Source organism: Neoarius graeffei, chromosome 18 (assembly GCF_027579695.1).
Source record: "Neoarius graeffei isolate fNeoGra1 chromosome 18, fNeoGra1.pri, whole genome shotgun sequence".
Lineage (NCBI taxonomy): Eukaryota > Metazoa > Chordata > Actinopteri > Siluriformes > Ariidae > Neoarius > Neoarius graeffei.
Window position 1 is genome coordinate 14,451,794 of NC_083586.1, and position 144,179 is coordinate 14,595,972.

Sequence of the window (144,179 nt, forward strand, 5' to 3'; positions counted from 1 at the left end):
AGGCATACGCTCTTCCTTTCTCATTTGATTTTTGTCATCATGATTGTGGACAAATTCTCTGAATGGGTAGAAGCTTTTCCCTGTTCTCGAGAGAACACAAAGGTAGTTACTCGTATTCTGGCAAAAGAAATAATACCTAGTTATAATATAATAATAATAATAATAATACATTTTATTTATAAGCGCCTTGCAAGGTACCCAAGGACACTGAACAGTAAAACAAACAAACAATAAAAGCAGAACAATAAAATAACAACAATAAAATAATAAGAAATCAATAATAATAATTACCTCAAAAGTCACACATATTGTAAGTATCTCTCACTAAACTGGTGTTTTCACATTCCGTACCACCCTCAATCCTCCGGTATCGTAGAATGTACTAATCGAACATTGAAAGACAAACTAACTAAGGCCATGCAGGCCACAGATTCGAAAAACTGGGTAGACTTATTGCCAGCCACTCTGGCTGAAATTCGTCTGACACTAAAAAATTATTTTGGAAGACTTTTCCCTCTCCCCTGGAAGAAGGGAACTCCGGCTCTGGGTACCTCTGATTTGAAAACACATATAGACGAGTATTCTGCAGCCCTTATAAATAAGTTGCATAAAATTTGTGTCAATATTATCTCCACCATCAGCACCCACACACCCCTTTCACGTGGGAGACAAGGTGCTGGTGCGACTTTTTAAACAATTTGGACAATTGGGAGAACCTATATATAGTGGGCCTGCAGACATAGTCGCCATTACTTTTATTGCTGTTTTAACTAATCTTTTTCCACAGTGGATCCATGCCACGCAATTGAAGAAGGCTCCATAACAAAGCTGTGTTACAATGACAAGTTTGCTATTAACTTTTTTCTATGTCCCTATCCAGTCTCTGTTTTCTCTTTCTCTCTCTCTCTGAGCTCTACACAGATTTGACGTGACCTGTGTGCAGCCCTGGCCGACTGAGAATCCTCAGATTACCTGCAAGACATTGTGAACAAAGACGCCCCGTTTGGGACCAATCATCCTCACTACAACCATGACAGTCCTCATCACGAGTTTCGTGACTACTATCCCTGTGTAACCTGACCCTCCTCCAGTGGAGAAGACACACACTTCTTTGCTAAGACTAAACATAGTAGAATTGTCATAAAAACATTTCACGCTTTGACGTGCATAAATGCTGAAATTGCTGAATCGCTGATATGAATATTATTTTGCTTATGATTGAAGGTTTCATTCACACACACATATTGTAAGGTTTCATTCCTTTGTAAGGATAAATAATTGTAAATATTTATTCTTGACCAAGAAGACAGTAATTCTTAATACTTATTCTTAATATTGTAGTTAGAATGCCAGCTAGAAGGCATTGAATTCTGTGTAACTTGTAAGTTACTGTGTGACCTTCTGTCTAAGCTAGACACATTGCTCGAGACGTGTTTTGGAACATTCTATCAGAACATGAGGTAAATGTTGATATCTGTTAGAACATCTGAAATGTATACAGGATATATTTTCACTTACACACATACATATTAATGGAATTAAGGAATTGGAATTAAGATGTGATTTGCTGACTGTAGCGAGAATCGCGTGTGGGTGGAGCACAGAGGACGGCAGGACAGAGTAAAATTCAATGACTTTTTTTATTTGCTCTTTTCAGACGCATACACCACTCTCTCAGCCACGCACACACACACACACAAGTCGTCTGGCTGGGGAGAGAGCTCCCTTCCGCTCTCCCTCTCCCTCCTTAAGTAGAGGGTGGTTTACTGGGGAAAACACACACAAACACAGGTTAATTACCCTCAGGTGAAGCGATTCTGCCACTTACCTTCCCCGACTCCGCCCTCCTGTCACAGACCGGCGCTTGACCACGCCCCCGCTGCCACATACCCCCACCGCCCGACTCAGGCCGGGCGCCCGTCCGGCCCGCAGCCGACTCCCCCCCCCCCCCTTGACGGGAGAGGAAGTCCGCCACGACCATCTGCGCCCCCAGCCTGTGGACTACCTTGAAGTTGAAGTGTTGGAGTGCCAGATACCAACGGGTGATCCGCGCGTTGGCATCCTTCATGCGGTGGAGCCACTGGAGGGGCGCGTGGTCCGAACAGAGGGTGAAAGAGTGCCCCAGCAGGTAGTAACGGAGGGCGAGGACCGCCCACTTGATCGCCAGGCACTCCTTTTCTATGGTGCTGTAGCGCCCCTCATGCACTGACAGCTTCCGACTAATGTACAGGATGGGGCGATCCTCCCCCTCCACCTGCTGGGACAAAACGGCCCCCAGCCCTCTGTCCGACGCATCCGTCTGCAACATAAAAGGGAGAGAGAAGTCAGGGGAGTGTAAAAGTGGCCCCACACACAGTGCAGCCTTTACCTCAGAGAAAGCCCGCTGGCACTGCTCCGTCCACTGGACCGGATCTGGCGCCCCCTTTTTAGTGAGGTCAGTCAGCGGGCTGGTGACATCCGAATAATTAGGTATAAACCTACGATAGTAGCCAGCCAGCCCCAGGAACTGTCTCACCCCCTTTTTGGTCTTGGGCCTCGGGCAGGCCGCAATCGCTGCTGTCTTATTAATTTGGGGACGCACCTGCCCGTTACCCAAGTGGAAGCCCAGATACCGTACTTCCACCCGCCCAATCGCACACTTTTTCGGGTTGGCAGTGAGCCCCGCCCGCCTCAGCGACCTAAGGACGGCCCTCAGGTGTTGCAGGTGCCGCTGCCAGTCATTACTATAAATAATGATGTCGTCAAGGTAAGCGGCCGCGTAGGTGGCGTGGGGCCGGAGGACCCGGTCCATCAGCCGCTGAAACGTAGCGGGCACCCCAAACAGCCCAAACGGAAGTGTGACAAACTGGTGTAAACCGAACGGTGTGGAAAAGGCCGTTTTTTCCCGGGATAATGGAGTCAAGGGGATCTGCCAATATCCCTTCGTCAAATCCAGTGTCGAGTAAAAGCGAGCCGTGCCTAGTCGATCGAGCAGCTCATCAATACGAGGCATTGGGTACGCATCGAATTTAGACACCGCGTTGACTTTTCTATAGTCCACACAGAACCGGACCGAGCCGTCGGCCTTAGGAACCAAGACCACCGGGCTGCTCCAGTCACTGTGGGACTCCTCGACGATGCCCATTTTGAGCATGGCCTGAAGTTCTTCCCGAACCACCTTTTTTTTGTGTTCGGGTAATCTATAAGGACGGCTACGCACTACCACCCCCGGGGGCGTCTCTATGTGGTGTTCTATGAGGTTAGTGCGACCGGGCAGGGGCGAGAACACATCCGAAAACTCGGCCTGCAACTGGGCGACCTCCGTGAGTTGGGTCGGGGAGAGGTGGTCTCCACAGGGGACCGGAGAGGTACGAGATGCCAATGTCCCTTTTTGGACCTCCGGCCCCAGCTCCGCCTTCTCCGGAACTACCGACACCAACGCCATGGGGACCTCCTCATTCCAGAGTTTTAGCAGATTGAGGTGGTAGATCTGTAGTGCCCCCTCCCTGTCCGTTCGCCTAACCTCATAGTCGATGTCCCCGACTCGCCGTGTGACCTCAAAGGGTCCTTGCCACTTGGCGATTAATTTGGAGCTCGACGTGGGCAACAGGACGAGTACCTTATCTCCCGGAGTGAACTCTCTAAGGTGCGTGCCCTTGTTGTACAGGTGGGTTTGCCGTTCCTGGGCCTGCTGCAAATTCTCCTGAGTTAGGTGGGTGAGCGTGTGGAGTTTTGCGCGCAGATCCATAACGTACTGAATCTCGTTTTTGCTCTGTGAAGGTCCCTCCTCCCAATTCTCCCGCAGTACATCTAAGATGCCGCGCGGCTTACGCCCATATAATAATTCAAACGGGGAGAACCCCGTGGAGGCTTGGGGGACCTCTCGCACTGCAAACAGCAAGGGTTCGAGCCACTTATCCCAGTTACGTGCGTCCTCACTTACGAATTTTTTGATAATATTCTTGAGGGTGCGATTGAACCGTTCAACTAAACCGTCCGTCTGTGGGTGATAAACGCTGGTGCGGATCGGCTTAATACCCAGTAGCCCATACAGTTCGCTCAGTGTTCGTGACATAAACGAGGTGCCTTGGTCAGTCAGAATCTCTTTCGGGATTCCAACCCGGGAGATGACGTGGAAGAGGGCCTCTGCAATACTGCGTGCTGAGATATTGCGAAGAGGCACCGCTTCCGGGTATCGCATTGCATAGTCCACCAGAACCAATATAAAGCGGTACCCTCGTGTTGACCGATCTAATGGCCCGACGAGATCCATCCCAATTCTTTCGAACGGGGTCTCGATTAATGGTAGGGGGTGCAAGGGCGCTTTTGGAATGGCCGCTGGATTTACTAACTGGCATTCGCGGCACGCCGTACACCACTTACGGACGTCGCCGCCAATCCCCAGCCAATAGAATCGGGCCATTATCCGGGCTAGTGTCTTATCCTGCCCGAGGTGTCCAGCCATGGGATTAAAGTGAGCCGCCTGGAATACCAATTCCCGGCGGCTCTTTGGAATTAACAACTGGGTGACTCGCTCTTTCGTCTGAGTGTCCTGCGTCACTCGGTATAACCTATCCTTCAAAATGGAAAAATAGGGGAAGGACAGGGTGGCGTTCGGCTGGAGCGTTTGACCATCGATTACTCTCACTTGGTCAAACGCGTGTCGCAGAGTCTCGTCTCACGATTGTTCCAGTGGGAAATCCGCGAGGGATTCCCCAATAGAAAGAGGAGGGGCCGGGGGCTCCTCACTCTGTCGCGGAGATGACGTAGACGGCTCTGCGACCGCAGCTCCAGCCAAAGCGACACCGGGACCCTCCCCTATCAACCGGCAGGACCCACTCTTTACTAGGCGTGCCATCAAACCCCGAAATCCCGGCCAATCAGTCCCCAAGATCAAAGAGTGGGTAAGGCGAGGATTAACCGCCGCCTTCACTATTGATTTTTCCCCTCTGAAATGTATGTGGACCGACACCAACGGGCAGCTGTGAATATCCCCGTGCACACACAACACCTTCACCCCTTGTGCTCCCCCCAATGCCTCATCTTGCACCAGGCTTTGGCGGCTCGAGGTCTGATTGCAGCCTGAATCCACCAACGCCTGATATGTAGCCCCTTGTACACTTACCGGTATGCGATACGCTCCGGCCCGATCGAGGGCAGCCTCTGGCGCGTCGGGGATCCGCACCACCGCCCCCACCTCCATCGCTGCACACTGTTGCTGCAGGTGGCCCGGTTCCCCGCAGCGCCAGCAAACCGGCCCGGGCCTTCCCTCTGCAGCTGTGTTCTGAGGCTCACTCACATGAGGGGGGGGGGAGAGACAGACACAGAAGGGAGAAACGGGAGGGCACCACGGGTGCGGCGGGCCGGCTGGGGTGGAGCCGGCTCCCGCCTCCATGGTGGGGGAATGGGGCGAGGACGGGACACGGGAGGAGGGGGGGGAGAAAGAGAGAGAGAAGAGGAGAGAGAAGACGATGTCGTTGGTTGTCCTGCCGCCGGAACAGCCGCCAGATGATCCTCCGCCAGTCCTACGGCCTGATCCAGTGACGCCGGGCGGTGGCACTGGACCCACTCCGCGGTTCCGGCTGGCAAGCGGGCGATGAACTGTTCCAGCGCCACCTGGTCGATGATTCCCTCAGCGTCGCGATCTTCGGCCCTCAGCCACCGCCAGCAGGCGTCCCGGAGCTGCTGGCCAAACGCGAACGGGCTGCTGACTTCCTCCATCCGCAGCGCGTGGAAGCGCTGGCGCTGCTGCTCCGGCGTGCGCCCCTGCTCCGGCGTAGGCCAGCCGGCGATCGGCGGGGAGCTGTAGTGCGGCTAGCTGCGCCTCTCCCGTCAGGAGGGGGAGGAGGCGCGCCGCGCGCTGCTCCATCGGCCACCCCGAGGCTTCGGCGACCTGCTCGAACAACGTGATGAAAGCCTCGGGGTCGTCCTGCGGGCCCATCTTGGTTAAGATGAGGGGAGACGGGCCCGCGGCCGGGGCGCTGGTGGACCCCGCCGACGCGAGGAGACGCCGGAATGCCTCTCGATCTTCCTTCTGAGCCAGCACCAGGGCTTCGAAGCGGCGCTCCTGCTCCTTCCGGAGCGTGACGAGTGCCTGGTGCTGGCTCTGCTGAGCCGTGGCGAGGGCGTGGACCAAGTCCGCGAACGGGGAGGATTCCATGGGGCTGCAGGACTGATGCTCCACCTTATCCCAGGTTTCGGCACCACTGTAGCGAGAATCGCGTGTGGGTGGAGCACAGAGGACAGCAGGACAGAGTAAAATTCAATGACTTTTTTATTTGCTCTTTTCAGACGCATACACCACTCTCTCAGCCACGCACACACACACACACACACACAAGTCGTCTGGCTGGGGAGAGAGCTCCCTTCCGCTCTCCCTCTCCCTCCTTAAGTAGAGGGTGGTTTACTGGGGAAAACACACACAAACACAGGTTATTTACCCTCAGGTGAAGTGATTCTGCCACTTACCTTCCCCGACTCCACCCTCCTGTCACAGACCGGCGCTTGACCACGCCCCCGCTGCCACACTGACTTAGCACAAGATATCCACACACACACATAACGCACACACACACATATCTTACACCCACCCCTCTCTGAGGTCATACACAAACACACACACATTTTACACACACACACATTCGATAGACAATACATAAACACAGCTGCCGTTTAGAGAGATTATAATTTGTTATAAAAGGTTGTCTGTAAAATTTCAGATTTGGTGAGAAAACTGTGAATAAACAGCAGTGAAACCAATCTCTGGTTCTCTGTTTTTTTGCAGTGTTTTTTCGCCCCAGAATTCTGCAGGTGGCACGAGGGCATTGGTCTCGAGAAGTTGACCGTTCCAGCTCATTTGTCCAGATACACAAAAAATGCACAAAAAAAACAATAAAATGTATCACATGACACCTGTTGGGTTCACCCAGAAAGAGACCCCGATTCCTTCATGAGCCCCCTCAGATCTGAGGACGAGAATGATCAGGTCGAGAGAAACAGACAAGGGAACACCAGAGAGTTCACATGCCAGTTTATTCGCACAGTCACTTCGTCAAAATGAAAACATTTTTGAAAACGTCTTATAGTGTCTCTGTGTTTATGTTTTGTCTTCGTGTGTGTGATGGGTGTGCGTCTATGTGGAAGTGTGTAATGATCTTGAATCAATCATAATATAATAACATATTTTTGCTGACAGTAAGGTACAGATAGATATCAGAGTCTTGGCTAATAAGTATGGAATGTTAAACATAGATAATGTCTAGTCTACGGAGAAGGTCAAAGACACTAGTTTGCACAGAAAGGATCTTAAAAATTAACATGAATAATTCTTAACACATGAATGTGTGTTCAGTCAGTAAATTACATCTTGATTCCATCAACATAAGTAAAATAACAAATAACAATATGTCTTTAATAATGCTAAAACAAGGAATGTTATAAGAAAATAAACATAAAAAATAAGAACAACTTAACCACAAGAACAATGAGAATATGTCTGAAAGAGAGAGAACAATTAAACAACTAACAGGTTAATTAACTAAATTAGGTTAATGCTTTTAAACTAAAAACCCTTAGAATCATAAGATCTTAATTATAATTATAATGTCATTATGAAACTAATCTAGAACTATAAAACTAACATTAATCACGGAATGCATTCATTAATTACGGGATCACTACCATAGTATATTTCAATATATTTCAGTATATTTCATAGCTTTTATGAAGCTATGACCCAAGTTTCAACTGAAACATGAACTTTAATTCTACCATTTCAGAGTGTGTGTGAGTTGATTTAACACTAAAACAGACCTTGGTGGGTCCTTCAGACACTTCTCTGTTCAAAATACACTCTCATATCAAAGAATAAACAAAATGTTCCCAAACAATGTCCAGCCGAGACATAAGGTCAACTAATATAATTTTGACACAGAATAATTCGCTGAATTCTTAACTAAACTTACATATGTCTACATATATCTTGATTTAACCTACATATAATAAAATTTAACCTAACACCTGTATACCCATCACCAATAATGAACATTTTAACATCACTGTATGCAGGGCGAGGTGTTCCAAACTTCCTGCATGGGTGTAAATGATCTGAATGTGGGATGTTTCCCAGATGAAAAAAATTAAAATGTACAGAACAAACACACTGAAGAATAAAAATCCAAAGAGATTTCACCTTACTTGCCCATAAACCCTCTATTCGTAAGAAAAGCAAGCATATTATAGATAACGTTCTCTATAATATGAAAAGATCATGCAGTATGGAGAGAGTGGAACTGACTGAGCATATTAAAAAGAAATTGGTGAAACATCTGGATAAAGAGGATACATTTATATCAATAATGTATATAAGAGTATAAAATGAGACAGTACTGTAGATCTGATGTTGATATAGATGGTGGACCACAGCTTGTCTTCAGTCTTCATGTTCACTCAAAACATTTCTTCATCAATCATACAAAGAAAAGACAAAGATTTTAATTATAATATAGAAAAAGCTTATGAGATCACATTCCTAAAAAACATTGTGACTGACCATCATAGGTAGAGCAGATGAAGTTGAGTTTGTAGTTCTGAGGCAGGTCGATCCACTGCTGCTGTCCTCCAGACTGAACTGCTCCACTTCTCTTCTCATGGCTGCAGTCTTCATTCCATGTCCCGGTCCCCGGGGCCCAGTCCTGATAGCAGACCATGGTTCCAAAAACCCAGAACCAGATCCGCTGGGCGCAGTCGTGACACAGGCCGAGCCACACCTGTTCAGTGGAGGCATCTTGAACCACCTCCTTCACCCAGAGCTGCATCTCCTCAGTGCGCACTGAGACCAGGTCATAATGATGATTCCTGCAGTAATTCAGAGCTTCCCGCCAGGTCAGATTCTGTTTGATCAAGATCAGTCTGTCTGGAAAAAGCAAACATTCAAGAAAAGATAAAGTGAATTTTTACAGCGCAAGATAAAGTTTCACTGTTTTTTTTTCCTCTCTGTTTTTAGCAGAGGAACATTAAACCAACAAATATATCTGGATATAAGAGCTTAAACGAAGGTTAATGGTATTTTTTTCATATCTCTGTTTTTATACAAACATTTTCATTGTTTTGTTTCTTGTAAGTTTTATCCACAGATTAATTTGCTATTGTATTTATAAAACATAGAGTATTGAATACAGTTTATAACAATCCAATACAGCATTAGCCATCATTAAAAAAACCCAAATAAAACGAAACAAAAAAGCTCTTTGTTGAAACACCATCGTGTAACTCACTCTCATGACAGATGAATGGGAGTTTTTCTGTGCAGTTCACATTACTCCAATAGTGTGGCTCAGACACAGACACTGCAGCACAGTTCAAACCTCCACTGGGTTTGTTAGAGCTCCAGTATCTGAATGAGGAATTACTCTGATCTGACCACTTCCAGGAGTCATAAAACAGACCAAACCAAGCAGGCTCATTTCCTGAACTTTGAATCTTTCTCCTGATCTCCTCATTCTCAGTTTGGTTCCTCACACTGACCAGGTCGGTGTGATTCTCTCGGCAGTAGATCTGAGCATCACTCCAGGTCTTTTTCTCATTAATCAATATGTATCTATCAGTGTTTGTGTTCCTTTCTGAAAGACATGTAATTGACATCATGAATAATTTGTTCATGACTCAATCAGATTTCTGTCTTTTCTGCCATCAGATGAAAAATATCAAGGACAGGAAATAATACACACAGATCATCCAGGTGATTTTTATTACTGTAAAGCCATAGATTGGAAACAAACAAAAGTATTCACATCTATTTGCAAGTTCTTACCTTCATAACACACAAAAGGGAATAACCAGTTACAGGGGGCATCATTCCACGTGCCACTAGATCTGTACATGACAACACAGAATTCAATTCCCCCATTGTTGTTTGGTTCTCCACTACTCCAGTTTCTGTAAGTGCCTCCGTCTCTGTAGAAAGTTTGGTCTGCCAGAGACCACTGCCATTTCCCAGTGCCCTTTTTCTGTAGACCGATCCAAGCTTGCTTTGCAGTTTCCTTCTTCAGTGTGTGATCCAGCTTCATCATCTCTTCAATGTTGTTGATGGAGGCCAAATCAGTGCATTTCTCTCTGCAGTAAGTCTGAGCTTCACTCCAGGTTTTATTCTCATTCACAAAGTGATAGCGGTGAGGAGCATCTGCCCTGATACCACACACTACTGTGAGACACAAGAGAGAGAGACATATTATGTGGCGCTGTGCTTTTGAGGAAATTAAATATTTACGTCTGAACAATGTAATATATAATGCAAAATAAATGAGTAAATAAATAAAAATGGTATTTGCTTTTTGATAAAATTTTACGGTATCTCTTTACTCATGATGAAAATATTTGCAAATAAAACATTTTTATTTCTTTCAAAATGTGTGAAATTGTCAGTTTCAATTTGCAACATGATTTTCACTTTCTCAAATTTTATTTATTTATTTTTTCTCCTAGAAGAAGGGACCAACCTTCACTTTCTCTCTCGGCTCATGCCTTCGACATTGGTAAATTTGCTCGGTAAAAATTCCACCACGAAACACTGTAAACTTGGCTATTGACATTTTTTTCCCCTTTGCTATTGAAACAAACTAGTTTTTAAAACCATGATAATTTATTTGCACCTGCTCATTTTTATATTTTGAGGAACCAGATACAACATGTGTCATTAAAAACTATTTACTGTAATACAACATGAACTAACCAGTGAGCAACCTTTAAACGTCTTGAAGAACGACTGTTGTTCAACTCCATGCCACCATGCTAATTTAACCCATAAAACTGAATAAACACGTATGTGATTCTTTATGTTGTTGTGTAATTGAATAATTAAATGACCCTTTCCACCTGGTGCATTGTGCTGCCATATTAAAGAACACAACATAGCACTTGACCTGCTTATATTTCATGCAGCTTGGAATAAATCCTAAATGAGTTCATGAGAAATATTGCAGTGTGTGTCATGTAAAGGTGGACGGCAGACGGATGTAATCGTTGGAAATGTGTTCATTATAAAAACAACAAGCAGGCATGTAAGTCGAAAATGTAAAGCAGAATAAAAAACCAGAAGACAGGCAAAGGTCATGCGAGGCACAAACAGACTAGACGAGGCAGAGACAAAAGGCAGAATCCAAAATACAAATGCGAGCCGGAAACCAGAACAACAATGGAAAAGAAAGGCTTGGTAAGGTCAGACAAAAGAGTACATTACTTCACAAAGTCTGTGAGAGTTTAGTGTCATTAGGCCTATTTATAAAAAAAAAAAAAGAGTTTCCTGCATTGCAAATGATGGAAAACATTTACCACTGCTCAGAAATGACCGCGGCTACGTGGCAGCCATATTTGATGTACCACGTGACTACAGCGATAACATGCAGGACTTCAACATGATTCTCGCAGAAAACCAACTTGGTAAAATGGCAGCAAACGTAACAAAAACACATGCAATATTTAACCTCTACTACTTCACCTGCATGAAAAGTTGTCAGTCAAAGCCAATATAAAAATCCCTCAAAAAAAAAAAATCAGAATTGTCCCACACTCATCTCTCCATACAAAACCCCTCTCAAAAATCACACATCAGCAGACATCCCAATCTGTAAAACGTCATTTCAGGGAGGGAGCCCCAAGCCCTCCATACAAAAGGATGAACAGGACACGTCACAATAGAAAATTATTTAAATTAGATACTGAAATAAACATGAATAGAACAAAATGCTTTTTTTCAAGAGACTATTTGTATGAACAATAATACATCAAAAAGCTTTTCTGAAACTAGTATTACAAACACAATTACTAGCTTTTCTATTTCTTTTGCAAACATTCCTTGTATTATGATGTGGCTTGCTTTACAGATTTGAGCAATCTGCCAGAAACCTGAACCCTGTGACAGTCTGTCTCAATGAACTCGTTCATGTTGCAAGACATCAGATTTACAAGGTGTTTGGTGAGACAGCGGACTCCTAAATTCATGTGATGCACCATGCTGAATGCCCTTTCTACATCACAGTTAGAAATGGGCAGCACCAAGTTAGACAGGCCTACTGTATGTGTAGAAAATGTGACAAAATATGTAGACTACCTCTATTATTTATGTAAACTACTTATTATTATTATTAATATATTTTTTTAATATTCTATTGAAACTATAAGCAAATCTTCAAGGAGTTTGTGTTTATCATGTAGCCTGGGCACCTTGCCAGCTAGTATAATCAATCTACACATTCACCCCTTTACCATATCCCACAATCCACTGTGCAGTTGGGAACGTCTGGGGGCCAGGCCCAGGCTGCTGATAACGGTACAAAAACCAATATTGAGCTATATAATCAGTTTCAATGTTCAAATATTATGATGTTAAAATATGTTCAAATATCAGATGCTCAAATATTATTACAGGTTTACATGGTCTCACAGATTTTTTTCAAGATTAATACTGCTCAAAATGATTGTCCATTTGCAATTTGTCATCAGTGTAAATGTACACTGTTAATGTTGTTGGCCAGAGTTATATTCCTGAGTAGTTGGAACATGTATTTCGTGTAAACAATGCATAGAGGGAAAGTGAAAGGGCTGTATGGGCGATAATATAAGGATGATCACTTAAAAGCTTCTATGCTGACAAAAAAATACCATGGAACCAGTAACCAGACATGTAAAAGCAATCTAATAACATCACAGTTCAGCTTACATCCAATATTTGAACATCCAAACTGATGACAAATTTACATTGATGACAAATTGTAAATATGCACTCATTTTGAGCAGTATTAATCTTGAAAGACCACATAAATCTGTAATAATGCTCCTGGATACACTGAACCGATGGACTGTCGGTCCGGGAGAGAGAGACGTAAAGTCCCGTCCACACAGAACACCGATTGGTCTCGTGAACAAGACAGAACAATCAGAATGCAATCGGGAGAGTTGGGATGTCTACATCAGCATCACTGATCTCTACATAAAATATTTGGAGAGCTCATTGTCCAATCCACGCTGTAGAGACGAGTGAAGCCATCTGGCCACCATATTACTACACCCATCGTGTGTATTTGGTTTGTGTTAAACCGTCATATCAGATCAAATTTGCCCCAAGAAAAGTATCTCCTGACTTTTTTCCTTCCATTAGACTTAGACAACCTTTGTCATTCAGTATACAACAAGTGTACACAGAACGAAATTTTGTTGCAATTTGGCTCAGCACAGAATTAAATATGAAGTGTATTAAATTTAATTATGCAGCAACAAAAATATTATAAAGTGCAATAGTATAAAGTGACCTGTGGAATTAGGAAATGTTCAAGTTATAAATAGAAGTTTAGAGTTTGGATTTGAGCAGTCTGGTGACCTGGGGGAAAAAGCTGTTACAGAACCTGGTGGTCCTGCACCGAATGCTGCAAAACCTCTTTCCAGAGGCCAGAGGGGAGAACAGTCCATCGTGAGGGTGTGAGGGGTCACTGACGATGTTTCTGGCTCGAGACATGCAGCGCTTTGGTGCAATGTCCTGAATGTGTGTGTGTGTGTGTGTGTGTGGGGGGGGGGGGGGGGGGGGGGGAGAAGTCCCAATGATTTTCTCTGCTGTCCTCACCATTCTCCTCACATTCTTCCAGTCAGAGGCACTGCAGCCTCCACACCACACAGAGATGCAGCTGGTTAGAACGCTCTCTATGGTGCTTCTGTAGAATGTAGTGAGGATGGGCAGGAGAAGGTGGGCTCTCCTCATCCTATGCAGGAAGTGCAGACGCTGCTGTGCCTTCTTGACCAGTGATGCGGTGTTCACAGACCAGGTGAAGTTGTCTGTGATGTGTACCCCCAGGAACTTGGTGCTATTGACCACCTCGACAGCCATGTTGTTGATGAGAAGTGGAACATGGCTGGGCTGGTTTTTCCTGAAGTTAACAATGATCTCTTTAGTTTTGTCCACATTCAGGATCAGATTGTTTTCCCTGCACCAGCCCACTAGCTGCTCCACCTCCTCTCTATAGGCCAGGTCATTGTCATCCCTGATGAGGCCCACCACTGTTGTGTCATGCACAAACTTCACAATGTGGTTGCTGGCAGCCCTGGGGACACAGTCGTGTGTCAGAGTGAACAGCAGCGGGCTCAGGACACAGCCCTGAGGGGAGCCTGTGCTAAGGGTGATGACACTGGAGGTGTTCTATCCGACCCGCACTGACTGTGATCTTTCAGTGAGGAAGTCTAGCAGCCAGTTGCACGGAGGGGTGCTGAAGCCCAGGGGACCCAGTTTGTTCACCAGATGCTGTGGAATGATAGTATTAAATGCTGAACTGAAGTCCAGGAACAGCATCCGCACATGAGTGTTCTTCTCCTCCAGGTGTGTAAGGCTCAGGTGAAGAGCGGAGGAGATGGCATCTTCAGTGGAGCGGTCTGGCTGGTAGGCAAACTGGAAGGGGTTGAATGTGGGAGGGAGCCTGGAGGTGATGCACTCCTTTACCAGCCTCTCAAAGCACTTCATCATAATAGGAGTGAGTGCAACGGGCCGGTAGTCATTGAGTGATGTGATTTGAGGTTTTTTTGGCACTGGGATGATGGTGGCAGTCTTGAAACATGATGGGACTTTGGCTTGATCCAGTGAGGTGTTGAAAATGTCTATTAGAATATGAGCCAGTTGGTCTGCACATTCCTTGAGCACCTGACCAGGAATATTATCGGGGCCTGGGGCCTTCTGTGTGTTGACTCTCCTCAGAGTCTTCCGCACCTTAGCTGTATCAAGACAGAGTGCCTTTTCATCCTGATGGGGAACAGCTTTCACTGCAGGAGTGTTATTTAGTGCCTCAAACCTCCCAAAGAAGTTATGGAGTTCATTGAGGAAGTCCGTGTCATCATCACACTCGGGAGGGGCTATCCTGTAGTTTGTGATAGCCCATATGCCTTTCCACATATCCCTGGTGTTGGTGGTGTCGTGGAAAAAGTCCTGGATTTTTTGACTGTGAGCACGCTTCGCTAATCTGATGGCACGGTTCTTATTTTCTCAACTTTACCCCACATTCCTTATATATTTTTAAAGTGCTCCCATTCATTACCTTGCCCAGGATGGAGTTCATCAAGGGGCGAGGTATTGTTTGTGTTTTTTTTTTTTGTAAACCATGTTATGGGAAAATGGCTGGATAAATCTTCATGAAACTTTCAGGATAGATGGGCATTGGTCTCAAATAGAACCTCCAACATTTTGGGGGTCATCTGGTTAAGGTCAAGGTTTTTGTAGCTACCGCTTCATATAGAGGTGGCAGCCACTATGTCATCATGCTGTAAGAATGTAAGAGTGTAACAATCCCGCAGTATGGTGTGAGAGCAGTATGGTGTGTTCTGATTGGCTGAGAGCAGCAGAGAATCAGAACCATGTTTATTGGCCAAGTATGTTCACACACAAGGTCAAAGTCACCAAAAAGGTCAAAATTGTTTTTTCGCGATATCTTCTTTCATATTCATCATAAGTGCTATGAGGTGCATTTTGCCTGGCAACACTTGTTATTGTTTTTCCCTTTTCCAGTTCAGTCTCTGATAATTTTTAATGGCTCTTTTACTACTATAATTATTTTTATGGAGATTATTTGAGTTTCTCTCTTATACAGTGTATATCTTTCTCTTTCGTATATTTCTTCTTCCTTTCTACTTAGGACAGTTGTTGAAACAGGATTATTTTCTCATGTTATTTGCTATTTTCACTTCATTAATCAGTCATGTCTGAACAGTATTTATTGGTCACATAATTTACATCACACATGAATCAATCCGGATAGAGTTCAATAACTTACAGATTATTCCTCAGTGCTCACACTAATCTCTCACATCTCATTTTCTTTAACACACATTGGCTTTTTGATACAACTGAATCGATATATTGATTTTATTTTTGTTTGATATAGTTATAAATAGATATTACCTGATGGTATTTTGGTTTTCTTGAAGTTTATGTTAAAACTTTTTAATGTTTGGGAAATATTAATTTGTATGGAAGTATTTTCCAATAAATGGAGGATTAGAATAATTTATTATTTTCTTATAATTATGCAGTAAATTGTAATTTAGGACTTGGTTAATTTTATTATTCTTAGATGGTTGATTAAACATAATTTGTAACTATAGCTATGGATGGTTTATTCAGCTTTAGATATTAATTTGTAATACTGTATCTACATGTAACTCTCTGTTCCGGCCATTATTCATATGATTAGTTTCATTTTGTTTTTCATTCTGTGCAATGTAAGGTTATTTATTTATTTTTAAATTGCTGATCTGGAACAGCATATGAGGGTTCACATGCCTCCGGGCAACAGGAAATGATGTTACTTTTGTGGATGCTGACACACGTCTCCATCTCTGTGGAAACCAGTATTGTTCTGGCATGCTGTAATGTACACTTTGTTTTCTTCCTGTAATGCATGTATTGTCTACATGTTTTCTATTTGGTCAAATTAATAATACTAATAATAAAATATGCAGTAATGTTCCTGAATATATCCATGATGGTAAAATGTATTGAATACAGTAAATTATGATTAAAACACAAACACCCCCACAAAAATCAACCATTCACACACTGACACACACATGCACGCGTGTACAAATAATCTGTCCAATTTGTGTTTTTTCCTCAACAATTAGATGAATAACATCTCCAGTTTTGTGTAGTTTCCTAGGCAGAGATATAACCATACCGATCCAATGTGCATGGTAATATGGTGGCCAGATCGCTTCACTCTGACTGGCCAATGATCTCTCCAGATAATTTATTTAGAGATCAGTGAGATGTCTGCATCAGCACTCGTGTCTGCCTGCAGTTACAAACCCAGTTACTGTTTGTCACAATAAAACAATAATTTGCATCTTTAAAGTGGTAGGCATGTTGTAGAAATCAAACGGTGCCAACCCTCCAAAAATCGATTTTAATTTCATCTTGTGATGCGACAAAATAGGACAAACATCAAGGGGGAGGAATACTTTTGCAAGACACTGTATACTGCAACTAAAAAAGGCACTCAAGTCAGTGCAGACATCTGACCTGAAGATCTGCTGGAAAGGTTTGTACATTGATTCAATTAAACTGTCATGTAAGTGGCGGTAGATGGATGTAATCGTTGGAAGAGTGTGTTTATTATAAAAACAATAAGCAGGCATACAAGTCCAAAACATGAGGCAGACTCAAACTTGGAAGACAAGCAAGGGTCATGTGATATACAGAGAGGTGAGCAGAGGGAGAGACAAAAGCCAGAATCCAACTGTTAGTCAAAACCCAGAGGAATAACACAAACAAAGGCTCGGTAAGGTCAGACGCGAGTGAACAGAGCGGTTACTTCACAAAGTCTCGTTGTGTTCAGCATCCTTATAAGCGTGCGCTGATTGCACTCTAATCCGGGACAGGTGCATGGAATTAGTCCTTGAGACACGTGCGTGGGCAGGGGAGATATTTCGAGGTGCATCAAGGGTGGAACGTGCACACGTGACAGTCTGATGTTTGTAGATTTATCTGAATTATTTATGAGGCCAGGGGAATATTAATTATATTATGGATGTAATGGAATATGAACAGGTACATTATTTGAAATGAACAGATTATATATTCGAAACAGATACAGACACCAACAGGAGGTGCACACACATACACACACACACACTCTTCTGGAAGTCAAGTAAAAATTATAGAGCAAGATGGGTTTGAAAACACTGCTGTATCAGTGGATTCTGAATTTTACACCCGATTTAAAGCGGATCAGTAGTTTTACAAAAATAGCAACAGATCACAAAGAGAAAAAAGATATTGTCCAAACTAGTTACATGTTAAAATGAAACAGTAAATTCATGCATTGCCATATAAAATAGAACACACACACACACACACACACTGACCTGAGAAGAGCAGGGTCACTGATATAAGATGGACCATATCTGTAGGAGAAAAACAAATACTGAAAAATATTTCCAATATTATTTTTTATGAATTAACAATATGACTCTCTCTCTCTCTCTCTCTCTCTCTCAAAAAAAAATACAACTTCACAATTTTACCAAGAAACTGGAAAGAGTAAACTCCTCTGCCTAAAGCACCATTAATAACACGTATGAATATTAACCTATTGTCCAGGTTACAGCCAGAGCTACTGCCTGAGCCGTGCTGTTATACAGAAAAACATACACCTTTTGACCAGAATCATAAAACACGGGACGAGATGTTAAACAGTCCATTGTGCCAGTAGATGGTATGCATGAGAGAGAGAGATAGAAAGAGAGAGAGAGAAAAAGAGAAAGAGAGCGCAACATGAGAAGCTGCCAGTCAAGATTTGAATTTGGGACACATCATCAGTAGTATGCCCTTGATTCATGGGGTGTTTCGGCCTTTAGATACTATACACCCTCCTCAAAGGTGGCCAGCTACAGGTTGATCAAACCTGAGCTTGTGTCCCAAGCCCAAATCCCACCCTGTAGTCTGTTACGATGCTATATAGGGTCTGTGAGCCCAGCAAGGATCTTTCCGCTTCATCTATATCCATTGGCTGCTTCTTTCAGCCGCTTCGGAGACAGCTCTTATTGTCTGACAAAGAGCTTGCCCTTGCACGCCAAGGTCTCTGAGCAGCCTGATAGTGGATGAAGCAACGAAACCCCGGCATCCCACTTCTACAGGATAGATCTTTGTCGACCATCCTCGTTGTTGAGCATCCATTGCCAGCTCGGTATATCGCAGTTTCTTGCGCTCATACGCTTCTTCCACTGCATTCTCCCAAGGAACGGTGAGTTCTATGATATACACTGACTTCATCAATGGAGACCAAAGTACCATGTCTGGCCTTAAAGTAGTGGATGCAATCTCAGGAGGGAAAATTAGTTGGTGCCCAATGTCAACTAACAATTTCCAATCCCGAGCCTTAGCTAGTTCTCTAAGCTTGAGTGTGGAGGGAGGATGGTTAGGCTTTTTTTGACCTTCTCGGACAAATGAAGCTGTTATGGTGGAGTTGGTTGCTGTCTGGGGTAAGGAGTTGACCGTAGCTCTCTTGGTCTCTACTGCTGCTGCCAGACACTTCAAGACCTGATTATGCCTCCAGGTGTAACGCCCTTGTGTGAGGCTGGTCTTACAGCCAGTCAGGATGTGCTTGAGAGTCGCATCGGCTGGACAAAGGGAGCAGGTTGGGTCCTCACCATACCACTGATGGAGATTTTTTGGCGATGGCAATACATCATAAGTGGCCCTGATGAGGAAACTCAGGTTATTTGCTTCCATCTTCCACAGCTCCCTCCAGCTGAGCTCTCTTCTCTCAAGCCCCTCCCATTTCATCCATTGCCCCTGTTTAACAAGTGAGACAGCCTTTGTGGTTCGATCAACCTCCTCCTGGCGGCGTATCTCCTCGACCACCATTTTCCTCCTCTCTGCCTTGGAAGCCTTGTGCCATGTTGGATTACCTTCTGACAGACCAAATCCCCCTCTTCCAGACTGGACATGACCCACAATGTCCTTATACCATATTCAAGAATTCAACTGTGCGGTGCTATAAATATGTCCATATACACATACATACAGAATAAGTAGACATCCCTACCTGATGTATGTCCTGTACTCCACACAGGGTGTGTGTTGCGAGTTTGTGGTAATGCATTCACCTGTTCACCTTTGCACCTTATGCACCTGAACATAACAAACCTCTTATTATACAGTATCACTGTCCTCTTTTAACCCCTGCCATCCCTTTACTGTCAGCGTCAGAGCTGCTGGTTCTGATAAACAGGTAAATTTCAGGGTTTGATTTTGAACGAGTTTCCAGGCACCAGTCACTGACAACATAAACAAAATACAACTTCACCCCCTTTTACTTTTTCACATGTTGCACTGTCACAACCTTGGATTTGAAGTGATTTGTGATTTTAGCATCTGATTTACTCAATGAATGTGACAAATGAAGACCACCGATGAACAGCAAATTTCAGTTCTTGCTGCAAACCTGACGACTTTCCAACCCCTGCTGATGACAAGGATCCCCACAACCACAACATGACACTTGGCCTTTTGCTTGCTTCTCTGACTGATATCATCCTTATCCATCTTTTGGTATACAGCCTCCTCTCTCTATTCTTTCTTTGCATATTGCCCTAGAAACAGATGTTATCTCAGTATCTGCTGTTTATCAGTGTTTTGGTTTGGCAGTGATGTCATTATTCTTTCCAGGAAATAAAAGGTGACCGACTAAAAGGGGTGTTTTAAATATATGTTAACCTTGAACTTATTTGAATAAAGGACGTGTGTGTGTGTGTGTGTGTGTGTGTGTGTGTGTGAGAGAGAGAGAGAGAGAGAGAGAGAGAGAGAGAGCTGTTTGTGTTTACAGACTAGAGACTGCATTTTTTCATGAATTTGCATAAACTAGAAACAGTTGAAGAGAAACAGTTATTGATGGCCTAGTTCAAGTTTTTGAGTATTTCCAGTGAAGCTTACATTCATCAGGAAAGCAATAGGAGACTATTCAAGGTAAATGCAGTTTTTCCCACTTAAAGGTTACAGGTACAGCATTTAAACATGATCAATATCAATAGTACAAGCCCTGATTGTAATAATGCACACAAGTACAGCCGCCTGATTAGTTATCATGAACTTAAAAGTCCAAAAGCACATCAAGTTTCATTGCACATGGGCAACTAATATAGTGTACAGGATGTGACGGCAAGCTGTTGATAGCCAGGGACTGGAAGTTAAGTGTAGCTGAAGTAAACATGCTTGTTAGCCTGGATTTAGTCAGATGAAAAAGAGTTATCTTCAAGTCAGTATGGACAGTAGAGAAACCAGATATCTGTATGAACCTCAGGAAAAGGACAATCTGCATCTGGGAAATGATTTGAGCAGCAAATCATCAGATGATTCTAATGATGAAATCAGTGGAGCTTTGCAAGTGCAAAGTCGGGAAGGTAGTTCAAAGGATTCAGCAGCTATCTGGTGTGCCATACTAGCTATAAAGCACATTTATTTATTTATACATGCAGTGTGCCACTATAGTGTATATGGTCTAAATATAAGCTAGCAACAGCTCAAATCAGAGTGTAAATTTATAGCAGAGCGGAGTGAAGCACAGAGCACCGGACAACGAAATTTGTATCTTTATTTGCATCAGATAGATGGGTTTTTATCCAACACTTATTTTTAATTTGCTTCTTAAAGAATGTGTGATTATTTAATAAAACACTTTAGACTCATCCGGAGCTCCGCTTTTAGGCAGTGCCTTGTATTGGTTTGCATGGCCTGAATCCTTTTTCCATGTAAGGTGTTGGAATGTTGTTGACACAACATCAAGTTTGAGTCTAATGTGACCTGCGTAGCCCAAGAGCTCAGCCTGTAGATTCCTTTCAAAGCAATCAAACTCAAAATGGTCCTCGCAAAGAACAGAATTTCTCCCAAAGGAGTGTGTTTCTAAAGTATGACCTGTTCCCAAGTTGTGTAGCCACTGTTTAGCAAGTCGTTTACATTGCTCGGTTGTCTGCAATGGAACACAGAAAAAATGCTGTCCCTTACCTCATCTCATTATCTCTAGCTGCTTTATCCTGTTCTACAGGGTCGCAGGCAAGCTGGAGTCTATCCCAGCTGACTACGGGTGAAAAGCGGGGTACACCCTGGACAAGTCACCAGGTCATCACAGTACTGACACAGACACAGTAAACCATTCACACTCCCATTCACGCCTACGGTCAATTTAGAGTCACCAGTTAACCTAACTTGCATGTCTTTGGACTGTGGGGGAAACCGGAGCACCCGGAGGAAACCCACGCAGACAGAACATGCAAACTCCACACAGAAAGGCCCTTGCCGGCCACGGGGCTCGAACTCAGGACCTTCTTGCTGTGAGGCGACAGTGCTAACCACTACATCACTGTGCCGCCTGCTGTCCCTTATTATGAGGTTAATTATTTTTGCAATCACAGGCTTTGATCTCTGCTATTTTTCAATAATGTTTTGTACATCCAGCTACATCACAGTGTCAGGAGCAGCAAGCCAATCAAGATACAGGGAACCTGCCAATGATTCCACATCATGCTAACCTTTGGCACCAGCCACAAAATGGCAATATGGCTACACCCTTCAGTGAGCAAGAATACAAAAGAATTTTAAAGCACTAGGGTGGTTCTCCACTATAGTTGCAAATTGGGATATGGACCTTGAGCAAACTGATAAGTTCATAAGGCAGAATTCTGGTAGCCAATTTTGGAGTTATATCAAAGTATCTTCTTATTGCTCGATATGGCAAAATTCAAGGTCAAAGGTCAAGGTCATTTCAAGGTCAAGGTTGCCCTTGTCTCTGTCAGTACACAAACAGGTCTCTGAAATGCCTAATAAATCCATAATCTCTGACCAAAATCAAAATGTAATTGACCTCAATTACAAATCTGGGCCTTATTATAAATAATTCTATTTGAAAATGTATATTTATCACAATAGCACAATAAATATATGTATTAAAAGGGTGCAGCGTTTGTGTACTGACAGCATGTTTGTGTACTGACATGTTCAAAAATAAGACAACGAAGTTGATTATTTGAGCAGAACAGTAAAGATCAATCATTCAACCAGGTAGTAAGTAGGGGAAGCTGGAAGTAAAATTAACAGTTTGTAAAAGGTGAGTATGGGGGAGGGGCAAATTCAAATTTTTAAGTCAGTACACAGACACTCTCAGAAATTGACTAGGCCTAATCAGAAAACCTTTAAAGATATCCTGGTAGGATACATGTACTAGGTATAGGCCTATATACTAGTAGGTTGACAAAAGGGATCGAGAGACATCAAACTGTCATCCTATCAAATTGGTCAATACACTAACACAATAGTCAGTACACAAACAGACCCCGGTGTTAGTGTATGGACTGTTAGTGTATGGACAAATAGTTCATCATCTGGTCACCAGGGTGCAGATGTGTATATGATGCCTGTGCATTGTAGTCTAGTTGAAAGGTCTTCTAACTCACATTCATGGCACAAACATGTTTTCATGACAAAGCTGGGCCTACATCATTCTAGAAGTGTTAGTGTATTGACTGCTATTATAAATTCTGTTAAAAAATTGCCATACAAACCTGAACAATGCTGGAAAACTACCACAATATGAAATTCAATGTTTCCCTCCCTTGAACTTGTGGGATTCCCACAATGCACTGCAGTCATCTCATTAGAATAGTTCTGTCCATTTTCCCCAGGTGTCTCTAGTTAGTACTGTTAGTGTACTGACTTAATTACTTGGGACACCAAAAATCAATTTCTTGGTGGGAAAATTTCTGACTAGTATTTGAAATGTTTTCAAAATGTGCTTTTCTTCATGCTGCATGGACAATATTGATCATATTTAAATGGGTGACACAAAATAATAACACCAATAAATATTTTTCAGCAAGGGTTTATTTTCCTTCTGGGATGTATGAGAGACGCATTTTGGACCCCCTTGGGTACTTCCAATGAAAAATTCTACCAACACTATTATATTTGAGTGGATAAAATTTAATATCAATTAATTTTTATAATCAATAGGAAGGCATATGAACACAGACACCCTGATTTTATTTAAAGGCCTGGTCTCAGAATACTTGTTAAGTGAGGTGACACCAATTTGCAACTATAGTGGAGAACCACCCACTAACACTTTCTTTAGGGGTGGTGGGACACTGAAGGTTGGGGACAGGTGGGTTAATTGCTTGGGGGCAATGTTTATTTCAGCTTTTCAAGTCAGGTCATTTTATTTGTATAGTGCTTTTAACAACAAACATTGTTGCAAAGCAGCTTCACAAAAAAAAAAGACTTGAAACATATGAGCTAATTTTATCCCTAATAAATTTATTTATTTACTACTTCTCAGCTCACTTCACACACGATTCCGCAGAGAGCTCTCTCCCTCTGTGCTTACTCCCTCATTATTAGCCCTCCATGGTCACTGCAAGACACACACACACACACACACACACCATTAATTAGGCACAAATGTGATCATTTTGCCACTCACCTTCCCTGGCCTCACCCTCCATTCACAAATTAACACTCAATCATGCCCCCACTGCCACATACCCCCACTGCCCAACTCAGGCCAGGGAGCCATCTAGCCTGCAGCTGACTCCCCCCAGTAGTAGAGGTAATCCTCCACCACCATCTGCGCCCCCGGCCTGTGAACCACCTCAAACTTAAAGGGTTGCAGAGACAGGTACCAACAGATGAGCCACACACTGGCATCCTTTGTGTGACGGAGCCACCAGAGTGGGACATGGTCCAAACAGAGGGTGAAAGAGCACCCCAGCAGGTAGTACCAGAGAGTGAGGACCACCCACTTGATGGCCAGACACTCTCTCAAATGGTACTGTGGTTAGTCTTGTCAATTTGGGGACACACCTGCCCATGACCCAAGTGGAAGCCCAGATACCATACTTCCACACACCCAATTGCACACTTCTTTGGGTTAGCCATGAGCCTCGCACACCAACAACCCCAGAACCATTCAAAGGTGCTTTACGTGCCACGGCCAATTGTTGCTATATATAATAATGTCATCAAGATACAGTGTCTTGCAAAAGTATTCATTCCCCTTCATGTTTGTTCTGTTTTGTCACATTACAAGATGGAATTAAAATGGATTTTGGGGGGTTAGCACCATCTGATTTACACAATATGCCTACCACTTTAAAGGTGAAAATTGTTTTATTGGGACACAAACAATAAGATGAAAAAAAAAAAGAAATCTGGAGTGTGCATAGGTATTCACCCCCCAAGTCAATACTTGGTAGAGCCACCTTTTGCTGCATGTCTCTATTAGCTTAGCACATCTAGCCACTGGGATTTTTGCCCATTCCTCAAGGCAAAACTGCTCTAAATCCTTCAAGTTAGATGGGTTGCATTGGTGTATGGCAATCTTCAAGTTATGCCACAGATTTTCAATTGGATTGAGGTCTGGGCTTTGATCAGGCCATTCCAAGACATTTAAATGTTTCCCTTTAAACGGCTGCTGGAACGTGAACCTTCGTCCCAGTCTCAAACCTCTGGCTGACTCAAACAGGTTTTCCTCCAGAATTGCCCTGGATTTAGTGCCATTCATCTTTCCTTCAGTCTTGACCAACTTTCCTGTCCCTGCAGTTGAAAATATCCTCACAGCATGATGCTGCCACCACGATGGTTCACTGTAGGAATGATATTCTCAGGGTGTTGGGTTTGCGCCACACATGGCGTTTCCCATGATCGCCAAAAAGATCAATTTTGGTCTCATTTGACCAGAGAATCTTCTTCCATGTGTTTGGGGAGTCTGCCACATGCTGGTAGGCAAACTCCAAATGTATTTTCTTAAGCAATGACGTTTTTCCTAGTCATGCTTCCATAAAGTCCCACTCTGTGGAGTGTATGGCTTAAAATGGTCCTATGGACAGATACTCCCATCTCCACTGTGGATCCTTGAAGCTCCTTCGGTGTTATCTTTAGTGTCTTTGTTACATCTCCGATTCATGCCCTCCTTGCCTGGTGCCCTTTTCTTGTCAAGTTTGTCATGGTGCCATATGCTTTTCATTTTGCTATAATGGATTTAATGGTGCTCCCTGGGATATTCAAAGTTTGGGATATTTTTTATAACCCAACCCTGATCCATACTTCTTCACAACTTTGACCTGTTTGGAGTGCTCCTTGGTTTTCATGTTGCTTGCTTAGTAGTGTTGCAGAGTCAGGGTCCTTCCAGAACAGATTGATTTATACAGATATCATGTGATACATTGATTGCACACAGGTGGATCTTAAATCAACTAATTATGTGACTTATGATGTGAACTAGTTGTACCAGCTCTTATTTAGGGGTTTCATACGAAAGGGGGTGAATACCTTTGCACACTCCAGATTTCTCTTTTTTCATCTTAATTGTTTGTGTTGCAATAATCAACAAGTTTTATGTTTAAAGTGGTAGGCATGTTATGTAAATCAAATGGTGCTCACCCTACAAAAATTAATTTTAATTCCAGCTTGTAATGCCCCAAACCAGAACAAACACCAAGGGGGATGAATACTTTTGCAACACCCTTTAGACACGCATACAAATAACATATCCAGTTTGTGGGTTTTTTTCAACAATTAGATGAATAACATGTCCAGTTTTGTGTAGCTTCCTAGGCAAAGGTATGACCATATCAATCTGATATGCGTGGTAATATGACGGCTAGACCCTTTCACTCTGACTGGCTAATGAGCTACCCATATATTTTATGGAGATATCAGTGCATCTGAGACACCACAAGGCTTGCACCCATACAATAATTAAAATGGGGAAAACTCCGTGGAGCCTCGTGGAACCTCTCATACTGTGAATAACGGGGGCTAGAGCCACTTATCCCAGTTACGTGTGTCTTCACACACAAACTGACGAATTAAGTTTTTAAGGGTTTAGTTAAATTGTTTGACCAAGCAGTCTGTCTGTGGGTGGTAAATACTTGCATGGATTGATTTAACCCCCAGTAACTCGTAAAGTTTGGGAAGGTTGCGTGACATAAATGTCATGCTCAGCTCAATCAGGATTTCTTTTGGAATCCCAACGTGAGACAATTTTAAATTGTGCCTCTGTGACGTTACGTGCAGAAATGTTACGCACATGGCCATAGCCAGCTATGAGGCCACCGGAGGTCCGGACCTCGGTCATTTTTAAGAGCTGAAAATACATTTGTACGCTAAATATTCAACTGGATAAAAAAATAAAGAATAACATTAAAACGTCTCTGTAAAAAGTGCATTGTTAATTATGTTAAACATTGATTCTGTTTTCTGTGTCTGTTTCGTGCATGCAGCTCTGAGACCAAGAACACAAAAACAAATGAGTGCGTGACTTGGGGGAGTGAACGCAGTGCAGTAGACACGTTTTTTTCATGGTAACCATCAGCGCACTTTCATGAAGCTGTTAAATTTACATTTTCGAAGCAGCGCAGTTGTAGTCTACCTTGTTTCTGATTTTAAAAATAAATCATTCGATAAGCCAAAGCAATAGAGTGGAAAGTTTCAACTTATGTTTGCCTTGGATAACTTTGTCTAAAACATGGTGGTGTATACTGATTTTTTTTCCCAGATTTATTTTTTTTTTTTGTGTAGGTGTAATGGATGCCAGATTGTTAATGTATCTTAGTTACATAGGCTACATGGTTAGGGTATCTTTTGTCCTCATTGCTTGGGCCAGATCAAACCATTAAACAAGCTTAAATTATTCTTACTCTTGCCACATACATGATTTTTTTTTTCAAAACTGATGATATTCAGTTCAAACACCATTAAAAGTAATTTCAGGAATAGATCTCGTGTGACATGCAATTCACCCCTCTCATTTAAATATGTTGAAAATTTTTCAGCGCGCACTTTGCGCGCGCATCACGGACCTCAATGATTTTAAAATTAGAATTATCTGCCTAAGTGATGACTGGGTAAATTGCTCGCCTACTTGAGGAGGGAAAGTACGGGTGCGTGTTTCGACGGATTCACATTCAGCGATTTGTAGGAATTTAATCTTGCTCCCTTTGTTCTGTGTGAACAACTGGCCCATCGGGGAAACGGGATAGAGAGGTTCGATCGCGAAAATGCAAAGACACACCGGTGTGCACGCAAAATATTGATGAATTAACAGAATACTGTCCTCTTCCAAATTCTGAAACAGAGAAACAGATTTTGTACATGTGAGTTGTCTTTGAGGCTGTTGTGCTAAATGATACCTACTTTAGTTTAAGGCAAATGTCAGATAAATTGTTTACTAATAAGAACATACCTAAAGGATTATTGTGTCACATTTTTGGACATAGTCCAACTTGTGCTTCTTGTGATCCTAATAATAAAAAAAAAAAACTCAGCCATTGTTGTCATAACCTATTGATATAGAGAGCATGCACGTGACGTCACGAGGTCACGTGATATTTGTTTATCTGCCATTTTGGACGGCAAGGTCGTGCATAGAATTTAGACGAACCCGTTCTAATTATCAAGTGTGTGGGAGTAGATCTTTCGAGAATGGTTATATCTTGTTCAGCATTTGGTTGTACCAATAGACAGGGCCAAAAGGAGGGCCTGTCATTTTATAGATTCCCTGCAGACGAGGAGAGACGCGCAAAATGGGTGTCCACTGTGCGAAGAGAAAACTGGTACCCCAGTTCTACCAGCCGAATTTGTAGTGAACACTTCATATCAGGTAGGTGTAATCTTCTAATTCAATACTCCTAGTACGTCTGTAAAATTGATTTTCGGATTGAATGATAACTGCATACTTAGAAACTAGACAGTCTCTAATGTTTAAAATGGCTATGCCTAGCCCTACTACCCTGGCCTAGTCTATGACAATGTTTTATCTTTTTGGCTCATATATGCCTTTGAAAGGCCAATCCATAGTAGGGATGGCGAAAACTAAAAAAAATCTTGACCGACCACCGAGCCTCATTAGCCGGTTAAAGTCGGTTAACCTATGAGTTTAAACAGGGATGCAAAAGGTGGATGCGCCTTTTTCATGGCTGAATCGTGCAGATCCGATTTTTTTCTTTAGGGGGGGCGTTGGAGTGTCTGAATAATTTCATCAGAGAGTAAATTCTGTATTAAAATTACTAAATAAGCGATAAAACGTCCTGCATAGTCTCTTTATGATAAACGTCTTAATGCCACTTACCCGTGAGGTTATCAAGTAGACATTCTTCTTCGGGGCCTTCAAGAGGTATAGTTGAGACATCCATCCTGCAACAAAATATTTATAAGCTTCCAGGCTCTTGTAAGCTTTGAGGGCTTTGCCAGTGTAACACGATTCACGATTAACGAGAAAATTGTAAATGTCGTGGTAGGCCAGATCGGGCAAATCGCCGGCACCGCAGCTCCGAATTTCCCTGAACAAGGATTACAGCAAGTTGTACGGATCTGCAATCCCCAACCTGGAACACTTTTCCGCGCAACGCTGCCTCACGTCACCTTCAAGATGCTGAACAAACTTAGACAAGTAATCACGCGATGTAGATGGGGTATTTTCCAAATTTTCTTGGGGATTACTCCCTGGATCCATTACACTCGCGCAAGGTAAACAATCCTGAAGCCGTCCAATATGGCGGAGTAGGCGGAGTAAACACGGACGGGTCACGTGACTGCACATCCTCTATAACAGTGTGTAATGAGGAACAGAAACAGTAAGTTAGGGAAAGAAAAGAAAACGCAAGTAAGTGTGAGGCTACATGTGCTATAATAAGAATTGGATGTTCCTATGACAGCCCAAACATCCAGTTTATGAAACCCTCGTATGGCGAGGATTGTTTGGCACAGTTTGACATACGGGTAAAGGACTTAGGATTCCCTGAGAAGGGCAGTTTTAGTCCCAGGCAGATAGGACAGTTAGAAGAAAAGTTGAAACAGAAGGAAAAAGAAGAGTCTGCAGATAACGTTAAGTTCTTAGGGGACTGGAGGGCGTTTTCTGCATGGAAAGAAGAAACACTTAAGAGAGAGTACAAAAGAGAGAAACAACAGGCAGGGCTCTCACCCTCTTCTCAGTGTTTGAAATTTCAGATGGCCCTGACCTGGAGTCTGCCCCACCACCCCGACACACACTGCCTCCTCAGCAAGGCGGAGCATCATTCCCACAAGCGCTTCACCCACAGAAAGGGGGAGAAGTTGAGACAAAGAAAAAAAAAAAAACTGAGCCTCTGGAATCTCTCCCAGCCTACCAGCCGCCTCCAGCATCAACGTTTCTCCTCGCTTCTCCATCACACATGAGATCCGGTCTTGCATATGGCGATGGAAAAGACACCCTCCTGGACCTGACCACATGCTCACCAGTGGGTCCACAAGGCCATAACCAAAAGTCTGAAGTCCTTCATCTTCCAATGGTGGAAGTGGCTGGAGCTGACAGTGTGCTTCTAGTCCACAGACCCTGGACGACAGCCGATATCAAGGAAAGCAGGACTTCCCTTCCCAACGTGAGAGAGGTAGGAGGAAAGAGATTTGGTAATGAAGTGTTGATATTTTGCAGAGAATTCTGGCCAACCACCCATGAACTTCGCCACCTAATCATGACCAAGATGGGTATAGATTGGAACAAGGTTTCCAAAGAGTGGCCGGAAGCTGATCAGCGAATGACTACAACAGAGTGGAGCACGGCTGGCAATGGTGAGTATAGACATACCATCACTGCTCTCTGTGCTCGTCTGGACAGTGCTTTTCCCTTGAACATAGACATGACTAAGATCAGTATGTGTAAGCAAGAAGATGGAGAAGGTGTGTCAGCATTTCTTGCCCATCTCACCACCGCGCATGAGAAAGAAAGAAACAGGGAAAAAAAAACCCACACAGTGGCCTGACCAGGCCCATGAACCTGGCTGCAGTGGAGGGCACTCCTGAGCCTCACCAAGATCGAACAGTACGCTATGCATGCAGAAAGTCTGATGAAAGAAAAGGAGAAGACAAACACAGAGACCAAGACCTACACACCGCCACTCTCACTCTTCTCCAGACTGCTCAGCCTGGACCTAGAGGAAGAGGTCGAGGTAGGGGCCGAGACAGGACGACCTGGGGTGACTCGTCCTGTATAAAAGGCACAACCTGCTACAACTGCAATCAGAAGGGACACATTGCTCAAGATTATCTCCACAGTAGCAGGCAGAAGCCCCGTGAGGATTACAGCAAAGCAGACTGACGGGCGGACTCCGGGAACGGGCCCCACACAGAGAACAGGGGAGGTAACACACACCTGATAATACACACACAGACAGGAACATTCACATAACGTTAAACACATTAGTAGCAGCACCTGCATGCAACAGCAAGACTACACAGAAACGCCCGATACACCAGTCCAGATAGATACACCTGAAGTTGCATTAAGTTTGTTAAAATACACAACTACTCCCTTCTCTAAACTCCCTTGTATGCCCCTCACTGTATGTGGGCATGTGTTAACCTTTTTAGTAGACTCTGGAGCAGGACACTCAGTGATACTACATGGGGTACTTCCAGTAGGCCCACCGCTCAGCTCAAATTCTATTCAGATGATGGGCATCTCAGAACGACCTGTAACTGAAACTCTGTCAACCTCCGATCTAAAAGCGAGGGAGGAATAGTTACGTCCCACTCATTCCTCATCTCACATACATGTCCAGTAAATTTGTTAGCACGTGATTTAATGTGCAAATTAGGAGTAAATCTCACGTCCACTCCAGATGGACTAACTATTGAAGTAACTGAAATGTGCGGTGTGCAGTATGGGTTTGGAAGCCCCCTGTATGTGTATGTCTGGCGGCTCTGCTCAGATCAACTCGCACAAACTCCAAAACACCTTGTACAGCTCGCACATTTGAACACCTCATCAGTTGACACAGATTATATGAAAGAGGAAGATTTGCATTGTACAGCACATGTTCACCAAGGGCAAGATGTAGAGTTTGAAAAGACTTGGTTTGCAGACCCCCACACACGTGAAAGATTGACCCTCAAAACTACATATTGGTCTAAACATTATTGCGCTGTGCAGGTCCATTTTATTCGTTGTCCGAACAATTGCATCAATGTTCATCGCAGTGTTCTCAAACATGTTATACGCGGCCTCGTGTCAGAGGACTCTGAGGTCGACTGCTGCCAGCATGATTTCTTTGACATCATTAATTCTATACCCCATGTCTCATTAGCAAGGCCACGATCTGCCCATTGGAAAGACGTGGGGAAGTGGGTCAAGAAGTGTGCAGTTGATGGCAATGAATGGTCCCAAACAGAGGACCCTAGTGTGTTGTTTTGCTAAAGGCTTAGGGTCTACAAACAAAGTCATGCTGTGTGTGTGGGCGCATGTTAAGTGCAGCATAATATTAGCCACTGATGACTGGGATCCTGGGGACCCCGGCCATAGTGGCCTGTTTGTCTCTGTTTCCACAGGCATAACTCCAGCAGAGGTGCACCCCAAATTGGCGGGAGTTCCAAATTCCGTTTGGGCGAAGGGTAAACATGATGTGGGCCTAATAAAGAATGCTGAACCAGTGGTGATCACCCCCAAATCAAATTTCAGGCCTAAACAGACCCAGTACCCACTCAAACCAGAAGCAATCGCAGGTATAAGACTGGTCTTTGATTCATTGCTGAAGGCAGATGTAATTGTCCCTTGCCAGGACTCTCCAGTGCACACTCCTATTTTTTCCAGTTAAGAAGGCAAGAAAACCGTCCCAGTCCGATGATTGGAGGTTTGTCCAAGATCTGCAAGCAGTCAATGACGCGGCTGTCCCGTGCGCACCTGACGTCCCTAAAGAGCGCTCTGCAGACCACACCCACTCTGGGACTGCCTGACCCCAATAAGCCATTTTGTTCAAAGTGTAGATGAAAAGAAGGTTTTTTTATGACCTCTGTTCTTTTGCAGAAACACGGGGATAGATTGAGACCTGTAGCCTAGTTCTCCAGCAGGCTGGATCCAGTGGCGACTGGACTTCCTGTTTGCCTGCGTGCAGTTGCTGCAGCTGGAAAGGCGGTAACTGCCTCCAGAAATATTGTGGGGTATTCTAACCTCACCCTTTTGGTCCCACATGCTGTCTCCCTGCTTCTGTTGGAGAAAAAGACGTCACATTTGTCAGCACAGAGATGGTTGAAGTATAACACTGTCATACTTGATATGCCTAACATCATTGTGAAACGTTGTACTGTTGTGAATCCTGCCTCTCTTCTCCCTACAGAGGATGATGGAAAGCCACATGACTGTGTTGCTTTCACTAATGATTTTTGTTCCCCCAGGGCAGACTTAAAGAGTGACCCTTTGGAAAATCCAGACATGGTCCTCTATGTGGATGGTTCAGCCTCCAGAGACCCAGAGATGGGAAAGAACAAAGTAGGTTTTGCCGTAGTCTCAGATCATGAGGTCCTCAAGGCGTCGTGTCTGCCCTCAAACCTGTCGGCGCAGGCCGCAGAGCTCTGGGCCCTCATTGAGGCATGCAAATTGGCTGCAGGGCAATCTGTCAATATTTTTACGGACAGTAGGTATGCATTTGGCGTTGTGCACGATTTTGACACCATTTGGAAACACAGAAATTCTCACTAGCACAGGATCTCCCATTGCACATCATAAACTGGTCTCTGAGTTGTTGGATGCTATTCTACTCCCTAGAGCCATTGCTGTGTGCAAGTGTGCTGCCCATACTAACAATACTGAATCTTGTGTCTCAAGGAAATGCCAAGGCGGACGCGGCAGCTAAGTGTGCAGCCTCAGCTTCCAGTTCACCCTCTAACCTTGCTTTTCCTCAGGTTTCTACCCTGTTTACAGCTAGCGGACCTTCAGAGCATTGCCACCCAGGACAAGAGACAAGTCTGGAAACAGGCAGGCTGTATCTTTGCAAACTTGGTCTGGGTTTGTCCCTCGGGCCGTCCCTGTCTACCAAAATACATGTTCCCTTTCTATGCAAAATTGGCACATGGGCTCGCCCATGTGTCAAAAGGGGGGGATGGTAGCAGAAGTAACAAAGAGGTGGTTCACAGAGGGGTTTTCAAATTATGCTGCGAAATTTTGCAAGCAATGCTTGATATGTGCACAAAATAATGCAGGTCAAGGTATCAGACTAACTCAAGCAGCACACCCAATACCAGACAAACCATTTGATCATCTCCAAATGGACTTCATTGAACTGACACCTAGTGAAGGGAAAAGGTATAGCCTGGTAATAGTTGACATGTTTTCAAAATGGGTTGAAGTATTCCCCACAGCTAAACAAGACTCAGAGGCGGTAGTCAAAGCACTCCTGAGAGATAATTCCTAGGTGGGGTATACCTAGCAAAATCTCAAGTGACAATGGAACACCCTTTGTTAATGCAGCCCTAAAGAAAATAGGAGCATTCCTAGGGATAGACCTGAAACAACATTGTGCCCATCATCCTGCCAGTGCGGGAGCAGTAGAGAGGGAGAATGGGTCCCTTAAAAATAAACTAAGCAAAGCTTGTGCAGAAACAGGGCTAGGATGGACAAAGGTCCTCCCTGTAGTACTCACACAAATGAGGATGCAAACTAGGCCTAAACATGGGTTAAGCCCATTCAAAATTCTGTTTGGACAAGTACCCAACATGGGGATAGGGCCAGCCCAAGGAACACTGCCAAACAGCAGACTGTGTGATGATGCAATGTTGAATTACTGTGCAACGTTGTCCTCTGCTTTGAAATCTATCCACAAACAGGTAAAAGAAGCACTTCCCAAGCCCGCTGAGGGACCTCTGCACGAGGGGATTGGATAGTGGTGAAGGACTTCCGATGAACCAAGTGGAACAAGCCACGGTGGAATGGCCCATTCCAGGTCCTGCTCACGACCCCAATGACAGTGAAGGTCACAGGCAGAGTGACGTGGATACACGCGAGCCACTGCAGGAGGGTTCCTGAACCGGCTGAGCAGGAGGAAAAAGAAGGCCTAAGTGACCCAGACGCTGACTAAAGCTCGTGAGGAAGAAAGGCATCACTGCATGGAACAGTGCGAATATCACATCAATCATGCATGCACCCTCAATAGGGAAGAGTATTTCAGTGTCTAGCCAATAGATAAGTCTTAGGGTTTTGAGTTTCCTACAAGTCCCGGTGAGGTGGGATGAGGGCTGATAGGGTGTGCCCGCCCTCTGAGCACCAATACATATCAAGAATGGCAAGGGTTAACTCGGTAACATCATTGAGGCACTGAACAAGATGCACAAGGTTGAACAATTACGAGCAGATGAACATGGAGGAGTTGAAGACAGCTGATCGTGTTAGTTCAGTGGATGGAAGACTCTGATTCTATCCACCATACTGGTCCTGGGCTTAGTGATCGTGATGCTATGTTTGCTCCCTGTTTTCTGTCAATGTTGTATGTCTGTGTTTCAGAGGCAGCTGACAAATATCACTTACCAGATGGTGAAAATAGACCCAGACGACTTGCCTGACTGGCCTCCAAAACCCACACGAAGACCACAACCCACCGTTCAATGACATCAGCACAGTTGACATGAAACTAGTCCTGAGTTAAAACACTTTCATTATGATTGTTTCCTGTTCTGTTATTCCTGATCTATGTATATGGCTTGCTAGCATTTACTTAAAGGCGTCTATGTCTTATAAAAAAAAAAAAAAAAAAAAAAAAAACAGCCTTAGCATTATCCCTGTACACTCAATGACATGTTAAGTTGAATCTCTCTGGGAACTCTTATCACTGAAACTGTGTACAGTTCTTTTCTTTAAGCAATTATTATCCTATAGGATAAAAAGGGCGGAAATGTGAGGGAAATTTAATGGATGAACATTATTATTCTCTGTGTTTCTGTATGTTGAGCTCAAGTGACTTAGTGAACTGAGAAAGATGTTTTTCCACATGCTGTAATCACCTTTCTGTGGCCTTGGCTGGTGACAAGCAGGGTACCTGAGTTCTCCATAACTACGCATCCGCCTGCACATACCAGAGCACGCCAGGTGCATGCTTTAACAAAGCTTCATAGAAAATCTTGAGCCAATCACATGAAAATGCAAGCGGTAAGCAAATGCCTTTAGAGTATAATAGATAACAGCCACTAAAACACAACTCAGAGTGAGCGTACTCTCTGCATCATCAGAAGTGGTGTCTTCTATTCTTCTCTTTCCTTTCCTATTTTATATAACTGTCAGAGGTGGAAAGTAACGAATTACATTACTCGCGTTACTGTACTTGAGTAGATTTTTTGTGTACTTATGCTTTTTCAAGTAATTTTTAAAGAGTGTACTTTTACTTAAGTATGTTTTCTTTTAAGTAGTGTACTTCGGTACATTTTACATCACAACCGTTACTGAGTAAAAAATAAAAAAGGCTAAAACAGAGAAGGGGAAATGCATGGGCGTCGCCACCATTGAATGTGAAGGGGACATGTCCCCCTCACATTTCATAATTCTTCGTTTGGACCCCCCACATTTAACATAAAATATGAGTTCACCCAGCGCCGTTTCTATTGCTTCGTGAAAGAATCCATTCCACTTGATCGATAAGAGAAAACACAGAGCACTGAAAATCCACTCCGGGTTTTCCGGGCACTCCCTACAACAGCTCACCGCGCGCGAGTGAAGGGAATCTCAGCGCGAGCACAGAAATGTTGGTGCAGCTGCTGGAAAGTGGAGGAGGTGACGTCATCCCCATTGCAACCTCACAATGTCTAGCTTTTGCTAAAACCTTATTCTTTTGTTATATGCCCTCAAAATTAACCCTAGGACACGTTAAATTAATGTCCAACTAAACAGTGAAATAAGCTTAGCCTAATGGGGTATTCTTGGTTGATGATGAATTGTTTGCAGTATTTGCTCCCAGACACAATGGACATAAGGACATTCTTTACAAAGAAGCGGAAAGTCAGTCAGAATTTCCCCACAGGACCGGGCTTTTTTGTCCAAATGGAAATGTTAGTGCAGTTAGCTGGCTGGTCAATGTTAGGAGATGTATCAGCTAGCTTAACGTTAGCTATCATTTAATTCAAACCCAGTAGGCCTGCCTTATGCCAAGAATGCGGTCAAGTCTGCTCTGATGATATTTATTGATTCCTTGTTTTGTCTGGTCTTTGGCAGTTTTCTGGAAAGTAAGATGGGAAATCAGTGTATGGGGAAGGAATAGTAGAGAGGAAAGTGATGGAGAGAGATGGATGTTATTCCAGGTGGATTGTGAAGGAAAGGGGGATAAAAGTTATGAAGTGGTAGAAATTGTGGTGGCACCAATATAAGAAGGAGTTATATCTATAAATCTATTTGTTATACTAATCTGTAAATGCTACTGTAGTACCACCATTGCATGTAGGTTGACAAAACTGCACTTGCTCATTGTGTGAAGTTCTCTTTTATGTGTCATTGCTTGACCCAGTGTAATTTTGTGTTATGAAGACTGCATGATGCCATGCCATTTTTGTTATGAGTATCGCTAAATCGGAAAAAAGTAAAATGCACCCACTAAAGTCACTGTTGGTGGTGAACAAAATTGCACCTGTTCATTGTGTGAAGTTATTTTTTATGTGTCACCGTTGCTTGACACAGTGTGATTTTGTGTTATGAAGTTTGCATGATGCCATGTCATGCCTGGTCATTGTGTGAGATTATGAATATTCTTATTTTTAAACATACAGTTGAGTGTCACTATTGCTTGGCCCAGTGGCATGTTGTGTTACATCTAAAACTAAATAGAAAACACAAAATAAAAAGTAAAATGCACCCATAAAGTCATTGTTGGTGATAAATTGTGTCACATTCATCTCATTATCTTAGGCGTAGCGGTGGGTTTAAAAACAGGCTGATGAATATATGGACTAGTTGAATGAGGACTTATTGTTGAAAATTAATTAAAATTTTTCTGGCGGAGGACCCCCCGCCAGTGTGTCCCCCCCACATTAAAAATGCTTCTGACGCCCCTGGGGAAATGCGTTCTGGAAATGAATCACGGGAAGGACAGTTGTCGCGCGCGCGAGTCTCACACAGACGATGGCAGACATGCACCAGCGCTTGGGGGGGGGGCTTTGGGGGGCTCAAACCCCTGGGCCACAGCCAATCAGGGGCCTTGTAATGTTAATAAAATAATAAACTGTCGGAATCGTGGGCCTATATTAATGTACGGATAGAAATAAGGTTAGAAATAAATGAGCGCACAGTAGCCTGCTGTAAGAGACATGGTGGATGTGGTTCGCGAAACGAACACCTACAACTGTACCAGAATAAAATGTAACAAAATGTAACGTCATGCACGAAAGCGCGCCAAAGACTGCAGACTACAGAGACACAAATTTAGAGACTTTGAAAGATGAAGCGTTCACATGTTAGCGGGGCGCATAAAAGGAAAAAAAGAGAGAGATGCAGGTAATGATAGAATTGTTGCCTAAAGTCACAGACTTTTTTAAGGTAAGGATCACCAATCTGTTCAGAATATCAGCTACTTATCAGTTATCAGCCTACCAGCAGCTAGGCTATGTGCAGCTAGGCTAGATATGCTATGATCTGTCCAACAGTAAAATAAATCAGTTGTGATTTGAATACATGTCGTGTGATTTGAGTTATAATCCTGTTAGTATAATAGCATATTTCGATGGGGATAATAAAATGTCTAAAACGGCATCTACTGAAGAAATTGATGAAAAGATTGTAGGCTATAATTGTCACAGTTCGGGCAGCAGACAGTGTAAGCATACTGAGGGGAATAGCAATACAAAGCTAGCGCATATCCACATTTCTCGCTAGCTGTGTTGGGTGTGTTGTTAACCCGTGTGGATTTAAGTGAAATACTTGAGAAGTTCTGTGGTCAAGACAACGTTTTAAGGTAAGGACGCTTAATTATTAATGTTTGCCCGCCGTGGCTTGTTGTTGACGAAAGGCCCACATGATTTTGCCTTATGCAGCTACTGCTAGCGTCATGCTTTGAACTAGGCTAAGCTCATTTGCGCTAAAGGATGGGTTTATTGAAGGACTTTGATGTAGCTAGTTTCTTTTTAAAAAATCGTATGCTCAAAACAGTATGCCCGTGTTCATCATGTTTAACTTTTTTCTTGATGGAGTGCGTGAAATATTGTTGCAAGTGGTATTTCGATGCGGTCATGTCAAAAAGGCAGTTGAATGCACGGTCTTATTCAAGGAGAAGGAAGACTTGCATGATGCTTGAACATAGATTGGTAAAATAGACCCTAGTAGGACTTGGTTTTGTGTATTTCGGTCTGTAGAGTTATGAGTTTGGCCGCTGTCCATGGTGTTTACGTTTCATGTGGCCGCCGAGCCAAGTACCTTCATCATCATCATCATGTTCCCCTGTCAGAAGTTAAACTCTCTAGGGGTGCTTCTGCTGTAGCAGTTGCAGCAGTTGCTCAAAGTTTGATTTGTCCATCATCATACGTCTTATCTGTTGGGTGTCTATGCCCAGCAGATTTTCCCATTTCGTCCATTTGTAACCATTTTTGTCAAACAGGAGCTGCTTTTGCATTTCGTTATTGCCCATCCGGCAAATGTGAGCAATATATTTTAGTTGTTGTACGTAGTAGGATAGTTTTATATCCTGGGTTCCTGTCAGTTTCCGAAGGTCAGCATTGGACATCTTGTAGCTCCAGTCTATATCTTCATTTGTAGTGTTCTTTTGGTCAGGGGCATTCTTTCGTTTATATCCACCTTTAATAATTTTCCTTAGGAAGCCGTGCCACACTACCTCAATTTTGTGAATTTCACTGGATGATAGTTGCCATGCCTGTGTGCTGTACAGGAGACGAGATCGAACGCATGCCACTAGGAACTTTATACGGGTTTTTAGTAGTATTCGGTGGTCGGTTAGAACGTGTTTCAGTTCATTCCATTTCATGAATGCAGCACTTATCCTAGCATGCAGGAAGTGTGAGGATTCATCACAGTTGCTGACATTATAACCAAGATATTTAAAGGTGCGGACGTTTTTAATATTAGTGCCGCCAGGGGAAATGATACTTGGTTTACATTTGATATCCTCGTTGACGTTAAAAGCCATTGTTTCTGTTTTGACATATGATATTTGTAAACCAAAGCGGGTGTAGGTCTTATCATACAACTGAAGAATATTCTGAAGCTCCTCGATGGATCCAGCGAGTATGGCCTGATCATCTGCGTATAGAATCTCTGTTATGCAACCCTCTCCTGATGCTCGTGCTTTCGTACGCATTTCTCTTGTGGATACCTCATTTGGAATGCAATATCTTAACTTGAAGCCTGTATCTGGGTACAGTTTTGATATCTCATGCTGTGCAATCCTGACAACAAAGTCCATATACATATTTAAAAACTGATGGCGATTCTAGGGCACCTTGTCTTGCAGTGAATGTTTGTTTTCATGCCGCCGAGCTATTTTTATGTATTTTATTTTTTAAAAGGACTTATCTGTAGGTGTGTGTGTGTTTTATGTTTACAACACATAGGTCTACATTACCGCACGCACGCTTGTGTGGTTATCTCTGGCCATGCCCCTGCGTGAAAGTTACGCAGTATCACTGTCCTGTCCGTGGTAATAATCAGAACTGGCTCTGTAATGATAATGCACGCGTTCTTCTCTCCCTCTGTGGTCGGATGTGTTGAGCGATGTGAGCATGGGCCTTGCGCAGCTACGCTGAGCCAAACGTAACCTATCGTAGGCTTCTAGGCTAATTACGCGCTTACACTGTAAATGCTTGACACGTATTGCAAATAAAATAAGAGTGTTTTCCTGGCCAACGGTAAGGGTAGGGTTGACAGGTAGCCTATGAGGGGCCTAGCCCCTGGGCCACGGGTGTTGATAAAGCGCCCCTGCGGACATGGAGGAGACCGAGGAACCTGTGGTGGACGACCCTGCAGAAAACGCAATTTCTTCCAGTAATGAAGTGCACCCCTGGCCCTACATACGTGATCACTTCAGCTTCGTAGAGAAAAGGGGTGACAGTTTCATTATGCAATGCAGATTGTGTGCCCAAGAAGACAACCATTGCGGCATACAAAAATTCGACGTCTAATCTGCGCAAGCATGTTGAGGTAAGTATTGTCATTGGCATCATAATCACGGGCGCAGATAGAGGGTGGGATTCGTCCCACCCAGATTTAAATTCACCTCGTTCGGTCCCCCCCACTTATAGGGAGGAAAAAACGTCTATGCTGTCTTTCTTTGCATAAGGCAAACCTCACGGAAAAATCAAAAGACTAATTACCATTCAGTTTATTGAGGTGCACAGCAGTGTATACATAGTTGCAACAACTCACATAAAACAAAACAAAGACTGATATTCGGTTGGTTGAGCTGCGCAGACTGCACAGGTTTCGAGCTCGAGCTTGGTTGCTATGGTTACCCACAACAAGTTTGACAGGCATATCGGGGTTGGGGTTGGTTTGCTGGCAGCTTTGTCCCCCCCAGTTTTTTTGTCCCCCCCAGTTCAAAAAACGTATCTGCGCCCCTGATCATAATGTTTCCTTTCCATAGTAAAACCGACAATAGGCTGGTTATATTCCAAAAATAGTGGATGGCATTGCTAATGTTGAAGTAACAACCTGTTGGTACTGTAACATAACGGTAATTAGTCTGTTATTCGGTTGGCTAATCATGCAAGCAAGTTAGCTTGCCAACCTGACGTGATCAGTCCTCCTACCATTCTACATCCAACAGGCCAGAAAGGAATACTAAGCAAAACAAATAATGTTTGAATTGAATTGTTCAGTAACACACAGTGCACACAGGCAAGCTACGAGATTTCGGTGCAACATTTCACTTTCATATTTCGTGTACAATGCTTTGTGTGTGGTCAGGGCGATGTAAACGACATGACTGTGTGTATTGACCTTTTTTGTTTGTCTCAGTTTTAATGCAGCATTATTCTAAGCATTCAATTTGATACACTTCCTTTAAATAAAACATCTGGATTGAGATGTACATATATCCTTGTTTCCTCTTCTTTTTCATTTTTGCACAACACAATGGAGGCAGAAAACACCCATTGTTAAAAGTAACGTTTTACTTTTACTCAAAGTACATTTTAAATGATCTACTTTTTACTTTTACTTGAGTAGATTTTTTGTCTGGTAACTTTACTTGAACTTAAGTAAAATTTCATCAGAGTAACCGTAATTGTACTTGAGTATAATATTTTAGTACTCTTTCCACCTCTGATAACTGTTATATGATCTATCATAAATAACTGAAAAGATGACTGCTAAGCATTTTGAAGTGTTTATTAGAAGTTTCCATTACATGGTGAAAACGTATAGATCAGGGTTGGGTTATAAATAAATAAATATCCCAAACTTTGACTATCCCAGGGAGCACCATTAAATCTATTATAGTAAAATGAAAACAATATGGCACCACTACAAATCTGACAAAAGAAGGCCATCCACCAAAACTCACAGACCAGGCAAGGAGGGCATTAATCAGAGATGCAACAAAGACATCAAAGATAACACTGAAGGAGCTGCAAGAATCCACAGCAGAGATGGGATTATCTGTCTATAGGACCACTTTAAGTCATACACTCCACAGAGTGGGGCTTTCTGGAAGGGTAGGCAGAAAAAAAGCCATTGCTGAAAGAACAAAATAAGAAAACAGATTTAGACGTTTGCCCAACAGTATGTGGCAGACTCCCCAAACACATGGAAGAAGATTCCCTGGTCAAATGAGACTAAAATTGATCTTTTTGGCCATCATGAGAAATGCCATGTGTGGCACAAACCCAACCCCCTGAGAACACCACTCCTACAGTGAAGCATGGTGGTGGTGGCAGCATCATGCTGTGGGGATGTTTTTCATCTGCAGGGACAGGAAAGCTAGTCAGGACTGAAAGAAATATGGATGGCACTAAATACAGAGTAATTCTGGAGGAAAACCTGTTTGAGTCAGCCAGAGGTTTGAGACTGGGACGAAGGTTCACGTTCCAGCAGGACAATGACCCTAAACATAGTGCTAAAGCTCCACTAGAGTGGTTTAAAGGGAAACACTTACAATAAATGTCTTGGAATGGCCTAGTCAAAACCCAGACCTCAATCCAATTGAGAATCTGTGGCATAAGATTGCTGTACACCAATGCAACCTATCTAACGTGAAGGAGTTGGAGCAGTTTTGCCTTGAGGAATGGGCAAAAATCCCAGTGGTTAAATGTGCTAAGCTAATAGAGACCTACCCCAAAAGACTTGCAGCTGTAACTGCAGCAAAAGTTAGGTCTACAAAGTATTGCCGGGGGGGTGAATACATATGCACGCTCCTGATTTCTGTTTTTTCATCTTAATTATCATCACAACTAAAAAAAAAAACTGCACCTTTAAAGTGGTAGGTATGTTGTGTAAATCAAATGGCACCAACCCCCCCCAAAATCCATTTTAATTCCAGCTTGCAATGCGACAAAACAGGACAAACACCAAGGGGGATCAATACTTTTGCAAGACACTGTACAGTGCCCTCCACTATTATTGGCACTCCTTGTGAAGGTTAAAAAAGATTAGAAAAATAATCCCCCTTTTGTTGAAGTTGCTTCATCTCACACTGAAAAAATGAGAAAAATCCAATCTTTAATTTAAATACATTTATTCAGAGAAAAACAAATCCCTAATCCCTATCAAGAAATAATTATTTTCAACAAAAACAAATGTGCCACTATTATTGGCACCCATGGAACTGATAGTTCACTATGATCACTAAAACAAGTTATAACTTTTAAGCCTTTTTCTTTCATGTACATTAATGATTAACATGTCAAAAATATCAAATATAATTCCCCTAGTTAATGAGTAATTTTCAGGAGTGCATTTAGAAAATGCGGTGATTTTCCTGGCTAAACAGTTCATTACTTTGAAAAAATCAGACAGTTGAAGGTAAACTCAGCAAAATCCCAAACAGTACCGTTAAACAATAAAAGGTCTGTTAGAGGCGGCACGGTGGTGTAATGGTTAGCGCTGTCGCCTCACAGCAAGAAGGTCCGGGTTCAAGCCCCGTGGCCGGCGAGGGCCTTTCTGTGCGGAGTTTGCACGTTGTCTGCGTGGGTTTCCTCCGGGTGCTCCGGTTTCCCCCACAGTCCAAAGACATACAGGTTAGGTTAACTGGTGACTCTAAATTGACCATAGGTGTGAATGTGAGTGTGAATGGTTGTCTGTGTCTATGTGTCAGTCCTGTGATGACCTGGCGACTTGTCCAGGGTGTACCCCGCCTTTCGCCCATAGTCAGCTGGGATAGGCTACAGCTTGCCTGTGACCCTGTAGAAGGATAAAGCGGCTAGAGATAGAGAGATGAGATGAGGTCTGTTAGAGTTTCTAAAGCTTTCAGGTTTCAATTTTGGGGACGTTGAGCCTCGTTTATCAATCTTTTAGTAGAGTTGTGCATTTGCATAAGCTAAAGTGAACTAAAAATTTCCAATTCATATTTATGCGAGTTGAAGCTAATTGTTTACATTAGTTTGTATTGTCTGTAAATTTAAACACACCAATGAATACCAAATTCCTCATGTAAATCAGGGGCATGGCTAGGATTTTTCAAGGGGGGGAGGGGTGTCACACACTGACTGGCAGCCTGAGTACATTATGTAACAAAAATACATAAATGTCATTGCTAGTTTTAGGTAGCTTAGAAACCGGCTCTTCCATTATTGCTGTTTCTTCCATGTTTTCTTGATGTGTTCTAGAAACGGCACTAAAACTTGGCTTCGAAACCACAAAATGCAACTTTGATGGAAAAAATATATATAATAAATTGCTTACCTCTCATCACGTCGAAAGAAGGAGGAAAGTTTGCTTGTTTTGACATGGCGAATTATTGGCACAAGGAAATACTTGTAATTCGCAACTAAAAAGACTGCAGCTACACTGGCAGCTTGAACATGCTTTCTAATGAGATTGTGTTGCGCTTGTGCAGAACGGTGTCAGTCCTGCGCGCCTTAGCACGTGCACCTGAAGGCACGCCTTGGGCGCGCGCGCCTAACGAGCTCCAGCACGCGCGCCATTAACAAAGAACACTTGTCTTTAAAATCAATGAACCATGTTTTGGCTATTTAAGGACTGCACCCATGCAAGGACGATGCGAAGTATTATGTAAATTTCCCCATTCAGAAAACCGGAGATTTTCAAGAGTTTTGTCAAATATCCGGATTTCCGGGTAAATCTTGAAGACTTTCATCCCTGCTATTTCCATTGTACAACCCTAATTCCAAGAAAGTTGGGACGCTGTGCAAACGGTCAGTAAAAACAGAATGCAATGATTTGCAAATCATGGAAACCCTATATTTGATTGAAAATGGTACAAAAATACCACATATCAAAATGCTGAAACTGAGAAATGTTATTGTTTTTTGAAAAGAACATGCTCATTTTGAATTTGATGTCGGCAGCATGTTTGTTATAAATAAGTCTGTTGTGATGTGGTGGTCTAATCTCGTCTTCCTCCATTTTGCTGTATTTTACACGCAGTGTAGGAGTTCTATCGAAATGTCACAAAATGGCGGTGGTGGAATCAAAATGGCAGCCGGCTCACAGTTCTGCTTTAAAGAATACGGTGAGAGGTTTTGCTCTTTCCTAATCATGTTTGCTTTACCAGTGTTTTATCAAGTTTTTTTTTAACATTTTCATTATTTTATATAACTTTAGCTATAAATTTAGCCTGTTCAAGTTATTTAGCCTAGAAGCTGTAAAATCCCTTCCTAATTAGCAGCAGTTCATTGAGAAACACAACGCGCTCCATACCAACACCCAGTGGCACTTCGTGAAACATCAACTGACCGTTTGGCTTTTTTTTTTTTAATTTATTTTTAACATCGCCAAAGAGGTAAGTTAGTTGGCGAACTATTAAGAATATGAATAATTACTCTGTCAAGACAGAAGACATAATATTTAACTGTACTCACAGCAAGTAGGAAATACCCATGCATCCCAAAAAATTAAAATATTGTGAAAAAGTTCAATATTTTCCTCAGTTATTTAAGAAAGTCAAAATATGATATGTTCTAGATTCATTACATGTTAACTAAAATGTTTCAAGCATTTTCCTACTTTACTTTTGATAATTATGGTCTAAAGTATAAAAAAAAACCCCTCAAAATATGAGAATATTTAATTTTGAGTAAAACAGTATAAATACCATGTACCTCTTGGTCTAGTTCAGTACACACAACCATAAGCATGCGGAACACTGCTGACTTGACAGTTGGTCAAAAGCCAATCATCGACACCCTCCACAAGGAGGGTAAGCCACAGAAGGTCATTGCTGAAAAGCCTGGCTGGAAAAGGTGCACAAGTAAGAGGGATGACCGTATCCTTGATAGGATTGTCAAGAAAAGTCAATTCAAGAAGTTGGGAGAGCTTCACAAGGAGTGGACTGAGGCTGGTGTCAGTGCATCAAGAGCCACCACACACAGACATCTTCAGGAAAGGGGCTACAACTGTCGCATTCCTAAGATCAACCCACTCCTGAACCAGAGACAATGTCAGAAGCGTCTTATTTGGGTTAAGGAAAGAAAGAACTGGACTGTTGCTCAATGGTCCAAAGTCCTCTTTTCAGATGAAAGTAAATTTTGCATTTCATTTGGAAATCAAGGTCCTAGAGTCTGGAGGAAGAGTGGAGAGACACAGAATCCAAGGTGTTTGAAGTGCAGTATGAAGTTTACGCAGTCCATGATGATTTGGGGTGCCATGTCATCTGCTGGTGTTGGTCCACTGTGTTTTATCAAGATCAATGTAGCCATCTACCAGGAGATTTTAGAGCACTTCATGCTTCCATCTGTGGACAAGCTTTATGGAGATGCCGATTTCCTTTTCCAGTAGGACTTAGCACCTGCCCACATTGCCAAAACTACTACCAAATGGTTTGCTAACCATGATATTATTGTGCTTGATTGGCCAGCCAACTTGCCTGACCTGATCATTGATTCTGTATGGAGTACTGTCAAGAGGAGGATGAGAAACACCTGACCCAAAAATACAGATGAGCTGAAGGCCGCTATCAAAGCAACCTGGGCTTCAATAACACCTTAGCAGTCCCACAGGCTGATCGCCTCCATGCCACACCCAATTAATGCAATAATTCATGATAAAGAAGCCCCAACCAGGTACTAAGTGTAGAAATGAACATACTTTTCAGAAGTTGGACATTTCTGTATTGTAAACCATTTTTGATTGATCTTAGGAAATAATAATAATAATAATAATAATAATAATAATAATAATAATAATAACAACTTTATTTGTCCACAAAAGTGGAAATTTGTCTTTGGCTCCACAGGTGAGTTTTTAAAAATACAATAAATAAACAACAAGAAACACAATACATACACAATAAATAAACAGCAAAATACAACATATAATCACATTCATCTTGATACATACAACACATTACCAGCAGCAGCAATAGTCTAAATGTTAGATAGACCCAAATATCTAGAGTAAGTGCACAGATATTTCACATGGACTATTGGGAATTAAGCAGTGATATTGCACTTGGTATGAATGACTTTTTATATATATTCTTGGTTACTATAGCAGCTGTGTACCTCCTTCCTGATGGCAGTTTCCTGAATTCTCTAAACAGAGGATGCACTGAATCAGACGCAATATGCTGGGCCTTACGTCTTACATATGTGGCATATATATCTGCTAATGGTTTCTGCCCTTTGCCAACAATGTTACTGCCCATGTTCACGATCCTGGATAGTTTGTTTCTGTTCTTAGCCCCCAGGTTTCCAAACCAAGTATACACATCAAATGTCAACACGCTCTCAACCAAACTCCTGTACACAGTCTCCAAAACATTCTTGCTGACCCCATAGGAATTCAGCTTTCTAAGTAGATATAGGCGCTGCATTGCCTTTTTAAAAATGTACTCAGTATTTTTAGTAAAACTCAAGGTGGAATCAAAATATGTTCCTAAATATTTGAAGTCCTCGACCTCCTCTACATGTTGGCCGTTGATTACAACAGGTACGAGTTCATGGCAGGCATTTTTCTGTTTCATTATCACCATCTCTTTAGTTTTTCCCTCATTAATAAAAAGAGCACTATCATTGCACCAAGTAGTAAGCTCCTCAATGCAGTTAAAATATGCAGATTGGTTGGCTGTATTCCCTGCCTGCATTAAACCCACCACAACCATATCATCAGCATACTTATACAAGTGACAAGTAGAGTTCATAATTTGCATTTCATTAGTATACAAGGAAAACAAAACAGGTGAAAGTACACAGCCTTGAGGCGCCCCCGTATTTAAGATTACAGTTTCAGAAGTGATGCCACTAAACACCACTCTTTGTGGTCGATCTGTAAGGAATTCCTTTATCCATTGCACAAGAATACTATTTGCATTAATATTGCACAATCTTTCAACTAAAATATGTTTCTGCATACAGTTAAAAGCTGAGCTGAAGTCAATAAACAATAATCTTGCAAAGTTTTTAGGTTGCTGTACATGTTTGCTGACTGTATTCATTAGTGTTAAAGTTGCATCGCCAGTGCCCCGCCCCCTCTTATATGCAAATTGAAGTGGGTCAAAATGTTCATTAAGCGAAGATAAAAGATGGTTAACTATGACCCTCTCCATACACTTGCACAGAGTACTGGTCAGTGCAACAGGTCTAAAATCATTAAGCTCTGTGGCTTTTGGTTTCTTGGGAACGGGAACTATATTTGATATTTTCCATGACTTTGGGACATACTGATTGTTCAATAAAAGCTGAAACAGTTTTGTAAGCACTGAGGTAAGCTCAAACCTGCATGTCTTGAGCACTCTAGTCCGGAGCCCGTCGGGGCCAGGTGCTTTACCCAATTTAGTTCTAGCTAAACTGCTTGCTACCTCTGTCTCTGTCAGTATTATTGAAGAGTGTGTAGTTGTGTTGTTAAATATATCAAAACTCAAATCAGTACTATCAGAATTTGTATGTAGAGGAGTTTCAAATCTAGAATAAAATTGGTTTAAGTCATTTGCAAATGACTCCCCTTTATTCTCAAATGCAACATGTTTCTTCCCCTCCCTTCCCATCATGGCATTCAGTCCATCCCAGGCTTTCCTAGCATTCCCTGAACAGAATTGGCTCTCTACCTTTTCCTTGTATTTCAATTTATTCTTCTTTATTATTGACCTCAATTCCCTACGTTTCAATTTGACAAGATCCTGATCCCCCTTAATAAAAACTGCCCTCCTCTCTCTTATACACTTGTTCATCTCTGCAGAGGCCTCAAATTTGTTATTAGGATATAATGTAATAGTTTTCTTAGTAGTGACATTAGCTTCACAAAATTTCATATATTCAGTCACAGTCTCTGTTAATTCATCCATATCATCACAACAGTCAAAAAACAATTGCCAGTCTGTGTCTCCAAAACAGTCACGTAGCATCTCCTGACTCTTAGTATCCCATACTTGAATATCCTTAACAACCGGTCGCTCTCTTTTACTTTTCGCTCTGTATTTGGGAAGCAAGTGAACAACGTTATGATCCGATTTTCCCAATGGCGCACGACAGAGTGCTCTATATGCGTCGGGTATATTACCAAAACATCGGTCGAGAGTTCTCGTGCCTCTAGTTGGACAGTCAATGTATTGATAGAGCGTAGGGAGATGGTTTGCTAAGTCACAATGATTAAAATCTCCGAGTATGAACACTGGCTGGTCTGGCGAGCGCAGGAGTGCAGCATTATAGCTATCTGCTATCGTACCTGCAGCCTCCTGGTGTTTCGGTCCAGGTACATACGTCAAGATGATTGTGATCTGTCCAAATTCCCTTGGAAGATAAAAAGGGCGAAATGATACCGTCAAAATTTCATAATCCGGGGTGCAGACTTGTTCGTAAATGTGCATCTGCGTGGCCCATTTATTGTCCAAAAACATGCATACTCCCCCACCGATTGATTTCCTCGACAGGTGTTCGTCTCTATCTGCCCGTATTGTTGTGTAACCGGCAATGGAGACCACTGATTCAGGCTTTAACCATGTCTCTGTTAGGCAGATTAAATTGCATAGTTTGAAGTCTGTTTCCAGATGTACTCGTGCAGCTAATTCCTCAACTTTATTGTTGAGGGAGCGCACATTGGAAAGTGTGATTGTAGGTAGAGGAAATCTGGAGCCGCGTCTCCTCAGTCTCGCCCTTACTCCTCCTCTCGAACCTCTCTTCTTTATCTTTGTATTTCTTCCTGATGCGGGCCATCGCACTTTGTGTTGTTTTAATACTTCTTTACAGTCCGTAGGAATTAGGTGTTCAAAATTCCCGGCGTGGGCCTGCAGCGTCAGCAGCTGATCTCTGGTGTAAGAGAAAACAGCATGGACATCCTGTCCTCTGCTTGAGACGCTCACCGACAACAGCAGCAACACGATGTAAATCACCATCCAGAACTTTAGAAATTCCATATTGAAGCTGCTCGTTCTAATGTTGTTTAGACAGACAGGCTTATCATAGACGTTTAGACGAAATTAATAGACAAACGAACAAAAACAAACAGACAAACCACCAACGTGAAGCACTGGGTCAGCGGCCGTACCGCGCCCCGGAAGTCAAATGTTCTAATAATTTGCGATACTGGATTTCTGATTTTCGTCAGCTATAAGCTGTAATCATCAAAGTGAAAAAAATGCTTGAAATGTTTTACTTTGTGTAATAAATATAAAATATATGAAAGTTTACCTTTATGAATTAAATTCTGAAAAAATGAACTTTTTCATGATGTTCTAGTTTTTCGAGATGCGCTAGTATAACATGACTTCAGCATGACATGACATAGTTCTGCATAAAGCAAAACTGGATCTTTGTAAAGGGATTGTATTAGAAAATGACTGCCACTAGAGGACAGTAAAATTGTGCATATGCAGGATGCCAACTCCTTTCCCTGTATCACATCATGCACTCCTAAACTGTCCTAAATTGAGTCCTAAATTGTTTCAGACTGCACATATAAATCACTAGATTTGAATCACTTAGGTTGTTATACCTATGTATGGCGTGTGGACACAAATTGTTGTCTATTAGAAATAGAGAACCATTCGTTCTTACACGAGATAGATATACAGTGCACTATACAGGGTGAAAAAACTATTAATTTGTACTCTATGCATACCCAGTGCACTTCATTAAGCAAAACACTATATGGAATACATACAGAAGTGCACTATAGAGGGGACGGTACACTCTCATGCACTACTAAGGTACACAGTATAATAGAGGCTCTTATTATATGTACTGAACTTAGATATATATTTATATCAAGAAAAAAAAATCAATGAAATGTTTCTTTTATATTTCCATTAGTAATAGAAGTAGTGCAAAAATATTGAGATCATATCCAAACTAATTAATTAATTAGGAACTAACAACAAAATTTGATGTATTTGTTGCTGTTATTATTCATTGTCTTCATTTCTATGAAGATAAAAATAGGAATATATAAATAAATAAATATTGGGGAAATAAATAAATAAAGATTGGGGAGATATATATATTTGTTTTGTAGTTGTTGCTGGCTCCTCCTCCTTTCCTATGTGTGTGTGTGTGTGTGTGAGAGAGAGAGAGAGAGAGAGAGTAAAAGGCAGGACGTGTGTCTCCAGCAGATGTTCATGTCTCACTCCATTACCGGTACACACAGAGAACACAAGAGCAAAATGGTGAGTACAAACTTTACATCAAAACATTTATTCAATATTCCTGAATATAAATAATAATGACTCAGTGTTAATCTGATGAAAATGTAAATTTAGCACTCCTGCACCAATTTGAACTAACAACCTGACTTATTCAATCGACTATAGACTAAGCTACAGCGCTCTACACAATTATTGGCACCCCTGGTTAAGATGTGTTAAAAGCCTTAAAATAAATTCAGTTTTTATTGCAAAAGCATAATCTCACACTGAAAATTGTAGAAAAATGTAACCTTTGACTCAAGTGAATTAAAAAATAAATAAATAAATCCCTGACTAAGAAATAATTATTTTTCATAAAATCACCTGTTCCACAATTATTGACACCCATAACAATTCCTAGAAAATAAATGTAATTGAAGCATTTCTATCATTTCTACTGTAGTTTATAAAGTTGATCAGAGTATCTAGGAACCTTTAATTAGTAATTCATCACATCCTGTTTCTCTGGGGTACAAATATGAGGTGACACAGAGGCCTATTTCTCTTATCCACTCTTCAACATGAGAAAGACAAGAGAACACACCATTCAAGTAAGGCAGATGTGTGTCAACCTTCTTAAGTCAGGCAATGGCTACAAGAAAATAGCCACTACAAGAAAATAAACCTGCCCATATCTACAGTCAGAGGAATCATCAAGAAGTTTAAAACAACTGGAACAGTGGCAAACAAGCCTGGACGAGGATGCAAGTTTATCTTGCCACCACGCACAGTGAGGAGGATGGTAAGAGAAGTAAAAAGTTCTCCAAAGCTCACTGTTAGAGAATTGCATCAAAGAGTAGCATCTTGGGGTCACAAAGTCTCCATAACAATCATCAGGCGCTATCTACATGCCAACAAGCTGTTTGGGAGGCATGCACGGAAAAAGCCTTTTCTCACTTACAAGCATAAATGTAAACGTCTGGAGTTTGCTAAGCAGTACTAGGACTTCAACTGGGACCATGTGCTTTGGTCAGATGAGACCAAGATAGAGTGTTTGTTGCCAAAAAGCTCTAAGTGGGTCTGGCATAACACAAAAGATGAGTATGCGGAAGAGCACGTCATACCCACTGTGAAGTATGGGGGAGGATCAGTGATGCTGTGGGCCTGTTTCTTTCCAAAGGCCCCAGGAACCTTGTTAGGGTGCATGGCATCATGAACTCTTTGAAATACCAGGACATTTTAAATCAAAATCTGACCCTAAACATGTGGCCAAATCTACACAAAAATGGTTCACCAGACACAAAATTAAGCTCCTCCCATGGCCATCTCAGTCCCCAGACCTCAACCCAATTGAAAACCTGTGGGGTGAGCTGAAGAGGAGAGTGCATAGGAGAGGACCCAGGACTCTGGACGATTTAGAGAGATTGTGCAAAGAGGAATATTGAAGATCCCTCTCTCTGTATTCTCCCATCTTGTGAAATGTTATAGGCGAAGATTAAGTGCTGTCTTGTTGGCAAAAGGGGGTTGTACAAAGTATTAACATCAGGGGTGCCAATAATTGTGGCACACATGATTTCATGGAAAATAATTATTTCTGATTGTGGGATTTTTTTTCCCACTGAATAAATGCATTTGAATTAAAAGTTGGATTTTTCTCTTTTTTGCATTGTTGTCCTATATTATTTAAAAAAAAAAAGAATTTATTAGAAGCCTAAGAACACATCTTCACTCGGGGTGCCAATAATTGTGGAGGGCACTGTCCATGTGGAAACGATAAATTTATTTATTTATCCATCTATCTTTATTTCAAATGATAATTTCGCCACAATTACTTACTACGCAAAATGTTTTTGCATTTGTTGCTGTCAGTCCTGCGCACCGTGGCACATATACCAAAAGGCGCGCAGGCCTAGACATTAAGCATTTACCACTGGTGGCCCATTGGGCCAGTGGAATTGAAAAGTTACTGGCCCAAATGGAAAATGTGGTGGCCCGAATGTGCGCGGTACCCGAACCACGGCTGCCACAGGCAGCCGCTGCAAGCACCACAGGTGCTTGCACAAAGAGGGTGGTCCGGGGACCCTCCCCTGGAAATTTTTGATTTTTCAATTCATATTCGTGCATTCTGGTGCATTTTAAGGTGAAATTAATGAAAATAAGATTATTCATATTTTGCTAACATTATTATATCTTTATTGTTTGTTCACATTGATATTTTACTGTTTGCATTTCTTGTTCTATCAATTTCTTAGTTACATTTAAAAATTTCCTTTGTTCTCTGTTCGTTTAACACATGCCATTGATTACTGTTTTACATTAACAAGTGTTTGTATAAGTTTTAGAATAAGCTAAGGCTACATCCACACGACAACGGCAACGAGATATTATTTAAAAAAATATCGCGTCCACATGGGCAACGATCAGTAAAATATCAGGTCCATATGGCAACGCAACGCTTGCTGAAAACGATGCAATACACATGCCACACCTCTAGGGGCGCTGTAAGACAGTCCCTTCGGAGACACCAGAACAATAGAAGAAGTAAGGATGCATGCGCATAAACTATTATGCGTGAGACTTCATATTAGCCACAAAGTCAGAAAAATCTGTTCGTAAAATTACATTATAATGACTAAATACAATGAAAAGTATTTTTCCAGTCTCACCTGTGAAAGGTAATCCCATGTGATCTCGTTTGGATGGTAAACCTGTTGGTACAGTTAAACGCAGCACATGAATGAGGCATCTTTATTCTCCGCTTTGACCCATCCAATATTGCGGCGAGGATGACGTATGATTCTACGCGGAAGGCGGCGTCTTTAATGGTCCGGAATAAATTGAATGCTACACGTTGATGGATTAATTTGTTCTTCTACGCCAGGGGTGTCAAACCTGATCCATAAAGGGCCGTGTGGCTGCAGGTTTTCATTCCAGCCATGCAGCAGCACACCTGACTTGGCTCATTCAATCAACTGAACTGTCTTCACACAGTCAAATACTTGCAGCCACACCCACCCTTGATTAAAGGGTGGGTGTGTCAGTTGATTGAATAAGCCAAATCAGGGTGCTGCTGCATGGCTGGAATGAAAACCTGCAGCCACACGGCCCTTTATGGATCAGGTTTGACACCCCTGTTCTACGCCCTTTTTGAGGAATGTATTGTAGGACTTAAACCAACATCTGAAGAGGTGAGATCGCTCCTTTGTTTCCCTATTTTTGCTGGCGGGATTGACTCTGCCCTAAGGGCTATTCTCTCTCTCTCTCTCTCTCTCTCTCTCTCACTTTGCACCATGACACAATAAATATTCACAGTGAAAATATTTTGTAAGCGCGTTTCATGAACCAAGTTATAGGATTTGTTGACAACGCGCATCAAGTTCGTTACACTTCTACCCGGCGTGAAGCACTCACAGTCATGTGGTTGTGACATCATCGTAAACAAATCCGTTCTACTCATCCAGACGACTTTGCAACGGCAACGTTGCCAGATCTTTCCACTCTGGAACCCGTTCTCAAAAGACTGCATTTTGGGGCACCCAAAACGCCGGTGCAGTGTGGACGCCAGGCCGAAACGATAAACAATTGTATCGGATTCACCTGAATCCGTTGCCGTGTGGACAGGGCCTAAGTTTTGCCTCACCATGCAACTAACTCGTTTATAGAATAAGCTTTGCCTGTAACCCACCCTGTGTGATGTAGACATATTTTCCTTTTTTGTCATGGTTTCAACTTTGGCTCATATATTCTCAACATTGTAGATATTGAATTCTCACCACTGTAGATATTCTAATAGAAATAGAGGTACAATTAACTTTTTATATACACCTTTATATAATAGCCACAAGACACACATAGGCCAGTCCCAAGTCTGGATGAAAGGTGAGGGTGGCATACTAACCCTTATCATGCTGGATTTAAATGGGCATTTTTATTGCCCATGAAGAAGTTTTATTTCATAATTAATAAAATATCATGAGAATCACTGACAAACCATACATTTCCTGAAAGGGTGGACTTCGGGGAATAATCTAGTGAGATTTTTGCAAAGCCTTACCTGCTCGGGGGTGATTTATAACCCTAATTACCTGTTAATTAGCTAATTAACAGGTATGCTCAGGTGAGCCAAAAAGGGGTGAAATGTTGTATTTTTTTAATAAGACAAGATATAAACACCAAATTTTCAGGATATGCCCTTGGGGGAACTAGTAGCAAATTTTTGCAAATTCAGCTCATTTGCATAAACCGTTGCCATGGCAACAGCAGATACCCTAGCAACTGGGGTATACTGGGTTTAGCATGGTCTGATTGTACCAGAGAGGGTCAGAATAGTTATTATTTTTGTTGTAATGAACTAATGTAGACCTAGTTTGGCTATTTTGATAGATTATCATCATCTTTGGATATTTGAATAATATAATATATGTGACCCCTCACCGAATCCAGGGACGCATGTCGGCCGAAACGAATCCGAGATAATCGCAAAAGAAGCATTTTTTTTCTAAATTTGTGATTTTCATTTTTTTCCATCATGTGCAAGTTGAGATCTTGAAGAATGCAATCAGTATTTCAGATAATAGATTGTTTTGTTGGAAAAGCATACATTTTTTGTTGGAAACTGTCTCGTTTTTGTCAGGACTATAGCCTGCTGGGGGGTGTGGGTAAATTACCATATGGGCCATTCACATGATGATTTAAGTCTTTTGTTTTTTTTTTTCCGTGAAGCAGCTGTATGATACAAGCTGAGCTCGTGGCTACTTAAGCTGCATACAGGCATGTAATTTCACTATGGAATGAGCAAGCTAAACAGAGCGCAGAGGAGCTGAAACACCGCGAAGCAAACAGACGCACGGTATTTACATCGGAGATAACCATTTCTAGCAAAAAAACCCGCAACCTTGTTTTCCAGATTGAATGGAATACTTGAATGATCGGATGATACACGGACCTTTCTAGGACTACATTCCATCGGAGGCATTGATGTGTGCAAGGCAACGTTTCTCTTTCTGATAATAATAATAATAATAATAATAATAAGTTCAATTTATATAGCACCTTTCACAAACCCAAGGATGCTTTACAAAAGAATTACCACCAAAAAAAACCAAACAAAAAAAAACTAGAAAGAATAGTGTGAGGTAAAGAGAAAAGTTTTCAAGTTGGCTTTGAAGGAAGAGAGAGTGGTACAGTCACGAAGTGATTGTGGTAACGAGTTCCAAAGTTTAGGAGCAGCAGCACTAAATGATCTGCCACCCATAGATGTCAGTTTAAAACGTGGAACAGTCAGAAGTCCACAGACAGAAGATCTGAGGGAGCGGGAGGGACAGTACAAATGAATTAGCTCACAGAGATAGGAAGGAGCGAAACCATGAAGAGCTTTATAGGTTAAAAGCAGGATTTTGTATTTGATCCGAGAGATAACTGGCAACCAGTGCAGTTGCTGTAAAACAGGAGTGATGTGAGCAGTGTGCTTGGTGAGTGTGAGGACTCTTGCTGCTGAGTTTTGGATGTACTGCAGGTGATTGAGCAATGTGGCAGGGAGACCATAAAAGAGAGAATTGCAATAATCAAGACGAGAAAAAATAAGGTCTGATGGGGTAAGTTTATTAATCTAAGGCTGTGTGGTTATTTTTGCATGTAACGGAGAGTGTTGTGGTTTGGTTAAGCCTTGGTCACAACCAGACGTACGAGTTTTTGGCCGTGCGATTTTTGGCGTTTCCCAAATCACTGCGTTTTTTTTTGTTCATGGAGAAAGACGTGCGTTGGCCGTAAGTTTGTCTTGCAACCTGAAAAAAACGTAAGCGCCCATAGAGTTTGTTTGACATGACAAAGAACCTCTGCGGCCAGTCTACAGCCAGTCTACGGCTCGAAAATCAGCACGTCACACGCGCGCCCTCCGTACGTTTCTTGCGTTTTTTGCATGTAGACCGGCCATAGGAGCACGTACGGCCGGTTGTGACCAAGGCTTTACATGAAACTAGCGTTGTGTTAATTGTGTCATCATCGTGCTATCTTTCTTTCTTACGGTGTGAATAATTTTTCAACCACAAAACGTTAAAGTATACTTTAGGACTTATTTTTGCACTTCATAATTGTTTTGGGCATACTTTACATGGAAGGAAAATTGACATGGTGATCTTTGTTTACATGAAAGTAGCATCGTGCTAGCTCGTAGGGGGTAGGGCTTTCATTAACGTCATACAAATGAGCACCATTATGTGCCCGCCCTGCACCCAGAGTGGCTGAGATGGAAAACTTTGAGGGCGATTTTCTCCCTTTTCTGTTTTAAGAGGTATACACTTTCAAAAGGCCACACATTCTTCAAATATTGTCAGATCTCCACATGGAAGGCATCATTGGAAAGCTTATAAACTGTACTTTCTGAATCTGTCAATAACTCAAAATGCCCCCAGGCGGACATGTGTCCCTGGATTCCGTTATCTGACACATATGGGATCAGATCTAATTTACCACATTATTTTATCTGTTCTTCTATTTCAGTCATAGCAACCAACATTTATACTTCATTCTTTAATCACTAAAAGTTGCTACACGTGTAGCCATATTTCTTGGCAGTGTATCCTGAAATTTTGATATTAATATACAAAGTCTGAATGATTTTACACCATCTGAAGCTAAAGCGTGTGTGTTGAAATGCTGTTTTACGATTTGGCAAGTTGTAAACCGAGCGTGATGTCGCGCGCTCTGATTGGCTGTCGAGTTCAAAATGAAGCCGTTCGTTAACACCGATAATTAATTTATGCACGATCATATTTAAACTGTTGACCTGGCCTTTGGCCAGGTTGGGGAGTGTGGAGTTTGAACATATTTCTATTTGAATTTCACTGTTCTGATGGTCTCCTTGCCGCAACCGTCTTTGTCTACAAGATGCTATTTTCCAGCCAAAATGACGCTTCCGAACAGTGCCGAACATCTCCAAAGATGCACGAAGACAACACACTCCTGCCACGGAGTGGAGCGGAGCACGACGAAAACAAAGACGGTGGACCTCATATCGAAAAGGTGCATTTTACGAACAATTTTTTCACAATTCTGGGTAAAATATGAGTAATAAAATTTGTTAATTTGTATCGAAAACATACTGGCCTGTCCGGGCCACTGTTTGGCCAAATTTAGTGGCCCAAACTGGACCGAAAGACGTAAAAAACACCACCGGGCCATCGAGCAAGTGCTAATGTCGAGCCCTGGAGTCTAAGGCCCTGTCCACACGGCAACAGTTTCAGGTGAATCTGATAAAATTGTTTATCGTTTCAGCCTGGCGTCCACACGGCACTGGCGTTTTGGGTGCCCCAAAACGAAATCTTTTGAGAACGGGTTCCAGAGTGAAAAAATCTGGCAATGGCCCCGTTGCGAAGTCGTCTGGATGAGTAGAACGGATTTGTTTACGATGACGTCACAACCACATGACTGTCAGTGCTTCACACCGGGTAGAAGTGTAACGAACTCGATGCGAGTTGTCAACAAATCCTATAACTTGGTTCATGAAATGCTCTTACAAAATATTTTCACTGTGAATATTTATTGTGTAATGGTGCAAAGTGAGAGAGAGTGAGAGAATAGCCCTTAGGGCAGAGTCTTTAGTCCAAACACTGCGGAAGCAGTACCAAACCGCGCACCGCCCGTGCGCTTTCCAAAAACAAAAACAATCCCACCAGCAAACATAGGAAAAAAAAGAAGGAGCTATCTCACCTCTTCAGATGTTGGTTTAAGTCCGACAATACATTCCTCAAAAAGGGCGTAGAAGAACAAAGTAATCCATCAACGTGTAGCATTCAATTTATTCCGGACCATTAAAGAATTATAGAGGATCTCAGAATGTTGGCGTACCGGCTTCCATCTACCCCCATTCATTCCTCTTTCCACGTCTTTCGTTTTACGCTACTGATTAATAATCAAAACTTTATGTGGCTAATGCTAAATGCTACAGAAGAAGGGGTTTATGTGCAAGCGTCTACTTCTATTGTTCTGGTGTCTCCGATGGGACCGTCTTACAGCGCACATAGTGGTGTGGCATGTGTATTGCATCGTTTTCAGCAAGCGTTGTGTTGCCATATGAACCTGATATTTTACTGATCCGTTGCCCATGTGGACGCGATATTTAAAAAAAAAATCTCGTTGCCATTGTCGTGTGGATGTAGCCAGTCCTCGCAGACGGCGCCGCAGATGGCGTCTGCGTAGCCCCCCCACCTTCGCAGACGCTCTGCGCGCACCTCCCAAAAATTGTGACCACCGCAGAAGCCTCGCAGACAGCGTCGCAGACAAGAGGGCTCTGATTGGTCCACTGTACATCCGCTGTACACGCACTTCCGCTTCCCTACTTTCCCGGTTTGGTTTGTTTTCACGACCACCATTTTTAAAAACACGAGCGAAGATGGAGCAGCACGAAGAGCGGTTGATCGAGGAAGTACGTACATCTATACGACTCCAGTTCTAGTCATTTTAAGTAACTGGAGGATAAACACTCCACTAACCACACCCACCAACTACTCCTAGCGATTTCGCGACTTCGCGCCCCCTTGCGTTGTGGCGGTGAATAACATCGCGCACGCCTATTACTCCCCGCTCAATGATAAATTACAACTGTCTGCGAAAAGCCATCTGCGAAAGCCTTGTCGCAAGAGCATGCAGAGGCCTTAAGACATCATTTATCAGCCACCTACAATGCAGTCCTTGGCACACTTCCCAGACAACTGAATGCACACCAAAACCCAGCTGTTTTCAGTGACTCACAGGAGGACAGAGAGAATCAGCATTCCATTGATCACCTTAACGGGCAATCCATTGATCACCCTAACGACTCTCGAGGCTGTTCACACCCAGCCCCCAATGACCCACACTAACAGGATGACTCAGGTGGGGTTTACATTAGACCATATCAGCAGATCATCAGATTAACGTTTTTAAAACGATTAGCGTGCACACAGCAACGCCAATACACGATTCGCGTGCACACAGCAACGCCAATACACGGATACGCTCGGCTCCGCAGGCATCCTGCGCTCCAAATCACTCCGGCCTGAACAGCGAGTGCCCTCTGGAGGGTGCGCACTCCGGCCTTGCGCAGCTCACAGAGCGCGCGAGTGAAGTGCACGAGCAGTGATTCGGGACTGAGCCGCTGTGTGTGTGATCCTAGTGCGTATCGGACATGCGCGTCACTTACCACTTGCAAGTGGAAGGATGGCAAGCCTAAAGACAATCATAACTACACAATGGGCAGTATTTGCATCAGTATTTGCACTATTTTCATACTTTTATACTCTTTAATGAAAGGTGATACAAGGCGGAAGTCCGCGCCGTTTTTCAGCAGTCGCGTCACATGACTAACGCCAGCGAATCAGGAAGGTGGATGTCACAGTGACGTTGTCCAATGACGACGCCAGCTAGAGCTCAGCACAGCGTATCCATGTATTCTCAATGTTTACACAGCACCGGACCAGACACGATCTGGATTGAATACGTGGACCCTGGCGGATTCCCATTTCCCGGCGTTTCCAGGCGGTTTAATGTAAACACAGTGCATCCGCGAAGAAAACGAGACAGATACGGTCTAATGTAAACTTGGCCTCAATGACACCTTAGATGAGCTTTTCATCCATGAGAGGATAAATACCTGATACTCCCTACTAGCCAGACAGAACTGAAGAAGCCTTTCAGATGAGAGGTGAAACGTCTTCAAGAATCTTCAAGCAAGTCCACTTGCTCTCTTTTCACCACCCACAGTTACTATGAGCTGGATGACTGAGAATCTTCACAGACATACCCTATATACAGCACTTTGGTCAGTGAAAACTATTTTAAATATGCTTTATACATTACATTTACTTACTTACTTTCAATTCCCACTTTTAATTGTTTAAGCAGCAAGTTATTGTGTTTTAACTATTTATCTTGTTTATCAACTCAACATACAGATTATCAATTCAACATAGGCCTATTTTAGAATCATGGAATCAAGTATTACTTTCCTAATAGCAGGCTCTTCAACCTAAATCACTAAAATGCATTGAGCATCTCCACCAGTTGGAAAATAACACATTCAAATGCAATATCAAATAACATTCACAGTTCAAAACCTGTATCATGAAACAATGAATGTGCAGTTATCAAGAATACTAAAGTGTTTATACTGTTTATTTATTCTGTTTATATTGTTTGAGTGTTTAGTCTGTCTAGTTCCTATCTAGAGTGGTTTATACTGTTTATATTGTTTGTTTTTTTCAATTATTCTGTTTTTATTTATTGCATTGCCTGTTTGCACCATGGGTCAGAGAGGACTGATATTTCATCTGTGCTGTATGTCGAGCATGTACTATAGCATATTTGGCAATAAAGTTGACTTGACTTGAAAGTGCTAATCAATCAGTCCATTAGCAACGAGTGCAAGGTAGTCTTTGCTAGCAACCGCGTGAGGCGGTCCATGCGGTGTCCACGTGATCCGAGGAAAAGTTGCAGTTTAGAACACTCTTACCGTGACGTAGAGATTAACTTTCATCAAAAATGGTCAGTCGGCTTTGCTGTAGAAAGTCCACGTTCCAAAAAACACAGGAAAACTCTTCCAGTGTAACTCACAGTCCAGGCTCTTGAAGTGGGTGGCTCGCCATCAACAACCCACGTCCTTGCTGTCGGTGCGTGGCCTTCAGCAGCTCACGGTTTCCCTAGCAACTTGGTCAACTTAGCAAAAGATTGTTCAAAGTAACCACAGTCTATCGGCATAGACAGAACTACAAATAAAACACTTCAGAACATAAAATAAAGGTCAGCAATACTCAATATCTGATCGTTTCAATTAGCTCACTGGTTTAACTCATCAGTATGACCCTCCATCTCTCATTCAGACCTGTCATCTTTTCAGCAGATAACCGCTACAAGCATTCTGATTGGCTGATAGATCTGCAATTTCTTAAAGCTACAGTACTATTAAACTAAACTGACAAAATAGTTCACAAACAAGATGAAATACTACTTTTAATCTTATTTATCTGATTTTAACATTGTTTGTTTTTATCACAAATATGAATTTGTAAAATGATGGAATTCTGCTCAATATTTATTCTAATTTATTCAACTAATTATTAACTTATAAGCTATTTTCACCTGGGTTACACCCTCCCCTCTTAAATCTATGCAAGTCCCTTTGCATAAGTTAGAGGGTTACACGATTTGGGGTTCAGGTAGTGGGGTTAAGCAAGGTCCTACTAGGGAATTAGTGATGGCTGAACTCAAACTTTGGAATAAGGTTTGGACAATCGTCACTAAGGCATTCCCTAGCTCAGGATATGTCAGTTTTTTGGGTGGTTCTCTTTGTCTTGTCTTTGTCTTTGAAGATCTTCGCACTTCACTATGGTCTTCATTTTCATCTTGATCATTTGTTACTCCATCAATCTCTGTCTCATTCTGATGTAAGGTTCCGTCACTTTCCACAGTTTCAGGATCATTAAGTCCCTGTGTACTTTCTCCATTTTGATCTACAGGTAAGTTTCCAGCATCAGCTGTAACTGTTTCGGATTCTATTTCTTCCACAGGTCTGTCTGCTATCTGTTCAGATAAGTTTTCTCTTTCAGGTTGGTCACTTATGGTCATGGGTTCCACTTCAGGTGAGTGTTGTGTCTCCAGTGATGGTGGGCTTCCAGATAAGACTTGACCGGGATCCTCTGGAGTACTGTTGGAAACTACTGGATCCAAACAGGTTGGCTAAACAGGAGAATGGGTTGTCTGTTCTCTGGGAGGCACAGGCACAACAGATTCCTGTGTGGACCTTGTAGTTCTAAAGACTGGATCTTGAAAGGTATAGACCTGAGATAGATCTGATGAACATCATCTTTATCAGAGTTAAACTCTGGCTCTTGCTTGTCAGGGTGTGGATGTTGACTGGTACTGGGCCTTCGAGGTTTAGACACAACAGGAGGTTCTTCATTAGGGACTGGCAAGAACCCACAGGGTAGCAAGAGGTCTCTGCGCAGCATTCTGAGAGGACCGTCTTTGTTCTCAGGCTTGACAGTGTAAACCGGAAGGTCTCCTTTTCGGCTCACAATGACATGTACAGTTTCTTCCCACTTGTCAGCTAACTTGTGTTTTCCTCTTAGCCATATGTTTCTGACTAGTACCCGATCACCCACATCCAATGTGGATTCAGTGACTCTTCTGTCGAACCTAATTTTGTTCCTTTCAGCTGCTTTAGCAGCATTCTTCCTAGCAAGTTGGTAACTTTCCTGAAGATGGTCTTTCAGGGCTCGTACATACTGGGAGTGAGACTTCTGTTTACTGTTGTTCATTGGAACATTGAAGGCAAGGTCAATAGGCAACTGAGGCTGCCGCCAAAACATTAGCTCGTAGGGCGTGAACCCAGTTGTCTCGCATTTAGTGCAATTATAAGCATGCACTAATGGCTTCACAAAGTCTCACCAGTGGGTCTTGTCTTGAGCTTTGAGTGTACCAAGCATGCTTAAAAGTGTCCTGTTAAATCTTTCTACAGGGTTTCCCTTGGGATGATATGGATGATTCTAACTTTGTGTATACCCGCAAGATCACAGAGTTCTTGGATTGTTTTAGACTCAAAGTCTGGGCCTTGATTGCTGTGCAATCTTTCAGGGAAGCCATAGTGTACTATGAAATTTTCCCACAGGCACTTGGCTACTGTTCGAGCCTTCTGATTCGGAGTTGGGATTGCTACTGCATATTTGCTAAAGAAATCAGTTATCACAAGTACATCCTTCATATTACTTCGGTCTGGTTCAATTGAGAGGAAGTCCATACAGACTAGCTCTAGGAGTCTAGTGACCTGAATGTTCACTCGAGGTGCTGCCTTCTCTGGCAGTGCTTTCTGATGTACACAGCGGCTGCAACTCTTTATCCTTTTCTTGATGTCATTAGCCATTCTTGGCCAGAAAAATCTGGATCGAGTGAGGTCAAGGGTCTGGTCGAAACCTAGATGACCCATGTCATCATGAAGGCTTATCATAACCATGTCTCTAAACTTCTCAGATAAGACTATTTGGGAGTGAGTTTCTTCGCCAATTTGCTTTTTCCTGTACAGGATGTCATCATTCAACTCAAGCTTGTTCACCTCTCACAGGTAGATGGGAAGATCAGGCAGCTCTTTCTTAACAGCTGGAGTAGGGGTCTCCCCAGTCTCCATCAGATGGATGATTTCACAGATGGCAGGATCTGCTCTCTGTTGCTGTCTTAAATCTTCCTCTGATACACTGGGGATGACAGGAAACCCATCGCAGCTCTCCAAGTTGTCTGGAACAGCTGTAGTCGACATGGCAAGAGATGCAACAAGAGGGAGGATGAGACCACTCTCGCTGGTGTTCCCAGGGGGGCAAACTAGATGTTTCTCACAAACTGCACTAACAGTCTTGGCGGAGAGATGAGTGAACTCATCAGACTCAGGTAAGTGATGGTGTATAAACTGATGAATCCGCTCCTCTTCTTCTTTCTGAGACAGTAAGTCATTAACAGGTTCAGCATGTGGATGTCGTGAGAGGCCATCAGCATCAAGATTGCGTTTCTCTGCTCGGTACTGAAGCTGGAATCTGCAGGTGGAGAGGGTAGACAGCCAACGGTAACTAGTCGCATCTAACTTAGCTGTGGTGAGCAGGTAAGTTAATGGGTTGCTGTCTGTAACCACTGTAAAAGAGACGCCATACAGGTAATCCGCAAACTTCTCTGATACAGCCCACTTAAGCGTGAGGAATTCAAGTTTGTGAGCTGGGTAACGGGATTCGCTCTTCAACAGTCCACAGCTGGCGTAAGCTATAACACGCATAACTCCTTCCTGCTCCTGGTAGAGCACTGCTCCTAGCCCAGTTGTACTCGCATCTGTATGCAACACATATGTTAGCTTGGGGTTAGTGAATCCTAACACAGGGGCAGTAGTGAGCTTGTCAATGATGGTCTCAAAAGCTTTCTGGCAGCTATCAGTCCACCTTTTTCCGAAGGGCTCTCTTGGCTTGAAGTACTCACCACTGTTTTCTTTTGGCTTATCACTCTTTCTAAGTGGTGGGTACCCAGCGGTGAGGTCATTTAACGGCTTTACTATTTTCGAATAATTATGGATAAATTGCTGGTAATATCCAGCGAATCCTAAAAATGAGCGTAGCTCTTTCGGGTTCTTTGGGCTAGGCCAGGTCTTCAGGGCCTTAATCTTCTTGGGGTCTGTTTCAATGCCGTACTGTAACACTACGCGTCCTAAGTACCTCACTGATGTTTGGAAAAATTTACATTTCTCCAAGGACAGCTTTAAGCCATACTCCTTCAAACGGTTAAGGACATGGAGAAGACGGGTCTCATGTTCTTCAACAGTGTCTGAGAAGACTATCAGATCGTCCAAAAATACGAGGACTTCTTTGAGGTTGATATTCCCCATGCACCTTTTCATCAGCCTCTGGAATGTACTGGGAGCATTAGTCACACCCTGAGGCATTCTATTAAACTCCCAGAACCCCAATGAACATACAAAGGCTGTTTTCGGTTTATCGGCTTCCTCAACTTCGATCTGATAATAACCAGACTTGAGGTCAGAACGGAGAACCATTTTGAGCTTGTGAGTGCAAACAAAGCTTCCTCCAGGTTAGGTAGCGCATATGCATCCTTGATGGTTTGGAGGTTTAGCTTCCAGTAGTCAATGCAGAGTCTCACATCTCCATTCTTCTTTCTAACTACCACTATGGGCGAGGAGAAAGGCGACTCTGACTCACGGATTACTCCTGCTTCACTTAGCTCTTGCAGGTGTCTCCGCACCATGTCAAGATCTTGTGGACGTATCGGTTGAGGTCGGTGCTTGAAGGGGATCTCATTACTCAATTTGATCTGATGCTTGACTTTATCCGTTCGACCAAAGTCTGAATCATGTAGAGCAAACACCTCGGGCATAGCACGCAGCTTCTTCTTTATTCTCTATCTCCATTCAGCTGAAAGTGGAGAGCCATCGAAGTTTAAGTTCAGCTTTACATTTTCAGAAGACTTTGGGAGTTTATCAGAGTGTGCTGGCTTAGCAGGGCTTCGCTTACGTGAAACTACTTCCTGCAGGGCATGTATTTCAGCTATGACACTCTTTGCTGGAATAATGATGTCATGCTTACTCTCATTGCGCAGCACAACTGGTAGTTTTCTAGGTGGGTCATCAGGAAGAGTCAGTAAACAGCTTGTGGCTAGCATGCCTCCAGGCAAGGAAGACAATGAAGGGGGTTTGATAACAATCCACCAGTCTAAACCTTGGCTGTTGACATGAGCTAGTCCTTCTACGACACAGCTTCGTCCATCAGGGACAACCCTTGGTTCCTTTCCTGAAAGCCTCACTAGCCCTAAGCTACTGTCTTCTTTCTGCTTGTTTCTCTGCTGCATTACTTTCAGGACAACTCTGTAACCATATGGAAGAGCTTGAAGATCTGTGTTCACTTTGCAGCAGTTCTCATACACCAAATCCAAGGTATTAGTTCCTATCAAGAGTTTGGATTGTGCATTTGATCTTGTGTTTGGGACTACTAATGCAAGGGTGGACACAGAGATTTCAGAGCCAAAACAGGACTTCGGAAAGGTGATGTTAACTTCTATGAAGCCTGTATAGGGTAGAGCTTGACCATTCGCAGCCTCTACCTCTAACAGTTCATTCAAGGAGTGGATCTTCAAGTGAGAGAGGCTGTTTTCATAGAACGATTGCGACACTGTAGTCACTTGAGATCCTATGTCAAGTAGACAGTTACAGGACTGTCCATCAATAAGTACATGAGCAGTGTATTTGGCTCCTATCAATCCTTTTGGAATTCTTACATCATTGGATCTTGTGGGTAAAAGCTTTCCACTCTTTCTAGAGTCAATGTCAGAGGTGGGACTGTCATCACTGCCTTCAGCTCTCATTTGTCCCACAATGAGGGCTGAATTGAGTTTAAACACTGAGAAGAGGCTGAATCATTCTGACTGTCCCAGAGAGACTGTTTCTCTTTCAGCTGTGTCCTCTTTGCAGTTACTAATGGCAGGTTTGGCTCATCAGGACACACAGAGGCAATATGGCCATCTTCACCACACTGAAAACAGTACCATGGCCTTGGTCTGTTAGTAGGCCTTTGGTTTACAGCTGAGAGACTGTCAGGCTCTTTGCTCTTCGGTTGACGCTTTGCACCAGGCTTTGATGCATTGGTCTTTGTCTTTTGTGGTTCCCGGACTTTTCTGCCTGTGAGCAGGCTCTGAAGCTCAGTGACTTGTTTCTTTAATTCAGCCACAACAGTGTCAGGGGAAGAATCAGATGCAGCTTTCTGTGTCTTTAGTCGAGCGAGCTGACTCTGCAGCTCAGTGACTTGCTTTCTCATGTCAGTGATGTCATTCCCTACTGATGGGTCACTTTCAAGAGAGCCTGCAGCTAACAGATGTGCATTGGCTTTCTGCTTTGGTGCACCAAGATGTTTCTTCTTGCGAGATTCTTTTGCACTTTGCCTATCTTCTTCAACACAAAGCTGCAAGAGTAACTCAGAAAATGGAGAGGGGTTATGCACCCACGACAGAACTGACGCAATAGATGCCAATCAACTTCATTGGCAGATACACCACCTCTTTTCAGTGCTTTGGCAAGAACTGTCTGAAGTCTGTGTAGATACTGGGAGGGCTTCTCTCCAGAATCTTGACGTGTGCTGAGGAACACAGGAAAAAGCTCGTCCCCATCTTCCACAGTTCCGAATGCTGAGTCTAAGAGCTCGAGGTAGGCGGCTGTCAAGGCATTTGGGCCTAAGGGCTTTACCACATTAGCCGCCAGTGGCACTAAACTGTCTAATATCTTCCGTGAGCGTTGCAAGTCAGACAAAGCTGGATCCTTGAGAAGGAGTTCAACACTGTTTCGCCATGTGTCAAAGTCTGTTTCATGATTCGGGCAAGGGGTTTTGCCAGAAAACTGTCTAAGTCTAAATGATGTTTTCATCAATGAAACTGGTGGCTCACTTCTCACCACGTGCTCTACAACCATTCGTTGCACTTCTGGCGGATTAGCATAGCTCATGGCAGTAACAGGAACTTCATTCTCTCTAGTACTGCTGAACACGATAAACTCTACAGTACTCTGAGGGGATTCAGCTTGCTCTACTGTCTTAACAGGAGAGGCCTGCTCAGCTACTTGCAGCTGGGTCACTACTGGTTGTGCTACTTCACTTTGAGTCTTTGTGTTGGAAGACTCGATTTCAGGCTCATTCACAGGCTCTGCCTCAGCAACTGCTGTTCTACTGCATTTTGACAGGTGTTCTTGCAAAATTTCTTCGAAGGATTTTCCACTTAGCTTTGCAATCTTTTGCAGTTCTCCCAAAAAGCTCTGGGTGGCACTCTGAGTCACAGTGGAGATATTCACTTGACAGGGCTTTGATTTGGTAGGTGACTTCGTGAGGGCTCTCATAGCTATGTGGAAGTATTGGCTCTAGGGTCTCAGTCTGACATGTTAGAATTGTTGAGAACGTACTTTAACATCTCAGATAAAATCAGTGATACGGTCACCTGTGGTTAATGAACAAAGCAACAAAGTTGCTGACGACTGACAAGCGCACTTTATGGCGGCATATAGCTGGAGTTTCAAACCCTGCTGCTCAGGAAAAAAGGGGCAGAGATGATCAGGGCCGGAGCAGCATTTTAAAATCACAGAGGTCCATGATGCGCAAAGCACACACCGAAAAATGTTCGCCATATTTAAATGACTGAGGTGAATTACACGCCACACAAGAGATCTATTCCTGAAATTACTTTTAATGGTGTTTGAACTGAATATCATCAGTTTTGGAAAAAAAAATCATGCATGTGGCAAGAGTAAGAATAATTTAAGCTTGTTTAATGGTTTGATCTGGCCCAAGCAATGAGGACAAAAGATACCCTAACCATGTAGCCTATGGAACTAAGATACATTAACAATCTGGCATCTGTTACACCAACACACAAAAAGAAATTCTGGGAAAAAAATCAGTATACACCATCATGTTTTAGGCAAAGTTATCCAAGACAAACATAAGTTGAAACTTTCCCCTCTATTGCTTTGGCTTATCGAATGATTTATTTTTAAAATCACAAACAAGGCAGGCTACAACTGCGCTGCTTCGAAAATGTAAATTTAACAGCTTGATGAAAGTGCGCTGACGGTTACCATTGAAACCCCGTGTCTCCTGCACTGCGTTCCTCCCCCGAGTCGCACGCTCATTCGCTTTTGTGTTCTCAGTCTCAGAGCCGTGCGCACCAAACAGACAAAGAAGACAGAATCAACGTTTAACATAATTAACAATGCACTTTTTACAGAGACGTTTTAATGTTATTCTTTACTTTTTTTATCCAGTTGAATATTTAGCGTACAAATGTATTTTCAGCTCTTAAAAATGACCGAGGTCTGGACCGCGGGGGCCTCAGAGCTGGCTACGGCCATGGAGATGAACAAGACGCTAATAGGAAGATAAGACAGTTGAATGACAAATGGAAGTTCGGGTGAGATTGGCTAGTTCATAGAAAAACTGAAAATACCCTGTACTGTGAGGACTGTAGAAAGTCTGGCAAAGACATGCAACAGTATTTTTAAACTCGAAACTATAAAGGACCACGAAAAGTCAAATGCACACATCGGTACTATAACATCAAAACCGGCGAAGACGGCTGGTTCACTACAGGACAGCATTGCTTTCAGTCCCTGTCTGTCATGAAGTCGGCTGAGCTGGAGAGGATGGAGCTGTTGTTTAGAAACGTTCACGTGATTGGAAAGAAGTTGATCCACCCCAGCTATCAACTTATGGCCTGCTGGAAGCCTCAGGTCATGAAGATCATTATTCATGGACCATTCAGACTCATCTGATGATGAATGTAATGAGGACATTTAACATCTCTCTCTACACATGTTCTCACACACACACACACACACACACACTATTAATAGATAATACATAATATACATAATAATACTTGATAATGGGGTGGCACAGTGGTGTAGTGGTTAGCGCTGTCACCTCACAGCAAGAAGGTCCGGGTTCGAGCCCCGTGGCCGGCGAGGGCCTTTCTGTGCGGAGTTTGCATGTTCTCCGCATGGGTTTCCCCCACAGCCCAAAGACATGCAAGTTAGGTTAACTGGTGACTCTAAATTGACCGTAGGTGTGAGTGTGAATGGTTGTCTGTGTCTATGTGTCAGCCCTGTGATGACCTGGCGATTTGTCCAGGGTGTACCCCGCCTTTTGCCCATAGTCAGCTGAGATAGGCTCCAGCTTGCCTGCGACCCTGTAGAACAGGATAAAGCGGCTAGAGATAATGAGATGAATGAGATGAGATACTTGATAATACACATAATACTTGCATATCAAAACATCAAATGTTTTTCAATGATAAATGTTTTGAATTGTACTTTTAATATTAGAATCAGTTCAGTTGTACTGAATGTTATTTTTCATATTATACGATATTTCATATTGTAAAGGGCTTGAATTTGAGTTCAATAAACAGAATACTCTGTTTATATTTTTGTCTGAATTGGTTGCATGTTTTCATATAGGGATCTATCTTAACAGCACTGAATACTTGAGTGCTACTGTAGAGATACATTATATGCTGCCATTCATAATTAAATCTAGATCTTCCGAACTTTAACATATCATGGTGAAGAAAAAACTGCAATTTCCTTGCAACAAAATTGTGGCTAGTGAAAAGGCTGAATGGCTATTGTCTTGGGAAAACCACTAGCCAAAGTGGCCGGTGAGCAAAAAAGTTAATGTAAAGCCCTGACCTGTTCCCATGCCAGCATCTGCCACAGAGGTGGAGACAGCATCTGCTCCCGAGCGAGAGTCAGTAGCAGCATCTGCTCCAGAGCCAGATGCAGAGCCATCACCTGCTCCAGAGGCAGAGTCAGTGCCAGCTCCCATGTCAGAAGCGAAGCCAGCATCTGCTCCCGAGCCAGAGGCGGAGCCAGTATCTGCTCCCATGCCAGAGGCAGAGCCAGACTCATTGCCAGCACCAGCGTCTGCTCCCGTGCCAGAGGCGGAGCCAGCATCTACTCCTGTGCCCACCCCAGTGCCAGAGCCAGTGTCAGTGTCTACTCCAGTGCTGGAGCCAGCATCTGAGTCTACCCCAGAGCCAGTGCCAGAGCCAGCATCCGAGTCTACTCCAGAGCCAGTGCCGGCGTAAGAGCCAGCATCAGAGTCTACTCCAGAGCCAGTACCAGGGTTAAGGCCAGGACCTGAGCCTGTTCCTGGACCGGTGTCAAAGGACGTCAGAACGACCTCTGCCTCAGCTGGCCACAAGGATGTCTGCATCGTCCTGTCATCAGGTCTTAAACCGGACCAAAACAGTGCACCTACAGAGCCTTAGCCTGAGTCCAGTCCTGAGCCAGAGTCATCCCCAGAGCTCGAGCGCAGTCCAGAGTCTACGCTGTCTCCAGAGCTGGAGCCCAGTCCACAGCCCATGCCATCTCCAGAGCTGGAGCCCAGTCCAGAGCCTGAGCCCAGTCCAGAGCCCCCTACAGAGCCTGAGCCCAGTCCAGAGCCCCCTACAGAGCCTGAGCCCAGTCCAGAGCCCCCTAAAGAGCCTGGGCCCTGTCCAGAACCCTCTCCAGAGCCATCTACAGAGCTTGAGCCCAGCCCAGAGTCATTTACAGAGCTCAAGCTCAGCCCAGAGTCTTCTCCAGAGCCCGAGCTGTCTCCAGAGCCCAAGCCCAAATCCAGTCCTGAGTCACCTTCAGAGCTTGAGCCCAGTCCAGAGTCCACATCAAGTCATGCGATCAAGCCTGGTCCTAGCCAAGAACCCAAGTCGTGTCCAGAGCCTGAGCCTGAACCCCCACCGGGGTCCTGTATGATGGAATTTCACTCCCGGAGGGAGATCTTTGGGAGGGAGTTCTGTCAGTCCTGCGTGCTGTGGCACATGCACCAAAAGGCATGCCTCAGGCTGCGCGTACACCAAGTGAGCTCCAGCACACGCGTCGTGAACAAGGCGCACCTATTCTCAATTAATGAACTAAGTGTTGGGCTATTTAAGGACTGAGCTGATACAGGGACGATGCAAAGTATTACGCCACGTTCAGTGCACATTACCGAGCCTTGTTTCCCCTGTTTGTGGTTTTCCTGGTTTCTTGACTCCTGTTCTTGATTCTAGTTCTCGTTTTACCTCTGACATCCTGTTTGCACCTCGATTGACCCTTTGCCTGTTTTCTTGTTTATGACCTTGCCTGCTGATTTGAACTGTTTGCTTTGTGTGTGTTTCATGCATCTTTTGTACATATTGCACTGCAGACTATAATAAACACTTCTGCACATACATCCACCTCTCTTGCGCACTTGACAGTTGCTGTTTTGATAACAAAGGACACTCGTTTCAATGTACACTTTTTAGCCAGAGAAGACCAGTGGTTTGAAAGAGTAAAAGAAACAATCTTTGTCAACCTGGAACGACCATCCCTGAACAGAGGAGGTGGTCTGAGACACCACTTATCAACCACCTACAATGCAGTCCTTGTCACACTTCCCAGAAAACTGAATACACATCCACACCAAAACTCAGCTGACTTCAATGACTCACGTGATGGTAGAGAGCCAACGACCCACAGATCACCCTAATGACTCTTGAGGCTGCTAACACCGTTCACACCCAGCCTCCAATGACCCTAACACCTACAGGGTGACTCAATGACCCAGGTGACCTCAACGACTCTCCTTAGGGTTGCTTTTGATCCACTAGAAGATAAATACCTGGAACTCCCCACTAGTCAGACAGAATTGAAGAAGCTTTTCGGATGAGAGGTGAAAAGTCTTCAAGAATTTCAAGCAAGTCCAGTTGCCTTCTTTAGCACCAACGGTTTACTATGGCCTGGATGACTGAGAACCTTCAGAGAAAACAAAAAATTTGGAGTAAACAATGACAGCCAAGATGTGTATATATACAGTAGAATAATCATGTAGTAACACTAGTATACACTTGGTAATGACAAATTTATAGTAAATATTGACATACTAATTCTAATTTCCAAAAACCAGTACTGGAATATAAAAAAATGTTCATTTGCAATAAATAACTTAATTACATGCTTCTTTATTAAAATAATGAAATACACAGTCGATGTTAAATTACAGTAGGCAGTAACTAATGTAAATAATGCATCTTTACTGGAGATAAGGACATAAAAACGAAAATTCTAGTAAATAATGACATGAAATGGATAATTAATGACATACAATGATAACCTGCAGTGGATAATCAAGTACAAATGCTAATTTACAGTAAAACTATGATAAAATAGTTATTTAACAGTAAATATGGACATAATGCTTGTGTGAAGTAAATAATAAACTAAGAATAAAAATTCTACTAAATAATGACATAAAATTCTATCTTGCCCCCCAAAAATCCATGACAGTGATATAAAAATGCAAATCTACAGGAAAGAATGGTCAAATTCTACTATTTTACTGATAAATGATATAAAAATGAACACTCTCACAATCTCATAAAATTCTAATATACAATAACTTGCAGGGTATAATTGAATATCAATGCTAATTTAAAGTAAACAACAGCTCAATAATCATACTTACAATAAATAATTAAATAAAATGCTGGTTTTCTGTAAATATGGAATGAAAAATGTCACTGAAATGTCACTGAAAATGCTAAAGCTGACTGTGCTGCAGTAGGACGTTGTTCTGTATGGATCCCAAGTGTGAGTAGAGACTGATGTACAGGTTCTGGAGGGAATGAGACAGCGATTCAAAAGCACAATTTTAAACTGAAGAGAGGATTTGAGGATGTGGATAAGCATGAGTGCACAAAAATACTGAGAAGTGCTCTGAAGTGTGAGGTCTGAAGCTTTCTTAGTTCATGCATTTTTCCTTCTAGTTTATTGTTTGCACTGTAAATTCCTGACATAGCTTGTTTTTTTTCCACATTCTTTTTTTCTGTAAAAGAATTTATTAATTTTGCAGAGATTATTCATGACATTGTTTTTTATGCTTTGCTTATTTTTTTTTCTAGTGCATTTTTGATTTTATGTTTTGTTAATTAATCTGTAATTATATCTGCCCTTTTTAGCATGTTTTAAAGCTTTTTTTTGCTTTGAGTTATATTTTGCATTGTTTGTGATTTCTTTTCTTCCATTGTTATGGATTTCATATATATATGCACTCATTTTTCATTGTTTATTCCCAAATTTAAATTTTTGCAATTGTCTGTTTTGGTTTCGTTATATTTTGCATTGTTTCCCCCCTCTTTTTATTTTATTTTTTGCTTTGATTTTTTTAACATCTTTTATTCCTGCATGTTTTATTATTTGCTTTAGTGATTTCTTTCACAACTGTCAGTAAGGCGATAGAGAACGCCACTTCCAGTCAGACTACAAACATAGCCGATCTGAACTACAAAACCCAAGAACCACAGCACCCTCTATTGCCTGCCTATTAATTACACTTGTTGCTCATTTCCTGTTTAATCAGCCAACACTATAAAAACACCTCTCCCACACTCACCTGATGCAAAGTATCGTTCAATGCCTTACCGGTCATACCAAGCCTTATTTTTCTGCCTGCTTTATCATGTTCTTGACCCTCGTGATTGTCTCATTCTTGTTACTCTTTAGTTTAACCCTTATTACTCTGTCTATCAATCAATCGACCCATGCTTGTCCTTCGACTTCAATTTCGTCTAGTGTTTTGGATTTGTTTGCCAGTCTGCATTCCCCACTCTCCACTGCACATACATCCGTAAGTACCTGCATCCGGACAGGATACTTCACCACATATGGATGCAGCAGAGGAGGTATGCAGGCCTTTCAATTACATGAAACCTGCGACAGATAATGTCGTAGGCGCCCGAATTAAAAAGGTGCCCAAATTAGGTCAAGCGCCCAAAATATGCTACCAAAAGTAAAAAAAAAAATTGTTGGTTAAATACACTTGGCTGCATAAAACAAAATGTCTTGACTTTCTTTTTTAAAAACACTGAAATTAGTGAGAATTAGCATGTATTTCTCGTAATTGACGCAAAATCCGCACCATTCCCATGTTCCGGGTTTGTCGAACTAGCTGTAAGCTTCACGCAGAGCACAAATTCTCCATCAACAGCTATCAGCATGCCATGATTTTGTGGAGGAGCAAGACTCGTGTACCAGTGACCAGAGCAGGATTTCCACATTAGGTAAATCTTCTTTCTCCTTCTTTTATATTGTTTTATGGCAGTTGGCAAACAGCTTTTAGGTGGATTACCACCACCTTCTGGACTGGAGTGTGAATCAGAATGTTTACTACCCTACTGTGCTAAATTCTCCTAATAATTCCTGTATCATTTAAAAACCTAAAAATAGCCCTACCGTATATTCCACATTTTCTGACCTCAACTGCAATATCTCTCTGATACCTAGTGTCATATGATTTAAATCAGGTCAAAGACTGAATAAAAGAGAGCTATTCAGGACACAACTGTGTGTATTTAAGATACAGCTTACATCTTAAATACACACAGTTGTGTAAGTGTGGGTGGAATCAGTGACTTGGAGCTTGGTCCTCTTGTTGATGATAGTCTTAGACACTGGCCTTTCATTTAAACTAAGATCTTTTACCTGACTACATGCTGTGAATTGCACTACCAATTCTTATGAAGTGACTGAAAAACCTTTTGTGTCACAGGTCTTGCTACAGGTATGTCTCTTTGATGGCAACAGTGCATAACTTGCTTTTTCATTCACAGGCTCCTTTCCTCCAGGCTCTCCTCAGGCCCCAAAACATCTTTTAAATACGAACTAACTGTATTATAATTATTTTTGTCATGTGTATGAATATCAAGAGGGATTAATACTGTAGACATTTTGCAATCAAGGTAAAAATAACATTCATAGATTTCATTATTTATTCATAACTTTGTAGCTAAAAAAGCAACAGAAGGTTTAAACACAGAGCACTGGGAAAACACCACTTTGCATGTGCAGAAAAGCCCAAATTACCCTGTATCACAAAGGAAAAAGCCCAAATTCAGAAATACAGGGTGTAGCCCAAATTATGGAATTGAAAGGCCTGGCGTGGCAGACTGCTTTGATCGCTCAGGGGCACTCTCTTAGGAGAACATCAGCAGATGCTTGCCAATCAACACCAAGATGGCTCAGCTCACTGCTATGATGCCACAGGCCCTCCCAACACGCTGCGAAGCTCCTCAGAGTCTGGTGCTCCCACTTCCATGCCCCGAGAAGTATGCTGGGGATGCACTCAGCTGCAAGGGATTTCTGCTTCAGTGCTTCAAGTACAGTACTTCTCCTCACTCCCACACATCTTGGATGAACACAAGCTTGCCGGATTTATTTTGCTTTTAACCGACAAAGTGCTACAATGGGCCAGCGCAGTGTGGAGGAGTGGAGGCAAACACACCACCTCCTACGACAGCTTTCTGGAGTTATTCAAGCGTGTGTTTGATCACGAACTGGAGGGAACTGAAGTCGGCGAGAGCCTACTCACCATCACCCAAGGTTCAAGGAGAGTCGCCGATTATGCCCTAGATTTCTGGACTCTTGCAGCCGCCAGCAGATGGAAGGAGCCAGCAGTAAATGTGGTGTTTCGCCAAGGACTTCACCCCTCAGTATTGAGTGAACTAGCATGCCGCGATGAACATCTCACTCTGGACGCTCTCGTTGCTCTCGCCATTCAGGTAGACCATCTGCCCATCCCTCCGGGAGGAAGCCAAGCCTGCCATGGCCTCTGATTCTCCCTCTCCCATAGAAGTTTCTCATACTCGCCTGAAACGCTCCAAACGAGATTGGAGAAAGAAGGAGGGCTTGTGCTTCTATTGCAGGAGTTCCAGTCACCTTATCATCCAGTGTCCAGTCCACCCACCATGCACCAGCTCCGAGGAGACCAAGGCTGATTCGGTGAGTCCCATGAAATTACTAGGAGCTCGATCTTTCAAGCTTCCAGTATTAGTGAAACTGTCTTCCTCTACCCACGTGCTGTCTGTGTTTATCGACTCAGGGGCAGAGGGAAAGTTTGTTGGCAACTCAGTTGTCCAGAGGTTCAATCTGCCCACAAACTTGCTGCAGAGCCCACTCAGAATCCGGTCCATCAATGGAGGCCCCATAGGGGAGGGCCTCGTCACCTCCCGGACCACTCCTGTTCATATTCAGATGGGAATTCTTCACTCTGAACAAATCTCACTCCTTGTCACAGCTACCAAGCATCACGACATCATCCTGGGCTATCCATGGCTACAACTTCATGACCCACTCATCTCCTGGCAGAACAAGGAGATTCTTCAGTGGTCCCTGACATTTTTCCAGAGCTGCCTCTGAGATCCTCAGTTAAATCTTTCCTCCACCTCCATAGAGAGTCCTCACCCTGACTCCCTGGAAGGGATCCCCATGTGCTACCTGGACCCAGGGGAGGTCTTCAGCAAGGGCAAAGCATGTGGCCTACATCATCCATCTGATTGTGCCATCGACCTCCTGCTTGGTACTTCTCCCCCACACAGCCACATTTACCCTCTATGCCAGAATGAACAAGCTGCTATGGAAGAATACATCCAGGAGGCCCTCAAGCAGAAGTACATATGCCAATGCACTTCACCAGTGTCAGCGAGATTCTTTATTTTTTTGTGGAGAAGAAAGGGGGTGTACTTCATCCCTGTATAGCCTTTTGAGGACTCAATCAGATATCAGTGAAATACTCGTATCCACTTCCACTTGTGCCCTCTGCATTGGAATACCTCCACAGCACCACAACTTTCTCCAAACTTGACTTACATAGTGCCAACAACCTGGTTCACATCCACGAGGGTGACGAATGGAAGACTACCTTCAATACCAGCGCCGGCCATTTTGAGTACCGGAGCATGCCTTATGGCCTCTCTTCAGTGCCAGGTGTGTTTCAGTGCCTCATTAACAATATGCTATGAGACATGTTGGGGAGGTATGTCATAGCTTACATCAATGACATCCTAATCTACTCCCATGATGAAGAGAGTCATCTTAACCATGTTTGATCAGTACTCGAACACCTGTCAAAGAACCATCTCTATGTTAAGGCTGAGAAAAAGTGTGAATTTCACTTGCATAAGATCTCCTTCCTGGGGTACATCATCAGTGCTGAGGGGGTCAGCATGGACCCCTCCAAGGTAACTGCAGTCACATCCTGGCCCATACCCACCTCGGTGAAGGAGCTCCAAAGTTTCCTAGGCTTTGCAAACTTTTATTTTATTTCACTCAAGGGTTCAGCACCCTCACAGTGCCCCTGACCTCCCTCCTGAAGAAGAGACCCAAATGCCTCCACTGGAACCCTACAGCCAAAGAGACCTTCAACAGGCTCAACATGGCTTTCACCACAGCCCCATCCTTCAGCATCCGAACCCAAACCAACCTTTCATGTCAAAGTGGACACCTCTGAGATTGGTGTAGGAGGGGTTCTCTCCCAGCACTTCAGCAAAAGGCTCAAGCTTCACCAGGTAGCGTTCTTCTCCAAAAAGCTCACTCCAGCAGAGAGAGACTATGATGTTGGGAACCAAGGGCAAGCTCGCCTTAGAGGAATGGAGGCACTGGTTGGAGGGGACCACACACCCCTTTGCCATTTTTACTGATCATAAAAACCTTGAGTATCTCAAGAAAGCAAAGAGACTGAACTCACACCAAGCCCGATGAGCACGAGTCTTCACCCATTTCAACTTCACAATATCCTGGCACTAAAAACATCAAGGCTGACGCCCTGTCACACATCTTCAGCCCATCTCTTCATGACCAGGAACCTCATCCCATCCTGACACCTGAATGTTTCATCCAGGCAATCACCTGGGACCTCGACAAGGAGATAAGGGACTCACAACCACAGACTCCTCCAGTCAACTGCCCACTGAGCCACCTGTATGTCCCTAATCATTCTCAGGAGCAGACTCATCACATGGGCACACACTTCTCCTGTCACTGGCCATCCCAGCAGCCAACGCACCCACCAACTGCTGAGAAACAAGTACTGGTGGTAGAACATGCTGACTGAGATCATTCGTTTCATCTCTTCATGCACTGAGTGCGCTCAAGCCAAGGTCCCTCAAATTCCTCCGGCTGGCAAACTATGCCCTCTTCCTGTGCCCCAGAGACCATGGTCCCAACTGGCAATTGACTTCATCACTGACCTGCCACCATCCCAAGGCAACTCCACAATTTTGGTCATCATTGACCGCTTCTCCAAGGTGCTAAGAATCATCCCGTTATCCAGCCTACCCACAGCATTTCAGACCGCCGAATCATTGTTCCAGCATGTGTTCCGATACTTCACCATCCCAGAAAACATACTCGGTGACCATGGCCCTCAATTCATCTCTTGTCTGTGGGCCAGCTTCATGGAGTGGCTAGGGGTCTCAGTGAGCCTCACTTCGGAATATCATCCCCAGTCAAATGGCCAGGTAGAGAGAGCCAACCAAGAAATAGGATGTTTCCTCAGAATCTTCAGCATGTGAAACCAAGGGGACTGGGCCTGATTCATCCCATGGGCCCAATACATGCAAAACTCTCTCAAGCACTCAGCCACACAACTTACACCCTTCCAGTGTATGCTCGGCTACAAACCTTCCCTGTTTCCTTGGGATGACTCTCCAGCATGGATACAGGCTATGGAAGAGTGGTTCACCCACAGCCAGTCAATTTGGGAGGAAGTTCACCAATGCATCACGTCGGTTAATGCCAAGTACAAGGAATACGCCAATAAGCACTGGAGCAACAACCCTGGGTACTCTCCTGGCAGTCAGGTATGGTTGTCCACCAGAGACCTTAGGGAACCCAATACATGCCAAAAATTACAGGCATGCTACAGCAGACTGTACAAGGTGCTCCGGCACATCAACAAGGTTTCCTATAGACTTGAGCTCCCACCTCACCATCTTCTGTCACCCACCTTCCACGTCTCCTACCTCAAACCCTCCATCCAGGGTCCTCTGTCTGAGAACATGCCCACCCCCGACCACCCGTCTCCTGGCCCAGAAGGAGAACCCATCTACCAGGTAAATCAGATCCTAGACTTTAGATGTAGAAGAGGTCAGCTAGAGTACCTGGTAGATTGGGAGGGCTATGGACCAGAGGAACGAGGCTGGGTGGGAGCTAAGGACATCCTAGACCCTCTCATTACTCAAGAATTTCACAACTAACACCCTTACAAGCCCAGACCCAAAAAAAGGGGGCATCCTAGGAAGAATGTAGATTGGGGGGGGGCTCTGTCAGTAACGCGATAGAGAGCGCCACTTCCAGTCAGACTACAAACATGGCCGATCTGAACTACAACACCCAAGAACCACAGCATCCTCTATTGCCTGCCTATTAATTACACCTGTCACTAATTTCCTGGTTAATCAGCTCACACTATACAGTATAAACACCTCTCCCACACTGACCCGATGCAAAGTATCGTTCAGTGTCTTATCTGTCATACCAAGCCTTGTTATTCTGCCTGCCTTATCGTGTTCTCAACCCTCATTATTGTCTCATTCTCGTTACTCTAGCCCTTATTATTCTGTCTGCCAATCGATCGACCCCTGCCTATCCCTTGATTTCATCTAGCGTTTTGAATTTGTTTGCGAGTCTACATTCCCCGCTCTTCCCTGCACATACATCTATAAGTGCCTGTATCCTGACACTAACTCATGACGAGCTTGCTGATTTCCTCCCTTATTGTATGTGCAGGTCATTATTTTTGCACTGCTTATTTCGGCAGTCCCCACCGTTTTTTGCACCATGGACTGGTTTCATGCAAGATAATTTTTCCACGGATGGGTGGGATCATGCACATAACAAAAAAGTGCATAATATATAATTTCATTATTACATATACAGTGGTGCTTGAAAGTTTGTGGACCCTTTAGAATTTTCTATATTTCTGCATAAATATGACCTAAAACATCATCAGATTTTCACACAAGTCCTAAAAGTAGATAAAGAGAACCCAGTTAAACAAATGAGACAAAAATATTATACTTGGTCATTTATTTATTGAGGAAAATTATCCAATATTACATATCTGTGAGTGGCAAAAGTATGTGAACCTCTAGGATTAGTAGTTAATTTGAAGGTGAAATTAGAGTCAGCTGTTTTCAAATCAATGGGATGAGAATCAGGTGTGAGTGGGCACCCTGTTTTAAAGAACAGAGATCTATCAAAATCTGATCTTCACAACACATATTTGTGGAAGTGTATCATGGCACGAACAAAGGAGATTTCTGAGGACCTCAGAAAAAGCACTGTTGATGCTCATCAGGCTGGAAAAGGTTAGAAAACCATCTCTAAAGAGTTTGGACTCCACCAGTCCACTGTCAGACAGATTGTGTACGAATGGAGGAAATTCAAGACCATTGTTACCCTCCCCAGAAGTGGTTGACCAACAAAGATCACTCCAAGAGCAAGGCGTGTAATAGTCGGTGAGGTCACAAAGGACCCCAGGGTAACTTCTAAGCAACTGAAGGCCTCTCTCACATTGGCTAATGTTCATGAGTCCACCATCAGGAGAACACTGAACAACAATGGTGTGCATGGCAGGGTTGCAAGGACAAAGCCACTGCTCTCAAAAAAGAACATTGCTGCTCGTCTGCAGTTTGCTAAAGATCACATGGACAAGCCAGAAGGCTATTGGAAAAATGTTTTGGGATGGATGAGACCAAAATAGAACTTTTTGGTTGAAATGAGAAGCAATGTTTGGAGAAAGGAAAACATTCCAACATAAAAACCTTATCCCACCTGTGGTGATGGTAGTATAATAGTTTGAGCCTGTTTTGCTGCATCTGGGCCAGGACAGCTTGCCATCACTGATGGAACAATGAATTCTGAATTATACCAGCAAATTCTAAAGGAAAATGTCAGGACATCTGTCCATGAACTGACTCTCAAGAGAAGGTGGGTCATGCAGCAAGACAACGACCCTAAGCACACAAGTTGTTTTACCAAAGAATGGTTAAAGAAGAATAAAGTTAATGTTTTGGAATGGCCAAGTCAAAGTCCTGACCTTAACCCAATCAAAATGTTGTGGAAGGACCTGAAGCGAGCAGTTCATTTGAGAAAACCCACGAACATCCCAGAATTGAATCTGTTCTGTCCGCAGGAATGGGCTAAAATTCCTCCAAGCCGGTGTGCAGGACTGATCAACAGTTACCGGAAATGTTAAGTTGCAGTTATTTCTGCACAAGGGGGTCACACCAGATACTAAAAGCAAAGGTTCACATACTTTTGCCACTCACAGATATATAATATTGGATAATTTTCCTCAATAAATAAATGGCCAAGTATCATATTTTTGTCTCATTTGTTTAACTGGGTTCTCTTTATCTACTTTTAGGACTTGTGTGAAAATCTGATGATGTTTTAGGTCATATTTATGCAAAAATATAGAAAATTCTAAAGGGTTCACAAACTTTCAAGCACCACTGTATAATGTAAATGTAATCATTATATTTTATATTCTGCACTTTATTTCTATTATTACGACATTGTGTTATATACACACATACAACTCACCATAAAGCAGATTCAGTGGGATCCCTGAGCTTGTTTTCCTGCAACTAGGCAGTCCCATCTGGTGATGAGAGACAGTGACACCCAAAGTGTGTTCCTTCTGTCCAGTCTACTCCATAATCTCATTTTAGTTGCTGTCACAGCAGAAAACCCCACTTCACAAAGGGGTCAATCCATGTGAAATCACCAGAGGCCTCGCCACTGACCATCTCAGATTTGCTTCATACTTTCTGGAAATATTGTCAGTGTGCCCAAAAATAGTGTACAAAAGTTTAGGCTTGTACCTTCATTAGTTTCTGAGATATAGGGGCTTAAAAAGGGGCGTGGCCCCAATTTCACTGTTGAAACGCATGCTACAGAAAACGGACCTAAATTCCATAAGTCATTACTTTTAAACTATTCATGGAAGATACATGAAATTTTCACGGATTGTTCTTCAATGCCAGATGCCTTTAAATACTAAAATAGAAAGTTCACAGTTCAATATTTGCCAAGTTATGGCTTGCTGAAAATCATAAAAAAACGTGCTTTGGAGCAACTTTGACACCCCATATCTCCACATTAAAGCACACCAGATCTTTCAAATTTTCTTATTTATTACTCATGTTATAGTACTCTTTAGGCAACTAGGTATGTCTTCAAAAGAAATCAAACTTTCTGATTTATTAGGTATTAAAAAAAAACAAAAAAACATTTTGCGCCTATAATTCAAATGCATATTACAAATGTATGACAAGGTCTACCATAAAAACAATTATACCACTGGAAAAAGCTTGTTTTGATTAGCAAATGCACAAAATATGAAGTTGGTACCCTAAACCAAACTATAAATATTAAGGTATCAGGTACGACATGTTTTACGATAGACGGAAATGCTGTTTCCAGAAAGTATGAAGCAAATCTGAGATGGTCAGTGGCGAACATTTTTCTAAATCTGGTGATTTGGGGTGGAATTTCCCAAAGATATGATGTTGGAAATGGAAGCAGAGTTTTCAGTGCTTTTGTGGAGCTCTCAGGATAATACATCTTGACTTGAATCCAGAACGTAGGGAGATTTGAAGTTGTCTCAAACATACTTTCAAGGCCAACATCATTTGCGATCTCAAGCAGTTGACCTTCTTCTAGCATGGACAAAGTCGATTCACCTGGCTTCTTCATAAATAGGTAGCGGTTCCATTCCTTCCCAGTTCGGGGGTCTTTTGTGGTTGGGAAATAATGCTCAAACTCATTTGAAAACCGAGACAGGTGATCATGCACCAGCTGGGAGAATGAAGGCCCAGGCATGTCAAAAATCGCTATGTTCACTCGCCATCCCCATAATTCCAGTTTGGCTTTGAATGCAGTCACTTTATCTGCTGACTTGAAGACAGTTGTTGTTCTCCCCTAAAGTGACAGATTGAGTTCATTGAGCAGGTTGAATATGTCACACAAGTAAGCAAGTTTTGCGACCCATATTGTGCTTCTGAAATGTGCTGCCAGTGGTGATGGTTTTTCTAAAAGAAACCTCTGGAGAGGCTCTTGTAACTCAAGAACTCTGGCTAGCGATCTATCTTTAGAAAGCCATCTCACTTCTGTGTATAACAGAAGACGTTTGTGTGCTGTGTCCATCTCCTCACAGAGCTGCTCGAACAGATGCAAGTTAAGGGCATGTACTTTGATGTGGTTAATAACTTTAATCACATTATGCAAAACGGTGTTAAGTTCTGGTGACATATTTCGCCAAGTCAGCATTTCTCTATGGATGACACAATGCGTAGACTCACATTCAGAAGCCACCTCCTTGACCCAAGTATTGAAACCAGAAAGCCATGCAGTCACGGCAGCCGCTCCGTCCGTGCGTACAGAGACATAAAATGACCAATTTGTGACCGCTCACCGAATCCAGGGACACATGTCGGCCGAAACGAATCCGAGATAATCGCAAAAGAAGTTTTTTTTTTTCGAAATTTGTGATTTTTGTTTTTTTCCATCATGTGCAAGTTGAGGTCTTGAAGAATGCAATCAGTATTTCAGATAATAGATTGTTTTGTTGGAAAAGCATACATTTTTTGTTGCAAATTGTCTCGTTTTTGTCAGGACTGTAGCCTGCTAGGGGGTATGGGTAAATTACCATATGGGCCATTCACATGATGATTTAAAGTCATTTGTTTTTTTTTCCGTGAATCAGCTGTATGATCCGAGTTGAGCGCATGGCTACTTAACCTGCATACAGGCGTGTGATTTCACTATGGAATGAGTTACTAAACAGAGCGCAGAGGAGCAAACACCGCGAAGCAAACAGACACACGGTATTTACATTGGAGATCACCATTTCTAGCAAAAAAAACCCGCAACCTCGTTTTCCAGATTGAATGGAATACTTGAATGATTGGATGATACACGGACCGTTCTAGGATTACATTCCATCGGAGGCATTGGTGTGTGCAAGGCGCCGTTTCTCTTTCTGATGGGGTAAGTTTATTAATCTAAGGCTGTGTGGTTATTTTTGCATGTAACGGAGAGTGTTGTGGTTTGGTTAAGCCTAGGTCACAACCGGACGTACGATTTTTTGGCCGTGTGATTTTTGCCGTTTCCCAAATCGCTGCGTTTTTTTTTTTGTTCACGGAGAAAGACGCGCGTTGGCCGTAAGTTTGTCTTGCAACCTGAAAAAAACGTAAGCGCCCGTAGAGTTTGTTTGACATGACAAAGAACCTCTGCGGCCGGTCTGCGGCTCGAAAATCAGCACATCACACGCACGCTCTCGTGCTTTTCACACGCGCGCTCTCGTGCGTTTCATGCGCGCTCTCCGTGTGTTTCTTGTGTTTTTTGCGTGTAGACCGGCTTTGTGTCTAAAGTTATTTAGACACAACTGGCGTCTTGTTCAGGGCTGAGCTCCTTCCGCTCTCGCTCTCCCTCCTGATATAGGGCGCGGTCACTGGGAAGACACACAAACACAGGTTAATTGCTCTCAGGTGTAGTGATTCTGCCACTTACCTTCCCTGACTCCGCCCTCCTGTCACAGACCGGCGCTTGACCATGCCCCCGCTGCCACATACCCCCACCGCCCGACTCAGGCCGGGTGGCCGTCCGGCCTGCAGCCGACTCCCCCCCCCTTGACGGGAGAGGAAGTCAGCCATGACCATCTGCGCCCCCGGCCTGTGGACCACCTTGAAATTAAAGGGTTGGAGCGCCAGATACCAACGGGTGATCCGCGCGTTGGCATCTTTCATGCGGTGGAGCCACTGGAGGGGCGCGTGGTCCAAACAGAGGGTGAAAGGGCGCCCCAGCAGGTAGTACTGGAGGGTGAGAACCGCCCACTTGATGGCCAAACACTCTTTCTCTATGGTGCTGTAGCGCCACTCACACACCAACAGCTTCCTGCTGATATACAGGACAGGGCGGTCCTCCCCCTCCACCTCCTGGGACAAAACCGCCCCCAGCCCTCTGTCCGACGCATCGGTCTGCAACATAAAGGGGAGAGAAAAGTCAGGGGAGTGTAGAAGTGGCCCCCCACACAGTGCAGCCTTTACCTCTGAGAAAGCCCGCTGGCACTGCTCCGTCCACTGGACCGGATCTGGTGCCCCCTTTTTAGTGAGATCAGTCAGCGGGCTGGTGACGTCCGAATAATTAGGTATAAACCTACGATAATAGCCAGCCAGCCCCAGGAACTGTCTCACCCCCTTTTTGGTCTTGGGCCTCGGGCAGGCCGCAATTGCTGCCGTCTTATTAATTTGGGGATGCACCTGCCCATTGCCCAAGTGGAAGCCCAGATACCGTACTTCCACCCGCCCAATCGCACACTTCTTTGGGTTGGCTGTGAGCCCCGCTCGCCTCAGCGACCTAAGGACGGCCCTCAGATGTTCGAGGTGCCGCTGCCAGTCATTACTATAGATGATGATGTCATCTAAATATGCGGCCGCATAAGTGGCATGAGGGCGGAGGACCCTGTCCATCAGCCGCTGAAACATAACGGGCGCCCCAAACAGCCCAAACGGAAGGGTGACGAATTGGTGTAAACCAAACGGTGTGGAAAAGGCCGTTTTTTCTCGGGATAGTGGAGTCAAGGGGATCTGCCAATATCCCTTCGTCAAATCCAGCGTCGAATAAAAGCGAGCAGTGCCGAGTCGATCGAGCAACTCATCAATACGAGGCATTGGGTACGCATCGAATTTAGACACCGCGTTGACTTTTCTATAGTCCACACAGAACCGGACCGACCCGTCGACCTTGGGTACCAAGACCACCAGGCTGCTCCAGTCACTGTGGGACTCCTTGACGATGCCCATTTCAAGCATAGCTTTGAGTTCTTCCCAAACCACTTTTTTCTTGTGTTCTGGTAACTTGTAAGGGTGGCTGCGCACTATCACCCCTGGGGGTGTCTCAATGTAGTGCTCTATGAGGTTGGTGCGGCCGGGCAGGGGCAAGAACACGTCTGAAAACTCGGTCTGCAACTGGGCAACCTCCACGAGTTGGGTCGGGGAGAGGTGGTCTCCACAGGGGACCGGAGAGGTATGTGATACCAATGCTCCCTTTTGAACCTCCGGCCCCAGCTCTGGCTTCTCCGGAACCACCAACACCAATGCCACAGGGACCTCCTCGTTCCAGAGTTTGAGCAGATTGAGGTGGTAAATCTATAGCGCCCCACCCCTGTCCGTTCGCCTCACCTCATAGTCGATGTCTCCGACTCGCCGTGTGACCTCAAAGGGTCCTTGCCACTTGGCGATCAATTTGGAGCTTGATGTGGGCAACAGTACGAGTACTTTATCTCTCAGTGCGAACTCCCTAAGGTGCGTACCCCTGTCGTACAGGCGGGTTTGCCGTTCTTGGGCCAGCCGCAAATTCTCCTGGGTTAGGCATGTGAGTGTGTGGAGTTTTGCGCGCATGTCAATAACGTATTGAATTTCATTTTTACTTGGTGAAGGTCCCGCCTCCCAATTTTCTCGCAGCACATCTAGAATGCTGCATGGCTTACGCCCATACAACAATTCGAACAGGGAGAACCCCGTGGAGGCTTGGGGGACGTCTTGCACTGCAAATAACAATGGTTTGAGCCATTTATCCCAATTACGTGCGTCCTTGCTAGCAAATTTTTTAATTATATTTTTGAGGGTGCGATTGAACCGTTCAACTAAACTGTCCGTTTGTGGGTGATACATGCTGGTGTGGATCGGCTTAATTCCCAATAACCCATACAGTTTGCTCAGTGTGTGTGACATAAACGAGGTGTCTTGGTCAGTCAGAATCTTTCGGGATTCCGACTCGGGAGATGACGCAGAAGAACACTTCTGCAATACTGCGTGCTGAGATATTATGAAGAGGCACTGCTTCCGGGTATCGCATTGCATAGTCCACCAGAACTCAAATAAAGTGGTACCCTCGTGTTGACCGATCTAATGGCCCAACGAGATCCATCCCAATACTTTCGAACGGGGTCTCAATTAATGGGAGAGGGCACAAAGGCACTTTTGGAATGGCCGCTGGATTTACTAACTGACATTCGCGGCATGCCGTACACCACCTATTGACATCACTGCAAATCCCTGGCCAATAGAACCGGGCCATTATTTGGGCTAGTGTTTTATCCTGCCCTAAGTGTCCAGCCATGGGATTAAAGTGAGCCGCCTGGAATACCAATTCCCGGTGGCTATTTGGAATCAAAAGCTGCATGACCTGCTCTTTAGTCTGAGTGTCCTGCGTCACTCGGTATAATCTATCCTTCATAATAGAAAAATAGGGGAAGGATGGGGTGGCATTTGGCTGGAGCATTTGACCATCGATTACTCTCACTTGGTCAAACGCATGCCGCAGAGTCTCGTCTCACGACTGCTCTAACGGAAAATCCGGGAGGGATTCCCCGAGAGAGGGAGGAGGAGCCTGCTGCTCCTCACTCTGACGCGGAGATGACTTAGACAGCTCTGTGACAGCTGCTCCCGCCAATGCGACACCGGGACCTCCCCCTGCTGAACTACGGCAGGACTCCCTCTTCACTAAATGGCTCATTAACTCCCTGAATCCCGGCCAATCAGTCCCCAAAATTATCGAGTGGGTGAGGCGAGGATTAACCGCAGCCTTTACTCTAAATTTTTCCCCTCGGAAAAGAATGTGGACCGACACTAAAGGGTAGCTGTGAACATCCACGTGCACACACAACACCTTCACCCCCTGTGCTTCCCCCAATGCCTTGTCTTGCACCAGGCTTTGGTGAATTGAGGTCTGATTACAGTCAGAGTCCACCAACGCCTAATATGTATCCCCTTGGATACTCACCAGTATGCGATACGCTCCTGCCCGATCGAGGACGGCTCCTGGTGCGTCGGGGATCCGAACCACAGCACCCACTTCCATTGCCGAGCACTGCTGTTGGAGGTTGCCCGGCTCCCCGCAGCGCCAGCAAACTGGCCCGGGCTTCTTCTCTGCACCGGCGCTCTGGGGCTCACTCACCAGAGGGGGGGACGAGACAGACACAGAAGGGAAAAATAGGAGGGCACTGTGGGTGCGGCGGGCCGGCTGGGGTGGAGCTGGCCCCCATCTCCGCGGTGAAGGAATGGGGAGAGGACAAGACACAGGAGGGGGGGAGAGAGAGAGAGGGAAGAAGAGGATGTCCACTGTCCTGCTGTCAGAGCAGCCACCAAATGGTCCTCCACCGACTGTATGGCCTGATCCAGCGATGCCGGGCGGTGGCACTGGACCCACTCTGCGGTCCCCTCTGGTAGGTGGGCGATGAACTGCTCCAGTACCACCTGATCAATGATTCCCTCGGCGTCGCGGTTGTCAGCCCTCAACCACCGCCAGCAGGCGTCCCGGAGCTGCTGGCCAAACGCGAACGGCCGGCCGACTTCCTCCAGGCGCAGAGCACAGAAGCACTGTCACTGCTGTTCGGGGGTGCGCCCCACCCGCTGGAGGACGGCCCGGCAAAGGTCCACGTAGACCAGCCAGTGGGGAGCTGTAGCACGGTCAGCTGCGCTTCGCCCGTTAACAGGGGGAGGAGGCGCGCCGCACGCTGTTCCACCGGCCAGCCAGAGGCCTCTGCTGCCTGCTTGAAGAGCGTGAGGAAGGCCTCGGGGTCGTCATGCGGGCCCATCTTAGTTAGGGTGAGGGGAGAAGGGCCCACGGCGGTGGAGGTGGTGGACCCCGCCGACGCGAGGAGGTGCCGGAACGCCTGTCGATCTTCCTGCTGCGCCAACACCAGGGCCTCGAACCGGTGCTCTTGCTCTTTCCGGAGGGTGACTAGTGCCTGGTGCTGGCTCTGCTGGGCCGTGGCGAGGGCGTGGACCAGGTCTGTGAAGGGGGAGGACTCCATGGGGCTTTTCTTTTCCTGTGCTCCGTCCCGGGTTTCAGCACCACTGTGGCAGTTCGTATGAGTGGGAGGAGCACAGAAAGACGGCAGGCCAGAATTAAGTTCCAAAATCTTTTTATTTTCAGCTTTTCAGCTGCAACACTCTCCCAGCCATACACGCACACACACATGCGCACGCACACACACACACACACACACACACGAGTCTTCTGGTTGGGGAGAGAGCTCCCCTCTGCTCTCACTCTCTCCTTAAATAGGGCGCAGTCACTGGGGAAGACACACAAACACATGTTAATAGACCTCAGGTGCAATGATTCTGCCACTTACCTTCCCTGACTCCACCCTCCGGTCACAGACCGACGCTTGACCACGCCCCCACTGCCACAGCCCCTTTTTAATTATTTTATTTATTATTTTTTGTTTGTTGTTTTATGTGTATCTAATTTGTAGTTGTCAGTCCTGTATGGTGGCTCGGTGGTGTAGTGGTTAGCGCTGTCACCTCACAGCAAGAAGTTCCAGGTTTGAGCCCCGTGGCTGGCAAGGGCCTTTCTGTGTGGAGTTTGCATGTTCTCCCCGTGTCCGCGTGGGTTTCCTCCGGGTGCTCCGGTTTCCCCCACAGTCCAAAGACATGCAGGTTAGGTTAACTGGTGACTCTAAATTGACCGTAGGTGTGAATGTGAGTGTGAATGGTTGTCTGTGTCTATGTGTCAGCCCTGTGATGATCTGACGACTTGTCCAGGGTGTACCCTGCCTTTCACCCGTAGTCAGCTGGGATAGGCTCCAGCTTGCCTGTGACCCTGTAGAACAGGATAAAGTGGCTAGAGTTAATGAGATGAGATGAGTCCTGTGCGCTGTGATGTGTGCACCTAAAGGCACGCCTTGGGCTGCATGTGCTGAATGGACTCCAGCACATGCACCGTGAACAAGGCGCACCTGAGCTCAATTAATGAACTTTGTGTTTGCCTATTTAAGGACAGTGCTGATGCATTTGCATTGCAAAGTATTACGCAACATTAAGTACACATTACCGAGCCTTTCTACCCATGTTCTTGTTTTCCTGGTTTCTTGATTCTTGTGCCTATTTCTCGTTATTGTTCTCGCATAGCCTTTGATGTTACTGTTTGCACCTTGACCGACCCTTTTCCCTGTTTTCACGTTTCTGATCTAGCTTGCTGTTTTGGATTTTTTGCCCATGTATACAACCCCGATTCCAAAATAGTTGGGACAAAGTACAAATTGTAAATAAAAATGGACTGCAATAATTTACAAATCACAAAAACTGATATTGTATTCACAATAGAACATAGACAACATATCAAATGTCGAAAGTGAGACATTTTGAAATTTCATGCCAAATATTGGCTCATTTGAAGTTTCATGACAGCAACACATCTCAAAAAAGTTGGGACAGGGGCAATAAGAGGCTGGAAAAGTTAAAGGTACAAAAAAGGTACAGCTGGAGGACCAAATTGCAACTCATTAGGTCAATTGGCAATAGGTCATTAACATGACTGGGTATAAAAAGAGCATCTTGGAATGACAGCGGCTCTCAGAAGTAAAGATGGGAAGAGGATCACCAATCCCCCTAATTCTGCGCCAACAAATAGTGCAGAATCCACACAGGTGATTCTCTCCATCGTAGGGTGAAGGAGGATAAGCATCGGTACACCGGTGGAAATATGAGGCTCGCGGCAGGGACGGGGGAAACGCAGAAACGGCATGGAATCGCGTACTGAAACACGTCCACTACATCCATTGTAAGACGAAGTATTCTGTCAGGTACATGAGGGAGGCAGATGTAAATGCAGAAGTTTTCAGTTTAATAAAGTGCAGAATATATTTTCAGTGAAACAATATACAACCCCGATTCCAAAAAAGTTGGGACAAAGTCCAAATTGTAAATAAAAATGGAATGCAATGATGTGGAAGTTTCAAAATTCCATATTTTATTCAGAATAGAACATAGAAGACATAACAAATGTTTAAACTGAAAAAATGTATCATTTAAAGAGAAAAATTAGGTGATTTTAAATTTCATGACAACAACACATCTCAAAAAAGTTGGGACAAGGCCATGTTTACCAGTGTGAGACATCCTCTTTTCTCTTTACAACAGTCTGTAAACATCTGGGGCCTGAGGAGACAAGTTGCTCAAGTTTAGGGATAGGAATGTTAACCCATTCTTGTCTAATGTAGGATTCTAGTTGCTCAACTGTCTTAGGTCTTTTTTTGTCGTATCTTCCGTTTTATGATGCGCCAAATGTTTTCTGTGGGTGAAAGATCTGGACTGCAGGCTGGCCAGTTCAGTACCCGGACCCTTCTTCTACGCAGCCATGATGCTGTAATTGATGCAGTATGTGGTTTGGCATTGTCATGTTGGAAAATGCAAGGTCTTCCCTGAAAGAGACGTCATCTGGATGGGAGCATATGTTGCTCTAGAACCTGGATATACCTTTCAGCATTGATGGTGTCTTTCCAGATGTGTAAGCTGCCCATGCCACACGCACTAATGCAACCCCATACCATCAGAGATGCAGGCTTCTGAACTGAGTGCTGATAACAACTTGGGTCATCCTTCTCCTCTTTAGTCCGAATGACATGGCGTCCCTGATTTCCATAAAGAACTTCAAATTTTGATTCGTCTGACCACAGAACAGTTTTCCACTTTGCCACAGTCCATTTTAAACGAGCCTTGGCCCATAGAAGACGTCTGCGCTTCTGGATCATGTTTAGATACGGCTTCTTCTTTGAACTATAGAGTTTTAGCTGGCAACGGCGGATGGCACGGTGAATTGTGTTCACAGATAATGTTTTCTGGAAATATTCCTGAGCCCATTTTGTGATTTCCAATACAGAAGCATGCCTGTATGTGATGCAGTGCCGTCTAAGGGCACTGAATCTTTTGATGATATTATGCACTGTAGATGATGATATGTGGCAGATCACAGAATCCAGGGACACATGTCGGCCCGGGGGCATTTTGGGTTATTGACAGATTCAGAAAGTACAGTTTCTAAGCTTTCCAATGATGCCTTCCATGTGGAGATCTGACAATATTTGAAGAATGTGTGGCCTTTTGAAAGTGTATACTTCTTAAAACAGAAAAGGGAGAAAATCGCCCTCAAAGTTTTCCATCTCAGCTACTCTGGGTGTAGGGCGGGCACATAATGGTGCTCATTTGCATGACATTAAGGAAAGCCCTACCCCCTACGAGCTAGCACGATACTATTTTCATGTAAACAAAGATCACCACGTCAATTTTCCTTCCATGCAAAGTATGCCCAACACAATTATGAAGTACAAAAATAAGTCCTAAAGTATACTTTAACGTTTGGTGGTTGAAAAATTACTCACACCGTAAGAAAGAAAGATAGCACGATGATGACACAACTAACACAAGAAACTAAGTCAAAATCTCATCTCATCTCATTATCTCTAGCCACTTTATCCTTCTACAGGGTCGCAGGCAAGCTGGAGCCTATCCCAGCTGACTACGGGCGAAAGGCGGGGTACACCCTGGACAAGTCGCCAGGTTAAGTCAAAAACATTTTTAAATTTTTTTTTAATGTAAAAAATTTAATTTTTTTTTTTCAAAAATCCAAAATAGCAAAAGGCACCACTTCAAATGTTGCTTGATATGTATACAAATTTTCTTGAAGTTATCTTCAGTAGTTTTAAAGATTTGGCCCGGAAACAAAAACTTGACCAGACGGACAGAACCCATTTCTAGATTCCCTGCCAAACATTGTTTGGGTGGGGGATAATGAGCTAAATGTGAGGAAAGTGAGCTAAATATATAAAATTTCAGCTATAAAACTGTAAGTGATTTTTTTTTTTTCACATTCGGCACTCCATAGCCAAAGAGTGTATAAAAATGAAGTTATGAAGTAATGAAAGTCACTGAACTGATATAACTTTCATTATTTCACTATAACTTCATTTTTATACTCAATTTGACCATTTTTCTTACTTTTGATAATGAAGGAACATTTGATTGTGCATCAGGTATTGTGGTGAAGAAAGTAAATTTCTTTGTTTTACTAATTTTCAATGATGTCAACATAAGGGGATGCAAACCTTTACACCCAACTGGACATTTGCTTGTGTTTTATCTATTTTCTGTTTTGTAAAGTTGCAGTGCTACTTGTGAACTCTTACATGTTGTTTAAGTGTTCTTTAAGACCTAAAAGAAAATACACTGCGTTTTGTGCAAAGCTATTGCACTTTAAAATGAGACTCTTGAAAATGTCACTGGACAATTTAGCTGAGATGTACTCAGGTTGAAATGTTTTCTTGTTAAAATGTTCTTAAAAAGGGTTCTGAGATAAAAGGGATCAGCCAGAGGTCAAGTGCCTTATTTGAAAAAATGTTAACACCTTTACTCAGGCTACGTTTACATTAGACCGTATCTGTCTCGTTTTCTTCGCAGATGCACTGTCCGTTTACATTAAAACGCCTGGAAATGCCGGGAAACGGGAATCCGCCAGGGTCCACGTATTCAATCCAGATCGTGTCAGCTCCGGTGCTGTGTAAACATTGAGAATACGCGGATACGCTGTGCGGAGCTCTAGCTGGCATCTCATTGGACAACGTCACTGTGACATCCACCTTCCTGATTCGCTGGCGTTGGTCATGTGACGCGACTGCTGAAAAACGGCGCGGACTTCCACCTTGTATCACCTTTCATTAAAGAGTATAAAAGTATGAAAATACTGCAAATACTGATGCAAATACTGCCCATTGTGTAGTTATGATTGTCTTTAGGCTTGCCATCCTTCCACTTGCAAGTGGTAAGTGATATGCGCTGGGATCACACACACAGCGGCTCAGTCCCGAATCACAGCTTGTTCACTTCACTCGCGCGCTCTGTGAGCTGCGCAAGGCCGGAGTGCGCACCCTCCAGAGGGCACTCGCTGTTCAGGGCGGAGTGATTTGGAGCGCAGGATGCCTGCGGAGCCGAGCGTATCCGTGTATTGGTATTGCTATGTGCATGCAAATCGTGTATTGGTGTTGCTGTGTGCACACTAATCGTTTTAAAAACGTTAATCTGCTGATCTGCTGATACGGTCTAATGTAAACATGGGCTCAGACTAAGGCTCTTAATAAGAATGTTAAGAAAGTATTTTTGTCAGCACCGATGTAGGTGCAGAGTTTTCTTTCAAAGCACCAGACTGTACTGTATTATGGAAAACATAATAATGGTGCTGTTGTTTAAGAGGATGTTTTGTTTTGTAGTAACCTTATTTGAAGACAATTTTATTGCATTAAAAAAACTACATAAAACAAATGCATATTAGAACAGTAGTGTTAAAAAATTGGATGAAGAATTATGTGAATATTACTGAATATTTCTCAAATAAAAGTACAGAAAATTAAAAATAAATGAAAACCCATGCATGTTTAGCAGAGATTTGTAATTTGATGAAAAGGTAGTTCAAGTAAAAATTATTATTGATTATTGAGTAAAATTTAGTGACAAAGACAGATAATTCCAGGTAAAGGTTACTTGAGTATTTTGATAGCAGCAATTCCTACCTGCGAGTCGACTTTACTTGAGAATATCCAGAGTAAAAATGTACTAAGAATTTCTGTGTGGAAAATGTTACTCAAGTTTTTCGAAGTAAATGTCACTCCAGATGTTTTTCAGTGTAGTGTTTCTGTTTGGGCTTTTCCAAAATAATAAAAATAATGAGCAGCCACAAAACTGTGTTGGAAAAGGAGGACAGGAGCTTTAAGGCTGCTTCAGAAAAATACAGTTTATCCCTGTGTTTGTGCTCAGAGGGAATTTCCGGAAGTCAAGCAAAAATCACAGAGCAAAATGGGTTTGAAAAGCCTGCTGCATCAGTGGATTCTGAATTTTACACCTGATTTAAAGCGGCTCACTAGTTCAACATGAACAGTTTCATTTAACTTTACAAAAATAGCAACAGATCACAAATAGAAAAAAAAATATTTACATGCTGAAATTAAACAGTAAATTCCTGCATTGGCATATAAATCGAAGTCGAGCAAAAATTACAGAGCAAAATGTGTTTCAAAAGCCTGCTGCATCAGTGGATTCTGAATTTTACACCTGATTTAAAACATCTCACTAGTTCAGCATGAACAGTTTCATTTATCTTTACTTTCTGAGGAGGCTGAGGAAGTTTGGTATGTCACCCAAGATCCTCAGCAACTTATACAGCTGCTTGATTGAGAGCATCCTGACCAACTGCATCACTGTGTGGTACAGCAGCACTACAGCAATGGACCGCAAACGCCTGCAGAGGGTGGTGAAGACTGTTGAGAGGATCACCAAAACTCCACTCCCCTCTCTGCAGAGCATCTACGACTGCAGAGTCCACAGGAGAGCTGCCTCCATCCTCAAAGACCCCACCCACCCCCAGCAAGGACTGTTCACACTCCTACCCTCAGGCCAGAGGTACAGAAGTCTGAAATGTAAAACTGTCAGACTAAAGAACTCTTTCTTTCCCACCGCCATCAGACTCCTGAACAGCTGACAGGAGTCTATAGACTACCTCCCTGTAAACTGTCCTCTACCATGGACTACCTCCCTGTAAACTCTCCTTGACTGTTTACATCTGTTTACATTTGTTTGCACATTACTGCCCTTTTTGCTGCTGTTCCTTGACTGTTTACATCTGATGACATTGTTTTGCACATATTTGCACATTACTGCCATTTTCCTGCTGTTTCCTTGACTGTTTACGTCTGGTTACATTGTTTGCACATTCGCACATTACTGCCCTTCTGCTGCTACATCTGATCATTGCCTTATTTTGTATTACACTAGCTATTTTGCACTACATTTAACCTTTATTTTGTACTACACTGGGTGTTTTTGTTGCTTTCCTTTGCTTTTATTTTTGCACAATATTGCCTTACTTTGTATTACTTCTTCCGCCTATTTATTTATTAACCCCGCCGACAGTAGTCGGAGGGGTTATTATTTTCACCTGCGTCAGTCTGTGTGTGTGTGTATCTGTCTGTCTGTCTGTCTGTGTGTCTGCAAGATATCTCAAGAACCAATGGATCGATTTGGACCAAATTTTGTACATGTGTTGCCAATCACCCAGGAAGGAAACCATTAAATTTTGGAGGTCAAAGGTCAAGGTCATGGCAGAACTTCGAAATTTTCGCCCAATGTATTTTAATAGGGAAAAGGCGGGGTTTGCACTCGTTAGAGTGTCCCTGTCTAGTTTGTAATTGGCATTCATGGTGGACAGCAAATTAAGAATTTCATTGTGCAAGTGGACATGTCCTGACTGTGCATATGACAACAAACACTTTGAAACTTTGAAACACTTGAAAATAGAATGAAAACACACACATGATCCTTGTGCACTGACCTGAGAAGAGCAGGGTCACTGACATAAGATGAACCATATCTGGAGGGGGAAAAAAAATCCAATATTATTTTTTATGAATTAACAATATGACTCTCTCTGTCTCTCTATGTCCTGTTATCACTTACATCTCTCTCTCTCTCTCTCTCTCTCTCTCTCTCTCTCTCTCAAAAAACCACAACTTCACAATTTTGCCAGGAAACTGGAAAGAGTGAACTCCTCTGTCTAAAGCACCATTAATAACATGCATTAATATAAACCTTTTGTCCAGGTTACAGCCGGAGCTACTGTCCGAGATGTGCTGTTATACAGAAATAATATTCACTTTCTGACCAATAATATTCAAGAATTCAACCATGCAGTGCTATAAATATATCCATATATACATCCATCCATACATACAGAATAAGTAGATATCCCTACCTGATGTATGTCCTGTACTCCACACAGGGTGTGTGTTGAGAGTTTGTGGTAATGTGTTCACCTGTTTGTCTTCGCACATTATGCACCTGAACATAACGAACCTCATATTATACAGTATCACAGTCCTCTTTTAACCCCTCCCATCCCATTACTTTCAGCGTCAGAGCTGCTGGTTCTGATAAACAGGAAATTTCAGTGGTATGACTTTGCATGAGTTTCAATACACCAGTCACTGTGACAACATAAAATACAACTTCACCCCCTTTTACTTTTTCACATATTTCATTGTTACTACCTTGGATTTGAAGTTATTTGTGATTTTAGCATGTGATTTACACAATGAAGGTGATAAATGAAGACCACTAATAAACAACGATTTTCAGTTCTTGCCACAAACCTGACGACCTTCCAGTTCCTGCTGATGACGAGGATCCCCACAATATGATCCTACCACCACTGTGCTTCACTGTGGGGATGGTCTTCTCAGAGTGATGAGCAGTGTTGTGATTGTCAAATGTGATGCTTTAAGCCAAGCCTAGAGTTAATAATGGATTTCTTCCTACAACTCTTGCATAAAGCCCAGCTTTCTGGAGTTTCTCTGGTTATCCTGTGAACACCTTCCCACATCTGAGCTGTGGATCTCTCCAGCTAGACCAGTTATTTGGCCTCTTGCTTGTTTCTCTGATTAAGCTGCATATGAAGTGATTTTTTTTATGTACAGTGCCTTGAAAAAGTATTCATACCCCTTGAACTTTTTCACATTTTTCCACCTTACAACCACGAACTTAAAGGTCCCATGGCATCGTTTTTTCATTAATTGTGCGGTGGTCTCTAGTATGAATGAATGCCCTGTGAGCCGGTTTTGGTGAAAAAAATGCTGTGGTTCTCCTGTTTCAGGCTGTTCTAGTTTGGTGGAGGAGCGGGTGGCGGGAGAGCGACAGGATTTCAGCTCTTATCATTAATATTCATGACATGTAAACGTGTTACCTCTGATTGGCTAACAGCACTGTGACGCTACCTCCAGTGGGTCAGAACAAGTGGATGTGGGTGTCTTACTATGGCGAGAGAGAAGGAACAAACCGCGAAGGGAAAAATACCGCGCGCTGACGTCATTAAGGTGCGATGCGAGGAAATAAAATAAATTCAACAAATGTTTTGGTTTTTACTGAACAAACAAACAAATAAAATGAACGAGTGACTTAAAAAAAAGAATGTGGGTGTCTTTGTAAAAACTGTTTTGATTGGCTATTATAACAGAGCATGCTGCATGCTTTTTGGTTTTGTAGCGCAGAGTACCTGGCTAACTGCAGGAAGCGGTTAGCTGCACAGCTAATGTAGCCATTGCAAGGCTAACGCACCGATTTTAAAACACAGCAAAACATAAGCTCATAAGTTACAGTCAATTTCCAGACTAAACTCAGTTTAACAGAGCATGCTGCATGCTTTTTGGTTTTGTAGCGCAGAGTACCTGGCTAACTGCAGGAAGCGGTTAGCTGCACAGCTAATGTAGCCATTGCAAGGCTAACGCACCGATTTTAAAACACGGCAAAACGACTTAACAGTTATACACTTACTTGTTCGCTGTTTGTGGCTGATGCGGCAGGGATGCTTGGTACAGACCCAGGCTTCAGTGACAGTTGATGTGCAAAACCTGCCTTGTACTGTCCCAAGTTGTGGAAACATTCATCAGGAAAATGCTTCCGACAAACATACACTGTCTTAGGTAGACTCGACGGCGTATTATTGGAGTAAATAAAATTAAGCCACTGCATCTTCAGGGGCTCTCCCGTTGGCAGTAAAAACAGACTCCTTTCTGTGTTGTCACATCCATGTACAGCGCAACTTCCATGTTTGGTGGCAACTTTTGAGCTGGGCGGGCAATCCATACAGTGGGTGGGAATCCAGAGGGGGGGCATGGGGATCATCTCCCTTGCTGACGTAGTAAAGGGAAGAGCCTATCAACGCGCCATTTTGACGCGCCATTCTCAAATGTTGACAAAGGGTGGGCATAGTTTGGTTTACACATTATGAAATTCCTAGCCACTGGGGTGACTTAAGAAGGTCAGAGGAACTCATTTTAACGTTAAAAAACCTCAGAAAGTGAAAATTTCATGCCATGGGACCTTTAAAAGTTTTTTTATTGAGATTTTATGTGATAGACCAACACAGAGTAGCACATAATTGTGAAGTGAAACGAAAATGATAAATGGTCTTCAAAATTTTAAACAAATAAAAATCTTAAAAATGTGGCATGCATTAGTATTCAGCCCCCTGTAGGGGAGAGCGGGGTAAGATGAGCCAGGGGGTAAGATGAGCCACCCCCTGTTTCTAAGAAACAGTACACAAATGTGACCATGTGACCACATTCAGAGGGGGCCGGGACCATTTACTTACACTTGTGGAGAGGAGCACCACATGTCAAACTAGGTGAGGGAGATATTTATAAAAATGTGTTTTTGTGCTTTCTAAGTCAATTCCATGTTTGTCCACAGTGAAGATGATTTAGAGAAGACAAAAGTAGAATAATATTTAGACACATTAGGGTTAAGTTAGTGGCTTTCTAAGCTATGATATGAATGTGTAGCGCGGACAATGTGTGGGTGGAGCACAGAGGACGGCAGGACAACGTTTGGAGGTAGAGACAGCGTATTTATTAAATAAACTTTTCAGTCTAACGCTCGCACGCACAGACACACACTCAGCCTCCAATCCCGGGTCGCGCTCCCTCTGCTCTCTCTCAGCCTCCTTAAATAGGGAGCGGTTTACTGGGAAAACACACACAAAACACAGGTTAATTACCGTCAGGTGAAGCGATTCTGCCACTCACCTTCCCTGGCTCCATCCTCCTGTCACAGACCGGTGCTTGACCACGCCCCCGCTGCCACATACCCCCACCGCCCGACTCAGGCCGGGCACCCATCCGGCCCGCAGCCGACTCCCCCCCCCCCCCCCCCCCCGACGGGAGAGGAAGTCCACCACGACCATCTGCGCCCCCGGCCTGTGGACCACCTTGAAGTTGAAGGGTTGGAGTGCCAGATACCACGGGTGATCCGCGCGTTGGCATCCTTCAAGCGGTGGAGCCACTGGAGGGGCGCGTGGTCCGAACAGAGGGTGAAAGAGCGCCCCAGCAGGTAGTAACGGAGGGCGAGGACCGCCCACTTGATCGCCAGGCACTCTTTCTCAATTGTGCTGTAGCGCCCCTCACGCACTGACAGCTTGCGGCTGATGTATAGGACCGGGCGGTCCTCCCCCTCCACCTGCTGGGACAAAACGGCCCCCAGCCCTCTGTCCGACGCATCCGTCTGTAACAAAAAAGGGAGAGAGAAGTCAGGGGAGTGTAAGAGTGGCCCCCCACACAGTGCAGCCTTTACCTCAGAGAAAGCCCGCTGGCACTGCTCCGTCCACTGGACCGGATCTGGTGCCCCCTTTTTAGTGAGGTCAGTCAGCGGGCTGGTGACGTCTGAATAATTAGGTATAAACCTACGATAGTAGCCAGCCAGCCCCAGGAACTGTCTCACCCCCTTTTTGGTCTTGGGCCTCGGGCAGGCCGCAATCGCTGCTGTCTTATTAATTTGGGGACACACCTGCCCGTTGCCCAAGTGGAAGCCCAGATACCGTACTTCCACCCGCCCAATCGCACACTTCTTCGGGTTGGCAGTGAGTCCCGCCCGCCTCAGCGACCTAAGGACGGCCCTCAGGTGTTGCAGGTGCCGCTGCCAGTCATTACTATAAATGATGATGTCGTCTAGGTACGCGGCCGCATAGGTGGCGTGCGGCCGGAGGACCCGGTCCATCAGCCGCTGAAACGTAGCGGGCGCCCCAAACAGCCCAAACGGAAGTGTGACGAACTGGTGCAAGCCGAACGGTGTGGAAAAGGCCGTTTTCTCGTGGGATAATGGAGTCAAGGGGATCTGCCAATATCCCTTCGTCAAATCCAGTGTCGAGTAAAAGCGAGCCGTGCCTAGTCGATCGAGCAGCTCATCAATACGAGGCATTGGGTACGCGTCGAATTTAGACACCGCATTGACTTTTCTATAGTCCACACAGAACCGGACCGACCCGTCGGCCTTGGGAACCAAGACCACCGGGCTGCTCCAGTCACTGTGGGACTCCTCGACGATGCCCATTTCGAGCATGGCCTGAAGTTCTTCCCGAACCACCTTTTTTTGTGTTCGGGTAATCTATAAGGACGGCTACGCACTACCACCCCCGGGGGCATCTCTATGTGGTGTTCTATGAGGTTAGTGTGACCGGGCAGGGACGAGAACACATCTGAAAACTCGGCCTGCAACTGGGCGACCTCCGTGAGTTGGGTCGGGGAGAGGTGGTCTCCACAGGGGACCGGAGAGGTACGTGATGCCAATGACCCTTTAGGGACCTCCGGCCCCAGCTCCGCCTTCTCCGGAACTACCGACACCAGCGCCACGGGGACCTCCTCGTTCCAGAGTTTCAACAGATTGAGGTGGTAGATCTGTAGTGCCCCCTCCCTGTCCGTTCGCCTAACCTCATAGTCGGCGTCCCCGACTCGCCGTGTGACATCAAAGGGTCCTTGCCACTTGGCGATTAATTTGGAGCTCGACGTGGGCAACAGGACGAGTACCTTATCTCCCGGAGTGAACTCTCTAAGGCGCGTGCCCTTGTTGTACAGGCGGGCTTGCCGTTCCTGGGCCTGCCGCAAATTCTCCTGAGTTAGGTGGGTGAGCGTGTGGAGTTTTGCGCGCAGATCCATAACGTACTGAATTTCGTTTTTGCTCTGTGAAGGTCCCTCCTCCCAATTTTCCCGCAGTACATCTAAGATGCCGCGCGGCTTACGCCCATATAATAATTCAAACGGGGAGAACCCTGTGGAGGCTTGGGGGACCTCTCGCACTGCAAACAACAAGGGTTCGAGCCACTTATCCCAGTTACGTGCGTCCTCACTTACGAATGTTTTAATAATATTCTTGAGGGTGCGGTTGAACCGTTCAACTAAACCGTCCATCTGTGGGTGATAAACGCTGGTGCGGATCGGTTTAATACCCAGTAGCCCATACAGTTCGCTCAGTGTTTGTGACATAAACGAGGTGCCTTGGTCAGTCAGAATCTCTTTCGGGATTCCAACCCAGGAGATGACGTGGAAGAGGGCCTCTGCAATACTGCGTGCTGAGATATTGCGAAGAGGCACTGCTTCCGGGTATCGCGTTGCATAGTCCACCAGAACTAATATAAAGCGGTACCCTCGTGTTGACCGATCTAATGGCCCGACGAGATCCATCCCAATTCTTTCGAACGGGGTCTCGATTAATGGTAGGGGGCGCAAGGGCGCTTTTGGAATGGCCGCTGGATTTACTAACTGGCATTCGCGGCACGCCGTACACCACTTACGGACGTCGCCGCGAATCCCCGGCCAATAGAATCGGGCCATTATCCGGGCGAGTGTCTTATCCTGCCCGAGGTGTCCAGCCATGGGATTAAAGTGAGCCGCCTGGAATACCAATTCCCGGTGGCTCTTTGGAATTAACAACTGGGTGACTCGCTCTTTCGTCTGAGTGTCCTGTGTCACTCGGTATAACCTATCCTTCAAAATGGAAAAATAAGGGAAGGACGGGGTGGCGTTCGGCTGGAGCATTTGACCATCGATTACTCTCACTTGGTCAAACGCGTGTCGCAGAGTCTCGTCTCGCGATTGTTCCAGTGGGAAATCCGCGAGGGATTCCCCAATAGAAAGAGGGGCCGGCGGCTCCTCACCCTGTCGCGGAGATGACGTGGACGGCTCTGCGACCGCAGCTCCAGCCAAAGCGACACCGGGACCCTCCCCCGTCAACCGGCAGGACCCACTCTTTACTAGGCGTGCCATTAAACCCCGAAATCCCGGCCAATCAGTCCCCAAGATCAAAGAGTGGGTAAGGCGAGGATTAACCGCCGCCTTCACTATCGATTTTTCCCCTCTAAAATATATGTGGACCGACACCAACGGGTAGCGGTGAATATCCCCGTGCACACACAACACCTTCACCCCTTGTGCTCCCCCCAATGCCTCGTCTTGCACCAGGCTTTGGCGGATCGAGGTCTGATTGCAGCCTGAATCCACCAACGCCTGATATGTAGCCCCTTGTACACTTACCGGTATGCGATACGCTCCGGCCCGATCGAGGGCAGCCTCTGGCGCATCGGGGATCCGCACCACCGCCCCCACCTCCATCGCTGCACATTGTTGCTGCAGGTGGCCCGGTTCCCCGCAGCGCCAGCAAACCGGCCCGGGCCTTCCCTCTGCAGCTGTGTTCTGGGGCTCACTCACCTGAGGGGGGGAGAGACAGACATAGAAGGGAGAAACGGGAGGGCACCACGGGTGCGGCGGGCCGGCTGGGGTGGAGCCGGCCCCCGCCTCCGTGGTGGGGGAATGGGGCGAGGACGGGACACGGGAGGAGGGGGGGAAGACAGAGAGAGAGAAGAGGAGAGAGAAGACGATGTCATCCGTTGTCCTGCCGCCGGAACAGCCGCCAGATGATCCTCCGCCAGTCCTACGGCCTGATCCAGCGACGCCGGGCGGTGGCACTGGACCCACTCCGCGGTTCCGGCTGGTAAGCGGGCGATGAACTGTTCCAGCGCCACCTGGTCGATGATTCCCTCGGCGTCGTGATCTTCGGCCCTCAGCCACCGCCATCAGGCGTCCCGGAGCTGCTGGCCAAACGCGAACGGGCTGCCGACTTCCTCCATCCGCAGCGCACGGAAGCGCTGGCGCTGCTGCTCCAGCGTGCGCCCTACGCGCTGGAGGACGGCCCGGCGAAGGTCAGCGTAGGCCAGCCGGCGGTCGGCGGGGAGCTGTAGTGCGGCCAGCTGCGCCTCTCCCGTCAGGAGGGGGAGGAGGCGCGCCGCGCGCTGCTCCATCGGCCACCCCGAGGCTTTGGCGACCTGCTCGAACAAGGTGATGAAAGCCTCGGGGTCGTCCTGCGGGCCCATCTTGGACAAAGTGAGGGGAGACGGGCCCGCGGCCGGGGCGCTGGTGGACCCCGCCGACGCGAGGAGCCGCCGGAACGCCTCTCGGTCTTCCTGCTGGGCCAGCACCAGGGCTTCGAAGCGGCGCTCCTGCTCCTTTCGGAGCGTGACGAGTGCCTGGTGCTGGCTCTGCTGAGCCGTGGTGAGGGCGTGGACCAAGTCCGCGAATGGGGAGGATTCCATGGAGCTGCAGAACTGGTGCTCCACCTTTTCCCGGGTTTCGGCACCACTGTAGCGCGGACAATTTGTGGGTGGAGCACAGAGGACGGCAGGACAACGTTTGGAGGTAGAGACAGCATATTTATTAAATAAACTTTTCAGTCTAAAGCTCGCCCGCACAGACACACACTCAGCCTCCAATCCCGGGTCGCGCTCCCTCTGCTCTCTCTCAGCCTCCTTAAATAGGGAGCGGTTTACTGGGAAAACACACACAAAACACAGGTTAATTACCGTCAGGTGAAGCGATTCTGCCACTCACCTTCCCTGGCTCCATCCTCCTGTCACAGACCGGTGCTTGACCACGCCCCCGCTGCCACAGAATGCTAATAAAAATAATTTTGATTAGCCTAATCCCCTTTATTAGCATTTTTCTACAAAATGGTGGCCACGGGGTAAGATGAGCCATTAGATGTGGGGCAAGTTGAGCCACTGGCTCAACTTACCCCATTGGTGGCTGAGCTTACCCAATATGGATGACACTTAAGTTTTCACATTTACTGGTCATATATGACAACAACATATATATATATATATATATATATATATATATATATATATATATATATATATGACATCAGATGAGGAAGACCAGTTGTTAGATGTGGGGGATTACGTTGTGGCAAAATTCACAGGGAAGAAGAAAGTGCATTTCTTCATTGGCCAGATAATCAAATTGGAGGTCTTCGAAATAGAGGCAAGATTTCTCAAAAGAAGCCGGTCATGCCATGGCTCTGCAAGAAAGCCAACCTTTGTCTTCAAAGAGAAAGATGAGGCTGTCCTGTCAAGACAGGATATTGTGAAAAAATTGCCCTGCCCCTTTACTGTTGGGGGGACAGCACGGAGGGAGAGGCAAATGGTGTTCCCTTGCAATTTGAACGCTTGGAACATTGAATAATGATGAAATTATTATGGATGGAATGATTGCTGCATGTTTTAACCTACTGAAAGAAATAAGATTTTTTGGCACTGTTCTACTGTTTTAGTAATTTCTATAATATAGTACATCTCTCATTCCCTCTCTAACCATCCCTCTTTCTATCTATCTACGCATATCTCTCTCTCTATCCATCTATCTATCCCTCCCTATCCCATCTCGTTCTATCACCTCTCTCTTCATCTCCCCTTCTCTATGCAACGGCCCTATCCCCCACTTGATTGACTTGACTTGATTCACTGATTGCATTTCTAATAATAAAAGTTGTTTACTTTGTTAACCTAACATGTTTTGTGTTGGCTCAATTTACCCCACACAGTGGCTCATCTTACCCCGTGCATGGGGTAAGTTGAGCCACTTGACATTTTTTTTCAAGAGGTAATATCACTCTAACCATAAGAGCTTATCAATTATTTTTTTGCTCAGATAGTAACAGTACACTTTGAAATTTGGTATGGTGTGTAGACTGGAAGCAAAAATGGCTTTAACATGTAGTTATGATGAAAAATGTAAAAAGTGGCTCATCTTACCCCGCTCTCCCCTACTCTGATACCTCTAAATACAATCCAGTGCAATCAATTGCCTTCAGAAGTCATCTGATTAGTTAATAGAGTCCTACTATGTGTAATTTACTCTCAGCATAAATACACTTGTTCTGTGAAGGCCTCATGAACAAACAGCATCACGAAGACCAAGGAACTCACCAGACAGGTCAGGGATAAAGTTCTGGAGAAGTTTAAAGCAGGGTTAGGTTATAAAAAAAAATCCCAAGCTCTGAACATCTCAAGAAGCACTGTTCAATCCATCATTCAAAAATAGAAAAAGTATGGCACAACTGCAAACCTACCAAGACATGGCCGTCCAGACTAAACTGACAGAGCAAGCAAGAAGAGCACTGGTCAGAGAAGCAGCCAAGAGGCCCATGATCACTCTGGAGGAGCTGCAGAAATCCACAGCTCAGGTGGGAGAATCTGTGCACAGGACAACTATAAGTCGTACACTCCACAAATCTGGCCTTTTTGGAAGAGTGGCAAGAAGAAAGCCATTGTTGAAAGACAGGCATAAGAAGTCCCATTTGCAGTTTGCCAGAAGCCATGTAGGGGGGACAGCAAACATGTGGAAGAAGGTGCTTTGGTCAGATGAGACCAAAGTTGAACTTTTTGGCCTAAATGCAAAGCGCTATGTGTGGCGGAAAACTAACACTGCTCATCACCCTGCACACACCATCCCCACTGTGAAACATGGTGGTGGCAGCATCATGCTATGGGGATGCTTTTCTTCAGCAGGGACAGGGAAGCTGGTCAGAGTTGATGGGAAGATGGATGGAGTGAAATACAGGGAAATCCTGGAAGAAAACCTGTTGGAGGCTGGAAAAGACTTGAGACTGGGAAGGAGATTCACCTTCCAGCAAGACAATGACCCTAAACATACAGCCAGAGCTACAATGGAATGGTTTAGATCAAAGAATATTCATGTGTTAGAATGTCCCAGTCAAAGTCCAGACCAAAATCCCATTGAGCATCTGTGGCAAGACTTGAAAATTGCTGTTCACCAGGGGCGATTTCTCAGAGACAACAAGGGAAGCCGAGCTTCCCCTAAAATTCTCTCCCCAAACTGCGGAGTCTACGACGTTGAATTCTCATTTAAAACAATAACTTGCATAACATAATATATGCCCAAGATTGTATTTACGTTCATAACTATCCTGTAACTTATTTGAGTGATGTCTGACGAACTTGCAGTTCGCTATGAGAATCACCTTTGCTGCCAGGCTGTAACCAGCGTTGCCAGATACTGCTGACGTTTTCCAGCCAAAATATGTTCAAAACCCTCCAAAATGCACTTAAAACCGCCCAACCTGGCAACACTGGCTGTAACCTTTCTTATTTCAATGGGCTCTATGCGCTGGCAGCCGGGTATCCGTTGCAGTCTATGAAAGGGCTCTGAACAGCCAATTTCGGCTAGTTGTTATTGGTTAAAATTGACAAAATCGTCACTTCCAGGGAAGCCGGGCTTCTCTGGGACTAAACGAGACAGTGGGAGGGACAAGAAGCCGGGCTGATGAAGGATTATTGGAGGTAGTGTTTGAAAGACATGAGGAGGGCGGGCTCTGTACTTCGGCGTCGGCGAGGAACACGGAAGCATGATCAGTCCCTAGTGGATGTTGATAAAGTGTAGTCGTGTGCCAAAGTGCTGTCCGAATTTCTTTTCGTATAAACGTTTCTTCTCATTGATGTCTCTGTACATTACTCTGTAAATAAATGTAAATATTACTCGTTGTGCTCCATTAACTTTCATCCATTCTATCATTTTGATCATTCGTGAATTTTTTTTTTTAATTCGTGAATTCACTCGTTTATTTAATTTGTAGTTCAAGGTTGTAGGCTAGCTTGAGCCTTATTGGGATCTGCAGTGCTAGCTGCTAACAGCTGGTATCTATCTGCTATAATGGCAAACGTCGTGGACATGCTTTTGTCAAAACGTTTTGACACTCTGCCATATGAGGAGAAAGTGAGAATTAAAGAGCAAGGCAGACCAAAGCCCAAGCTTAATCTCATTCAAAAATCAGCAGGTCATAACAGGTCTTTTCAGGTGTCTTGGTATGAAAACGTGAACTGGTTGACTGGGTCTCCTGTGACTAATAAAATGTACTGTTGGACATGTCTTTTGATGAAGCCTTCTCAGGGAAATTTAGTTTAGTCAAAAGATGGGTTTGGGGACCTGGTGAATTTCAAAAGGGCTTGCAAAAGGCATGAAACGAGCAATGAGCATGTCACTTCATGTGCAAGACTTAGCTGTCGGGGGAGGGTCAGGGTGGAACATGCCATCGATGAAGGTGCTCGTATACAGTGTGCAAGGCATAATGAAATAGTCACTCAAAACAGGGCCTTCCTGAAACGTTTGATAGATGTTACCTCATTGCTTGGCCATCAGGAACTGTCATTCAGGGGGCACAATGAGAGTCATGAATCAGACAACAAGGGGAATTACAGAGAATTTACTGAAACATTAGCAAAATATGACTCTGTAAAATGGGCTTCCCCTGTTTTAAAAACCATAAAGAGAAGACTGCATGAAAGTAAATACAGAGGGTTCACTGCACAGTGCAAGCCACTTATAAGCCTCAAGAATAAAAAGGCTAGATTGGACTTTGCTAAAAAAGCATCTAAAAAAGCCAGCACAGTTCTGGAAGAACATTCCTTGGACAGATGAAACCAAGCTCAACCTCTACCAGAATGATGGCAAGAAAAAAGTATGGCGAAGGCGTGGTACAGCTCATGATTCAAAGCATACCACATCATCTGTAAAACACGGCAGAGGTAGCATGATGGCTTGGGCATGCATGGCTGCTAGTGGCACTGGGTCACTAGTGTTTATTGATGATGTGACACAGGACAGAAGCAGTCGGATGAATTCTGAGGTATTCAGAGACATACTGTGTGCTCAAATCCAGCCAAATGCAGCCAAACTGATTGGTCGGCGTTTCATAATACAGATGGACAATGACCCAAAACATAAAGCCAAAGCACCCCAGGAGTTTATTAAAGCAAAGAAGTGGATCTTGAATGGCCAAGCCAGTCACCTGATCTCAACCCAATTGAGCATGCATTTCACTTGTTAAAGACTAAACTTCAGACAGAAAGGCCCACAAGCAAACAACAACTGAAAACCGGTGCAGTAAAGGCCTGGCAGAGCATTAAAATGGAGGAAACACAGCATCTGGCGATGTCCATGAGTTCAAGACTTCAGGCAGTCATTGGCAACAAAGGGCAACCAAGTATTAGAAATGAACATTTTATTTACAATTATTTAATTTATCCAATTACTTTTGAGCCCCTGAAATGAAGGGATTGTGTTTAAAAAATGCTTTAGTTCCTCACATTTTTATGCAATCATTTTGTTCAACCCATTGAATTAAAGCTGAAAGTCTGAACTTCAACTGCATCTGAATTGTTTTGTTCAAAATTCATTGTGGTAATGTACAGAACCAAAATTAGAAAAATGTCTGTCCAAATATTTATGGACCTAACTGTATGTTCAAAGGGGTTTCTATGGATGTGGAAGTGATCTGGACAGTATTGTTCATTATTGTGAGTGTCTGGTGCTGTGCTTGGTGAGGTGCCAGTTGTACACTCTCACAACAGTAGGGAGGAAGGAGCTGCTGTATCTCTCCTTAACACACTGCAGACAGAGGAGCCGGTCACTGAAGGAGCTGCCCAGTGTTGCTACTGTTTCCTGCAGTGGATGGGAGGTGCTCGCCATTAAGGATGACAACTTGGTCAAAATCCTCCTCTCCCTTACTATGTCCACAGAGTCCAGTGCACAGCCCAGGAGAGATCCTGCTTTCCTAATCAGTTTGTTCAGTTTTTTCCTCTATGCTGTTGTGATACTGCTTCCCCAACAGACAACTCCATAGAATATGTGACCCCTCACCGAATCCAGGGACACACGTCGGCCGAAACGAATCCGAGATAATCGCAAAAGAAGCATTTTTTTTCAAAATTTGTGATTTTTGTTTTTTTTCCATCATGTGCAAGTTGAGATCTTGAAGAATGCAATCAGTATTTCAGATAATAGATTGTTTTGTTGGAAAAGCATACATTTTTTGTTGCAAATTGTCTCGTTTTTGTCAGGACTGTAGCCTGCTGGGGGGTGTGGGTAAATTACCATATGGGCCATTCACATGATGATTTAAGTCATTTGTTTTTTTTTTTCCGCGAATCAGCTGTATGATCCGAGTTGAGAGCATGGCTACTTAACCTGCATACAGGCGTGTGATTTCACTATGGAATGAGTTACTAAACAGAGCGCAGAGGAGGTGACACACCGTGAAGCAAACAGACACACGGTATTTACATCGGAGATAATCATTTCTAGCAAAAAAAAACGCAACCTCATTTTCCAGATTGAATGGAATACTTGAATGATCGGATGATACACGGACCGTTCTAGGATTACATTCCATCGGAGGCATTGGTGTGTGCAAGGCGCCGTTTCTCTTTCTGATGGGGTAAGTTTATTAATCTAAGGCTGTGTGGTTATTTTTGCATGTAACGGAGAGTGTTGTGGTTTGGTTAAGCCTAGGTCACAACCGGACGAACGATTTTTTGGCCGTGTGATTTTTGGCGTTTCCCAAATCGCTGCGGTTTTTTTTGTTCATGGAGAAAGACGCGCGTTGGCCGTAAGTTTGTCTTGCAACCTGAAAAAAACGTAAGCACCCGTAGAGTTTGTTTGACATGACAAAGAACCTCTGCGGCCAGTCTGCGGCTCGAAAATCAGCACATCACATGCGCGCTCTCGTGCTTTTCACACGCGCGCTCTCGTGCGTTTCATGCGTGCTCTCCGTGTGTTTCTTGCGTTTTTTGCATGTAGACCGGCTGTAGGAGCACATACGGCCGGTTGTGACCGAGGCTTTACATGAAACTAGTGTTGTGTTAGTTGTGTCATCATCGTGCTATCTTTCTTTCTTACGGTGTGAGTAATTTTTCAACCACAAAACATTAAAGTATACTTTAGGACTTATTTTTGTACTTCATAATTGTGTTGGGCATACTTTGCATGGAAGGAAAATTGACGTGGTGATCTTTGTTTACATGAAAGTAGCATCGTGCTAGCTCGTAGGGGGTAGGGCTTTCCTTAATGTCATGCAAATGAGCACCATTATGTGCCCGCCCTACACCCAGAGTAGCTGAGATGGAAAACTTTGAGGGCGATTTTCTCCCTTTTCTGTTTTAAGAAGTATACACTTTCCAAAGGCCACACATTCTTCAAATATTGTCAGATCTCCACATGGAAGGCATCACTGGAAAGTTTAGAAACTGTACTTTCTGAATCTGTCAATAACTCAAAATGCCCCCGGGCCGACATGTGTCCCTGGATTCTGTGATCTGCCACATATGGTTGATGCCACCACAGAGTCATAAAAAGAGTTCAGAAGTGGACCCTGAACTCCAAAGGCCCTGAGCCTCCTCAGCAGGTGGAGTCTGCTCTGGCCTTTCTTGTATAGGGCGTGTGTGTGATTAGTCCAGTCCAGTTTATTGTTCAGATGAACACCCAGGTACTTGTAGCTCCTCACAATCTCAATGTCCTTTCCCTGAATGCTCACTGGAGTAGGTGAAGAGAACCTCGTCCTGCAGAAATCCACCACCAGTTCCTTGGTTTTACTTGTATTGATCTGGAGGGAGTTCCATTGGCACCAGTCCACAAAGTTCCTTGTCAGTTCTCTGTACTCGCCATCATTGCCATCTAGGATATAGCCCACAATAGCAGAGTCATCAGAGAACTTTTGTAGATGACAGGTAGTTGTATTGTATCTAAAGTCCGCAGCGTACAGTGTGAACAGAAATGGGGCCAGGACTGTTCCCTGTGGAGCCCCTGTGCTGCAAAGAATGGTGTCTGACACACAGTCCTTCAGTCTCACATACTGTGGTCTGTTTGTGAGATAGTCCATAGTCCATGAGGTAAGATGATGGTCCACCCCTGCGCTCTCCATCTTACTCCTCAGAAGAGTCAGCTGGATGGTGTTGAAGGCACTGGATAGATCAAAGAACATGATTCTAACAGTGCTTCCTGCCTTTTCAAGATGAGAGAGAGCTCTATGAAGCAGGTAGATGACTGCATCTTCCACCCCGATGCCTGGCTGGTAGGCAAACTGCAGGGGATCCATAGCTGGCCCCACCAATGTGCGGAGATGTGCCAGAACAAGTCTTTCCAGAACCTTCATCAGGTGAGAGGTCAGCGCCACTGGTCTATATTCATTTAGCTCAGTGGGGTGTGCAATTTTTGGTATCGAAACTACACACGTCTTCCGAAGGACCGGCACTCTTTTCTGTTCCAGGCTCAAGTTGAAAAAGCAGATGAAAAACAAAAGCCCACTCTAAATTACTGTATTGTATTTCACAGAAAAGATAAATTTACTGTAGAATTCACCCACCAAAGAGTTTTGACCATGATGCTCTGCAGATCTACAGCAACATGCTGTATGCAGGTTTAACAGTCAGCATTTGTTCATTATCCAGTAAAAATGTTGTGAAAACTACAGAAATGTTTAACAGTGTAGCTGATTATGACTTTGTAGTGTCTCTTTTACCTTGCATGGGTGCAGCTGTGTGGAGGGGATTTTACTTCTTTTACTTTTTTATATAGTGATAAACAGTGGTTAAATTGGCTTTTGTAAGGAGGGGGAGCCCTTCTTCACTCACAGTGGTCAATATCTCTCAAAACATTTTTATTTATCGCACCATCGGTTTAATACATATTTTATCAACGTATGGCCTACTTATTTATATCTCACATCAATGCACATATTGGTAACTTATTAAGCCTATGTTTCACCATCAATCTCCACTGTAATTTGTAAAACTTATTCACAATATACACCACCAATTCACATATTAGCAATAGTTATTTACATCTCATCAATCTACACTATTATTTGCATTACTTGTTTCAATCTCACACCATCAATTCACATGTTAACAATAGTTATGTACATGTCATCAATCTACACTATTATTTGCATTACTCAAATACTGAATAAATTAAACATGAGCTACGGTATTATAAAGAATTATGCTACACTAGGACATTGGCAGTTAACATATCTGATGTGATGCTTAACTAGCCAAGCATCTAAGGCTACATCCACACGACAACGGCAACGAGATGTTATTTAAAAATATATCGCGTCCAAATGGGCAACAATCAGTAAAATATCAGGTCCATATGGCAACGCAATGCTTGCTGAAAACGATGCAATACACATGCCACACCTCTAGGGGCGCTGTAAGACGGTCCCTTCGGAGACACCAGAACAATAGAAGAAGTAAGGATGCATATTAGCCACAAAGTCAGGAAAATCTGTTTGTAAAATTACATTATAATGACCAAATACAATGAAAAGTATTTTTCCAGTCTCACCTGTGAAAGGTAATCGGCGTGATCTCGTTTGGACAGCAAACCTGTTGGTACAGTTAAACGCAGCTAATCTTTATTCTCCGCTTTGACCTCTCCAAAATGGCGGCGAGGATGACCTATGATTCTACGCGGAAGGCGGTGTCTTTAATGGTCTGGAATAAATTGAATGCTAATTAAATAATGATTAATTTGCTCCTCTACGCCCTTTTTGAGGAATGTATTGTAGGACTTAAACCCACATCTGAAGAGGTGAGATCGCTCTTTTTTTCTCTATTTTTGCTGGCGGGATTGACTCTCTCTCTCTCTCTCTCACTTTGCACCATTACACAATAAATATTCACAGTGAAAATATTTTGTAAGCGCGTTTCATGAACCAAGTTATAGGATTTGTTGACAACTCGCATCGCAATGAGAAGATCATTGGCACTACTGGTGTTAAGAATCAGACCATTTCATAAATGAATATTTTGCTGTAGAGCTGCAGTGTTTGTACAATTGCATGTTTTTGCTTCACTATTACTGTCACTATTCTGCTTCTTGCATTACTACTGTGAACTAACACTGAACATAATAATAATAATAATAATAATAATATCTAAGCTCGTGTTTCACTCTCACTAGTGCTCTGTAAGGCTTTTTCCTGGTGATATCCTGGTGATATTCGTTACACTTCTACCCGGCGTGAAGCACTCACAGTCATGTGGTTGTGACGTCATCGTAAACAAATCCGTTTTACTCATCCAGACGACTTCACAACGGCAACGTTGCCAGATCTTTCCACTCTGGAACCCGTTCTCAAAAAGATTGCGTTTTGGGCACCCAAAACGCCGGTGCCGTGTGGACGCCAGGCCTAAACGATAAGCAATTGTATCGGAGTCACCTGAATCCGTTGCCGTGTGGACAGGGCCTAAAACCAGACCAGCTTACAAAAGCCTCCATCCACACTGCTATGTACACTTTTCACCATGTGTCCTGAAATGGGTCATCTCTCTACCTGTCCATGGGAATAACCAACAGACATCCCAACCTGGCTGCAGAAAATCATTTCACGTCTGCACAAATAGCTACACGGGACTGATGCCCACACACACTCTCTCTCTCTCCCTCGCTCCCCCCATCTCACCGTCACTCACTCGCGCTGCCTCTGCCACTTGTTCTGGCGGCTCCTCCCACTCGCAAGTAAAATTTGCAAGTGGGAGATGGTGAGAGCGAGGGAGAGAGTGTGTGATCAGTCCCGTGTAGTATTTTTGCAGATGTATACCTTAACACAGGGGTGGGCAATTATTTTTTCCATGGGGCCACATGAGAAACAGAAAATTTTGTGGAGGACCAAAAGGCTGAACTAAAAATTCTGCGTAATATTAATTGCATTTCTTTATATAAAGCAGTAAATAACATTGTTTTTACAAGCTGCTAAGACTGGTAAGAGTATGGAAAAAACGAGGTTGCCTTACAAAAAAAAAGGTCATTTATTCAATCAAATTTCCCAAAACAATGGTTAACAAAATGTGAATGTTTGTACCATTTTTTTCAGTCACATTCACCCCCAAAACACAATAAAGACATCACAATATTGTCTTTCTACTCCAAATATCAAGCAAGATACGTCATATTATAATAATGATGCCATGTCGATTCGGTGTAGGGATCAGATCTACAGATTGGCTCTGGCGCTTGCTGGTGATGTCACACTATGTGATTGGCTGGACCGTTTGAAGGATGACGTACAAGTTTGTGGTTGGTCTGGACAAATTACGGAAGTAGTTATCGCGGGATTAGGTTTCGTGGGATTTCATGTCATGTTCATGTCGCGCGCATTGTGTTTTTGTTGAACACAACTTCAAAATAAAAGCAATACACATTCAGTCCATGCATGAGGTAAAATTAGAAAATACGTTTATTTTGTAATTTCTAATTAACCTTACGCGGGCCGGACAGAATGAACCAAAGGGCCAGATGCGGCCCGTGGGCCGTAAAATGCCCAGGTCTGCCTTAACAGATGACCTCTATCTCTCTCATCATCAAATCATTTCGTCTTTAAAATGATACCTTCTTTAGCACGAATGAAAAAAAAAAAACGACTTATGGGAAATGTTATATCACTCGCGGGCACGCGAGGGCCACTATCTAAATAAGGGAGACTCCCAGAGCGTCCGGGAGACTAGGGATGTCTGAATTGTTTAATTTTGTTATTTAGTCTCGTCTTAGTGCCCCACAGCAACCTCATAACTTTGGCCGACCAAAGCAGCATTGGATTGGGAGTGGAGCGCGCGAGCCAATGGAAAAGTCCAGGCTGCTAGTTCTCACTATCACGAGGGAGGTTTGCTAGCGTTCCCTGCGCAAAAACAGGTTAGCGGGCATCCATTAAATTAGCTAACTCAATTTTCTGATATTTACCTAAAAGCTAAAAACAGAAAAAACAGCTACAACTTAGTAAATGAAGATAAAATATGACAGAACTACAGACAAAAAGATCTGAACTTCAGCGAATGGAGGCGTGAATTTTTCGACTGGCATCCTGTCAGTCAGTGTTAGCTAACGCTACTGCTGCCATCTGCTGCACGAGTATATTTTGCCTGAGAAAGTTTCTCAACTAAAGACAAAATAAACAAAAGAACCATGACTTACCTCTGTCTAATTTGCTAAGGCATCGTGTTTAGCAGATAGTTACAACTTCGTACGACATAAATCCTCATAAAATATAAAGTATGACGGACTGATAGAAAACAGTGGCGCCAATTTCTCGAGCTTAAGTCCATTAACGCAGGGGTTCCCAAACTTTTCCATGCCAAGGACCCCCAAACAGCATTAGCTTCTGGCCGGGGACCCCCTTTGCAAACCCACAGACAATGCTACAAAATATGTAAAGAAACATCAACTTTTAGAATGTTTTCTCTTACTTTTATTCAATATTCAATAATTGTTACATTTGTTTAGCATAAGAATATTATTAACTAACATGTTTTCAACACAAATATTTTCGCACTGAACAATAAACTTTTCAACAAACTGTTGATAAGAACAGCACAAAAGAAATCAAACCACTCTCAATTGTGTGTGTGTGTGTGTCTGGGAGTGACAGATGGTTTACACTAGTGGGAGGGATGGGCTTGGTGGCTCCGACATAGTTTGTCAACCCTGGGCTTAATCTCCGTCAGTGCCATACGCATGTCATTGTCAACATGTAGACGTGCTCTATGTTTGGTTTTGAGTACCTTTAAATTTGAAAAGCCAGACTCACACAAGTAGGTTGTTGCAAAAGGGAGAAGGCATTTCAATGCCCCGTCAGCCAAGCTGGGATAGTCCTTTCTTACATGTAGCCAGTAGTTAGACAGGGGAAGAGCCTCAAAGTCTATTTTTAAATCCCCTGAGTTTGTCATCTATCAGCTCCTCCTGTGACTTTAAGTCCAGACTAGAACCGACACTGGGTGCAAAGGGGTTCCTAACCCAGTTTAAATGTGTGTTTTCGAGGTCAGGGAAATAGTCTTTGAAATATCCTTGGAGGTGCTCCAGGTGGGACTGGATCAATGGAGAGATGGAACCCAAATCATCACATGACAGCAGCTCCTGGTGAAGTAGTGGGAACATTTCTGTAACTCCCTCCTGGAGCTTGTTTGACCACAGCATGATCTTTTTGGAAAAAGCATGCACTTTGTCTTGCACCTGGAGTATGTACATGTCACGTCCTTGCATGCTTTGATTCAGTACATTTAGATGCTGGAAAATGTCTGACGTATGCAAATTTGCGGATCCAGGTTGCATCAGTGAACCGATCTGCCAGCTGATGCTTTTCAGATGAGAGGAACTCTGTAACCGCCCTCCGCAGCTCATAGACACGGTTCAAAACTGCGCCCCGTGACAGCCAGCGCACGTTCGAGTGAAGCAGCAGCCCCTCAAAACGAGCGCCCATCTCATTACAAAGCAGGGTAAACAGTCTGTGTTTCATGGGACGGGCTTTAATGAAATTCACTACTTGTATAACCTCCTGTAGTACCTGATTCAACTCATTATCCATCCATTTTGTGACCAGTGCCTCGCGATGGAGCATGCAGTGTGTGGCCACTACATGCGGGGCCTTCTGCTTAATGAGAGCGGTCACTCCACTGATCTTCCTGGTCATTGCCGCGGCTCCATCCGAACACACCCCCACACAACGGGTCCAGTCCAATCCGTTAGACTCGATGTAATCGTCCAGAACTTGAAAAATGTCTTTCCCAGTAGTTCTTCTTTCAAGTGCTTTACAAAATAGTATTTCCTCCACAATACGCTAGCTTGAGGAGCAAAGCAGCTTGATAAATGGCGCAAACCGCAATGTCACAGGCAATCGGAGAGATGAGCATGGCAAACAACGTTTCGATATGATGTACTATTATTAATAATTATATTTTGTAATAGGACGGCACGGTGGTGTAGTGGTTAGCGCTGTCACCTCACAGCAAGAAGGTCCGGGTTCGAGCCCCGTGGCCGATGAGGGCCTTTCTGTGCGGAGTTTGCATGTTCTCCCCGTGTCCGTGTGGGTTTCCTCCGGGTGCTCCGGTTTCCCCCACAGTCCAAAGACATGCAGGTTAGGTTAACTGGTGACTCTAAATTGACCGTAGGTGTGAATGTGAGTGTGAATGGTTGTCTGTGTCTATGTGTCAGCCCTGTGATGACCTGGCGACTTGTCCAGGGTGTACCCCGCCTTTCGCCCACAGTCAGCTGGGATAGGCTCCAGCTTGCCTGTGACCCTGTAGAACAGGATAAAGCGGCTAGAGATGATGAGATGAGATATTTTATAATAATGATTAAAAAACAAATTACAATATATTTAATAATAATTATTTAAAAAATATTTTTTTTCGCAATTTTTTTGTTATCGTCCCTCCAACTTTCTGAGGCCCCCCTAGCGCCCCCTGGCAGACCCCACTTTGAAAACCACTGCACTTACGTTAACATCAAACGTATGATGATGCTGTGTGATGTCACGCATTCTCGCAGCGCATGCGCATTCAATGATAATTCCAATGAAAATGTTTTTGTAATTCACTTTAGCTTATTTTTTTGTTGTCTAAATCATTGACGAACTCTCATATTGATGTTGGTTTTAGAATAGATGAAAATGAATAAAAGTATTATATTATTATAAACACTGAAGCAGAGGGAGCTCAGCTCCTGCTGGCTGTACTGCCGAGGCGAGGAGGCGAAGCTGAGCTCCGGAGGGCTCCGGCCCAATTTAATCTCTGGTGAGAAGTATATGTCTGGCATGTGGCAGTGACTGAGGCAGAATTTCCCAGATATCCCTGAGGCACAATCTCCTCAGTGGCAGAGCTCTACATTCCCATATCATACTTTTATTTCCATCTCACATACATACGTACATACACATGAGGAGGTCAATTCAACCTCCTTTGGTACACACAGATCAAAACGTCTCTCGGCGCGCGCACACACACAATGTTAGAGGTGCAGAAATTTGCCTCATTTAGATTCAAAGTTTTTTTTTTTAATTGTCAATTCAGAATTTATCCAGGACATATACTGTAGGAGAATTGAAATGCCATTTCTCTCTCACCTTACTTGTAAAATCAGATAAAAAATATTTATCTAAAGAAAAAATATATAGATAGATAGACAGACAGACAGATATCGGTAAAATACACTCTAAAATCAATGTACAAAATAGCACTACTGCAAATACAGCACAATATCTGTAACGGCGAAGGTGCTTAGAAGAGTAGCTTATGAGGTGGATATGAACAGTAGTGCAAATGAGCAAGAGCAGCAGATACAACAGTAATGCAAATGATTGTAGTGTGATGTGCAAACAGATGAGATAGAGTTTTTTGTGTGAATGAATGAGTTACACTGGTGCTTGAAAGTTTGTGAACCCTTTAGAATTTTCTATATTTCTGCATAAATATGACCTAAAACATCATCAGATTTTCACACAAGTTCTAGTTCTAAAAGTAGATAAAGAGAACCCAGTTAAACAAATGAGACAAAAATATATACTTAGTTATTTATTGAGGAAAATGATCCAATATTACATATCTGTGAGTGGCAAAAGTATGTGAACCTTTGTTTTCAGTGTCTGGTGTGACCGCCTTGTGCAGCAATAACTGCAACTAAACATTTCCGGTAACTGTTGATCAGTCCTGCACACCGGCTTGGAGGAATTTTAGCCCATTCCTGCGGACAGAACAGCTTCAATTCTGGGATGTTGGTGGGTTTCCTCAAATGAACTGCTCGCTTCAGGTCTTTCCACAACATTTTGATTGGGTTAAGGTCAGGACTTTGACTTGGCCATTCCAAAACATTCACTTTATTCTTCTTTAACCATTCTTTGGTAAAACAACTTGTGTGCTTAGGGTCATTGTCTTGCTGCATGACCCACCTTCTCTTGAGATTCAGTTCATGGACAGATGTCCTGACATTTTCCTTTAGAATTTGCTGGTATAATTCAGAATTCATTGTTCCATCAGTGATGGCAAGCTGTCCTGGCCCAGATGCAGCAAAACAGGCTCAAACCATTATACTACCATCACCACAGATGGGATAAGGTTTTTATGTTGGAATGTTTTCCTTTCTTCAAACATTGCTTCTCATTTCAACCAAAAAGTTCTATTTTGGTCTCATCCATCCCAAAACATTTTTCCAATAGCCTTCTGGCTTGTCCATGTGATCTTTAGCAAACTGCAGACGAGCAGCAATGTTCTTTTTTGCGAGCAGTGGCTTTGTCCTTGCAACCCTGCCATGCACACCATTGTTGTTCAGTGTTCTCCTGATGGTGGACTCATGAACATTAATATTAGCCAATGTGAGAGAGGCCTTCAGTTGCTGAGAAGTTACCCTGGGGTCCTTTGTGACCTCACCGACTATTACACGCCTTGCTCTTGGAGTGATCTTTGTTGGTCAACCACTTCTGGGGAGGGTAACAATGGTCTTGAATTTCCTCCATTCATACACAATCTGTCTGACAGTGGACTGGTGGAGTCCAAACTCTTTAGAGATGGTTTTGTAACCTTTTCCAGCCTGATGAGCATCAACAGTGCTTTTTCTGAGGTCCTCAGAAATCTCCTTTGTTCGTCCCATGGTACACTTCCACAAACGTGCTGTGAAGATCAGACATTGATAGATCCCTGTTCTTTAAATAAAACAAGGTGCCCACTCACACCTGATTGTCATCCCATTAATTGAAAACACCTGACTCTAATTTCACCTTCAAATTAACTGCTAATCCTAGAGGTTCACGTACTTTTGCCACTCACAGATATGTAATATTGGATCATTTTCCTCAATAAATAAATGACCAAGTATAATATTTTGTCTCATTTGTTTAACTGGGTTCTCTTTATCTACTTTTAGGACTTGTGTGAAAATCTGATGATGTTTTAGGTCATATTTATGCAGAAAAATAGAAAATTCTAAAGGTTTCACAAACTTTCAAGCACCACTGGATGAATTTAACTTCACTACATTTGAAAGTCAAATATTGTACTTTTCACTCCACTACATGTCTATCAAGGTCCTTTTACTCATTACTGTGAAGTGGCTCTGAAAGTGGATGCGCTTTTCTCTTCTTTTCTAAAACATGTTTGGTTTATCATTAATCTCTGCCAGTGTGGGCTCGACGTAGTCTTGATCAAAACAAAGTTCTCCAAAGTATTCGTTCAAACCACATTTAAATTCCTGATCTAGATTGGAGTTTTTCTTGTCTTTCCTTAGCATCAGTAGACCGGCTCTTCTGCACCAGGCCCACGAGCCAAGCTTTCCAGATGCCAAAGCTCAGCGATTCTCAGCAATAATTCATCCAGTCTTCTCTGACAAATCATTCATGTTCCTTCATTTGTGATCTAGCTTTTTTCTTTAAAACAATTTCACCAAAGGACTCATCCATAGGGGATCTCTCAAAGACATCTGCACAGTTTTACTGGGAAAACATTACTCCATTAAACATTCGATGGCCGAATGCAGAAAGTTCACTACAGTTTCCAAATCAGTACTACGAACAGCATGATGCCAGTTTTGTTCAAGAAGCTTCCGATGGAATGCAATTTTACAGTGTTCCCTTTAATCACACATTGTATATTTCAGTCTCAAGGGTTTTAATTTTAAACCAGCAGGTAAAATGAAGCCTTTATGATCTGTTTTCATTTGTGCATTAAAAGGGTAGCACTTACAGAAAAGGCCTTCATTGTTTTTGGTAAACAGTTATTTAAAACTGAATTGCCTCAAGTTGGAAAATCAGCCAGGACCTTTAAACCTGACAAAGTTGATCATTTTTGTAGATTAAGTCAATTCCGGTCTCTGCCACATACCACTAATCCATCAGGATGGTGTTCAAGGAACACATCCATACAATCAGTCACATATTCTATTAAATCATTGTAGCAGTTCTATATGAGTGGGTGGAGCACAGAGGATGGCAGAACAGAGATCAGGTTTATAAATAGGCTTTATTGCCACACTTTTCAGTCTAACAATATCTTGCACCAATAGACACACACGCAACCGGCGTCTGGTTCCGGGATGAGCTCCTCTGCTCTCCCTCTTTAAATAGGTCGCGGTCACTGGGAAGACACACACAAACACAGGTTAACTGACGTCAGGTGTAGTGATTCTGCCACTTACCTTCCCTGACTCCGCCCTCCTGTCACAGACCGGCGCTTGACCACGCCCCCACTGCCACATACCCCCACCGCCCGACTCAGGCCGGGCGGCTGTCCGGCCTGCAGCCGACTCCCCCCCCCCCCACCCCCAACGGGAGAGGAAGTCTGCCACGACCATCTGCGCCCCCAGCCTGAGGACCACCTTGAAATTAAAGGGTTGGAGTGCCAGATACCAATGGGTGATCCGTGCGTTGGCATCCTTCATGTGGTGGAGCCACTGGAGGGGCGCGTGGTCCGAACAGAGGGTGAAAGGGTGCCCCAGCAGGTAGTACCGGAGGGCGAGGACCACCCACTTGATGGCCAGACACTCTTTCTCTATGGTGCTGTAGCGCCCCTCACGCACCGACAGCTTCCTGCTGATGTACAGGATAGGGCAGTCCTCCCCCTCCACCTCCTGGGACAAAACCGCCCCCAGCCCTCTGTCCGACGTGTCGGTCTGCAAAATAAAGGGGAGAGAAAAGTCAGGGGAGTGTAAAAGTGGCCCCCCACACAGTGCAGCCTTTACCTCAGAAAAAGCCCGCTGGCATTGCTCTGTCCACTGGACCGGATCTGGTGCCCCCTTTTTAGTGAGATCAGTCAGCGGGCTGGTGACGTCCGAATAATTAGGTATAAACCTACGATAATAGCCAACCAGCCCCAGGAACTGTCTCACCTCCTTTTTGGTCTTGGGCGTCGGGCTGGCCGCAATTGCTGCGATCTTATTAATTTGGGGACGCACCTGCCCGTTGCCTAAGTGGAAGCCCAGATACCATACTTCCACCCGCCCAATTGCACACTTCTTTGGGTTGGCCGTGAGACCCGCTCGCCTCAGCGACTTAAGGACGGCCCTTAGATGTTCGAGGTGCCTCGGCCAGTCATTACTATATACGATGATGTCGTCGAGATAGGTGGCCGCATAGGTGGCGTGGGGGCGGAGGACCCTGTCCATCAGCCGCTGAAACGTAGCGGGCGCCCCAAACAGCCCAAACAGAAGTGTGATGAATTGGTATAAACCAAACGGTGTGGAAAAGGCCGTTTTTTCTCGGGATAGTGGAGTCAAGGGGATCTGCCAATATCCCTTCGTCAAATCCAGTGTCGAATAAAAGCGAGCCGTGCAGAGTCGATCGAGCAACTCATCAATACGAGGCATTGGGTACGCGTCGAATTTAGACACCACGTTGACTTTTCTATAGTCCACACAGAACCGGACCGACCCGTCGGCCTTGGGTACCAAGACCACCGGATTGCTCCAGTCACTGTGGGACTCCTCGACGATGCCCATTTCAAGCATGGTCTCAAGTTCTTCCCGAACTACCTTTTTTTTGTGTTCGGGTAGCCTGTAAGGGCGGCTACGCACTACCACCCCTGGGGGCGTCTCTATGTGGTGCTCTATGAGGTTAGTGCGACCGGGCAGGGGCGAGAACACATCCGAAAACTTGGTCTGCAACTGGGCGACCTCTGTGAGTTGGGTCGGGCAGAGGTGGTCTCCACAGGGGACCGGAGAGGTATGTGAAGCCAATGCCCCTTTTTGAACCTCCGGCCCCAGCTCCGCCTTCTCCGGAACCACCGACACCAACGCCACGGGGACCTCCTCATTCCAGAGTTTAAGCAGATTGAGGTGGTAAATCTGTAGCGCCCCCTCCCTGTCCGTCCGCCTCACGTCATAGTCAACGTCCTCGACTTGCCGTGTGACCTCAAAGGGTCCTTGCCACTTGGCGATCAATTTGGAGCTCGATGTGGGCAACAGTATGAGTACCTTATCTCCCGGTGTGAACTCCCTAAGGCGCGTACCCTTGTTGTACAGGCGGGCTTGCCGTTCTTGGGCCTGCTGCAAATTCTCCTGGGTTAGGTGGGTGAGCGTGTGGAGTTTTGCGTGCAGGTCCATAACGTATTGAATTTCGTTCTTACTTTGTGAAGGTCCCTCCCAATTTTCCCGTAGCATGTCTAGAATGCTGCGCGGCTTACGCCCATATAATAATTCGAACGGGGAGAACCCCGTGGAGGCTTGGGGGACCTCTCGCACTGAAAACAACAAGGGCTCGAGCCACTTATCCCAATTACGTGTGTCCTCACTTACGAATTTTTTAATGATATTCTTGAGGGTGCGATTGAACCGTTCCACTAAACCATCCGTTTGTGGGTGATACACGCTGGTGCGGATTGGCTTAATCCCCAAGAACCCATACAGTTCGCGCAGTGTCCGTGACATAAATGTGGTGCCTTGATCAGTCAGAATCTCTTTCGGGATTCCAACTCGGGAGATAACGCGGAAGAGTGCCTCCGCAATACTGCGTGCTGAGATATTGCGCAGATACTGCTTCCGGGTATCGCGTTGCATAGTCCACCAGAACTAATATAAAGCAGTACCCTCGTGCTGACTGATCTAATGGCCCAACCAGATCCATCCCGATTCTTTCAAACGGGGTCTCGATTAATGGAAGAGGGTGCAAAGGCGCTTTTGGAATGGCCGCTGAATTTACTAACTGGCATTCGCGGCATGCCGTACAGCACCTACGAACATCGCCGCAAATCCCCGGCCAATAGAATCGGGCCATTATTCGGGCTAGTGTTTTATCCTGCCCTAAGTGTCCAGCCATGGGATTAAAGTGAGCTGCCTGGAATACCAATTCCTGGTGGCTCTTCGGAATTAAAAGTTGCGTGACTCGCTCTTTAGTTTGAGTGTCCTGCGTCACTTGGTATAACCTATCCTTCATAATCGCGAAGTAGGGGAAGGACGGGGTGGCGTTCGGCTGGAGCGTTTGACCATCGATTACTCTCACTTGGTCAAACGCATGTCGCAGAGTCTCGTCTCGTGACTGCTCAAATGGGAAATCTGCGAGGGATTCCCCAAGAGAGAGAGGAGGGGCCGGCGGCTCCTCACTCTGACGCGGAGATGACGTAGACGGCTCTGTGACAGCTGCTCCCACCAAAGCGACACCAGGACCTCCCCCCATTAAGTGGCAGGACCCACTCTTGACCAAGTGTGTCATTAAATCCTGAAATCCCGGCCAATCAGTCCCCAAAATTAAAGAGTGGGTAAGGCGAGGATTAACCGACGCCTTCACTATAAATTTTTCCCCTCTGAAAAAAATGTGGACCGACACCAAAGGGTAGCTGTGAACGTCCCCGTGCACACACAACACCTTCACCCCCTGTGCTCCCCCCAATGCCTCGTCTTGAACCAGGCTTTGGTGGATGGAGGTCTGATTACAACCAGAATCCACCAACGCCTGATATGTATCCCCTTGAATACTCACCGGTATGCGATACGCTCCGGCCCGATCGAGGGCGGCCTCTGGCGCGTCGGGGATCCGAACCACCGTGCCCACTTCCATCGCCGTGCACTGCTGTTGAAGGTGGCCCGGCTCCCCGCAGCATCAGCAAACCGGCCCGGGCTTTCCCTCTGCACTGGTGTTCTGGGGCTCACTCACCTGAGGGGGGGGAGAGACAGACACAGAAGGGAGAAACGGGAGAGAGAGAGAGAGAAGAGGAGAGAAGAGAAGACGCCATCTGCTGTCCTGCCACCGGAACAGCCGCCAAATGGTCCTCCACCAGCTTGACTGCCTGATCCAGCGACGCCGGGAGGTGGCACTGGACCCACTCCGCGGTTCCTACTGGCAAGCGAGCGATGAATTGCTCCAGCACCACCTGGTCGATGATCCCTTCGGCGTCATGGTTGTTGGCCCTCAACCACCGCCAGCAGGCGTCCCGGAGCTGCTGGCCAAACGCGAACGGCCAGCCGACTTCCTCCAAGCGTAAAGCGCGGAAGCGCTGGCGCTGCTGCTCTGGGGTGCGCCCCACGCACTGGAGGATGGCCCGGCGGAGGTCCACGTAGGCCAGCCAGCGGTCGGCTTGGAGCTGTAGCGCGGCCAGCTGTGCCTCTCCCGTTAGCAGGGGGAGGAGGCGTGCCGTGCGCTGCTCCATCGGCCACCCTGAGGCTTCTGCGACTTGCTCAAAGAGCGTGATAAAAGCCTCGGGGTCATCCTGCGGACCCATCTTGGTTACGGTGAGGGGAGACGGGCCCGTGGCGGGAGTGCTGGTGGACCCCGCCGATGCGAGGAGGTGCCGGAACGCCTCTTGGTCTTCTTGCTGGGCCAGCACCAGGGCCTCGAAGCGCCGTTCTTGTTCCTTTCGGAGGGTGACGAGCGCCTGGTGCTGGCTTTGCTGGGCCATGGCGAGGGCATGGACCAGGTCGGCGAATGGAGAGGACTCCATGGGGCTGATCGGCTGGTGCTCCACTATGTCCCGGGTTTCGGCACCACTGTAGCAGTTCTATATGAGTGGGTGGAGCACAGAGGACGGCAGGACAGAGATCAGGTTTATAAATAGGCTTTATTGCCACACTTTTCAGTCTAACAATATCTTGCACCAATAGACACACACGCAACCGGCGTCTGGTTCCGGGATGAGCTCCTCTGCTCTCTGCTCTCCCTCTTTAAATAGGGCGCGGTCACTGGGAAGACACACACAAACACAGGTTAATTGACATCAGGTGTAGTGATTCTGCCACTTACCTTCCCTGACTCCGCCCTCCTGTCACAGACCTGGCCTTGACCACGCCCCCGCTGCCACAATCATCTTCTGAATATCTTGGTTTAGGAGGATGATAAATTCCACACATCAACATATGATGACCTGATGGTAATCCTGTTTCCAAACTGATAGACTCACAGAGCTCAGATCATAACACACGCTTAACATTGATGTCGTTTCTAGCATACATTGCTATCCCTTTCTTTTCTCATTTGTCTTTGTCAAACTGGTTCGGGTCTCTCCTGTAAAGGGTATAGTTTTATATACTAACAACGGAATCTGGTACAACTTTTTCAGATGAGTTTTGGAAACAGCACAAATGTCAGTTTCAGCTGTGAATAAATCAGCTTTGAGGGCCACTCGAAACAGCAAAAGCATGCAAAAAGGTAAACATTGTGTAAACATTGTGTTTTGTGCTAAGACCCCTCCTCTTCACTCTGCTGACCCACGACTGCACACCAACATCCAGCTCAAAGCTCTTCATTAAGTTTGCGGATGACACGACTGTGGTGGGTCTCATCAACAATGGCGATGAGACAATCTACAGGAATGAGGTGAGCCGCTTGGTCATGTGGTGCAAGGACAACAATCTCCATCTGAACGTGGAGAAGATGAAGGAAATTGTTGTGGATTTCAGGAGAGAGCACACCCAGCATGCTCTACTATCTATCGACGGTGCTGCAATGGAGAGGGTGAGCAGCACCAAGTTTCTATGTGTGCACATCTCTGAAGACCTGTCCTGGAGCAACAACACCACATCAAAGGCCAAAAAAGCTCAACAGCGTCTGTACTTCCTCTGCAAACTGAGGAGAGCAAGAGCCCCGGCCCCCATCATGCACACTTTCTACAGAGGCACCATCGAGAACATTCTGACCAGCTGCATCACCGTGTGGCACGGCGCCTGCACCGTGTCCTGCTGCAAGTCTCTGCAGCGCATCGTGAGAGCAGCTGAGAGGATCATTGGTGTCTCTCTCCCTTCTCTAATGGATATTTATAACTCCCGCCTCACCCGCAAAGCCATCAGGATTGCAGGTGACCCCACCCACCCATCTCACAGCCTCTTCAGCCTGCTGCCATCGGGGAAGAGACTGCAGAGTCTCCGGGCCAAAACCAGCAGGCTCAAGAACAGTTTCTTTCACCAGGCAGTCAGGAGGCTCAACTCCCTCCCTGTTCTGCCCCTCCTCCCCCCTCTGCCCCCTGCCACAGATTCTGCTCGCACACCCCCCTTCCGCATCTGACATGTCATCCTCACAGTTCCCCCCCAACACACACACACACACACAGTACATACATACATACATACATCTCATCGTTCATTAACACACTGAACTCAGGGACTGCACATCTCACTTTATCTCGCTCATTTGCACTATTCCGTACGACTTCATCTTAACAGCTGCTAGTTTGTTTATACTGCTTATTTCATGTTTCATGTTTACCTGCTATACCTCAAGTGCCCTTGACTGTTTGGTTATTTGAACCAATTTGTGTGTGTGTGTGTGTGTGTGTGTGTGTATGAGTGTTTAGTCTACGTCTAGTTCATCTCTAGAGTGTTTATTCTGTTTATATTGTCTGTTTGAGTGTTTAGTCTGTGTGTAGTTCTTATCTAGTGTTTACACTGTTTATATTGTCTGAGTGTTTAGTCTATGTCTTGTTTTATCTAGTGTTTATACTGTTTCTTTATACTGTTTATATTGTTTGTCTGAGTGTTTAGTCTATGTCTAGTTCCTATCTAGAGTGTTTATACTGTTTATATTGTTGTTTGTTTTTTTCAATTATTCTATTTTTATTTATTGCATTGCCTGTTTGCACCATGGGTCAGAGAGGACTGAAATTTCATCTGTGCTGTATGTTGAGCATGTATAGCATATTTGACAAGAAAGTTGACTTGACTTGAAAACAGTACAGATACATCACCTGACATTTCTGTATTTCCATGTTATGCCTCACAGTGTGAAACTACACACTGACTGAGCAAACCTATCTAATAATCAAACAGAAAATGTTTTTTTCATACTTCCATCCATCCATTATATGTAACCACTTATCCTGTGCAGGGTCGTGGGCAAGCTGGAGCCTATCCCAGCTGACTATGGGCGAGAGGCAGGGTACAACCTGGACAAGTTGCCAGATCATCACAGGGCTGACACAAAGAGACAAACAACCATTCACATTCACACATACAGTTAATTTAGAGCCACCAATTAGCCTAAGCTGCATGTCCTTGGACTATGGGGGAAACCGGAGCACCCAGAGGGAACCCATACAGACACAGAGAGAAACTCCACACAGAAAGGCCCCTGTCGGCCACTGGGCTCAAACCCAGAACCTTCTTGCTGTGAGGTGACAGTGCTATTAAAAAAGTGTGCACACCCTGTTAAAATGATATACTGTATTTTTACAGCAGAAAAACCTGAGACCATGATAAATAATTTCAAAACTTTTCCCACCTTTAACATGACCTATAACCTGTACAATTTAATGGAAGTTATTATGAACAGCTTAGAAGATACTGCTGCTAGGCTGTCAAGTGGTGTAGTGGTTAGCACGGTCGCCTCACAGCAAGAAGGTTCTAGGTTCGAACCCAGCGGCCAGCGAGGGCCTTTCTGTGTGGAGTTTGCATGTTCTCCCCATGTCTGTGTGGGTTTCCTCCAGGTGCTGGGGTTTCCCCCACAGTCCAAAGACATGCAGTTAGGTTAATGTGGGGTGCCCTTGAGCGAGGTACTTAAGCCCTAACTGCTCCCTGGGCACTCTAGTGTGGCTGCCCACTACTCTGGGTGTGTGTGTGTGTGTGTGTATTCACTGCTTCAGATGGGTTAAATGCAGAGGATGAATTTCACTGTGCTTGAAGTGTGCATGTGACAAATAAAGGTTTCTTCTTCATCATCAGCAGAGTCCATCCGTCTGCAGACGTTTCATCCCTTAACTTGGAACATCCTCAGGATGGTGGGACAGCAGAAGTTGATCAGTCTTCTACTCTTGATGATCAGGCTTCCAGCTACTATCATTCCTTTGCAGCCAAAGCCAACTGGACGCTCGCTCTGCTGCCTGAGCCATGGCATTCATGGCTCTTTTCCTATTTCCTCCTTGCACTCCTTGGGCTGCTAACATCTTCCAGCATGACACCGCTAGAAAACCACATGCTCCTAACTCGATAGGGAAGTTCCATGATTGCCAGCCTTGATGTCTGCAGTCTTCTCCTAATTTGTTATACTTCACCAGCTTCCTCTCCTGGGCCTCTTGGCATTGGGTCTCCCATGGTACTGTTAAATCTATAATGAGCAACTTCTTTGTGTTCTCTGACAAAAGCAAAACATCTGGTCGGAGTGTTGTTCCTACTATTGGTGGGAACACCAGCTTCTTTCCAAGGTCAACCTTCATCTCCCAGTCTTTTGCCATGCCCATGTCTGGGCTTGTAGGTACTTTTGGCTGTGGCATGTTCCACACTTCTGACGAATGAGACCATGATAAATAATTTCAAAACTTTTCCCACCTTTAATGTGACCTATCACCTGTACAATTCAATTGAAAAAGAAACAAATCTGTTAGGGGGGGAAACATAAAAAAATGAAAAATGTACAATAAGCTGGTTGCACAAGTGTGCACACCCTTAAACTAATAATTTGTTGAAGCACCTTTTGATTTAATTACAGCATTCGGTCTTTTTGGGTACACACCTGCCATCAATTAAAAGGACTCTGATTAACCCCAGATAAAGTTCAGACATTTACTCAGTTGCATCCTCCAGCGAAAGCCGTGGCTTGCAGAGAGCTTACAAAGCATCAAAGGGATCTCACTGTTGAAAGGTATCAGTCAGGAGAAGGGTACAAAATAAAATTCCACGGCATTACAGTGGCATGCAAAAGTTTGGACACCCTGACTGAAAATGTCTGTTACTGTGAATAGTTAAATGAGTAGAAGATGAACTGATCACCAAAAGGTATAAATATAAAGACGACGCATTTCTTTTCAGCGTTTTCTGCAAGATTTGTGTATTATTTTGTTTTGTACAATTGGAGAGTGAAAAAAGAAAAGGAACACCATGCAAAAGTTTGGGCACCCCAATACATTTGAGTTCTCAGATAACTTTTTACCAAGGTTCCAGACCTTAATTAGCTTACTGAGCTGTGGCTTGTTCAAATTCTTCATTAGGAAAGGTCAGATGATGCAGATTTCAAAGCTGTATGAATTCTCTGACTCCTCAAACTTGTCCTTAAAATCAACAGCCATGGGCTCCTCTAAACAACTCCCTTGAATTCTGAATTATAAAATAATTGATGCTCACAAAGCAGGAGAATGCTACAAGAATGTAGCAGTGTTTTCAGGTAGCTGTTTCCTCAGATTGTAATGTTATTAAGAAATGGCAGTTAACAGAAACAGTGGAGATCAAGGTGAGGTCTGGAAGATGAAGAAAACTTTCTGAAAGAATGGCTCATTGGATTGCTAGAAAGGCAAATAAAAACCTGTTTGATTGCAAAAGACCTTCAGAAAGATTTAGCAGACCCTGGAGTGGTGGCAGACCAGGGGTACCAAAACTTTTGCATACCACTGTAGATATACCATGGAGCGCAGTGAAGACAGTCATTAAGAAGTGGAGAAAATATGGGATAATGGTGACATTACTGAGAACTGGACGTCCCTCCAAAATTTATGAAAAGACAAGACAAAAACTGGTCAGGGAGGCCGCCAAGAGGCCTACAGCAACACTGAAGGAGCTGCAGGAATTTCTGGCAAGTACTGATTGTGTACTACATGTGACAACAATCTCCTGTATTCTCCATATGTCTGGAGTATGAGGCAGGGTCAAAGAAAAACATCCAGGCCCAGCTAAATTTTGCAAAAAAAAAAAATAATAATAATAATAATTTAAAAAAAATCCATAAATTCTCCCCAAAGCATGTGGGAAAATGTGTTATGGTCTGATGAAACCAAGGTGGAACTTTTTGGCCACAATTCCAAAAGGTATGTGTGGTACAAAAACAACCCTGCACATCAAAAAAAGAACACCATACTCACAGTGAAGCATGGTGGTGGTGGCAGCACCATGTTTTGGGGTTGTTTTTCTTCAGCTGGAACACCGGCTTTTAGTCAAGGTGGAGGGAATTATGAACAGTTCTAAATACTAGTCAATTTTGGCCCAAAACCTTCAGGTGTCTGCTAGAAAGCTGAAGAGGAATTTCATCTTTCAGCACGACAATGACCCCAAGCATACATCAAAATCAACAAAAGAATGGCTTCACCAGAAGAAAATGAGAAGCAGTCAGTCATCGACGGCTTGTACCTGGCTGGGTTTATTGTTCCAGGGAAACAAGGGTGGTTGGTAGCCAAGTACAGTACGCATTGAAACGGTGTTAATTGGGTAGCTGAGTGTTTAAGCGAATTCTGTGCATACTCAGCCCAAGGAAGGAAGCATGCCCAGTAGTAGCGCCCAGTTACGCATGCAGTAGGTCCTCAGGAAACAACCGATCTCCTGATTTGCTCTCTCTACTTGGCCATTTGACTGGGGGCGATAGCTACTGTAGACGTGAGACTTATGGATACTCTGAAGCTGGTCCAAAAACGTGAAATGAATTGGTATCCCTGGTCACTGACTATATCCTCGGGGATGCCATAGTGCCTGAAGACTTGTTGAAACAAAAGCTCTGTGGTCTGAGAGGCTATGGGGATGCCTGGCAATGGGATGAGTTTCAATGTCTTTGAAAATCTGTCGATAGTTACCATTATAGTGGTGTTGCCTTGAGATGGAGGGAGAGCCGTGATAAAGTCAATTGCTAGGTGTAACCAGGGTCTTTGAGGAATCAGTAAAGGGCATAATTTGCTGGCAGGAGTTGTTCTCGGAACCTTCGCTTGAGCACATTCGGAACATGAATCGATGAACTGGTTGATTTCTGTAAGCATGTTCTCCCACCAGTACTTGTTCCTTAACATTTGGTGCATGTGTTGACTGCCCAGATGTCCAGCGGGAGATGCATGCACCCAGGTGATGAGTCTGCTGTGAAGATGCTTGGGAAAAGATGGCCCCTACTCCAGTGTCAGACACATCTACTTCTACAATGAATGGCTTAGTAGGGTTGGGATGCTGGAGTATGGGGGCTGAAGTGAAGGCAAGCTTGAGCTGACTAAAAGCTTCTTCTGCTGCTGGGTTCCACTGTAGGTGCTTGGGACCTTCCTTCAGCAAAGCTGTTAAGGGAGCTGCCAGAGTGATGAAACCTCAAATGAACCAGTCGTAGAAGTTTGCAAAGCCCAAGAACCGTTGAAGGTTCTTAATGGATTTGGGTGTCAGCCAGGAAGTGACAGCTGATACCTTAGGTGAGTCCATGCTTATTCCTTCTGTGCTGATGATGTAGCCAAGGCAGGAGATTTTACTTTGATGAAACACATTTTTCAGCCTTTATGTAGAGATTGTTCTCCAGTAGACACTTGAGAACTGCTCTGACGTGTTCCTGGTGACTTTGGACATCTGAGGAGTATATCAGGATATCATCAATGTAAGCGATGGCATATTTACCCAGCATGTCCCATAGCACGTCATTGATAAGGCATTGGAACAGGCTGGGCCTCGAAGAAAGGCCATAAGGCATTACCTGCTACTCAAAGTGTCCAGCGGTAGTGCTAAAGGCTGTTTTCCACTCATCGCCCTTCTTTATCCTGATCAGATTATATGTGCTGTGCAGGTCAAGCTTAGAAAAGATCCTCGTGGATCTGAGTTGCTCCAGAGCCACTGGAACCAGGGGAAGAGGATAAGGGTATTTTATGGTGACCTGGTTGAAACCTCTGTAATCAGTGCAAGGCCTTTGTCCACCTCCTCGTTTCCACAAAAAAGAAACCAGCAGATGTGGGAGACTTGGAAGGGCAGATATATCCCTGGTTGAGGGCCCCCTGAATATACATCTCCATGGCAACGTGTTCCTTCTGGGATAGAGGATAAATACGACCACATGGCGGTGACATACCTGGCAGTAGGTTAATTGTGCAGTCATATGGCCAGTGTGGTGGTAGCCCTCAGGCCTTCCCCTTACTGAAGACCTCCGAAAGGTCCCGATAACAGTCAGGGACGTTGTCCATGGAGTCTAGTTGAGGACTTTAAACTGAGGTGGAAGATACTTTGACCTGAGAAAGAGAAAGGCAGCTCTGGAAGCACGTGGGTGACTACTTAAGAATTTCCTTACTTTGCCATGAGATCAGAGGGTTGTGCAGCTGTAGCCAGGGGTATCCAAGAATAATGTCATGGTCAACGGTCGTGGTCATGTACAGTGAAATGAAGTCTTTGTGCAATGCCCCTACTTGAATCGGAGCTGGATGGATGCGTGTGGTGACAAGCCCGTCACCTATTGGTCCTCCATCGATGGTCCTAATGCTGACTGCGCTGTGCAGAGGGGTGGTCGGCAGGTTGAGCTTCTGTATAATGGTACTGCTGATAAAGTTCCCCTCTGCCCCTGAATCAAGAAAAGCAGAAAGGATATATATGGAGGATGCCACCTTTAGTAAGACTGGAATCTTAAAGGATTTTGAGTTGAATTCTCTCACCAGACTTGTAGATCTTGATGGTGTTTCTGCTGGGGCCGCACGGGCTGGTCAGACCGGACAGTGCCAGATGTTATGTTTGGAGCTCCCGCAGTAGAATCATAAGCCCTCTTAGTGTCATCTAGCATGCTCAGCACGGGTTAACCTCGTGCGTGAAACCTCCATGGGTGAGCTGTCCTCAGATGGCTGAACAGACCTGGTACTTTCGTGGATAGAGGGTTGGTGCTTTAACAGTTGGTTGAGATGAATAGCTACAGTAAGTCAATGAGGGAGTCCAGAGTGAGGTTCTTATCTCTACAGGCCAGTTCACTGATGATCTCAGGGCGCAGACCTTGGCGAAAAACTACTTTCATGGCCGGATCATTCCATCCACTGGCAGCTGCTAGTGTCCTGAAATTCAGGGCATATTCAGCAACACTTCGAGAACCTTGAGAGCTGGCAAGTAGACTCTCCCCAACCTCAATCCCCTCTGGTTCATGGTCAAAAATTCTCTTGAATAGGGAGAGGAACTGCTCATATGACTTAGTTTGCTCACCGCTCTTGTTCCCAATGTCAGTTGCCTAGCGGAGCGCTTTGCCAGTGAGAAAAGATAGAAACTTAGTGATTTTGAGCTTATCAGACAGATTTGGCATGATGGTGAAATACATAGAAGTAAAAAAACCTTTACATGCAATGGCGTCTCCGGCGAACTTCTCCAGCATGGGGAGTTGTAGCGCAGGGCTAGGAGGAGACTCGGGGCATGCTAGGAGGGCCTGCAACATCACAGTTGCGAGTTGTGTCATCTGATTGTTGAGGTCGGTGAGCATCTGTCGATGTTCTCCAAGCAAGCACCCCTGTGTGTTCAGAGCAGTCTGATTAGTATCCTCCGCTACATCCACACATCCACACATGCATATATATATATATATATATATATATATATATATATATATATATATATATATATATATATATATATATACTTACACACACACACACACACACACACACACACACACACTTAAGACTACGTCAGCATCAAACTCCTCTTGTGCCTCATCAACTTTAATCTGTGCAATATATCTTAACAATACTTGAGATGGAATTTAGTTCCCTATCACCCAGTAGCATACCATCTGGCTATGTGTTTCAATCAAAATGGTATCCTGTCAACTTAGTATGTAGAATACAAGACAGTTTTATTCGACTACGTCAGCACCAGACCTCCTCTTGTGCCTCACCAACTTTTAACTTTGCAATCTATCTACAAGTCAACAACATTTGGGCTTGAATTTGGTTCCTGAGCACCCAGGAGTATACCATCTGGTTATATGTTTCAATCAAAATGGAATCCTGTCTGCTTAGAATAAACAATACCAGACTACATCAGCACCAAGAGGGGGAGAGTATTGTCCCCAAAATGTATGCAATGCATTCTCTCTCTACGATCATGTCTGCAAGAACCATAGTGTTAGCTAGACAGGTCAGGCTGTCCTTTGGACTCAGTTTCCTATTTTTAAAATATAAAATACTCATTTTGGACGGCCAGGTAAAGCCTCATGTGGACACCCTATTTTTAATTTCTGGCTAATACTAAGTCAAGAACTACCCAATACAGTCTAAATGTGCAATGTATACAAAACACAACTTGCAAATGAGTCCATCCAAGCATCATTAAGCCCTGTCATCATTTAGCATCAGAGTACACATCCCTAATAAACTTGCATTAATATCAATTTCTCATGTCAACAATGTTTGTCAATAAACTGATATTCAAATAGTCACCAGCATCACAGATAAATATTCTCACATCCTAAGAGATTGCATGTACATCATACCCTAATCTCATGACTTCATACTGTATAAAATATACAGAGATGAGCGATAATATAATGTACATCATGTCCTAGTCTCATGACTTTATATTGTATAAAGTCATGAGATTATGGCATTATGTGCATGCAGTCTCTTAGGATGTGAGAATATTTCTCCATCAGTGGCGTCATAGTAGGATGCATTCAAACTTGAACTCATATCAAACTATGAATAACTAAATAATTTGCAAGGACAGTACTTGCACATAGTACACCTTCGTTAAGGGGACGAGTTCGTGAAAAACTCCTATTATCGTTCATCTCTATAATCCAAGAAAACCAACTCCTGCTATGAAAACTTTTTATTTCATCTACATTCCAAAATGTTAACCATTGATTTCAGACGTACTATCATCGAGTTTCACCTGCATGCTAGGTTTTGATCACATCAGAAATCTGAAACAGAAAGAAACTGTAGGGTTCTCAATCCTCATTTGCACTGGTTGGTTTTGTTATTATTTTCACTCAAAATATCCATCACATCCAAAATCTAACTCAGTGAATGTTAACCCCTAGTGTCACATGCAGAATCAATGAAACTGGCCCCTATATCAAGGTTTTTTTGCACTTAGAAATCCGTCTTGGCAAGAAAACCTGAAGTCGCCCACCCTCATTTACGCCAGGTCCAATTTGTCATGAATTTTTGCTCAAAATATACATCACATCTGAAAAATAACTTGGCGACAGAAACAATAAGATCGTACGCTTTTCATTTAAAAGCAGCATTGAAGATAACATTTTTTTGTGTAGCAAAAAATGCTACACAACAACTATTTTGTGTAGCAATTCCAAAATTTTGTGTAGCATTTTTTTGTTTCAATATATATTAAGTAATAAATGTGTGAGTGACAGAAAATAAAGACCTGAGTCTTATGACAAGTTTACAGCAATGTTTTATTGCAGTGAGCCTTGATATCATTATCCTAATATGCAAATATAATGGTAGAACTACTACAGCAAGCTTTAAGAAACATTTTTGGTCATTACACATTATTCATATCCAGCTAGGAATGTCATCTATTTGAGCCCTCATTTTAAAGCTAATTTTGTGATCAAGAGTTCTGAGTAATGTTAAAAAAAAGTTTTGGTGTACTTCTAAATTTCATGAATAATTTCGTGCACCTCCCTCTTCCCATGTCCTCATGAACCAGCATGAGCACCGCCCGGTAGGACCGCACCTCAGGACGTTTTTCACCCCGATGTGAGCTCACCTCCGCGCCTTTAGTTTCCATATGATTCATTGATCCAGCCGGCCTTTAAAAATTCATAACTTGGACACCGGAGGTCCCAGCGAAGCCAGATTTTGCGTGCACCTCCCTCTACACGATCCCCTATGAACCAGCACAGGCATGGCCTGCTAGGACCGCACTTCAGGACGTTATTCGCCACAGCATGAGCTCCAATCCACACCATGCACTTGAATGCGAGCCACAGCTCCAGGCGGACTTTAAAAATTCATAACTCGCCCAGGGAAGCTTGCAGTTGGCCAACTTTTTGCTTCACATTTCTGTGTGATACACTGGGGAAATTGATTAGCAAATCTTCAAAATTGGGTCGTATTTTGCAATGCGATACTGGCTATCTTGAATGCTGTTTATAAGTATGCTTTTCGTCGATGCTGTCAAATAAGTTTAGAAAGAATGGATTTTACTCACCTACAGTGGTGCTTGAAAGTTTGTGAACCCTTTAGAATTCTCTATATTTCTGCATAAATATGACCTAAAACATCATCAGATTTTCACACAAGTCCTAAAAGTAGATAAAGAGAACCCAGTTAAACAAATGAGACAAAACTATGATACTTGGTCATTTATTTATTGAGGAAAATGATCCAATATTACATATCTGTGAGTGGCAAAAGTATGTGAACCTTTGCTTTCAGTATCTGGTGTGACCCCCTTGTGCAGCAATAACTGCAACTAAACGTTTCCAGTAACTGTTGATCAGTCCTGCACACCGGCGTGGAGGAATTTTAACCCAATCCTCCATACAGAACAGCTTCAACTCTGGGATGTTGATGGGTTTCCTCACATGAACTACTCACTTCAGGTCCTTCCACAACATTTTGATTGGATTAAGGTCAGGACTTTGACTTGGACATTCCAAAACATTAACTTTATTCTTCTTTAACCATTCTTTGGTAGAACAACTTGTGTGCTTAGGGTCGTTGTCTTGCTGCATGACCCACCTTCTCTTGAGAGTCAGTTCATGGACAGATGTCCTGACATTTTCCTTTACAATTTGCTGGTATAATTCAGAATTCATTGTTCCATCAATGATGGCAAGCTGTCCTGGTCCAGATGCAGCAAAACAGGCCCAAACCATGATACTACCACCACCATGTTTCACAGATGGGACAAGGTTTTTATGTTGGAATGCAATGTTTTCCTTTCTTCAAACATATTGCTTCTCATTTCAACCAAAAAGTTCTATTTTGGTCTCATCAGTCCCAAATCATTTTTCCAATAGCCTTCTGGCTTGTCCATGTGATCTTTAGCAAACTGCAGACGAGCAGCAATGTTATTTTTGGAGAGCAGTGGCTTTCTCCTTTCAACCCTGCCATGCACACCATTGTTGTTCAGTGTTCTCCTGATGGTGGACTCATGAACATTAACATTAGCCAATGTGAGAGAGGCCTTCAGTTGCTGAGAAGTTACCCTGGAGTCCTTTGTGACCTTGCCAACTATTACACGCCTTGCTCTTGGAGTGATCTTTGTTGGTCGACCGCTTCTGGGGAGGGTAACGATGGTCTTGAATTTCCTCCATTTGTACACAATCTGACTGTGGATTGGTGGAGTCCAAACTCTTTAGAGATGGTTTTGTAACCTTTTCCAGCCTGATGAGCATCAACAACGCTTTTTCTGAGGTCCCCAGAAATCTCCTTTGTTCATCCCATGGTACACTTCCACAAACATGTGCTGTGAAGATCAGACTTTGATAGGGTGCCCACTCACACCTGATTGTCATCCCATTGATTGAAAACACCTGACTCTAATTTCACCTTCAAATTAACTGCTAATCCTAGAGGTTCACGTACTTTTGCCACTCACAGATATGTAATATTGGATCATTTTCCTCAATAAATAAATGACCAATATAATATTTTGTCTCATTTGTTTAACTGGGTTCTCTTTATCTACTTTTAGGACTTGTGTGGAAATCTGATGATGTTTTAGGTCATATTTATGCAGAAAAATAGAAAATTCTAAAGGGTTCACAAACTTTCAAGCACAACTGTACAGACCAGGGGGTAGGTAGTGGACAGAGTTCAGCATCCTAGCAGCTTGGTGGATGAAGCTATTCAGTAGTCTGGCACTATTTATGGCACAAAATGAGATAATCACTTGCCTAATGGAGTTAAATTTAATTAAAATGTGGTGATAATGTGATGTTACAATATCCATACGTAATTCCATAACATTGATATTCATAATGTTTTCTGTATATTTAATAATTAACTCAATGTACTTGCAATGCACAAGAAAAATAATTGAACCCTGGCAGCAGATTCAACACCAGTTTCCCCCGTTAACTGTGGAAGTCCCTCGGAGGCGCAACGCATTGTATGTATTCGGCTGTGAGGAGTCGCTCTTTGTTTTGAACGAGTGGTCTGGGTCTCTCGTAAATTCAGAGCAAACTAAAGGACTACTTGGGCTATGCTTTTGGTCGGGAAAACCACGTTATCTTGACGATGGCTCTTAGGAGGTAATTAAAGACCCTCTTAGCCTTAAGAGGCTTTTGAGAAACTCACCCCAGTCCATCACAGTCATACAAATGATGCTGTGTATGACACAATTTATGTTTTGCTTTTCCTTTCCTTCAAGGAATCATTTTATGCAAATAATGTACAGTGGCGCTTGAAAGTTTGTGAACCCTTTAGAATTTTCTATATTTCTGCATAAATATGACCTAAAACATCATCAGATTTTCACACAAGTCCTAAAAGTAGATAAAGAGAACCCAGTTAAACAAATGAGATAAAAATATTATACTTGGTCATTTATTTATTGAGGAAAATGATCCAATATTACATATCTGTGAGTGGCAAAAGTATGTGAACCTCTAAGATTAGCAGTTAATTTGAAGGTGAAATTCGAGTCAGGTGTTTTAAATCAATGGGATGACAATCATGTGTGAGTGGGCATCCTTGTTTTATTTAAAGAACAGAGATCTATCAAAGTCTGAGCTTCACAACACATGCTTGGGGAAGTGTATCATGGCACAAACAAAATAGATTTCTGAGGACCTCAGAAAAAGCGTTGTTGATGCTCATCAGGCTGGAAAAGGTTACAAAACCATCTCTAAAAAGAGTTTGGACTCCACCAATCCACAATCAGACAGATTGTGTACAAATGGAGGAAATTCAAGACCATTATTACCCTCCCCAGGAGTGGTTGACCAACAAAGATCACTCCAAGAGCAAGGCATGTAATAGTTGGCAAGGTCACAAAGGACCGCATGGTAACTTCTAAGCAACTGAAGGCCTCTCTCACATTGGCTAATGTTAATGTTCATGAGTCCACCATCAGGAGGACACTGAACAACAATGGTGTGCATGGCAGGGTTGCAATGAGAAATCCAGTGCTCTCCAAAAAGAACATTGCTGCTCATCTGGTTTGCTAAAGATCACATGGACAAGCCAGAAGGCTATTGGAAAAATGTTTTGTGGATGGATGAGACCAAACTAGAACTTTTTGGTTTAAATGAGGAGTGTTATGTTTGGAGAAAGGAAAACACTGCATTCCAGCATAAGAACCTTATCCCATCTGTGAAACATAGTGGTGGGAGTATCATGGTTTGGGCCTGTTTTTCTGCATCTGGGCCAGGGCGGCTTGCCATCATTGATGGAACAATGAATTCTGAATTATACCAGCAAATTCTAAAGGAAAATGTCAGGACATCTGTCCATGAACTGAATCTCAAGAAAAGGTGGGTCATGCAGCAAGACAACGACCCTAAGCACACAAGTCATTCTACCAAAAATGGTTAAAGAAGAATAAAGGTAATGTTTTGTAATGGCCAAGTCAAAGTCCTGACCTTAATCCAATGGAAATGTTGTGGAAGGACCTGAAGCGAGCAGTTAATGTGAGGAAACCCACCAATATCCCAGAGTTGAAGCTGTTCTGTACGGAGGAACGGGCTAAAATTCCTCCACGCTGGTGTGCAGGACTGATCAACAGTTACCAGAAATGTGTAGTTGCAATTATTGCTGTACAAGGGGGTCACACCAGATATCGAAAGCAAAGGTTCACATACTTTTGCCACTCACAGATATGTAATATTGGATCATTTTCCTCAATAAATAAATGACCAAGTATAATATTTTTGTCTCATTTGTTTAACTGGGTTCTCTTTATCTACTTTAGGACTTGTGTGAAAATCTGATGATGTTTTAGGTCATATTTATGCAGAAATATAGAAAATTCTAAAGGGTTCACAAACTTTCAAGCACCACTGTAGTTTAAAACTGACCAAGCCTCAACTGCTCCTGTTCTTTCATAATGTGCTTCGACTACTGTTTGAGGAAGACCATCAATATCAGCTTGTTCATCCATATTGTTATGTTGGTCTTGCTCATCACGAGTGGTTCGTCTTCATATGGTGTGTATCGGTACGGACGATGATTTTCCATTATTATGGAATAACTGTGGAAATCGCAGAATCCCTTGTCTGAAATGGAACAGCCATTCTGACACAGATAATGGGTTTTTGTCAGCATCCCGTTTCAAAACCTGAGGAATTCGATCCACGCAGCTATATGGCGAGGTTTTTTTTGGCCAAAAGAAATTGAATTTTGATGTAAACTGGGTTGTTAACAAACTATCAACTTCCTGCCATGTTGTAAATGATGCAAGGGCTGATGTTCAGTGTGTACACTGATTTTTTATTTATTTTTTTATCCAAAGACATCTGTGGATTATAAGCAGGAACGCCTCACCCTGGAAAATACAAAGAGGCTCACAATGCTGATGTACAGTGGTGGTATTGAGGCTCGGTTTGGGTGAATCCTGCTGAAGCAATCTCCTGTCTGTTTCTTCATCAGTTATCAGTTCATATTCATTCCTATTTCTGTGACTGGAGCCCTTTGTGAATTTATGGTGACATTTCATCATGCACATGCAGGGTTCGACATTACAGTATGTGTGTGTAAAAATAACTACATCCTAATATCGAATTAGATTATCAATAAAATATCTGTGGGGAATCTTAATTTCATTTGGACATTCATTGTATTTTTCTTTTGTATGGTTCACGTTGACCATCAGAATTGCTGCAAAACATTTCACGGGAATTTTACGACAGTGCCAAAATCACTTATGGTTTATTTTCATTCTGTCCCCCTTATCGTGTCCAACTCATTTTCTTTTGATTTCATTTCTTTAAATTAATTTATACTTCCAGTTTTACTGGATTAATCAAGATTTCACTTTATGTCCTCCAGCTTTGAATTTGGGTGAATCTGACTCTTAAAATTGCAAAAATAGAATAGAGTGCAAGAGTGTGTCGGCTACAATTCGACACCTTTGCAGATTTACCAATAAAAAAAAAAAATTTACAAAAGGTGAGTTTCAGTTACAACAGTTATTATTGGCTAATCAATCAACACTAAGACTCCCCCCCTCGCTCTTTGTCAGATTTTTCAAGCAGATGAAGTAATTAAAAACAAAAAAAAATCTAGCACATATTACAATATCAGTAGACATTTTATATTTTTAGATGTGAATTTAAAAGCTCAACTTAAAAAAAAGCACCTTTGACCTGGATTTACAGTGGTGCTTGAAAGTTTGTGAACCCTTTAGAATTTTCTATATTTTTGCATAAATATGACCTAAAACATCATCAGATTTTCACACAAGTCCTAAAAGTAGATAAAGAGAACCCAGTTAAACAAATGAGACAAAAATATTATACTTGGTCATTTATTTATTGAGGAAAATGATCCAATATTACATATATGTGCATGGCAAAAGTATGTGAACCTCTAGGATTAGCAGTTAATTTGAAGGTGAAATTAGAGTCAGGTGTTTTCAATCAATGGGATGACAATCAGGTGTGAGTGGGCACCCTGTTTTATTTAAAGAACAGGGATCTATCAAAGTCTGATCTTCACAACACATGTTTGTGGAAGTGTATCATGGCATGAAAAAAAGGAGATTTCTGAGGACCTCAGAAAAAGCGTTGTTGATGCTCATCAGGCTGGAAAAGGTTACAAAACCATCTCTAAAGAGTTTGGACTCCACCAATCCACAGTCAGACAGGTTGTGTACAAATGGAGGAAATTCAAGACCATTGTTACCCTCCCCAGGAGTGGTCGACCAACAGAGATCACTCCAGGAGCAAGGCGTGTAATAGTTGGCAAGGTCACAAAGGACCCCAGGGTAACTTCTCAGCAACTGAAGGCCTCTCTCACATTGGCTAATGTTAATGTTCATGAGTCCACCATCAGGAAAACACTGAACAACAATGGTGTGCATGGCAGGGTTACAAGAAGAAAGTCACTCCTCTCCAAAAAGAACATTGCTGCTCATCTGCAGTTTGCTAAAGATCACGTGGATAAGCCAGAAGGTTATTGGAAAAATGTTCTGTGGATAGATGAGACCAAAATAGAACGTTTTGGTTTAAATGAGAAGCGTTATGTTTGGAGAAAGGAAAGCACTCCATTCCAGCATAAGAACCTTATCCCATCTGTAAAACATGGTGGTGGTAGTATCATGGTTTGGGCCTGTTTTGCTGCATCTGGGCCAGGACGGCTTGACATCATTGATGGAACAATGAATTCTGAATTATACCAGCGAATTCTAAAGGAAAATGTCAAGACATCTGTCCATGAACGGAATCTCAAGAGAAGGTGGGTCATGCAGCAAGACAACGACCCTAAGCACACGAGTCGTTCTACCAAAGAATGGTTAAAGAAGAATAAAGTGAATGTTTTGGAATGGCCAAGTCAAAGTCCTGACCTTAATCCAATCGAAATGTTGTGGAAGGACCTGAAGCGAGCAGTTCATGTGAGGAAACCCACCAACATCCCAGAGTTGAAGCTGTTCTGTATAGAGGAACGGGCTAAAATTCCTCCAAGCCGGTGTGCAGGACTGATCAACAGTTACCGGAAACGTTTAGTTGCAGTTATTGCTGCACAAGGGGGTCAC

The 144,179-nt window shown here is 44.0% G+C and overlaps 1 protein-coding gene across 1 annotated transcript; it reads right to left on the reverse strand.

Moving 5' to 3' along the window:
- Positions 1-8,264: 8,264 nt before the first annotated feature.
- Positions 8,265-97,516, reverse strand: LOC132865945 (macrophage mannose receptor 1-like). The gene is made up of 8 exons (XM_060898446.1): positions 97,451-97,516; positions 97,031-97,069; positions 19,554-19,639; positions 17,872-17,910; positions 9,791-10,180; positions 9,255-9,599; positions 8,531-8,893; positions 8,265-8,438 (listed from the first exon to the last, which is right to left on the reverse strand). Exons 4-8 carry the CDS (start codon positions 17,906-17,908, stop codon positions 8,428-8,430), a joined length of 1,146 nt encoding a protein of 381 aa, XP_060754429.1. The 5' UTR covers positions 17,909-17,910; positions 19,554-19,639; positions 97,031-97,069; positions 97,451-97,516; the 3' UTR covers positions 8,265-8,427.
- Positions 97,517-144,179: the final 46,663 nt, after the last annotated feature.

Coding starts and splice junctions, on each gene's coding strand:
- LOC132865945 (XM_060898446.1), bottom strand. CDS start 17,908: ATGGTCCATCTTATATCAGTGACCCTGCTCTTCTCAG. Junction 10,181..17,871: donor AGTGACCCTGCTCTTCTCAG/GTCAGTGTGTGT, acceptor TGTGTCTCACAG/TAGTGTGTGGTATCAGGGCA. Junction 8,894..9,254: donor CCCATTCATCTGTCATGAGA/GTGAGTTACACG, acceptor TGCTTTTTCCAG/ACAGACTGATCTTGATCAAA.